Here is a 144,179-nt window from a genome sequence, read left to right on the forward strand (position 1 = left end):
ATAATTTAAACTCACATGATTATCAGCCATAAGAACAAATTCAGATTTATATTGATGTAAGGTATATAAATGTAAGTACAGTTTGAATCAGTGCAATATTATTTTCACACATCAATGGACCACTGAACTTCTCAGCTTATAAAATGTAAAGCCTCATTTAGAAACTACACAAGTACATATAATGGTCAGGGATCAACATCAACCTGTCTTCTCTGTTTGACTTTAATCAACTCTGCAGTGTCTCCATCAGAAGGATAAAGACAAAGTCCAGCATAGAGCGGCTGAGTGAATGTGGTCTGGACTCTGTGGAGGAGAGTCATGGTTTCAGAGACGCTGTAGAAAGACAGAATACCTGCATTGTGATCCAGGTACACTCCTACTCTGGAGGACCGAGGACCTGAGAGGGCAGTTTGGACATTGTTGTGCCAAAATTGAAAACTGTTTGTGTCACAACGTAATGTCCAAGATTTGTCATTATATCCAAAAACACATTCATCGCCCGACCCTGCTCTGCTGATATTCTTGTATGCGACCGCTACTAAAACCCCTCCCCCTCTCCACTCCACCTCCCAGTAACAACGTCCAGTCAGACTCTCTCTACTCAAGACCTGATAATAAACAATGAATCTGTCTGGATGATCAGAATAAGACTGTTGTTGTTTCATTCTTCTTACTTTTCTTTTCCCCTCAGATAATAACAGGTGTGTGTTTGCTGTGTTTGGATCCAGTGTGATTTCACAGGAATATTTTAAGAATTCAGCTCTGGTCTTTGGCTCTGGTGGTGACAGTAAAACATCCTCTTCAGTGACTGTCAGTGAGATGTTTGTCCATTCCTCTCTCAGAATGTCCTGTAGTTTATCTCTGGTCTCTGACACAGCTGCTGTCACATCCTCAAAGTAGCTCAGAGGACGAATATTGATGCTGGATGAGTGTGTAGACTCACTGAGTGCTGACAGTGAGGGGTAGTTGTGTAGAAACTGGTTGTGATCCTCTGTGTGTGAGAGCTGCTCCAGCTCGCCGTCTTTCCTCTTCAGCTCAGCGATCTCCTGCTCCAGCTTCTCCTGAAGCTCTTTGACTCGACTCACTTCAGTTTCCTGCTGGGATCTGACCTGCTGCTTCATATCAGAGCTTCTTTTCTGGATGAGACGGATCAGCTCAGTGAACATCTTCTCACTGTCCTCCACTGCTTTATCAGCAGAGCCATTGATGGCCTCCACCTCCTGTTGAAGCAGCTTCACATCTTTCTCTCGCTCCTGGATTCTCTGCTGGATGTTTAGTCGTCTCACCTCGAGCTCCTTCTGCTTCTCAGTCCTTTCTGCTGCAGCTGGGACTGTTTCATGGCCTTTATGTTCATCCATTGTGCAGAGATAACAGATACTCTGCTGATCAGTACGACAGAAAATCTTCATCACCTCATCATGACGAGAGCAGATGTTCTCCTGGAGCTTCTTGGAGGGGGCCACCAGCTTGTGTTTCTTTAATGGAGCTGCATCATAGTGAGGTTGGAGGTGTTTCTCACAGTAAGAGGCTGGACAAGATAAACATGACTTGATGGCTTTCAGCTTCCTCCCAGTGCAGACATCACAGGCCACATCTTCAGGTCCAGCATAGCAGTGATCAGCTGGAGCAGCTTGGAGTCCAGTCTTCTTCAGCTCCTCCACCAACTCTGCTAACATGGTGTTTTTCTCCAGGACAGGCCTCGGTATGAAAGTCTTCCTGCACTGAGGGCAGCTGTGGATTCCCTTCTTGTCCTCTTCGTCAAAGTGGGTTTCAATACAGTTCATGCAGTAGCTGTGTCCACAGGTTGTAGTCACCGGATTTATCAGTAGATCCAAACAGATGGAACAAGAGAAGGTTTCTCGGTCCAGCTGAACTCCTTTCTCTGCCATTTCTCCTCTCAGTGTCAGTGACTGTGTGAGTTTCTCTTCCGTATAACTGAGACTAGTCTGAGCTCTGATCTCAACAAAATCTTCAGTACATGGAGCCTATCAGATCCTACATGTCACCACATGTTGGTTACACCAATGTTCAAAGTGAAGATCTGAAGTGGAGGGAACGAGGAAACATGTGGACAGAGAGGAGCTGCTGTGTTTAAGAGCAGGAAGAAGAAGGAGGGTTATCAGGCTGTGCGTCACTCCAGGAAGAGGAGCAGTTTGAGAACCATACTGTGTGTTTAACCTTTTTTATTTACTGCTCACCCCAACTTTTAAACTTGCTAATGCTTTCTTCTATATAAAAAAAACTTCCCTTTAGAAATGTCAGAGTTCTCACTGAAGTTAACAAACAGTCCTTAAGTTTTAGTCAATGCAGGACGATAATGGTCCTAAACATACAGATTATGAAGCCACTGACATGATGCTAATGTTGCACTAATTTTATGTTCATTTCAGTTGTTTCTCTGCCTCAAAAACCATCAAAGGGGAGAGGTGTGTCAGGGGTCGTGTGCGGAGGCGAGGAAGAGATGACCCACACGCAGGACTCTTGGTGCAGAATGAGGAGGTTTATTGGAAACGGAGACAAAAGATGACAGGATGGCTGGCTGAACTTAATGGACTGGTAGACTAGCTGGCTTACTGAACTGAACACGCGACAGGAACAACATCACAGGAACATCAATGACACGACACTGGACTGGTTGAACTGAGGAACATAAATACACAGGCTGAGTGAGGAGTGATTAGAAACTGGTGAGTACACAGCTGAACATAATGACCAAAACAAAAACAGTTCAGGTGGGCGGCCACGCAGCCAGTGGCTGAGCCCGGACAGTTCAGGTGGGTGGCCGCGAGGAAGGCGGCGGCGACGCTGAAGTCGGTCCGGTGGGCGGCCGCAAGGAAGGCGGCGGCGATGCTGAAGTCGGTCCGGTGGGTGGCCGCGAGGAAGGCGGCGGCGACGCTGAAGTCAGTCCGGTGGGCGGCCGTGAGGAAGGCGGCGACGCTGAAGTCAGTCCGGTGGGCGGCCGCGAGGAAGGCGGCGACGCTGGAGGTGATCTGGTGGACGGCCGCGAGGAAGACGGCGGCGGCCACTGAGGAGGTCCGGAGGGCGGCCGCGAGGAAGACGGCGGCGGCCACTGAGGAGGTCCGGTGGGCGGCTGCGAGGAAGATGGCGGTGGCCGCTGAGCTGGTCCGGTGGTCGACCACGCTGGCGATGATGTCCAGCTGGTGGCCTGGAAAGTGGCCAGCGATTCCGAGGTGCAGGCTCGGGCGGCGGCGTGGCAGCCGCAGGACCAGGCGAAGCTGAGTCTGGACCAGGCGGAGCAGAAGCCGAGGCCAAGGCTGGGCCAGGCGACGTCATGGGAGCCGGCGGTGATGGAGCAACAGCTGCAGAGTCAATAGGCGCGGAAGCCTCTGGCTGGAGACAGGCTGGGCCAGTAGGCACGGAGGCCTCTGGCTGGAGACAGGCTGGGCCAGCAGGCGCGGAGGCCTCTGGCTGGAGACAGGCTGGGCCAGAGGCCTCTGGAGACAGGCTGGGCCAGCAGGCGCGGAGGCCTCTGGCTGGAGACAGGCTGGGCCAGCAGGCGCGGAGGCCTCTGGCTGGAGACAGGCTGGGCCAGGAGGCGCGGAGGCCTCTGGCTGAGGAGCGGCCGGGCCAGCGGGTGCGGAGGCCCCTGGCTGAGGAGCGGCCGGGCCAGCGGGTGCGGAAACCCCTGGCTGAGGAGCGGGAGAGCTCACAGCTGGCTCTGGATGCTGTGGCTGCAGGTCTGGGAACTGAACAGGAGAGTGGACTACAGACGGTGAGAGAACGGATGACTGAACAACAGGATGCTGGACGACAGACCGAACTGACTGGACAGGCTGGAGGACGGGCGACTGGATGACAGGAGGCAACTGGAGAACAGGGCACTGAGCTACAGGGGGCGACTTGCCTGACTGGAGGGCAGGAGGAGACTGAACTACAGGGGCCTGGAGAGCAGGAGGAGACTGAACTACAGGGGCCTGGAGGACAGGAGGAGACTGAACTACAGGGGACTGGACAGGAGGAGACTGGACTACAGGGGACTGGACAGGAGGAGACTGGACTGACTGGAGTGGAGCTGACTGGAGTGGAGCTGACTGGAGTGGAGCAGCCTGCGCTACGGGTGACTGAGCTACAGGAGCAGCCTGAGCTACGGGTGACTGAGCTACAGGAGCAGACTGGAGAGCAGGTGAGTGAACTGACTGGAGTGGAGGCTGAATAGCAGGCGAGGGAACTGGCTGGGCTGGAGGCTGAACAGCAGGTGAGGGAACTGACTGGAGTGGGGATGCTAAAGGATGAACAGAGGTAGGCGAGGCTGATGATGGAGCTGTGGTTGGTGTGGCTAACGGCTGAGCTACAGACTGCGCTAGTGAAGGAGATAGAGCTACAGCCTGGGCCAGTAAAGCTGGTGCCTGGGCAGGGGACACCTCAGCTAGCCTAACCAGGGAAAGCGCAAGGGCGTGAAAGGCTGGATCAGGAGGTGGACCAAGGTTAACACAATAAAACAGGAAGTGAAACAGACAGAATATAAACAGTGAACATGAACTAAGAATACTGGGTCAACGACCCAGAAACCCTGACAAGGTGTAGTGGTATATCAGGCAAATTAAAGGGTTTTGAAATATTTAATCTAAGAAATGACATACTCATGTTGGTAGCATTATGTAAAAGTCATCTCTGAAAACGTAAGAGCACTTTTGCAAATATATTGGATATTTATTTATTTATTATTTATTATATTGGATATTGGAAGCCCAGTTGCTTTACAGACGTCTCCGAAAACGTCAGATCAGTTATGCAAATATGTGATGTCTTGATAAATCGAGCAGATATTAGAAGTTCACACAGCACCATTCTCGCATGAAAATGTCTTAAAAGTTTATTTTGTGACCCAGAAAGAGTAATATTTCAAACTCCGCCACTCTGTGTTCCTCCGCCACTGCCTCATTTGAGTTTTGGACGAAATGGATTCTGGGATATTGCATTTTGTCATTTCGAGCTGATTGGAGACCAAAACAGCCAATCAGATTTTTTTGCATCCAGGTCTGTGATTGGTTGGTTTTGTGGCACAAATATAACGGTGTACAGTAGTGATGGTAAATTCGATTCTTTTTACTGAATCGAGTTTTAAAGAGTCACTCACCAAAGTGAATCGGGTTTCTTGAGTCATTTGAGTCACTGAGTCAGTTGACCAGAGAGTGCAAAAATGTATATTTTCACTCAAACTTAATTTGTTTCTCTTTTAATGTAAATCCTACTGCTAAGATGAATGATTGTAAAAGAAAACAACTATTTTTTTAGAGCAAAAAAAATTCTAAAGGGAACATGTATTTATTTTTATTTTATTTTATTGGTATTTTCCTTATTAAATGTGTCAAATATATCTCATCTAAATGTCTACTGAGCTGTGAGCCAGGGGGCGGTAAAGCGCCTTAACATTGGTTGCCAACCAAGAAGAAGAAGAAGCTGTGAGCCAGGAGGTAGGGGGTGAGTGAGTGAGTGAGTGATTCGTTCAACTCGTTTGAGCTGTGAGCCAGGAGGGAGGGGGTGAGTGAGTGAGTGATTCGCCTTGCGCTATGATTCAGCACAGCAGGGGAGGGGGTGAGCGAGTCAGTGATTCGTTCAACTCGTTTGAGCTGTGAGCCAGGAGGGAGGGGGTTAGTGAGTCATGAGTGATTCGCTTATGCTATGATTCAGCACAGCAAGGGAGGGGGTGAGTAACTCAAATGTGCTGTTAGCATGCTAGCTGAGCGATGCTACTGTGAACCGAAGAGCTATTGTCTTGATGTGAGCTTCTACTCAGGGTTTTTTCTTCCAGTTCAGAGCAGAAATGTTTTTGTTAAGAAACTGGCTGTTGTTTTTTTTCCCCACAATTTTAATTATAAGCTAGATATATTTCTGCTAATGGGATTAGCTTGCTAACAGCAACAGGGATGAGTCAGGGAGTCAGTTGTGTTTGTGAATCATGATTCACGAGTCAGTAAAGTGATTCTCGAGTATTGAACGATTCGTTCACGAATCGAACATCACTAAGTGTACAGAAAGAGTTGAGCGCGCACGGGCAGAAATGTTGAGAGCGTGAGCAACATATTGCAAGCAAGCGCAAATGCAAAAACTGAGCGAGAGGGCCTGCTATTGTGTGTGTGTATGGATAATAGCAAACACTGAAATACATTTTTTGCACGCAGCAATGAATTTTGTTCACTCAAATTTAGCTTTTCTTCGCTCAAAATAAATTTCTCCTTAAAATGCAACACTTGCACCTGCAAACTTTTTTTTACGTGCGCTCAGAATAGTGGCACAAAAATAACACCATACTCCGCTTGCGAGTGAAAAAAGAAAAAGAAAAAACACCCCTTCCCTATTGGTGTTAAAGTTTACCATGTCAGCCAATCAAAAAAGTTATATGGCTTCATGTGGCACTTGATTGTTTAGGGAGAAGGGGAAGTTTTTGGAGTGACGCCCGCGAGAGAAAGCGGGCAAGCAAAAGAAAGAGAGCGTGAGTTTTCCTATGTGATACATTAGTGAGGTTTAGTGTGTTTGGAGGTTATAGTTAGTGTGTTGTGTAGTTTTTGTTTGTATTGTGTGTTAGTTATACTGCTGAATGTCACATTTGCTCCAAAAAAGCCACCAAAGGCAGATTCCAGTGTAAACGCTGTTCCCACATAGAAAACAGGACTGATACACCTCCTGCTGTCAGACCTGCAGGGTTTAGGCCTGTGGTATTCTCCTCTGTCTTATACTGAACACAAACTATTTTTTGGGCTGGCACAAATAATTTGTTTGCCTTCTTATATGATGCAAAACACCTAATTGTTCTGTAAATAGATTTAAATGGTTATATAAAAAACGCCTGAGGCCTTGGCTGTATTTTTAGGTGAATAGTACCATATAACTTTGTTGTTTGCAAAATATGTACAGAATTTTTAGAAATGTACAATTTCTATTTGCATTTTAAGTTATGAAAATGATTCGTTAAACATGTTTGTGGCTTTTACAGTAAAAAATATAACTTTTTTCGACTTGGATTTTGAATTTTTTGTCTGAATTTAGATCAATTGTGCTAATATGTGCTAATATAGCTGAAAATAATGATACCAAACAAGGCAAGATAAACAGTTTTTAAATGTGAAATATAGAGGTTTAAATCAAAAGTAGTCAAAAATGGCCAATTATACCCTGGACCCCATAGGGTTAATTCCTTGTATCAGTTTCCATTGGTTAGCAAAGTGACAATTTCATTTTAGGTTGGTCATCTAGTTCTGTCTCTCAATAGATGCAACAAAAGTGGCTCAGATGTGGTTGTAAGTATTTATTTGAGGTACTAATAGAACATGTACTCCAGAGATGAACAAATCCATTCTCTTTTTAAAAAAGAAAAATCAGTTATTGCTGATGACTAACAAACTTCTTTCATTTTTTTCTAGGCTTTAAATGTGGAAGTGTAAACAGTGCTGAGATACTGAAAGTGTTTTGACAAGGTACCAATTACTAAAGCATTACAAATTAAAGCATGGCCATTATGGTCAAAGACACTCATATCCATGCACATACTATGAGTGCCCTTGTTCATTTAAAACATGGAATGCTCTCAAAACACATTTGAGTTGATGTCATATTGATTCTTCAAGTAGATGGGGACAACCAGTTAGCTCTTTGTGTCCTGGAAGTGAACTGATATCAGTTAAAGAGTACTTCTCCCATATAAACAACCATCTTAAGTGTTTTGAGACAGTCATTTATATCTTTTGAAACTGTTCATTTCAAACTAATATATATGGTACTTTAAAAACGCATAAGAATAGAAAACATGGAAATTGCACAGAAAAAGACTTTAAAGCTGAAGTTTTGAAATGGTTTGTAAATGAAGATCAGCTATCTGAGAAACACTTACACTCTGACTCCAGTGGTCCTAGTTTTGTTGAAGCTGAAAATGAGAACCTGCAGGAAACCATAATTTTTTGCCGCTTTTGTACAGCCCAGCTTTCAGACATCCAGGAGTTCAAAATGAAATCAGGAGCCATTGACCGCAGGACCAAGGAAGTTCATCAGTTGCACATTAAAACCTGTGAGGAAAGAGGGGTAACCTGCTTTGGTGTAAGGACAGGATGTGTTTTAACTAAGAGCTTATCTCACTTTAATGTGATAAGTAGATACCCACCTGACATTGTCCACAATCTGTTTGTAGGCATAGTTCCCATTGAACTGGCAGAGTGTATTGCAGTGCTAATATCTAAAAAGTTATAAACTCTTCAACATCTGAACAATCTCATACTGTCTTTTCCCTATAAATCTAGGGATAAAACTAACCGTCCTCATGTGTTGCCCAAAAACCTGCAGCAGAAGCACACAGTTGGTGGGAATGCACATGAAAATCGGTGCCTCCTTTGATTACTTCCACAAATTGTTGGAAAACTTGTTCCTATTGATGAACCTGTGTGGCAGGTGGTATCGCGTTTGAAAGATACTGCAGATTTGGTTGTGGCAAATATTCATACTTTAGAATGATGATGAACTAAAATGGACAAATGAACCACCTATTGCAGAGTGTCCACATTTTAATCAAACAAATTTTTGCTTGATTACAATGAGGAGAGTCTGCAATAGGTGGTTCATTAATGTTATGTCTATCTGAACAGTTTTGGGACACAGCGATGTGTCTCTCAAAATGCAGGTTTGTATTCTTTGGAGGAAATTGTTTCTTTTCTGGATGACCCTTTTGGTATAAAAGTGAATGTTGGGGAGTATTTTCCTGATATTAAGAAATTTATTCAGTGAGCTGTGACTCTTAAAACATGTATGCGGTTGGACTTACTGGATGGCAAAAAGCGTTATCGCCTGAAGAAACATGTTACTGGTCTGAGGAAACAGTTAAAGCGCCTGAATCGATAGAGAAAATAAAGTTTTCAAAAGAAAACATCATGATCATACAACACTGGGTGTTTCATCTCTGCTGGGTTTTTCTCAATGACTGTAGAAAACAGTCATTGTTTGGGGTGTAACGTCATCGTAACAGCTTTGACTGGCAGCTGCAGTCACGGAGAAACTTGCGTGTCTCTGTTCGGGAATGGCAGGTAGAGCGTAGGCTCTGAGAGGAGGACCAGCGTTTACGAAAGCACAACCGACTGTTTTAACCTGACAGCCTGAGGTGTTTGTGTTTTTTTTGTTTGTTTGTTTGTGTTTTTTTGCCTGTCACGTTTGGCTCTTTAGCCATCAGAATTGTTGTCTGAAGCCCAACAAAGATGCCAAGCGGATTTACTTTACCAAGTGGATCATCATGGCCTTGCCATATTGGTCCATTTGACCTTTATTATAATGATGTATTTATTTTATTTTATTTTCAGTTGTTACAGACGGGACAGACATGATTGGGAGATAGGACAGAGAGAAAGAATGAAAGACAGAGAGGGAGAGAAAGACAAAATAGAGGGGAGAAGAGATAGTGAGAAAGGGGGGAAGAAAAAAAGAAAAGCAAACAAACAAACAAAAAAGAAAAAAAATCCACCGGGATCACCTGTCGAGAGAAGAAAAAAAACAGAAGAGAAACAAACAAAAAAGAGCAACATAATAAATACAACACCATCACAATAAACTAGCTAACCGTAGATAACAGTAGATACTAAATATTAAATGTTATTGTGCAGCACGCAAGATTGACAGCGCACAATGTGCTATGAGGTAGCTGCCAAGAAAGGTGCAGTTTGTGTCTGTGTACACCTGTATGCACACCTATGTGGATCATAGGTGTGCAAGGTTTCTCCATGTAATGATCTGCTAGGGAGTGTGGGGAGCCATAGCCCCGTCCTCCAGGGCATGAAGCAGGTATGGAAGAGATCCAGGCCCCAGACATCCAGAGGCTCCAGAGTACGAGGACCCAAGGAGGACCACCAAAGGGGCAACCGTGCCACCCTCCTGGGAAGAGCTGAGGAGAGCCCCAGGCAAGGGAGCAGATGCCAGAGGGGGTTGCAGTGACATGCCCGCGGGCTCTGCCGGCAGCCAGCTGTGCCAGAGGGGACCAAGTCCCAGGCCCAGAGGTCAGAGGCCTGAGGGCGCCCCCCAGAAGGAGCCCAGTTGGGCCACAGGCGCCAGGCCCCTGTTGTTGTGATTTGGTGCTATATAAATAAAATTGAACTGAACTGTACTTCAGCTCCCTCTAACTCCACCACAATGTCAGACAAATGAGCATCAAGTCTGTCAAGTGTAATTGAGTACTTTTACTTTTACAAGTACTGACTGTAGTTTCAGGTGAGCTTACAGTTTTTCTCAGTTGCTTTGGTGCATTTCTCACAACAGAATTGATCTCTGCACCACTACTAAGGCTTTTCTCAAAACAATTAGTGCAAACTGCAAAACATGGTGGATAACTTGCAAAAGTGAGTCACTTCATCAAAAAGAAAAGTCAGTTGTTCAAAATAAGTAGTCAATGCTTCAAAAGCAAGTCCCTTAATCAAAACAGATAATATATTCATCAAAAGCAAGTACTTATATCAATCAAAGTGTCAGGGCTGTCACAATTACAAGTCATTACACCAGCACCTTTGGTCACAAAATCAAATGGTTTGAACATGTTCTCATTGTGACGGATTTCTTTGTAGGTGCTTCCCAATGACATGTCAAGTCTGAAAACCATAAATTGTAAAGGAAACTCAAGACACTTCATATGCACTCTTGATAATAGTCTATTGAAACTGTGCACAGCATTGTGCAACTGGGGAATACAGTAAATCAAACATTTTACAGCAAACATAAACTCACTTAGACAGTAAACCTTACTGCAGTAGTTATGAAACAAAAACCCCCCTGAAAATCAGACACTGCTGCATATCAATCATCAATCATTGATATCTAGACGCTCCCGTCTGTCTGCCCACATATTTGCATCAACATCACAGCGAATGTCAGCTCTATCGATGCATCGGGGAAAGTATCTTCTGGAGTGTCGAATCCACCCTCTGCAGGACTCTGCTGTGATGTCATCACAAGCTTTTGTAGATTCAGTATGCACCTCATGCCAATCCTGTCTGTTGGTTTACATTATATATATACTTGTAGAGTAGGGGATACTGTAACGCGATTCACCTATGACTGGGTAGAAGAGGCTTGTCATTGGTTGCAAGTAAGTAAGCAGGGTGAATTGTTTAAGCATTTTAGTAAGATTATTGGAACTCAGTGATGAACCTATGGAGACTAACTATGTATAGTGAATTAAAACACTGCCATTTTAATAGAAAATGCAAATCTGTGTTTTTGATTCTCAAAAACAAAAAAATAACTGAAGAAATATCATTGTGAGGCATTTAAAGTCCAACATCTCCCTCTAGTGGTCATATATAAACCATGTGTGAGGATGGTGTTAATGTAAAATGTGAATCATAGTGTTCCAGTCAGTCATCAGTGTGTCTCTGCACAGCTGTAATTAAAATGTGTTCAGAGGGCCTCAGTGTCTGAATGGTTCCAGTTCAGCTCCATAACAGCAGCGTCCCTGGTTTGATTCCTGTGTTTCAGCTCATATCTGCCTCTCTCACTGAGGGGGACGTCCACTACATGGACATGGATTTGTTCATCAACCAAACTACAGATCACTGAGAGCAGAGGATGTTCGATTTCATTATTTCTCTTTTCATCGGTGTGAACCAATAAATACCTGAGGCAGGTCACTGTGCAATGAATTAAATGGTTAAATAGTTTTTTTATCACTTGTCTTTGAACCAATAGAAAGCTGGTGCTCAGAGGAAGAGGGCGGGCTTTACTTGGTGTCAGTGAGAGAAATGAAAAAAAGCTCAAATGAGTGAGAAGGACGATGAAGGAAACATCTGTGCTGTGTCTGCTCTGTAAGTAGAATCTCTGTGTTTGTTTGAATTCTTGTACTTTGACTGTCTGCTCTCCTGATAACTGATGATGGAGGAGAAGACATGAAAAACAAATCAGGCTGAATTCAAGTTCAAAACACCACGAGGACCAACTGCAGGTCTGAACTGACTCTTTATCTTTGCTCAGGAGTCGAGGAAACGCAGCAGGCAGTGAAAAGACCAAATCATTCACTCATTATATCAACACAGCTGCACTGGTATTTAAGAGTAGTGCATATTTTGTATATACTCACAGCGTAGTCAGTGCTCATAATTGTAATGATCACTTTAAGAGCTGTTTTCACACTGAGGGGTTTAAACTGTCTGGATACATTTATGTCAGTAAGAAAGAAAATCTTCTGGAAAGTTCTGGATGCTTTGAAATAATAATAAAATGCAAAGGTTTGTAAATTACATTTAAAAAGTACATAGTGTCTGTGTAAGTTTCCTCTAAAGACATGTTTGGTTTACTGGTGATTCTAAACTGCCTGTAGGTGTGACTGTTAGTCTGTGAGGGACTGATGAGCTTACATCTCTATATATAACAACTGTGATTATCTCCAGCTGTCCCTTGTTAAGGGTCCGAAATTGAGGACGAGAGTAAAACAATGATGGTCCAAAAGAGGTCGATCAAACAATTGATTTTAATGAATACACGCAGCGTGGGGAGATGTAAACTGCAAAACATCAGTTGTAAATCCCCGTCCAAAAATACACTTCAGATTGCTTTTATAACATCAGGGTATTGTAACGCCCCCTCTTGCGTTTACAAGCACATTATTTGCATCTTAAGAACATTATTTGCCCCTTGTACAGACAATGATCTATTCTAAGAGATAAATGCAGACACAGAAGTTCCCCTTTCTGGCATCCTCTTCCAAATATAGTGATGATCTCAGGCCTTTGAGGTCCCCATGGACTTGTCCTCCTTCTGTCACCTGTTACTAGGCAAACTCAAATGCAACCAGAAGCTGAATACATTCAGGCCTTTGCTCAGCTACTATTTTACTGTAACAATATACTCAGCATATAAGCTTTTAAGATTATAGATTTAACTCAACGATTTAAGTGGTTCTAACTGCACCTGTAATAAACATGTTAATATTTGATTATGATAACACCTGTAATACAAATTATAACATAATGCCAGCAACTTCAATAAATGCTTGGATGAAATGATAATTAATGCAATGATAAAGATTATGGTTATGTAAAATAATCCCTATAATTCTTCACCCTCTATCCTAAATCAGATAAATGTTTCATCAGGATGGAGTGATTAACCAAATGTATTGAAGCACGTTGCATCAAATAGAAAATGAGCAGATATATCAGAGAGATGAGTTTATATGTTTGTCAGCTGTTTGTGTGGAGTTGTTCTTTATGTTCACTTCAAATCAACCTGAGTGTCATTTCGCTTTAGTTCTGATCTCACTGCTGAGCTGCACAACAAACCAAGGTCAGTAACCTTCTTCTGTCACAGTTTAAACCTCAGAAATGCTCACTGATATGACCTGATTGGGTTCATGTTTAAGAATGTAGAATAAAGAGATCATCAGTTTTTCATTGTAACCCTCACAGCTCGTCTGACTGTGAGTCCCAGCAGCTCTCAGTTCTTTGAAGGAGACTTTGTGTCTCTGAGCTGTGAGGAGGACGACAACTCTGCTGGATGGACTCTGAGGAGAAACACAAGCAAACCAAACATCACTCAGTGTGGAGATGGGTGGGGAAAACCAGCTGGTTCTTCTTGTAACATTGATGTTTTCCCTCATGACAGTGGAGTTTACTGGTGTGAGTCCAGAGAGGGTCCCATCAGTAACATGGTTAACCTGACAGTCACTGGTAAGCTGAGTGTGTGGAGTTAGTGTTGATGAAGCTGTGTGTAAATGGATGAAATGCTGTAGTTTGTCTCTGTGTTGAGGTGGATCAGTGATCCTGCAGAGTCCTGTCCTCCCTGTGATGGAGGGAGATGACGTCACTCTGCTCTGTAAAACAAAGACCACTCCCTCCAACCTCCCAGCTGCTTTCTATAAAGATGGCTCCCTCATCAGGAAGCAGCCTACAGGTCACATGACCATCCAGCATGTTTCCAGGTCTGATGAAGGCCTCTACAAGTGTGACATCAGCGGTCATGGAGAGTCTCCATCCAGCTGGATCACTGTCACAGGTGACACACTCACCTGTCTGTGTTTCTGCAGCTTTCAACATTCACAATGTGACGACAACTTAATGACTGTGTTTGCTTTATTTTAGACAAACACACCACCACACCTCCACCTACATCCACACCTCCACCTACATCCACACCTCCACCTACATCCACCTCTCCTCCTGGTTCCTCTGTCATACCTGTGTTGTCATCTGTTGGATCAGTCTGTGTTGTGGTTCTACTGGTGTTACTGGTTCTGCTGGTGAGACGATGTGTTCACAGGAAACCTGAAGGTGAGACTCAGACTTCCTGATCTTTCATGTCTGACTCTGTTTAGTAGAATAAAGTTCACATTCAATATGATCACAGTAACAACTTTCTTAAATGTAATCTCTGTTTAGATATTTAATTTATGTTATTGTTCATTCTGGAAAATTTCAGCAGATCAAGGAGAAGCTGGAAAAGTTGACATCATCACTTATGTCGTGTACAACATTGTGAAACTATCACATCATCCACAGCCAATCAGACCAAGCAGAGGTAATATTCTGATACTCAACATGCTGAGTGGTTAGATAACAAGTGACAGAAGAAGAGTCAAGAAAATTGTCCCCAGGGACATCTGAAGGGTGAAACAAACTGCCATGTATGGAAGAATGTGATGAAAAGAGGAACTTCTCTGTCTGTTTTTAGCTTTCTAGTAACCATTAACTGTAACTGATGCATGTCATATTCTTATCTGACGCATGAAGGGCCCTGATACATTAAAAGCATTCTGAAGTGTATTTTGGGGCAGAGACCTATGCTGAGTGTGTTGCAGTGTACCTCTCCACACACGTGTGTTCATTGTGTTCATTGTTTGACGAAACTCTTCTGGACCATTGTTGCTTTGTACTCATCCTCAATATTTGGAATATCGGGTTTGGTCACATGTGTGTTTAACTCTGTACTTACTGAGTGTTGTTCACTGTGAGCTGGACTGTGTGTTTGTGGTCTGTGCTTAACTGAAGCTAACAGCTCTGCAGTCGTCCAGCATCCTGTTTCTGATGGAAAGAAAACACTTCAGCTGCAGCTGTTTCAACACAGGGCTGCTTATTTTAAACACAGGAAGGAACATGGAGACATCATTTGGAAAAGTAGTTCGATAACACATTCAAAGTGAATGTCAATTACATCAAGAACTTATTCCAGTGTTGTTCACTGTCTTCATTTAAAATTACCCATTTGGTTTTCATTTTCATGTGACTCCAACATTTAACTTTTTTTCTCACACCTCATTCTAAATCTGAAATCTGTTCATTTTCAGTGAGACTTGACATGTTGAAAAATTAGATTGTAGTTTAACTGCAGTCTGAAGCTAATGAGACTGCAGGGTGTTGTGGTTTGTCTAATAATAGTGTTCATGCTGTGAGAACATGTTTGCTTTCTGCTCTGTGGTTAAATGTGTCAGTTTAGAAGAAGATGCAGCTCTGTGGTCACTCTGTGTTTCACAGCAGACGTGTGAAAATGAGAAAACTGTAAAAAGATGCTGCGGTTAATTAAAATAATCTCTTCATGAAGCTGCATAAAAATCATCTGCAGTAATTTAAATTTTTATTCTGCAGAGCGTGAATAAGCTGAAGACGTCAGTTATGGACAAACAAGGAGGCCCAGGTACAGCTGCTCTTTATCTTTGACTGTGGACAGAGACAAGCTAACTGCTCACCATGATTACAGCCATCATGCTAAGCTAAGCTAAACAAACCACACCATGAATCAGACTCACAACTCAGGCATATGAAGGATAAACCACTTCAAGCTGCACAGAGCTGAGCAGGAGGACAGGAACAGACTTAGAACATATGATGGAAATCTGAGCTGGTTCCCAGTAAAGTCTGCTCAGTAAATCTAATCTCTGTCCAAAAGGAAACAGTAATGTTGTTTGAACTGTATGTGTTTGTGTTCAGACTTTAAACCATGCTGCTGGTCTCTAACTGGTCCCCCCCAGCACCTCAGACCAGCAGACATCCACAGATGTTTTATGCAATTTTATGCAATTTTAACTTATTGTATGTATTTTATGACTATTGATTCTTTTATTAACTTTCTTCTTTTGTAATTTGACCCTGGGTTGTTGAAAGGTGCCCTTAAAATACAATTATTTGTTGTTGCTGTTATGGTCGTTGTTGTTGTCGTTGTCGTTGTTGTCTCTATTTAAATATGTATTTTACTGTAAAATCATTGTGAACATAAGTATGTTAATGTGTTTTGTGTCATCAATATTTTCACTTATATTTATTTTATCTTTGTGTTTCTTGGATAAACAAAGTTCTCGATTGTTTTCCTCATGTGGTTCTGTGGGTTTCACCAAAGTGTCAGATGGAACATTTGAGTTGTTCTGTCTGATTGTGGTTAACTGCTACACTCCTCTCTTTAGTGCAGAAAACAAAGAGAAAACATTAGACCACAACCGCAGACTTAGAGCAATACGAACATTGTTCAGTGGTTTAAAACTGCAATGGAAATATCTGTAAAGTATTTTTGTGCTGTAGAGTTTTTGGCTATTTTTTCTTTTGACACTTTTGTTTGCTGCTTCAAACACTGGAAAGTTTTCACTCATTGTGTCTGAACTTGTTTTTGAAGTAGAAGCAAATTATGTTGTTCTTGGTTAGTACATTTATGTTGTGATTGCTGTATTTTTGTAGATCTTTCACAGGGTGAATTGTTTAAGCGTTTTAGTAAGATTATTGGAACTCAGTGATGAACCTATGGAGACTAACTTTATGTATAGTGAATTAAAACACTGCCATTTTAATAGAAAATGCAAATCTGTGTTTTTGATTCTCAGAAAAAAAAAATAACTGAAGAAATGTCAATGTGAGGCATTCAAAGTCCAACATCTCCCTCTAGTGGCCATATATAAACCATGTGTGAGGATGGTGTTAATGTAAAATGTGAATCATAGTGTTCCAGTCAGTCATCAGTGTGTCTCTGCACAGCTGTAATTAAAATGTGTTCAGAGGGCCTCAGTGTCTGAATGGTTCCAGTTCAGCTCCATAACAGCAGCGTCCCTGGTTTGATTCCTGTGTTTCAGCTCATATCTGCCTCTCTCACTGAGGGGGACGTAACTACATGGACATGGATTTGTTCATCCACCAAACACATATGATATCAGAGGACAGTAGATTTTGAGTCTAGTGGAATTAACAATATAAGATACAGATTGTGAAAAATAATAATAATAATAATAATGGCCACTCTACAGTTAGGTCCGTATGTTTTTGGATACTGTCAAAAGAAATATATTCCAAATATAGTTATAAAATGGACATGAACACAATGTGTAGACTCTCAGCTTTAATTTGAGGGTATCCAAATTAAAATTGGACGAACAGTTTAGGAGTTTCCTCCTTAAAATGTGCCATCCACTTTTTAAAGGGAGTAAAAGTATTTGGACAATTGACTCAAAGGTTATTTCATTAGCAGGTGTGGGCAGTTCCTTCAATATATCATTAACAATGAAGCAGATTAAAAGGCCTGGAGTTGATTTGAGGTATGGTGCTTGCTGTGAACAGACAACATGCGGGTCCCTCCATATAGGTGAAACAAGCCATCCCTGAGCTATGAAAACAGCAAAAACACATTTGAGAAACTGCTGCAATAGTAAAAGATGCAAAATCTGCAGTTTGGCTCATCCTGAGAGAGAAAGAATAATTTCCATGGCGAAAAGAAACCTTTAACAACAGCCAACCAAGTGAATGTTTCTTGTTTCTTGTAAAAAGATCTTGATTGTTTTCCTCGTGTGGTTCTGTGGATTTCACCAAAGTGTCAGATGGAACATTTGAGTTGTTCCTGTCTGATTGTGCTTAACTGCTACACTCCTCTCTTTAGGACGGAAAACAAACAGAAAACATTAGACCACAACTTGTTTGCTGCTTCAAACACTGGAACGTTTGGACTCAATGTGTCTGACATTGTTTTCAAAGTAGAAGCAAATTATGTTGTGTGTTTGGTTAGTTCATTTGTGTTGTGATTGCTGTATTTTTGTAGATTATTTACAGCTGCTTTTTTGACCTTTTCGACCTGCTTCCCATGAGTGTTTCTTTTTGTCTCATCCATTTTCACTCACCATGTGTTTATACAATGCTCCACATTTAATTTGAGTTGTTATTAATCTCTGTCTCTCTTCCACAGAATGTCTTTATCCTGATGTTCTTCTCTCACCCCAACTAGTCACAGCAGATGGCTGCCGGAGGTTTCTTCCTGTCAAAGGAGTTTTTCCTTCCCACTGTCACCAATCTGGAGTAGCCCTAGTCCTCGGAGAGAGGCGGCAGGCAGGGATGGGTATTCTTGTGCTTCTTCAGCTTGCTGTCTGTACTTTGGGTTCTAGCCACTGAACTGGAGGGTTAGGACTGGAAACGGGTTCTGAACTTTGTTTGTGTTTATGCTCCAAACGAGTTTAGAGTACCCAGCTTTCTTGGAGCTACTGGGTGTGTGCTTAAGGGTGCTCCAGCTTGTGACTCCATTGTCCCACTGGGAGACTTCAATGATCATGTGGACAATGACAGCAAAACCTGGACGGGTGTGACTGGGAGAAACAGTTTGCCAGCTCTAAACTCAAGTGGTATTCAGATGGCAGGGAGGATGCCAGACAGACCTCGTATTCCTAAACATATGGTTAGGGTGAGCTGAGAATACCTGGCAGAGGTCCTAGTCTGTGAGATTTTCAACTCCCACCTGCGGCAGAACTTTAACAGCATTACAAGAAAGGCTTGGGGCATCTAGTCTGCAAAGTGGTTGGTGAGTGTTGTGGTGTTATCCCCTGAACCAGATGACGGACTCCTACAATGAAGAGAGCCATCGAGCTAAGGAACGTTTTTGGGCCCTTATTATACAGTTACATAAATTTCAGTGCACTATTACTCAACTCCAAACACTGTTGTTACAATAATATACATGAATACTAAATGGTTATTACTTTGGTAATTGAGTATTAATAACCTATTATTAGCATGATTACGTTCTATTTCCACCTTGTTACCAAACTATTGTCACATTATTACGGAGCTGTAATAGAAAGTGCTACTGTTTTTTATTTTTGTTGTTTGAGTTTTTGTTCATAACCGCTTTGATTCATAACATCTGTTTTTTTTTTTACTTCTTGAATGTAACATATATTTTGAATCTCTGCTCTCAGCATGTTGTACAGGAAGTAGAATTAAATTTTATTTTCACTCATAAGACCAAGTTTATCTGGATCCATAGGACTTTGTTACTTTGCCCCTGCAGGTGTGCAGCAGTGGAGATAGGAATGTGGTTGCTAAGGTGTTGCAATGTCACACAGGTGCAGGGTGTTGTGTAAAACAGGCTGATACACGATAATACAGGTTAGTTTGGTCTGTGGCTGCCTGGTACAGAGGTCGCTTTACCCACAGAGATTTAACTTTTTAATTTTATCTTTAGATTAATAAACAATTGACTTTTGTAAAACTTTTTAAGTGTAATTAAACAGCAGGTTTCTTTTTACCACTGAAAAAAAAAAAGACCTCACACTTTTTTTTAATCTTTCAATGGATAAACGTTCAATCCTGATAGTCAGAGGAGTCTTCAAGTGATCCCTGCAAAACAGTAAGTGTTAAATACACTTTTGTTTTTAAGTAATCTGATCTGTGACTTAAAACAAGTCTGCAGCAGGCAGACGAGCTCTCTGCAGACTATTTGCTGCTGCCTGTCTCTACATGTTTTCTGTGTGTGTGTTTGTGCTGCTTCTTTGTCCCTCACTGTAAACAGATGTACTGAGAGACTCCTGCACTGATGTTTCATAGGAAAGTCCAAACAGCCTCACTGGTTCTCCATAAAGAACAAAGATTTGCTCTCTGTGGCTCCAACACAACTTAAAGACAATCAAAGCTGGACAAAGTTGTCTGTGGTTTTATGGAGGCTACAGCTAAATGCTGCCTCCTCCATAGTACAATATACATTTTTATACAGTGACATCATTCTGAACTTTGCGTTTCACCTCTTTTCTCATGATGAACATATTTCTGAATATTCCTTCTGGTAATCCTTCAGTGAGATTACAGTTCTTATTTTGAGTTTATTGTTTCTTTAGTTCAGTTTATGCAAGTTGGTTCAGTTTTTGTCTTCTTTTCCTTTCAGTCTTTAGTCTTCTGTGTTTCATTGTGTTATTGGTTGTGTGTGAATGCCAGTGCAGTGTGTCCTACAGTTATTAATGAATGATGGAAGAAATCCTCTAGTTCACCTTTGAAAACAGGATTCAGGTGTGTTGGACTTTGTGCTTATGGCTCTATGCCTGCTTGTCCTGAGTCAGGCAGAATGACAGCGCTCTTTAAAATGCACATTAAACACTGAATCAGCACAGAGAGATCAGAAACATCAAGCCTGATCATCTCATTATATAGTGCCCAGTAATCAAAGTGTAGTATATTTGTGACTGATCAGGCCAAATCACATCACTTCCTGCAGAGAGTCCAAACATTTCAGCTTCCTGTGGCTTAAAAAAAAGTGGCATTGAGGCTGAAATACTGGAGGTGCTAAATGTGACAGATTAAGTTACGATAACATTGGAAAAATGAAAAACGATGATGTCATGTGGAGAATTGCACCACAGAAAATTTTCGATTAATGAACCTTTATTATCAGCTGATAGTAAGTAAAATAAAGCAAACAGACTCATTAATGGTGAAATCATTTAGCTTATTTCAATTTCCAATAAAATTATTTTGCACTTTTAAGTTGCCAAATACAGTATTTTTTGGATAATAAGGCACATTAATGCACCTTATGGTCTGAAAAATACGGTATTTAACCTGTAATAAAATTTGTAATAAAGTAACAATATTCATTACTAATAAAACATGACAGAAATATTTCATTCACCACTAAATGAGCTTCCTGATTATGCGGGATTCCTGAATAAGTCACAGTTTCCAAGTTCCCAGTTGAAATATGAAGGAAACACTCCCTCAACTTGGATTTCCTACTTGAACATCAACACACCTGCAGCAAACCAGAGTTCACAGTCCAGGATGGCAGCAGTGACGTAAACATCAGTAAAACTATAAAACCTGTGATCTGTCCTGTGACACTTGTGGATTTGTGACTCACTTAATGAGCCAATCACAGAGCACTGACCAGGGGCAAATGTGTCAGACGAATAAAGCAGAGTGAAGCATCTTACAGGTCAGGAAAAAGTGTAAAATCAACACTAACACTTTAATATATCTTAAACCTCAAAGAGCTAGCTAATGAGTGAGTGCCTGTTCTTCTTCAAGATCAGAGTTTACTCATTTGTAATGTGGGTCGTATTTCTGTAATGAATTTTTTTTAAAATCTTTTTTCCTCTCAATATTTCTATTGACAAGCTGTCACTGTTAATGGATAACTCCCATTATCACTGGAATTCACAGCTAGTTAGATGGTGACACAGAAAATGTATCAACGTTTTTTGAATGTTTGGTTTCGATTTGCTGCTAAGTCTCTTCCATGCTGATAGAACAGCAGCTAATAGAGAGTGTAGATTATAAACTGTTGCATTTGTGGGAGTTACTGACAATAATATGCAGTCAGTAATATGAATTTCACTTTAATCAGTCCACAAACTAAAGTGATTTATGTTCTACCTTTGTTAGGCTGCAGGACAGAGTCAGACCTGGACAAACTGAGTAAACCTCAGTGTTTAAATGTTTGCACGCTGAAGTTTCAGAGCTCGAATGTGCAGCTGCCACAAAAATAAAGAGCAGAAAATATATTTATGTGACCCATAAGAGGCACTATTTAAATAGGAACTGAGCCTTATAGACATGCAGTCAGTTCACAAGGTTTAATGCTAACACAAAACAAAATTACACCCTAAGTATCAGCAAGAGATGCTACAAGTTTCTCCACAGGCACGAAACAATGTTTTCTCCTAAAGGATAAAAATAACTTTAAACATCTCTCCACTGATACTCGAGCAGAATGTTTTCTGTGACCTTCCACTCCAACATGAGGCTCTGCAGCCCACATCAAGCTGTCTTAGAAAGAATAAAAGGCCCAATAGCACAGCTCACACCAGATATTCACACAACAATAGAAGAACTAATTACCTGCACCTGTGCTTATAAAGAGGAAAACAACCCAGCCCTGCCTACCAGGGGCTGTTCCCAGACTCTAATTTCACCTCTCACATATGTGGTAACTCATGAATTATAAGATAAGATTCCCTTTCTGCAGTGTTGCTCATCTTATTTGCATCCATCTTGCACTGTGGTGATGGATTTAAATGTTCCTCATGGTTTTTGTCACCTGTTCCTCTGATTCTGTCTCTGATTGGAGGAGGTTTTTCTTGTTACCTTCACAAATATAAAACATCCATCTGTATTGTAAACTGTAAACTGAATTGAACTAAGTCACATGAGCAACAGTCATTTGTTCTTACACATCAATAAGTCAACAACATTTAGGTAATCAGCTTTGAGATGTAATTGTACAGAAGGCACTAAAACATATTAACATTAAAAACTTTGTATTATTTTGAGCACAGGAGCTGTGTCAGTCTTCTGTGCTTATCTTCTTATGAAATGCTAAGAAAAGGATTCAGACTTCAACCCCGACCCTTCTTACTTCAGGATCCTGACAGTAGTCATAGTATTTGTATGGCCCATAAAGTTTTTGTAAAACAGATGATTCATTTATGTAAACGAAAACAGCAACAAAAAAAATTCCTCTCTTGCCCCAAGCTTGGGTCCTACCAGAGGCCTGTGGTAGAGCTTGAGGGTCAAGGACAGTATCTTAGCTGTTCCTAGGACTGCACTCTTCTGGACAGAGATCTCAGATGTTGTTCCTGGGATCTGCTGGAGCCACTCTCCTGGGAGTCACTGCACCTACTGATCCAGTTACCACTGGGATCACTGTTACCTTCACCCTCCACATCTTCTTGAGTTCTTCTCTGAGCCCTTGGTACTTCTCAAGCTTCTCGTGTTCCTTCTTCCTGATGTTGTCATCACTTGGTATAACTACATCTATCACTATGGCCGTCTCCCTCTGCTTTTCAGCTTGTTAGCCACCACAATTGTCTGTCTGGAAGTCCCACAGGATCTTAGCTCATTCATTCTTGACCATGCTACGGGGTGTCTCCTATTTTGACCCCGGGACTTCCAGGCCATACTTGGCACAGATGATTCTGTATTCCTGTATGTGCCACTTGCAAATGATTTTGTTTCCAACATTTTTTTTATTTCATTTTTTTGTTTGTTTTGTTTTGGGTTTTTACAAATTTTCCACTGCTGTTCTCCGATCAAACTCCAGTCCAGTAGGCAGCGGTAAAGTACCGTAAGTATTGTAAGTTGGTTGGCCAGCAGCCAATCACAGACGAAGACGAAGTAGATGACGACGAAGAAGAGAAAGCCGAAATGCGTCATTCCAGCTATTGAGGAAGTGTTTTTATCAAACCTCATTTTCCGTTACCCCGACTGTGATGGCTCCTAAAATATATCTACCGTTTTACTGGACTTTGCTGTTTGCAGTCGTCTGTGCAGGTTACATTTAAGTGTTATACAGTTGTGACACGGGCGGACTTTCTACGCTAAAAAGAAAGATTCTTTAAAATACAAGGGGGAGCAAGCGAGTCAGATACCACGGGCACAGAGATGCAGCAGGTCTCATCAGAAACAGTTTATTACTAGGCCAGGGAGCACAAATAAAAACACCCTTAAAATGTACGTAATAAAATGTTATCTACTAAAACCTAAATAAAACAATTCTAAAACTCGTAAAACTACTACATTCATTAAAAACCCCCTGCTATAATTATGCCACATGTTCATTATGGGTCCATCAGCAGGCCGGGAATTCCTTCTTTAGAGCCGAGTCCACGCCAGCCTCGTCTTCGGCAGACAAGAAAGAGCCTCCCATCTTCTTGTCCTTCCGCTGGCCCATCACTTCCCAGCCCGGCTTGCGTTCTGCACCCGAATCCATTATGCGACCCCCGCCACAGCTCCCCTTGCGTCGGTGTCCTGGAACATAACAAATAGGGGCCAGAACAATGGTCCCAGAAGTGGCCCGGCTCATGGCCATGGCGACCCTCTCCCAATCCAGCTGCACCTAGTAAACAGTAGAGACCCTACTCACAAATGCAGGCAGAGGTAAACCTCTGCCCTGCTGCCAGTCACACGCGTTGTCTCCTACTGTTGCCATTCCATGAGGTCAGGACTGGGACTGGGTCGCCGGGTCGCTGTGTCACACTGGCCATCTAGCACTAACCTTCCAGTCTGAGGCCTCCCTTAGTGCTCAGCTAGCCCTGCTTTTAAAAGGTCTTTACACAGCTGATAGGCCACCTCTGGACACACCCATGCCTCAGCAGGTGGTACCTATCAGCTAATTTGTCCCAGGTGTAGCCAGTCCACAGTGGATAAAAACCATGTCACATAAAACACTAAAAACCATGCAATAGAAATAGAATAAAACCATGCAAATAAAATGACACTCATAAATAACCACTAAAAATCAGAATAAAAACAATATACAAGATAAATACAAATTTCCACTGTGTGACACAGTCAAACATGTTTTAAACCTGCTGTTTTTCATCCTGTTAATCTCAGTTGAAAGTATCGGTCGGTTTAAGAGTGACTCAGTTACTGGCATCCCGCGGCACCTTCAGATGCCAAAAGTTATGGCAGCTTTTTCAAAAATGGGTTAAAGAGTGATGTTAAATGTAACTCCAGAGTTTTCATGAAGGTGTCTGTCTGTAGATCTGCTTGTTTACAGATGCTGAACATATAGTTCAGAGTTTCGGTTTAAAATAAGCGGAAATGCCAGTTTTTACTGATTCTGTTACTTACAGCATATTTTAAGTGTAATATAAATAATCTGCTGGGGGAAAAACATGTTACATATCTGCAGCATTTTAAGTTGTAGCTACCAAAACTGTTGTATGTTGCATTCTCACGAGAATGTCTGTGAACTAATTTAGCGATACAGGAAGTGTATGAATGATTTGCTGCTGCATTGATCTGTTCTTTAAGAAACGCCTTTTCATTTTACAGAGATATTTTTATGTTTATATATTGTTACTTTATAACCATCATCATCTGATGACATCTCTAATGCAGTAGGTGGCACTCGTCATCATTTTGTGTGACAGCCAGTTGATAACCACTGTGCTGATCTCTGTTTTCTCCAGCTGGGGTTTTAGGTTTTATTGATCCAGCTAATGTACAGAAAGCCTGACTTTGTTGAACTTCAGTCATAGCGTGTGCGTCTAATCCTGAGGAGGTTATGTTCAGAGTTTTGGCTTAAAATTGAACCAATGTCCAAACATTTGTTGTGCTGCCTTTCTGAAGCGAGCTATTCTCACTGTAAAGCGTATTTAGCCAGTCACAAGTTTACAACAGTAGCTGTACAGAATCAAAATCATTGTTATTTTGGCCAAGTTTGTGTTTCTATCTATCCACAGGTTTCTGTAAAAGCGTACGTAGGCTGCCATGACAGACCACTGCTTCCGTTGTCCGGTTTTATACTTCCGGTTACTCAAAGCCGGAGCCAGCGTTCAGTCGTTGCTAGCAACAAAATCAGTTACTTTGTGCTGTAATAAGTGGCTTTACCTGTTCGAGGATGAGCTCGGGTTCAACGTGTGCTGTTGTCGGCTGCCACAATAATTCAAGAAAACTGAAAAACGCATTAGAAACATTTTGCCTTGAGCATCAACAACTTAGAAAGGCCTGTCCGTGCCCACCGCCCTACGCACTGCACTCTATGCCGCGGAAGGAGGATCGGAAACTAGCGTGGCTGGCAGCTTTAAGACTCAAACACGCTCCAAAGAGAGTTTATGTTTGCTCCTTTCATTTTATCGACAAAAAGCCCACAGAGCTACACCCCGACCCGGAGCTTTATCTGGGCTATGACCGACCCCCACCAAAGAAAAGAAGAAAGCTCACTCGGACTACTTTGAGTGTGACAGCTTCCAGTGAACAACACAGAATCTGTACCAGGTAAGTGAAAGTGTAAATGTGGTTTGCCACCGTTTCGGATTTTAATCACGCAATTCTTTACTTTTACTAAATAATAGCCTATGGTGAATGGCGTTAGTATCAGCACTAGCTGGTTATTAGCAGCAAAGTCTCAATTTTAACGAAAGTTTACACCCGTGGTTAGTAATTAACACCAGCCGCATGCTGCCAAAACTATATATGGCTTCATTTAATTGTCCCAGAGAGATAAGCCCCAAGGGCTGTAAAAGTCTTAGGTTTGTGTTTATAAAGAACTTGTTTTTTCAAGTAAAAACTCAAGAAACTCATGTCAAAAACTGAAAACTCAAGTAAAAACATTAAAGGCAACCTTTGCAAAAATACCAACATTTGTGACTTTTTTTTTTAGAATGAAAATAAAATCTAATCACAGTAATTGAATAAAATTGTGACTAATTTTAGGGACTTTGAACATTTTATGTTGACATTTATGATTTTGCATTTGTGTGAAAGAATGTAGAATGAGAAATGTCACTCAAAAATATAATAAGCTAAGTGACACTTTACAGTTTCTCTTATGCTAACAGTTTGAGTGTACATCTGATCATATTTTTGTGTTATTCAGACTGCGCAGTGGCACCTTCAGTCATCTTAGACCAGGCCAGCATCTCCGAACAACCCCCTGAGCCACATCTGCACTCAGTCCACACACAGTGGGAGGATCCTTCGCAACAAGACCATCAATACTGCAACAGGTCTCGCAGAAAAGATGTGCAGGATAAGATGACTCAGTGTGATGAAGTTGCATATTTCATTCTTCAAAATGATGCAGACGCTTTGCTGTACACTGGGATAGCCTTAGAAACATTTAACACACTTGTGTCGACACTGGAAGGATATGACAACAATGAATTTACAGTGCCTGTGCGAGATCAAGTCCTCATGACACTTATGAAATTAAAGAGTAACCGTGTAATAGGTGACCTAAGCCGCCAGTTTCATATATCACAAAGCATGGCCAGCAAGATCATCTCACACTGGTTAGACAAGCTGGAGGAAGTTCTCCGACCATTAATTCCATGGCTGCCAAAAGAAACTATTCAAGCAACTATGCCTGAAGCCTTCAAGAAGAACTTTCCAAATGCTACATGCATTATAGACTGCAGTGAGACCCTTTTACAGAAACCCAGAAATCTGGGCTCAAGAGGAGAATCATACAGCCATTATTATTCACACAACACAGTCAAATATTTGGTTGCTGTTGCACCATGTGGACTAATCATGTTTGTGTCTGCGGCATATGGCGGCCGATGTAGTGACAAATTTATCACAATGGACTCTGGAATATTAACATACCTAAAACCTGGTGATGAAGTCATGGCAGATAGAGGTTTTACAATTAAAGACATACTCTTTGAGAGAAAAGTTAGATTAGTAATACCTGCTTTCACAAAAAAATGTAGACAGCTAACTGAGGAACAGGTAACATACACACGTCGGATTGCAAATGTAAGAATCCATGTTGAAAGAGCAATCAGACGCTTGAAAGTCTACAAAATACTTTCACAAATTGTTCCTATAAGCATGGCTCCTAAAGTAGACAAGATACTGAGAATATGTGCTGCTCTAGTCAACTTAAGAGAGGATCTCATTCGTGATACACAATAATTGTGTATGTTATGAACAATTGTGGACTCGGGGATATTAAGATGGTTACTCAGGACATCAAGTTGTGTAGTGTAATGTAATTATTTTAAAGTTAAAATTTGATGTACATATATGTAGAGAGTAAATAATTCCCTTTTTTATCTTCTGTTCTAGAAGAAAGGTTATGTGATACAGTACAGATATATATATATATATATGATAGAGAGAGATGTGTGTGTATATATAGGTGTGTGTGTGTGTGTGTGTATATATATAAAAATTGCAATCAATTGAACACTTTTTTATTCAACCACAATGTGATAAGTTCTTCAAATGAAAAAAAATGTTTTTCTCAAATCTACAATAATTAGTTGAGCATTCTTGACATTTCTTTGTGTTGGAAGATTACAGAAATACAGAACTATTCACAACATTTATTGTTGTCAGTTTGTCATTCATTTCCCACCATATTACAACTATGTACATTTTAGTTGTATTGAAATATTAAACAGATTTCATATTGAATGTCTCCTTTCATTCACAAGACAGAGACCAAACTCTGCAGACATGTTGGTGTCTGACTGTCCCATTTATAGTTGTAACATGCATTAAACCTTGCCCATTATCTTCAAGTATCCCTCATTTAACTGAAACCGTCCTGCTGCATACTCCTCTACAAGTCGAGGTAAGAAATATGAGAAGTAAAACCCTCTCAAGCGCTTTACTTGTTCCTTTACAAATGCTTCATCATATTGCACTGTAAATGAAACATGCTCACTAGGTGTCCAGATCACAAGTGTGGCAGTCTTGAGCCCTGTGCAAAACATTGTAAGTTGCACTTGCATGTAATAGCCTCTGCTGCCAGTTTTCTGCAGCTGCAGTTCTCCATCTACCAGTTTGATATCGCTGCATTTCTGGGTAAGCTGCTCCGTGAGTGAAGGATAAGTCGGCACAGGACATTTTATTTCTAGAAGCACATCTGAGTCAATGACCCCGTTAGACTCGCAGAGAGAGCCATGGCTCCTGGATGCTGATAACACTACCCATGTGACGGATGTTCATACCCTGTTCTTTCAGCTGATGACAAGCTCTAAGTTCATTTTCTTTACCATAGTTTGTTTCATAATTCCCACGAAAGGAAGGGTACATGTGCTCAGATAAAAATTTGTCATTTTTGTGGTGGCACGTACTGGAACTTTTTAGCGGAGCTTGCTGTAAGTCTGATTTTCCTGCAGTTGTGCCACAAATCAGATGCACTTTGCTCTTTTGTTTCTTCTTGTAATTGTTCTGCTTGCTCTTCAGAAACTTGAATGTATGCCTGGTAGAATGCCCTGCATGGATTACAGCTTAGTTCGTAACTGTGTGCTTGGTGTGGCTGAAAAAATTGCTCATCAACTTTACTGTTGCGGTGAGGACCTGCAGATGGCGAGGCATTGTAACACTTTCCAATTAATGTGTTCTTGAGGAGGAAAAGTGGCTTCACTGGTGCTTTGCTAACACTGTCAATAAAGTCTTGATGTGTAAGGTGATATGGTGTGTTAGGGAGAGATTGTGTCACTGCAGTCCGGGAGTTCACATCGTACTGCTCCTCTGCCCTGTGATGTCTGAAGTTTATCTGGCTTAGACGTTTAGGTTCAAGGTTCTTTGCTGTCCCTGCATTCCACCCTGCGCTGCTCGTCTGTACATGCAAGCCCTGTCTTTCCACTGATCACAGCATTCTGCACCTGTAACAAACAATAGTTTTTCTCACTGTCAATAGTCAAGATTTAACATAATGAGGAAATTTACCTAACAAAAGCAGTACACGGTCGGTGTCCTGCATGTTATAGATATGACCCTGGGTCAATACACCTGAATCATATCCAAAACAGATATAAACACTGGCAAAGTCACCCATATTATCTATTTCATATTAATAGTCAGTTACTTTTTGATGCAGAAATATACATCCACAGTCTAATTTTTTTCAAAGTAGTGTGTGTGTACAAATATACATATATATAAACAAACATGTATTATACTACCCTGTGTCACTTCTTATAACTATAGTTTTTCTTGTCTTGTAAATTTGCCCTTAATGTGCAGACTTTTATTTTTTTTAATATATTTTATCTTCGTGTGATTGTACAGCATACAGCCCACACAAAGTTAACGAGTGGCTTTCACATGTAAACAGTGCTCCACGTAATACTTGGCTAGATGGCAGTAGCGTGACTCCTTAATCACAGCCTTTGACCAGTTTTTGTTTCAGTGATTTAAACATTGTGATATCCAGATAAGTGATATACCTTCCACAGAATAGCAGCCGCATGACTACATGATCTCCCTAATCCGGCGATACAGGAACAGCCGACTGTCTCCACTACTCCACTTTCTCTTAGCATTACCCATGCTAAGTGTTTCGCTGATTAATGCTCTGGCTCGGCTCTACAGCTGCTTTAAGAAAAATAAAGTCGCCTTGTTTGTTGAGCAGTACTTTATCAATTTTGTTGCTGTGCAGGTAATTATACGCCTCGGTGCTCTTGTAATTACGTAATTCCTCGCCATCAACGCCTTCGGAAAATACAAGGTAATTAATAATGTCGATGTAGCTAACATCGGGCCATAGTTTCATGTCATCTACCCACTCCGTGAGAAGTGATGGGTGAGGCACTGCAACTGAACTGTCCTCGCTGCTTTTTAAAACATCTCTACTGTGTATCCACCTTCGATGTGTTGCCATTTACTCCAGGTAAAAGAAACTGCAGTGAGAGAAATCTTTATCAACAGTGAAGGTGTAACCCCGCAACTGTCAACAACAGCGCAAGCGGAAGTAAAAAACTGGCTTCCGCTATGAATCGGGGTAATGGCGTGAACTCAGAAATACTGTGGATATTTGCCTTTTTAAAAACAGTTTCTATGGCCACTGATCTTAGTAAACAGCGCACTGTAGTGACTTCCTGAAAGCAGCAGTCTGAACAGATTATATTTGGATGTGAGGGGTCTGCAGAGGTCTTTCAGGTCCTGACTCTGGAACTGTAAAGTACTGAATGGAGGGAGGATCAGCACCAATGATCCTCTCTGCAGACCTGATTGTCCTGCTGCGTAGCGGAGTTGAACCCTACAGTTATTGATGTGCACAGGACAGACTGGATGATGGCAGTGTAGATGATGACTAGCAGCTTCTGGGGCAGTTTCAACTTCCGGAGCTACACGAGGAAGTACAACCTCCTCTGGACCTTCTTCTGGATAGAGTCTGTGTGGAAGGACCACTTCAAATCCTATAAAGAAAGTGGATCCTACAAATCTGAATTTAATCCCAGTGGTAAGTAGGTGGAAGGTGGAGGGTTGGGGGTTTTCTCCACCATCATCTCCACAGTGTTGAACAAGTTCAGCTCCAGGTGGTTCTGACTGCACCAGTGGGCCAGGTGGTCTACATCCTTTCTGTACTCGTACAGACTCATCATCATTCTAGATCAGACCAGTGACAGTGGTGTCATCTGCAAACTTCAGGAGTTTCACAGATGGTTCTTCTGAGGTGCAGACATTAGTGTAGAGACAGAAGACCAGTGGCAGGAGAACACACCTCTGGTGAAGCCCACTGTTGATGGTCTGTGTGTGATTTGATGCTCCTCAACCTCACCTGCTGCTGCCTGCCCATTAAAAAGCTGGTGACCCACTGACAGGTGGAGGCGAATGGTAAATGGACTATTCTTATATGGTGCTTTTCTACTCTCCTGGAGTACTCAAAGCACTTAAAGGTAAGCTGGGTGAGCGTCTGGTGGAGGATGTCTGAGATGACTTTGTTGAAGGCTGAGCTGACATCTAAGAACAGGATCCTGGTCCAGGTTGGTCAAGGTGATGCAGGATGTACTGTAGTCCCATGTTGAGCATCCTCAGCTGACCTGTTTGCCCAGTAGGCTGCAGGGAGTCCAGCAGGGGCTCTGATGTCCTTCAGGTGGCTCAACATGAGTCTTTCAAACGACGTCACGACCACAGACATCGGGGAGACAGACCTATAGTTATTTAATCCTGTGATGGTGGACTTCTTTGGGACTAACAGATTACATTTTATTACGTTTTTACTACTGCTGACATTCACTGCCACCATCTCAGAGCTCTTTCTCTTTTCTGTGGGTGGTGCATGGACATTGTTAATTAGTGACTCAGGTAGCAGAGGGGCTCATTTATCAGTTGGAATGTCAGTGGATTGATCACTGGCTCCTGTAGTCTGCATGTCAAAATATCCTTGGACAAATATTTTTCTCCTCAGGATTCTGAACCCCGAGTTGTTCCTGATCAGAGTGTGAGAGTGTGCAAATCTTTAAAACACTTAGCCGTAAATAACAGTTATAATGAGAGCAATTCTCTTTTAGATTTAGGTGTTTAGAGCTTCGCTGTTGGAGTTTTGTTAAACCTTTGTTTGCTTAGATGAAGCGTGTGTATGTGTCAGTATGACCTGGTGAAAAACTGCTTAGCTGTGCTTAACAATGTTTCACTGTGTTATCTGCTAACTGTTTTGCTCAGTAGGATGAAACTCTCAGCAAGGCCAGCGCCAGGTACTGACCTGGGCAAAGATAGTGGGAGTCTCTCTCTGCCCAGCAACAGCCCCAAAAGACTGTTGTAACTGAAAAGATACACAGAGTTATGTGCGAGGGTCTAAAAGAGACATGCAACATATCAAGGCAGAGCTCTCATGACTGTGAACTGTGATGTATGTTAGCTCTCCTGCATGCAGTAATTAAAATAGCTTAACCACAGCTGACCGTGTTACAGACTTTATTAACAGAAAATTCCACTACACAGTGATATATGAATGTGTGTGGAATGATCAGCTGAGGAGAAGGTTGTTATATGAGTAACAGTCCATTTGTTGTATGAAGCTGAGTGTGGCAGGGCTTCTTTCAAATCTGACCTGCAGTCAGTTCCAGCGTCTTAGTTCAAATATACAGCAGCATTAAACTCTGAAAGAAATATGCTGTGGATGTATCAGATACACATCTGGATATCAGATAAAGACTAATTCTAAACTCGTGGTTAGTCTGACTGATAATTATGTGGTGGTGTAGCTCATGCCATGTAATAGAGTAACACAGAAATAATGTGAATCGCTACCTTGTCGTGGTGGAGGGGTTTGTGTGTCCCAGGGATCCCAGGGGCTATGTTGTCTGGGGGTTTTTGCCCCCTGGTAGGGTCTCCCATGGCAAACTGGTCCTGGGTGAGGGAGCCTGAGTTAGTGCGTGAGGTTGAGAGGTACCGGCTAGATATAGTCGGGCTCACCTCTACACATGGCTTGGGCTCTGGAACCAGTCTCCTGGAGAGGGGCTGGACTCTGTCTCAGTCTGGAGTTGCCCCTGGCGGGCTGGGGTGGGTATTCTAATATCCCCTCGGCTTGCTGCCGGTACGTTGGGGTTTTTCCCGGTGGATGAGAGGGTTTGTTCCCGCGCTCAGGGTCGGGGAACGGGTCCTGACTGTTATCTGCGCTTATGCGCCGAGTCGCAGTTCAGAGTACCCAGCCTTCTTAGAGTCCCTGGGCGGGGCGGGGCGGGGGGGGGGGTTGCTGGAAGGTGCCCCACCTGGAGACTCTGTTGTCCTGCTGGGAGAATTCAATGCTCACGTGGGTAACGACAGCGAGACCTGGAGGGGCGTGATTGGGAGGAACGGCCTCCCTGATCTGAATTCGAGCGGTGTTTTGTTATTGGACTTCTGTGCAACTCACAGTTTGGCCATAATGAACACCTTGTTCGAACATAAGAGTGTCCATAAGTGCACGTGGCACCAGGACGCTCTAGGTTGCAGGTCGATGATCGATTTTGTAATCGTATCACCAGACCTGCGACCATATGTTCTGGACACTCGGGTAAAGAGAGGGGCTGAGCTGTCAACTGATCACCACCTGGTGGTGAGTTGGATCAGGTGGCGGGGGAGGAACGTCTAGCAGAGGCCCCAGTCCGCGAGATCTTCAACGCACTCCTCCGGCAGAGCTTCAACAGCATTCTGAGGGAGACTGGGGACATTGAGTCCGAATGGACCATGTTCAGCGTCTCCATCGCCGAAGCTGCTGCACTGAGCTGCGGACGCAAGGTGGTTGGCGCCTGAGCCAACCAAATGGTGGACACCAGAGGTGAAGGGAGCCACCAGGCTGAAGAAGGAGTCCTATCGGGCTTGGTTAGCCTGTGGGACTCCGGAGGCAGCCGACAGGTATCGACAGGCCAAGCGGAATGCGGCTCGGGCAGTGGCTGAAGTAAAAACTCGGGTGTGGGAGGAGTTCGGAGAGGCCATGGAAAAACACTTTCGGACTGCCTCGAAGAGATTCTGGCAAACTGTCAGGCGTCTCAGGAGGGGAAAGCGGTGCTCTACCTGCACTGTGTATAGTGCTGGTGGAGCGCTGCTGACGTCGACTGAGAAAATTGTCAGGCGGTGGAAGGAATAATTCGAGGACCTCCTTAATCCCACTGACACGTCTTCCGAGGAGGAAGCAGAGTCTGGGGATAAGGGGAATGACCCGCCAATTTCCGGGGGCGAGGTCACTGAGGCAGTTAAACAACTCCTTGGTGGCAGAGCCCCTGGTGTTGATGAGGTCCACCCCGAGTTCCTGAAGGCTCTGGGCGTTGTAGGGCTGTCCTGGTTGACACGCCTCTACAATGTTGCGTGGAGATCAGGGGCAGTACCCCTGGACTGGCAGACCGGGTGGTGGTCCCCATCTTTAAGAAGGGAGACGGAGGTGTGTTCCAACTACAGGGGATCACACTCCTCAGCCTCCCTGGGAAAGTCTATGCCAGGGTGCTGGAAAGAAGAGTTCGTCCGCTAGTCGAACCTCGGATACAGGAGGAACAATGCGGTTTTCGTCCTGGTCGCGGAACACTGGACCAGCTCTTTATCCTCTCAAGGATACTTGAGGGTGCATGGGAGTTTGCCCAACCAGTCTACATGTGTTTTGTGGACTTGGAGAAGGCATTCGACCGTGTCCCTCGGGGTGTCCTGTGGGAGGTGTTGCGGGAGTATGGGGTGTCTGGCCCATTGCTACGGGCCATTCGATCCCTATACAATCGTTGCAAGAGTTTGGTTCGCATTGCCGGCAATAAGTCGGACTGGTTCCCGGTGGGTGATGGGCTCCGCCAGGGCTGCCCTTTGTCACCGGTTCTGTTCATAATTTTTATGGACAGGATTTCTAGGCGCAGCCAAGTGGCGGAGCGCTTTCACCGTGGCTCAGGGGGGTTGGGAAGCGCACCTGTAACCGGAAGGTCGCCGGTTCGATCCCCGGCCTTTCTGTCCCGGCCTTTCTGTCCTGGTCGTTGTGTCCTTGGGCAAGACACTTTACCCTACCGCCTACTGGTGTTGGCCAGAGGGGCCGATGGCGCGATATGGCAGCCTCACCTCTGTCAGTCTGCCCCAGGGCAGCTGTGGCTACAACCGTAGCTTGCCTCCACCAGTGTGTGAATGTGAGCGTGAATGAATAATGGCATTGTAAAGCACTTTGGGTGCCTTGAAAAGCGCTATATAAATCCAATCCATTATTTCATTTCGGTGGCCTCAGAATCTCATCTCTGCTTTTCGCGGATGATGTGGTTCTGTTGGCTTCATTGGGTGAAGGCCTCCAGCTCGCACTGGAATGGTTCGCAGCCGAGTGTGAAGCAGCGGGAATGAGGATCACCACCTCCAAATCTGAGGCCATGGTTCTCAGCCGGAAAAGGGTGGAATGCCCACTCCGGGTCGGGGATGAGTTACTGCCCCAAGTGGAGGAGTTCAAGTATCTCGGGGTCTTGTTCGGGAGTGATGGGAGAAGGGAGCCGGAGATCAACAGACGGATTGGTGCTGTGGCTGCAGTGATGCGGACGCTGCACCGGTCCGTCGTGGTGAAGAGGGAGCTGAGTGTAAAAGCAAAGCTCTCAATTTACTGGTCGATCTACGTCCCTACCCTCACCTATGGCCACGAGCTGTGGGTAGTGACCGAAAGAATGAGATCGCGGATACAAGCGGCAGAAATGAGCTTCCTCCAAAGGTTTGCTGGCCTCTCCCTTAGAGATAGGGTGAGAAGTTCGGCCATCCGGGAGGGGCTCAGAGTAGAGCCGCTGCTCCTCCACATCGAAAGGAGCCAGTTGAGGTGGTTCGGGCATCTGATAAGGATGCCTCCTGGGCGCCTCCTGGGTGAGGTGTTCGGGCATGTCCCACCGGGAGGAGCCCAGGGGCAGACCCAGGACACGCTGGAGAGATTATATCTCTCGGCTGGCCTGGGAACGCCTTGGTGTTCCCCCGGATAAGCTGGAGGAGGTGGCTGGGGAGAGGGAGGTCTGGGCTTCTCTGCTTAGGCTGCTGCCCCCGCGACCCGGCTTCGGATAAAGCGGATGAAGATGGATGGATGGATGGATGGATGGATGGATGGATGGATGGATGGATGGATGGATGGATGGATGGAGAAATAATGTAACTTGTAATAATGGCCCCAATACTTCTCTGGTGGCAGCATGTGAGGGCTCTAATGAACTATTTGACAAAGAAGTGTAACGTGTGTGTCAGTGTGATGTGTTGTAGTGTCAGGAGTCAGTATACAGCTACAAAGCTTTTTGTTCAGTGTATACAAACAGCTGTAGCTCCATAAAGGCAGCATGCAGAGACTCACAGTGTCTTATAATGAGAGGCTGCTTTCTCTCACACATTATGTTCACTTATTATCAGCACATGTTTTACTGTATAAATGTTTATATAACACAGATCCTGCCATTCATCTTATTTATTTTCTGTAACACCACAAGTGAGTGTTTGTGGTCCTCACTCTGATTGGCTGCTGTCGAAGTGAACAGTTGTACTTCAACCTTTAACCTCTCTGCTCTTTGTTGTTTCCTCTTTCAGACCATACAAACATCACAGCTGAGTCTGGACAGAAGAAAGTCACTCTGCCATGTCGAGCCCCAAACAAAAACATCAGAAGTGTAGAGTGGAGCAGAGCTGACCTGGGAGATGAATATGTTCTTTTGTACAAGGATAAGCGATTTGAACCAGACAACCAGCATCCATCTTTTAAGAACCGGGTGGATCTGCAGGACAGACAGACGAAGGATGGAGAGGTGTCTCTGATTCTGAAGAATGTGACAATTAATGATACTGGAACATACAAGTGTCAGGTCTTCATGTCCGGAAAAAATCTCCAGAACAATGACCCCATCAGCATCATCCACCTTCATGTTGATCCTCCAGGTGAGTGAGTAGAGTTGAGTGTGTGTGTGATCAGAGGTGAAGCTGCTTCCTGGTTGTTGATGTTTGTTTCTAAAGATGTTGTTGATGAGACTTTGTAGAAAGCAGCTGGTCTGAGTGATTGGCAGGAAATATGTTTAAGGAAATAATAATAGTAACAGCGATGTCAGTAATATTCAGTCAGGCATGCCTTTATCAGGTTTGTACATGTGGTCTGAGCCAGTTTAAACTTGTTTGTATAGCATCAGCAAATTTGAGATCAAGTGTGTCATGTCCTCCTGACAACCAAGAGAAAAAAGAATTTTCCCATTGAACTTTTTTTGACTTCATGCCTCAATGAAATGCCCACATTGGCCCTTGTTTAGTACATCAGGACTTAGTACAGTAGCTCAAATAAGCCAAAAGATATAGACCAAAAACAAATGTCCATTATAGGGGACATAAATGAATAGGATGGTTCTCAGGAGGATATTTTACACGTGCTTATTTTAATGGAGTTTGGCCACAAACAGGATTCTGGCAGGAACATGCAGGCCACCACGAGCGCTATATGAGCAAATTGTAGTTATTTGTGATATGTGTTTATTTTTGTAATTTTTTGTGATCCATTTATATCCTCTCAATATTTTTATGGGGGCAATGATATTGCGCCCTCCAATGACGAGCATGCTGAGAGATGCTGAGTACTTGTTGGGCCTTTGGCCTTCACTCTGGAGTCCATCTCATCCCAACCATCTTGATTGGACATCAGACCCAAGTACAGATTTTCACTCGTCTAACGTCCATTCCTTGAGTTTGTTGGCCCAAACAAATCTCTTTTGCTTGTTGCTTTTCCTTAGTCGTGGTTTCTTAGCAGCTATTTGAACATAAAGGCCTGATTCAACAGTCTTCTCTGAAGAAGTGATGTAGAGATGTGTCTGCTATGGAGCTCTATGTGGCAAGTATCTGGGCTCTGATCTGAGGTGCTGTTAACTTGTGATTTTTGAGGCTGGTGACTCAGATGAATTTATCCTCAGCTGCAGAGGTGACTCTTGGTCTTCCTTTCCTGGGGCAGTCCTCATGTGAGCCAGTTTCATCGTAGCACTTGATGTTTTTTGTGACTGCACTTGGGGAAACATTCAAACTTTTAGCAATTTTCCAGACTGACTGACCTTCCTTTGTTAAAGTAATGATGGAGGTGACTACAGGTGACTACATCATGAATCTTGTTGACTGAGAGAAGGCCAATGGTTTATGGTGCTGTCAACAAAGCAAAAGGTGGCTACTCTGTGTAATATAAAATATAAAACATATTTAGAGTTCTTATTCTCTCTTATTCTTTACCGTACAAATGTTCCTCCTGCTATTCTCCAGTCACTCCAGTAGGTAACGCTAAAGTAACATTGGTACTGTAAGCTGATTGGCCAACGACCATTTCGAACTAGACGAAGAAGAAAGGGAGTAGCTGGAGGAGCAGATCTCAGTCGGAATTTTCAGTTTGATCACGTCCTCAGTCTGTATTTCAAACTGGGAAAGTCAGAGCAGCTTCATGAATCTCAAGTTAACAATCTGAGATGGAGGCGGGGAATGTACCTGTAATAAAACTGTAAATCTTTTAAATCTGTTTCCCACTGTGGTGTATTTAAGACTTGCTAAATAATCGGTGCACAGAGCACTGACCAAACTCTAATATGAACAACCTGCAGTGGTGATTTTACCTGCCACAAGGCTAGCATTGCACCGCTCTGCTACTGATCAATGAATGGCTCTAGCTTGCACAGTAGTAAATGAAATGCCCTTCACAGTGCCAGCGAGTCGCACTTTCTCAGTCTTCCGAGTGCAATGAAATGCATCGCAACACATAATATGCGGAAGTACTTGATCAAACCTCTTTTCCCGTTACCCCAACTGTGATGGCTGCCAAAATATATATCGCGTTTTGGTGGACTTGTCTGGTTGCCTTCGTCTGCTGTGCAGGTTAAATTTAGTTATTATAAAGTCAAACATGTTGTAAAGCTGCTGTTTTAAACTGGCCGGTACTTTATTCTGGGCTAAATATGATGAAATAGTGACTCGGTTACTGGCACCCCCGGTGGCACCTTCAGATGCCACAACTTAGAGCATCTTTTTCAATAATGGTTTAACGAGTTATGTTGAATTTAACTCCAGAGTTTCCATGAAGGTGTCTGTCTGTAGATCAGCTCGTTAACAGATGCTGGACACATTTCCTGGTTCAGAGTTTCGGTTTAAAAACAGCAGGAAGCGCCAGTGTTTACTGATTCTTTTACACGCAGCACATTAAAGTGAAATATAAACTATCTGCTGAGGGAAACCATCTTATATGTGCAGCGTGTTAAGTTGTAGCCACTAAAATTGCTCCATGACGCATTCTTACGGGAATGTCCGTGAACGGATTTAGCGATACAGGAAGTGTACGAATGATTTGCTGTCGCATTAGTCTCTTCTTCTTTTTGAAACGCTTTTGCATTTTACTGTGAGACGCTGCAATTCCTGAGTTACCACAGGAAAAACATCCTCTGCTGGGCCTTCTCTTGAATAGCCTATTAGCCTGTTTTCCATTTCTACCTACTGTAGTCGGCTCAGCGTGGTTTTTAGTTTTCCATTGGGTGGTAGTACCTGATAACGGGCACTTTTCAGTACCTGGTTAATGACTTTTACCACGACTTAATGTTTCAGTCTTAAATACGATGAACCTGTCTGTAATAATCAGCTATGTACCACAGGCCTTCAAGCTGGTAGTAGGTAAACTTTTACTTCACAAACGCAACTTCTTGACCCAGCTGTCTTAGCTCATTATAGGCCAATTGCCAACCTTCCATATATCTCAATTATTCCTGTTTTCTGTCCCTTGGTCACAGCACATGCGTTCCCCTCCCTGAGCCTGGTTCTACTGGAGGTTTCTTCCTGTTAAAAGGGAGTTTTTCCTTCCCACTGTCACCAAAGTGCTTGCTCATAGGGGATCATATGATTGTTTATTAAGCTGTTCTCGATTTTAATGGAAAAAAGTCAATCTGAGTCATACAGTGTTGAGCTGATCCAACTAGGAACTAATGAAAAATGGTTTATATGTGTGTAAGGACTAGTTCCTCTAAGAGGTGGATCCTGGTAATCTGAAGTGATTCACAGTTTATACTGTATTGTTGAGAGGCTTGAAAGTGGAGTGTTGGGAGTTTCTCATTTTGACAGTCTTTGACTGTATCTTTGGAAGCAACTGGTCCACCTACTGTTTTTAGGAGAACTTGATTGTTCCCGGTGAGACCAGTGATGGTGGTGTCATCTGCAAACTTCAGGAGTTTCACAGATGGATCTCCTGAGGCGCAGTCATTAGTGTAGAGAGAGAAGACCAGTGGCAGGAGAACACACCTCTGGTGAAGCCCACTGTTGATGGTCTGTGTGCATGATGTGATTTTTGAATCTTGAAACTTGAATCTTGAGGAAGCTGGTAGTCCTCTGACAGGTGGAGGTGGGCACAGTAAGTTGGGTGAGCTTCTGCTGCAGGATGTCTGGGATGACTTTGTTGGATACAGGATACTGGTGCATGTCCCAGGTTGGTCGAGCCGATGCAGGATTTAGTTCAGTCCCATACTGATGCATCCTCAGCTGACCTGTTTGCCCAGTAGGGAATCTACAGGATGTCCAGCAGAGGCTTTGATGCCCTTCAGGTGGCTCAACATGAGTCTGTCATAGGACGTCATGACCACAGACATCAGGCAGACAGGCCTGTAGTCATTTAATCCTGTGATGGTTCTTTGGGACCAACACATTACAAGTATTACATTTTTACTACTGTTGACATTCACTGCAACCATCTCAGAGCTCTTTCTCTTTTCTGTGGGTGGTTCATGGCCATTGTTAATTTGTGGCTCATGAAATAGAGAGAGTCATTTATCAGTTTGAAGGTCAGTGGATCGATCACTGGCTCCTGTAGCCTGCATGTTAAAGTCTCCTTGGACAAGAACTTTCTCCTCAGGATACTGAACCCTGAGTTGGTCAGAGTGCAAATTTGAGAAAGCACTGAGGCAGAGATAACAGTGATGTATGAATGTGTGAATGATCAGCTGAGGAGAAGGTTGTTATATGACTAACAGTCCATTTGTTGTATGAAGCTGAGTGTGGGAGGGCTTCTTTTAAATCTGACCTGCAGTCAGTTCCAGCGTCTCAGTTCAAATATACAGCAGCATTAAACACTGAAAGAAATATGCTGTGGATGTATCAGATACACATCTGAATATCAGATAAAGACTAATTCTAAACTCGTGGTTAGTCTGAAGTTTTCTGACTGATAATTATGTGGTGAACACAGAAGTAATGTAACTAGTTATAATGACTCCAATACTTGTGTGATGGCAGCATGGGCCTGGGAGGGCTCCAATGAACTGTTTGACAAAGAAGTGTAATGTGTGTGTCAGTGTGATGTGTTGTAGTGTCAGGAGTCAGTATTCAGCTACAAAGCTTTTAGTTCAGTGTATACAAACAGCTGTAGCTCCATAAAGGCAGCATGCAGAGACTCACAGTGTCTTATAATGAGAGGCTGCTTTCTCTCACACATTATGTTCACTTATTATCAGCGTGTGTGTGTGCATGCGCCCCCCTCACTGGGATTGGCTGCTGTAGAAGTTAAAAATTATACTTTGACCTTTAACCTCTCTGCCCTGTTTTGTTTCATCTTTCAGACCAGACAAACATCACAGCTGAGGTTGGACAGGAGAACTTCACTCTGACATGTCGAGCTCCAAAAAACAAAACCATCAGAGCCGTAAAGTGGAGCAGAGCTGACCTGGGATCAGAATATGTCCTTTTGTATCGGAATAAGCATTTTGTTCCAGATGACCAGCATCCATCATTTGAGAACCGGGTGGATCTGCAGGACAAACAGATGAAGGATGGAGACGTGTCTTTGATTCTGAAGGATGTGACGATTAATGACACTGGAACATACAAGTGTGGTGTCATCCAGACAGGAACAGGTTTGGAGCTCATCAACAGCACCAACCTGATTGTCGTTCCTCCAGGTGAGTGAGTAGAGTTGAGTGTGTGTGTGATCAGAGGTGAAGCTGCTTCCTGGTTGTTGATGTTTGTTTCTAAAGATGTTGTTGATGAGACTTGTCGAAAGCAGCTGGGGTCCGTTCTTCGTACCTCGCTAAGTAAGTTAGCTGGATTTGATTGTTGACGATTTCGCGTGATCTTGGATCGTTCGGTTCTCCGAAGCTCATCCGGGACTTGCTGTCATAGCAACAGCTCCGTAAGCGTAAACCTGCTTGGGAGCAGGCTTACTTTATGTAAACAGGATTAGATCGCAGCCACTCAGGTATGTCTGCTTCATTTATACGAAAGCAACAGCGATATTTCTCCACTGTTCTCCATAAATAAATATTATCAATGTAACTAAAGATAATGCAGTATTTGATTCTTTTATTGATTTCATACAGATACATACAGGTCATTTCCTAAAAAAAGGGAAATGTACTATTAATCATTCTATTTCATGTATTTGATTATTTCAGATGTAATTCATATTTTAGAGTAGTAATAGTAAAACACTTCGTGTAATCAAGATGAGAGACCACGGCTATAAAAGCGAAGGTGGATTTGGGAAGTCTGTCGCAGCCATGTCCTGTCCGTTCGTATACGCGAGCAACCCATTGCGGAAGGTGCAAGATTGATAAGGAGAGTTTCCAGAATTCAGCGTATATTGCGGGATAGACAGGATCCTTCCTGTCCTTCCTCCTCCATACATATATATATATATATATATATATATATATATATATATATATATATATATATATATATATATATATATATATATATATAAAAACACCCAGCGCCCCTGCGGGTGGTTTATCCTTCAAGCTCGGGTCCTCTACCAGAGGCCTGGGAGCTTGAGGGTCCTCTTGCAGTATCTTAGCTGTTCCCAGGACTGCGCTCTTCTGGACAGAGATCTCCGATGTTGTTCCCGGGATCTGCTGGAGCCACTCGCCTAGCTTGGGAGTCACCGCACCTAGTGCTCCGATTACCACGGGGACCACCGTCACCTTCACCCTCCACATCCTCTCGAGCTCTTCTCTGAGCCCTTGGTATTTCTCCAGCTTCTCGTGTTCCTTCTTCCTGATATTGCTGTCATTCGGAACCGCTACATCGATCACTACAGCCGTCTTCTTCTGTTTGTCTACCACCACTATGTCCGGTTGGTTAGCCACCACCATTTTGTCCGTCTGCATCTGGAAGTCCCACAGGATCTTAGCTCGGTCATTCTCCACCACCCTTGGGGCATCTCCCATTTTGACCTCGGGACTTCCAGGTTATACTCGGCACAGATGTTCCTGTACACTATGCCGGCCACTTGGTTATGGCGCTCCATGTATGCCTTGCCTGCTAGCATCTTGCACCCTGCTGTTATGTGCTGGATTGTCTCTGGGGCATCTTTACACAGCCTGCACCTGGGGTCTTGCCTGGTGTGATAGACCCCAGCCTCTATGGATCTTGTACTCAGAGCTATATATATATATATATATATATATATATATATATATATATACATACATACACACACACACACACACACACACACACACACACACACACACGAGGGGGTGCAGGACCACCACCTGTCTTTATTTGCTCTGCCCTTTTCTTGGTTGCTGTTATAAACAAACAAACAGATTATTTCAGGGTCTCTTTTCAAGAGACTAAAAGCAATATAAGTGATAAATATTACCATTCTGTAGAATATTCTTATAGTTCACTTTTACTTGTTCCCATGTTCTAGTGGGTCCTGTTGTGGCTCTAATGTGAAAGAGGATATAATATAATATAATATAATAAATTATTTACGAGTTTAATTTGTCAGCAACTTTCTGCCAGCCCTCTCTCCTTGCTTTTGCAGCCTTTGCAGTGTTCCCCTGCGTTTTAATTAAACTCTGAAACTCCTGATATCCCTCAATCAAGAGTTCTTGCTCTGCTGCCGTAAAATACTGAGCGCGCTCCTTCGACATCTTCGCCAACCAATCAAAGGGTTGCCGATCAATGTTTCTACTATCGATGCGTAGCCCCTTTTAAGCCACCCAGTGATCTCAGATTACTTCATCCAGCTATACTAATCGTCAACAACAGGTGTGTTCGGAGAACCGGATTAGCGAGCTCAAAGTTGGCGCGATGATTTGATCTTGGATGTGTCATTTGATCTTGGATGTAGTAAGCGAGGTACGAAGAACGGACCCCTGGTCTGAGTGATGTGATCAGAGTGCAGTAGATCAGTGTTTTTCTACATTTTTTGAGTCGCAGCACATTTTATAGATTAAAAATATCCTGTGGCACACCACCAACCAAACTTGCTCCAAAATGACACATTGTAGTCCTTGGCAGCAGTCAACCAAAAACTGTCCAAAGATAGATCAGCAAAGCTCAGCTTTAAACCACGGTCTTGTCTCAGTTCAGTTAGTTCCTCCTGTTCCTGAAAAGTCATATCCTTTCCGAAAACTGCTGCTGAGCTCTATGAGTCCCTTACCCAGTCAAGGCATTCAGTGGAGACTGAGGGGAAATAAATGGACAACTTCTCCTCAAGTGTTTTCAAATGTTTACCTATTATTTCACACAGTGTGGCAGTTTTGATATCTCCTTGCCATTTCTGAGTGAGTGGGAACATGCCAAGGTTGGCATTTTCCAGATGTTGTTGCCAGAGATGCACCTTTGAACGGAATCCATTTATTTTATCTGTGCTTGTGAGCAGGTTTTCATCTCCTCCTTGCATTCGTGTGTTCAGTTCATTCAAATGCTGAAATATATCTGCCATGTAAGCCAGCCTTGCACACCACTCATCACTCCCAAGCAGCTTTGCATCATTGTACCTCTCCTCACTCAAAAACACTTTTAGCTCTTCTTGCAGCTCATACACGCGGGCCACTACTTTTCTCGCGTGACAACCATCGGACCTCCATGTGGAGCAATGAGGCTGTATGCTCTGCTCCCATTTCCTCGCACAGAGTTGCAAATATGCGGCTTTTCAGAGGTCTTGTCTTGACAAAGTTTACCATGCGCAGAACATCATCCAACACAGGAGCTAGGAGCTGGTAAAGTCTTGGCAACGAGCACCTCACGGTGCAGAAAACAGTGCATAACAATAACATCTGGGTGTATCGCTTTCACTCTGCCAACAAAACCTTTGGTGCGCCCGACCATGGCTGCTGCTCCATCAGTGCAGACACTCGTGCAGTTTTCCCACTTAAGTACTCCTTTTTCAAGATATTTGAATAAAACCCGAAAGATGTCCTCTCCTGTTGTTTTTTCTAGCAGTGCCTTGCAAAATAGAACGTTTTCTCTGATGGAGTCTCCATTCACAAAACGCACGTTGGCCAAGAGTTGGGAATGTCCACTAATAACCGAACACTCATAAAGTTGCAATGCAAACTTCCCACTGAACCGTATCTTCTCCAAAACCACACTTTCGATGTCTGCAGACATGTCATAAATATGTCTGGCAATTGTGTTATCTGTGAGCGGGACGTTGGCTATTTCTTTAACCACGTCAGGGCCCAGCATCTCATTCACAATGGCTTTGCAGGCAGGCAGTATTAATGTCTCTGCTACAGTGTGCGGTTTTTTGGATTTGGCTATAAGTTCAGCCACCAAGTAGCTAGCTTTGAGAGCTCTTTCAGACACCTTTGTGTTTTTTCTAATTAAAGTTACCTGTTTCTCAGCGTGTTCACGCAGATGAACAAAATAGTCTGTGTTCTTGTTTTGAAGTGAGGGCTGTTTGATGTGGAGATGGCATTTAAACTTGCTTGGGAATATAGCACTGTTTGAGAGCTTTTCACCACACGCCAAACATAACGGAGTCGGTGCAGTCGGCTTTCCAGTGAAAGTGAATCCAAACAAAAGATAACTTTTGCTGTATTGCCTCGAGCTCACCATTTTTGCTTTCTTTTGACCACCGCTGGTACTCGGCTCTTCTGGATTAGATTTTTGTCCAGGGTCCAGTTTGGAGTCCGCCGTTTTTCTTTTCAAATATTTATCCATCTTTGTTGTATCGTCTTGCAGCTGCCACGCACGCAAGCATCACTAACTCTATTGTCTTAACATAACAAGGTGATATTGTGCTACCCACTGCCACCCACTGACATGAAAGAGTAATTATTCTACTAGTCACTGCATTGAACGCACAGATGAACAACAATGATTTTATTACTTGTAATAATTATTAAATTGTATTTTTTGGACCAATTAATTACAATTAAATAATTTCCGCACAGTGGTTGGGAAACACTGCACTAGATAATGTCTGACAGCAGTTTGAAGAGGAAATGGATTCTGTTCTGTTCTTCACTCATCACCTACCTGACAGCTGACACCTCACACCTGTTTCTCACCTGCAGGTCAGACAGGAGGAGACACAGAGGATGGAGGGAAGGAGGATGGAGACACAGAGGATGGATCAGTTGGACTGATCGTTGGTCTGATAGTTTTTGCTCTGCTTGTTGTTGTTGCTGCTGCTGGATTTTTGATCTACAGAAAACATGAAAAAACAAAGAGTCAGGATCCGTACCAGCCTCCTGCTGAACTGCAGCCTGTTTGAAACGTCTCAGTTTTTTTATTTGCAGCTGAAATCTGAGTCTCCTGCTGATCCTGACTTTCGGTAGTGTTATTGAACATCCAGAGGACAGATATCAGTCAGCTGTCGGTGTAGTTAAGTTATTATACTTGTTTGTTTGTTTTTTGTTTGCAACAGTATTAGCTATTAGGTTTTTATCTTTCAGGTTAGGTTTGATTCTTAAACAGTATTATTTACACTTTTGCCTTTTTGTATGTGGAACATTCAGGAAGTCTGATCAGTGATATTCAACATAAAACATTCAGTTTCTGTTTGTAAGGTCAGACTCACAGACTGATCCTCATGTTTAGATGTTACACAATAATTACAGACACTGACTGACAACACAAACACAACACAAAGTGCTCAGGGTCCATTTATCAGCTAGAACTGAGTGACTGAATAATCTGATATTATTATGAAACCAAAGAGAAATGTGTTACATGGAGCTGCAGAGTCACATGTTTCCTCCTCTGATCTATGAAGCCTTAACTTGTTCCTCCATGAAGGAGACTCTTCAGCCTGTTACTTCAGATTAAACATGCCAGGATTATTTATTAATTATTTTTGTATACACATTTGTTTATCGATAAAGTTTTACATGTGTCACTCTACAAGGTTTTTCTTTGCTTCCTGTGGCTATAAAATTTTCTGACCTGCTGTTTGAGTGTGTGCAAATCTCACGTTGAATGTAACGGCGTGAACATTTATACATTTAGCCTGACATTATGAAAACCTAAGCTCCATGTAAGCTCAGTAGCACCACCTCTCAATGTTAGGAGGTAAATGACAGAGCTGAAACCCTGGCTGTTCATGAGATATGACTAAGAAGTGTGCTATTGAGCACAACATTGTATACAGTTTTGTGCATTAACATCTTTGTGCCCACAATATGGAACAATCGTGTTAAATTTCTGCCATGTTAATGAGAAGAGCTACAAGTTGATTTGTCCTTTGTAGTGATTAAACATTCATATTTCACGATACACTTTCTAGGCGAGCTAGCTTCTGTGCTAAAAAAAGCATGCTTTCTTCTGTAATGTGTCTGCCTGACCAGAACATATTCTGTTTATATCCATATAATAAACAAACTCTAAAAGATAAACAAACTTTGTCTGTTGTTTTCCACACACCACAGATTTCAGACATTATCTGAGCATGGGTAGTCTAAGGAGCTCGGAAAGAAAAGCGTCTTCTTTGGACGTCTTCAAGCAACTTAGTCCAGATGCTTTTCTTTCCGAGCTCCTTAGACTAGGATGACCTGGATGACTGAGAACCTTCACAGACTGAGCATGGGTACAATATGAGCACCTTGAGGCGACTGTTGTTGTGATTTGGCGCTATATAAATAAAATTGCATTGAATTGAATATCAACAACTGAGCAGATCTGTAAACTGAACAAACTTCCAGTGATGGAACCAGGAATAAAATTAGACTCAAACTGAACAGAAAATTTGATCATCTTAAAGAACTCATGCACACATAGATGAAACATTGATAAAAAGATGAGTACATTTATAATTAGTTCTTCCTGCACGGTTCTAAAACAAAATTGAGGCCTTTTTCAGATGAAATCTAGAAAGTAAGATCATCAGGAAGAAACCAGGATTGAACAAAAAATCTGACTTTAAAATATAGGAGCAGCCAGTACTGTCAAGATGAAATATGAAAAAAGAAAGTATTTTTAATGCTGATTATGTTTATTAAATATGTTCTGTAAATGTTATATTCTTCAGTTTGTTTCAGAAGTGTTTCAACATTATCAAGAAATACCCTAAACAGTCTGTTTCATGACCTTTCTTATTTACTCTTATATAAACGAAGCCAATATATACTCACAGTTCAATAAACACATACTAGTGTTCAACATTATTTTTTACTTTATATCAAATGTATCATTTAAGCATCACTTGATCTGCTTGTATCCATGTTAGTGATTAAAATCCAACATCTCCCTCTAGTGGCCATATATAAACCATGTGTGAATCATAGTGTTCCAGTCCGTCATTATCTGAAACAGTCACAGCAAAGTGTGAAGTGGCGGGAATAAGAATCAGCACGTCTAACGCTGTGACGAGTTGCTGCCCCAAGTGGAGTTTAAGTATCTCAGGATGTTGTTTATGAGTGACGGGAAAGTGGAGCAATACATTTCACTGACAGGCATATTGGAGTCTGTTGTGCTGAAGGGGAAGCGGAGTGTAAGAGCAAAGCCGGTGATTGTAGTTCTTGAAAGAATAAAGTCACATATCCAAGCAGCAGCAATGACTTTCCTTCAATGATTGGCTTGGTTCTACCTTAAAGACGAGGTGAGGATTTCGGTCATTTAAGATGGATCTGGAGCAAAGCCACTGCTTATTCGCATTAAAAGAAGCCAATTGAGGTGGATTTGACATCTTACTATGATGACTTCTGGGTGAGGAGTTTGAGGGAAATCCTACTGGGAAAAGGCTCCAGGGCTGATGCAGGACTCACTGGAGAGATTCCTGGATGAGGTGGCCGGAATGAGGAAAGTCTGGGCCTCTCTGTTTAGACTACTGCCCTCTTAACTCAAAACTCTAGTAATGTTACCTTAGTGTCACTGTTAGCATATATTAAATCTAAAAACTAATGCTTCAACAGGATTTTAAAGTTATTTCAATTAAAATAAATATATATTTTTACTTTTACGTTAACCAACTGACTAACATTTGAATACATCACATATTTAAAGAATTCATTGTGATGCCGAAAGAAAAAAAGCAAAAAGAAATTTTGAGGTTGAATGTTAAGTTTATTAGGAGGTGCGGATGCTCCGTTTGATATTCCTGCACTATCATCAATTCTTGTACCCAGTTAGTAGCTGGTATCTTATTTATTGATAACAAACTGTGGAAACATCATCGTACTGTATCCATGTTAGTATTTGAAGTCCAACATCTCCCTCTAGTGGCCATATATAAACCATGTGTGAGGATGGTGTTAATGTAAAATGTGAACCATAGTGTTCCAGTCAGTCATCAGTGTGTCTCTGCACAGCTGTAATTAAAATGTGTTCAGAGGGCCTCGGTGTCTGAATGGTTCCAGTTCAGCTCCATAACAGCAGCGTCCCTGGTTTGATTCCTGTGTTTCAGCTCATATCTGCCTCTCTCACTGAGGGGGACGTCCACTACATGGACATGGATTTGTTCATCAACCAAACTACAGATCATTGAGAACAGACTGAATACTTGACAACTGAAAAAAACAAGATATTACAGAGTGGTTTTTTTTCTTTATACCAAGTAAACTTTAGGTCCCCACCTCTGTGTTTGAACCAATAGAAAGCTGGTGCTCAGAGGACGAGGGCGGGCTTTACTTGGTGTCAGTGAGAGAAATGAAAAAAAGCTCAAATGAGTGAGAAGGACGATGAAGGAAACATCTGTGCTGTGTCTGCTCTGTAAGTAGAATCTCTGTGTTTGTTTGAATTCTTGTACTTTGACTGTCTGCTCTCCTGATAACTGATGATGGAGGAGAAGACATGAAAAACAAATCAGGCTGAATTCAAGTTCAAAACACCACGAGGACCAACTGCAGGTCTGAAGAGGAATATTTTCTGTATAATCACAGTGTAGTCAGTGCTCATAATTATAGTGATCAATTTAAGAGCTGTTTTCATACTGAGGAGTTTAAACTGTCTGGATACATTTATGTCAGTTAGAAACAAATTTTTCTGGAAAGTTTTACATGCTGTGAAATAATAATAAGACGCAGAGTCAAGGAGGCCATTTATGTGAAAAGGGAAAGACCATCTCTGAATCGAGGAGGGGGCCTAAGGGTACATCTGTCACCATCTTACAATGCTGTGATTGCAGCCATTCCCCAACTCTCTGTGAATGGTACCATTGATCAGTGGTTGTTGATCAGTGGTCATGAGAATTTGCATAATTAAGATGAAGGAACTGACCTCCCAGCCCATTGTTCCTTCAGTGGGCTGGTTTCAGTCATTATGCAAATGTACTGTTTATAAGACTGGGGAAACCTGCAGTCAGCTGAGACTGAAGAAGTCACTTGGATGAGTGACAAAACGTTTCTCCCACTGAAATGAACAGAATCAACCTTTGGAGATAAAACGCAAAGGTTTGTAAATTACATTAAAAAGTGTCTGTGTAAGTTTTCTCTACAGTCCAAAGACATGTTTGGTTTACTGGTGATTCTAAACTGCCTGTAGGTGTGAATGTTAGTCTGTGATGGACTGATGAGCTTACATATCTCTATATAACAACTGTGATTATCTCCAGCTGTCCCTCTATCCTAAATCAGATAAATGTTTCATCAGCATGGATCGATTAACCAAATGTATTGAAGCATGTTGCATCAAATAGAAAATGAGCAGATATATCAGAGAGACGAGTTTGTGTGTTTGTCAGCTGTTTGTGTGAAGTTGTTCTTTATGTTCACCTCAAATCAACCTGAGTGTCATTTCTCTTTAGTTCTGATCTCACTGCTGAGCTGCACAACAAACCAAGGTCAGTAACCTTCTTCTGTCACAGGTTAAACCTGAGAAATGCTCACTGATATGACCTGATTGGGTTCATGGTTCACAATGTAGAATAAAGACATCATCAGTTTTTCATTTTAACCCTCACAGCTCGTCTGACTGTGAGTCCCAGCAGCTCTCAGTTCTTTGAAGGAGACTTTGTGTCTCTGAGCTGTGAGGAGGACGACAGCTCTGCTGGATGGACTCTGAGGAGAAACACAAGCAAACAACAGAGGACTCAGTGTGGAGATGGGTGGGGAGAAGGTGCTGGTTCTTCCTGTAACATCGATGTTTTCCCCTTGGACAGTGGAGTTTACTGGTGTGAGTCCAGAGAGGGTCCCATCAGTAACATGGTTAACCTGACAGTCACTGGTAAGCTGAGTGTGTGGAGTTAGTGTTGATGAAGCTGTGTGTAAATGGATGAAATGCTGTAGTTTGTCTCTGTGTTGAGGTGGATCAGTGATCCTGCAGAGTCCTGTCCTCCCTGTGATGGAGGGAGATGACGTCACTCTGCTCTGTAAAACAAAGACCACTCCCTCCAACCTCCCAGCTGCTTTCTATAAAGATGGCTCCCTCATCAGGAAGCAGCCTACAGGTCACATGACCATCCAGCATGTTTCCAGGTCTGATGAAGGCCTCTACAAGTGTGACATCAGCGGTCATGGAGAGTCTCCATCCAGCTGGATCACTGTCACAGGTGACACACTCACCTGTCTGTGTTTCTGCAGCTTTCAACATTCACAATGTGACGACAACTTAATGACTGTGTTTGCTTTATTTTAGACAAACACACCACCACACCTCCACCTACATGCACACCTCCACCTGGCTCCATCGCTAGCCCTGGTTCCCCTCTCATACCTGTGTTGTCATGTGTTGGATCCGTCTGTGTTGTGGTTCTACTGGTGTTACTGGTTCTCCTGAGGAGACGACATGCCCACAGGAAACCTGAAGGTGAGACAGATTTCCTGAGTTTGAGTTGTTCAATAATATAGGTATTGGGATTAGATGTTTTTTAGATTTACATTCTGTACTAATGCAAGAAATTCCATGCTGTTACACATTACAAAGCTAAAATTACTTTTTTTCTGTGCTTTTAAATTAAACATTAATTTATAATATTTTTCTCTCTTATCTCACTTTTTATTCGTTTAAGCAGATCAAGCTGGGAAAGATGGGATTACATACAGTGACATTAGAGTAACACATCGCCAACGACAACAACCAATAAGACATAACAAAGGTAATACTGAGTGCTTTGATCTGGGCTGGCTGTTGGTGTTTGCAATATTATTGCATACAAGACAACTTTGTTTTTCTAAAATGTGAATATTTTAGAGACATATTGTCCTCTCTATATTGTGGAGAGATTCATAAATTCCAAGGACATCATAACAAATAAAGCATTAAAAAACTGACTAAATATATTAGCCAGTCATGGTGTTGCATTGATGCCTGATGACATAACACCTTTGAGATCTGTGTTATCACTGTAAACATGTTTGTCACTGTATTTGTTTTACCAGTATTACTAGCACGGTGTTTATTTAATGTAATAAACGTTAGAAATAAATAAACGTTAGAAAGAGATTCAATTCAAATTCAAAGAAACAGGCACTGTGATGTCATTTACTGGAGACAAAAAGTGACCATAATCAGATGAGAGGATGGAGTGCTAAGTTATCAGCTAATGCTGCCTGTCTTTGGTTAACAAATCACATCCACAGACCCATAGATATATGTTAACTTGTGCTGAATAATGTCCAAATATCCAGAAAATCTATCCACAAAAAACATGACATAGACTTTTTGGATGATGTATTAGTATAACCGATAATATATCGATACATATCATTTGTCAGACAATTTGATTAAAATGCCACAAAACATTTTTTTCTGCTGTAAAGTTGAGCATTTTACTGGGGGTTTAAGGGGACTGCATTACAGACAGGAGCTTCAAAGTAACTGGTCAACTTATATATCTGCTGAATAGTTAGACTTGCTTCTAGGTGGACTTTTAAACAACTTTACTGTGTGGATCACTTTGGGAATAAGATATTAATTTAAAAAATCCCATTAATTTTCCCCTTTTGCTATTTTTTTCACCTTAGAAAACAAATACTGAATTTAAACCAAGGGAAGCATTTCAGAGGTTTTGCTCTTCATTTATTTGCTTTTTACTGTGTTTATGTCAAATGTATAACTTGAAAACTCCTACAGAGTGACTTTGTTTCAAATAAATAAAAACAAAATTGCAGTGACACATATGTTACATGCAGCACCAATGAACCAATGAGAGTTGCACTCACACAGTGTGCAGGTTGACAGATCCTTTTATCCCTCCGATGGCACTGTGACACATTCAGCTATGTTTAATTAAGCTCACATGCACATCCAGGTCCAAACTATAAGGGTAGTTTGTGTGCTTCTCTCTTAGAATAGTCTGTGGTTAATGGACATCCTGTTTCTCATCAGCAAGAAAAAGTTTTTACACAGACGTGAAGAGAAAGAAGAACAATAATTAACTAGATGAAGTGAACTTACTTCAGTGTTACTTACCTTACCTTATTTTTGTATCATCAATATTTGAATTTACATTTAATTTGATATTGTCCTTTGTGTATGTTTGACTGTGCAGAAGACGATCCAGCTGTAATCTACTCTGCAGTGAGAAATGACAACATCAGTTATGAACAAATCTTCATTACAGACAAGCAAGAAAAATCAAAGATCAGAGGTACAGCTGCTCTTCTTTGTCTCCATCTTGGTTTACTTTGACACACAGACACTGAGGCTTTGGTTTAACAGGGTTAGGTTTCCCCCTGTTAGTCATGCTAACATCTTCTAACTAGCATAAGGCTGATGAAAATACAATGAGCTTTATAGGTTAATACAGTTTATTGGCTGCACACACATTTTCACACCACACAACACAAAATCCCACACTTTCTGGAAAATACATTTAATAGGATAACCGTATTAATCACAAAATTATAATTAATTCAAACAAGATAATAGTTTCATGTAAAATTATTTGTTCTCATAAGATCATCTATCCGTCATTTTTTACTACCTATGTAGGTGCAGATCACAGAGGCAACAGCCTAAACAGAGATGTTCATAGCTCTGCTCTGCAGCTCTTCTGGGCAAAAGTCACTTCATTCACAATCAGCTGAAAGACATTTTCTGACTGAGAGATTGTATAACCAGCATTTAATGGTACAGTCCCTCAGCAATGGAGGTACAGAAAATGGTCCACTCAGACTCATGGGTGGCTTCATGTGTTTTTAACTGTATTTGGACTCAAAATGTACAACCCAGCAAATGACTGAATTTTGTTCAACAAGTTTATTTACAAAGCTTAAAGAACCACCTCTTGAGGCTGGGGACAGGACAGGTTGGTGAGACTGATTAAGAACATAGTGTGACTACTGCAGTTTTGCTCATTGCTTACTTGGTATTTCTTAACAGAGTGGTGGAGGGTTGACAGGTAGGTGAGTAAAGCAGGCAAATCTATGTCTCTTTCTTTCCATAAATTACAAGGTGCATCACACAGAAGGTGATATTTTTATTTATTTAAAAAAGACATCAGTACAAGAAAAAACTTAAAAAACAAACAAAAAAAAAAAATGGGAGCTAGTCCCAGAAGTTGTCTCGTAGCATTTTCAGTGGGAGAAACGTTTCATCACTCATCCAAGAAATTCTCATGACCACTGACCAAAACCCACTGATCAAAGAACACTGATCAATGGCCATGAGTACCATTCACAGAGAGTTGGGGAATGGCTGCAATCACAGCATTGTAAGATGGCGAAAGATGTACCCTTAGGCCCCCTCCTCGATTCAGAGATGGTCTTTCCCTTTTCACGTAAAGGGAAAGCCTCCTTGACTCTGCGCTCAAACCAGCGTTCCTCCCTGTCCAGGATGTGTACATCCTCATCATTGAAAGAGTGTCCACTGGCCTGTAGGTGTAAATAAACTGCAGAGTCCTGGCCTGACGAGGTTGTTTGGTTTCCCCGATGTATAAATCCTGGCAATCCTCCTGCACTTAACAGCGTACACTATGTTACTCTGTTTGTGTCTGGGGACCTGATCCTTGGGGTGGACCAATTTTTGGTGCAGCGTGTTTTGGGGTTTAAAACCCACAGAGACGCAGTGTTTAGAAAAAATGTGTTTCAGCTCATCCACTCCTGACACATACGGGATCACTAAGGATTCAACTGACAACTGCTACTTAAGGGACCAGTTGTCCTGGCAGCCCGATTCAGAGAGGGAGTGGCAGGAGTGCTGCATTCAATGTCTACACTAATTTCTGTTGGAATTAATAAAGTCTTGCAAAAAACATTTTTTTCTGTTTCTGGCAGGACCTTGGGTAGGTTCACTGGAGGTTGCAGCTAGGCTGCTTGTGGCCCGTTGGCTGCTGTAGATGATGTGGTGCTGTCTTGGTTGACACACCTCTGCAACATAGCCCGGAGGTCTGGAATAGTGCCTCTGGATTGACAGCCTAGAGTGGTGGTTCCCCTTTTTAAGAGAGCAGTCCATGAAGAGGAGTCTTTTAGTTAAACCTTGGATTCAAGACGAACAGTGTGGTTTTTTTTCCTGGTTGCTAAACACCGGACCAGCTCTTTGTCTCCTTGAGAATATCCCATAGAGCTTCTGTTTAGAGTTTTGTCCCAGTGAGCAACACTTAATAAATGGCAGACTTGTGCTGGTGTTTCTGGAGGACATCTAAAAAGAGACTGACTGAACAGACCAATCAGTCAGTTCCCAATTTCTATTTTTATTTTAAATTCTGTGTGGAAACCACAGAAGTTACTTCCTCTTGCTGATTCCAGATAACGGTACTCTGATACTGATGACTCTAACCACTTGTCTTCTGCTTTGGGCAGTAACAGTGTTCATGTTGTGAGAACGAGTTTGCTTGTTGCTCTGTGGTAAAATGTGTCAGGCTGTCTGATAGAAGACAGCAGCTTTGTGGTCGTCTGTCTTCCTTTTTCACAAACATCCCCCCAAAGTTCTTTGTGGTTACTGTTTCACAGCAGAGCTGCTAAGAAGCTGTTAGAAAAAAAACACAGTGAGAATCTGCTGCTCTTTATAAAATTGATCACTTAATCTCTTCATAATCAAAATAAAAACTGTTTGCCACAGCTGCAGTGCAGCAAAAATGACATAACTGTAGTTTTAACGTCAGTGTTTTACTCTGCAGAGTGCAATTCAGCTACAATCTACTCAGAAGTGATAGCAGGTGACGTCTGCCATGGACCGAAAACCACCAGATCAAAGAGGCCCAAAGGTACAGGTGCACTTTAACTTTGTACAGAGCCGAGCAAACCACGTCTTCACTGAAGCTCAGTAAATCTCATCTGTCAGAAAGGAAACTGTAAGTTTGTTTGAACTGTTTGTGTTTGTGTTCACACTTTAAACCAGAGACAGACACCATCTACTCTTTACTGAAGTAGTCCACCAGTCCAACCACTGACGTCCAGCTGCTGGTCTCTAACTGGTCCCCTCAGCACCTCAGACCAGAGGACATCTATAGATTTTCACTGAGATAACTCAAAAATAACATCCTATTTTAGCTAGCTTTAAATGTTTTTTATGGCAAATGAGAATATAAATGTTAATATGATTCATAACTCTATTATTATTTAAACTTTATTCGTGTTTGTTGGTTCCTGCAGAGGGAAATTATTTTCTGCATTAACACTCTTCTAGTGTGTTTTTAGTGTTTTTCTCACGTGGTCGTGGGCTTCAAAAATATGTGAAATGGAAAATGTGACTTGTTTGGTTGTGGCTAATCGATGCACACCTCCTGAAATGCAGAGAAGACTGAACAACCGCAGGCTAAAAACTGCACAGTGGCTGAAAACTGCACAGAAAAACTTCACCACGTGTTTTGCACGTTTGAGGCTGAAGAATTTATTTAATTTTATTTTTTTATTTCACTGAGAACCAAGCAGCTGCTTTTTACATGGCAAAAATATTTATGTTTCATTATGTTTGAAAATTTACTAAAAAAATATGCTAAAAATTTTCAGGCAGCAGCTTCTCAGCAGAGAGACGTTTTTAAGTCTGATATTTTATGTCTGATAAACTACAAGTAACTCAGACTAACTTCCTGCAGTATCACATTTCCTGTTTAACCTCTCACAGAAGCTTAAAATGACCACAAGTCACTATCAAAATCTATTTCCATCTACTGGTTGATCTGCTTCATTAATGACATCAGTTAAAAGCCACAAGTGAGACAGGACTACTGCTTTAACTGTTTTCAAAGCGGAAGATAAGACAGAGTTTGTGTTCAAACTGCAGCACAAAGCAAAGACTGAGCAGGTTTGGTTTGTTTAAGGCGGCTAACAGTCAGAGGCCTGAAATAACAACAGGAAATGAAAGAGACGAGCACCACAAACACCTGAATAAGAAGACTTTTAACCAGTGACTTTGACTGAACGTCAAACAGACTGAGAGTTACAGTCGTTAAGATGTGAGCTCACTGTTTGTTACAGGAGACATTTCTCCGCACAAACAGCAGCAAACATGAAACAGACATGGATCACAAAAAATAATAAAATTGAAAGGTTTAAAAGTAGAAATAAAGGCTGTCAATATTTAAATTTTTAACAGGGATGTTGATGAGTGAATGAATTTAAAATCAGAAAAAAAAAGAGGAAATTTCACATTTTCTAAATTTAATTATTGCTAATCATCAAGTCTGGTTCTGCTGCTTCCTGTTAAAAACTAGTTCTTCTTTCCCAGAGTCACAAACTGATGCTTACAAAGCATTTTATGATTGGTGGCTTTTCCCTTAATGTTTATGGACTTTAAAATTTAAGGCACCTGGAGTGTGAACTGGTGTAGATAAAAATAATACAGTTGCATCATCATTAATTCTTCTTCTTTTAAAAACTGGAAAATACAGGAAAATATTTCACAGATGATTTCTCAATAGTCACAGATGGTGTTAGCACACAGCTCACTTCCTCTTTGTCATGTCCCTCACTGTGGGCTCACTTTTCAGGCTAAATAATAAAAGTTTCGATGACCGGACTGTATGTAGAACATGTAGTGCAGAATTACAAGAAGAGCAAAACAACACAATTTATTTTAACTCATATCTGACATGAGTTGGAACAAGACATGAACGACATTTTAGACATTTGCTCAACATCTATTTTATATTTTGAATATTTTGAAAACCATTTAATCACCAGCTGCATTCATGGAAAAGTGTGATTTAAGCAAAATATATGTTTTAATATTTTGTGTGCATTAGTTTCAGTGTTACAGACAGAAAATGTGCTGCAATTGTGGAGTTGAACAGTTCTTTACAGCATTCTTGTGTTTAACAGATTTCAGGCTCAGCCTACCAAAATAAAACAGCAGTAAACTTCCTTTTTCTGTTTGTGGAGGTTTAGATGCACATTTGCTCACCACCTCTCTTCACTCTTTGTCACGGTCAGTGACCCAGTGTTTTTGGTTTTTGCACTTTTACTTTTGATTTTATTATAAATTATGATAGTTTGTGTTTTGGTTTCACTGTGTTTATTCTGTGGTCCCTCTGTTCTGTGTCATCCCTGCCTGTGTATCCCCTCTAGTGTAGTCAGGTCTCTGTGTAAAGCCTGCGTCTCTGAGTCTGCGTCTTCTGTATTTTGAGCTTCCTGTTTTGTTGCGATGTCCCGTCATGTCTGAATAGTCGCAGCTGTGCTCTCCCTCTGTGTGTTTAAGCCTTGTGTCTGCCTTTGTTAGTTGCTGGTTCGTCTGCGTTATCTCCCTCTGTCATCCTGTGTGGTTCCTCTGCATCTGTCTACGTCTCCCTGCATCTCCATTTGTGTCTCAAGGTTTCAGGTTAGCTTTATTCTTAGTTTTCTCAATTTAGGTTTTGTCAGTTCTGTTCTCGCACCCTCGCCTTTTGTTGTATGTCATTCTTCTCAATAAAGCTCACTGTCATCAGAAGCCATGCTTGCATTTTGGGTCCTTAAATAATTGTGACACTCTTATTCACTCTTACAGACTGACTGCAGCATTATTTACTTATAAAAATATTCTCAGAGCAATAAACTCCTGGAAAGCTTGTGTTGCGAAATCACTCATCCAATTGACTTTGTCTCAGCTGACCGCTGGATGATTGAGCATGCATCAAGACCAGACGCAGTAAAAAACAAAAAAACAGAACTCATTAAGTTATAATGGGTGGCCTGCTGAGTTTAAAGCAAGAAAAAGTAACTTTCCTGTCACTGTCTAACATCATCACACTCAGAAAGATTATCACCAGCGAAGCTCCAACACAGAGTCACCGCAGGAACGATTACACACTAACTTTAAACTTAACCTTTTAAAGCCTGAACCATAAAAAAATGCGAAAAATTCTAATCCCTCCCTCCTCAAAAGAAATGAAACTTCTGACAAATTGAAATAAACAAATAAATTAATAAATATAAATTTAAAAATGAGCTTTAATTTGTATCATATTTGTAACTACAATTGATGATGTAGAAGTGTCAAAAACTCATGAATCAGATATGACAAACTGGACGTTCAGAGGTTGAGCATGCACTGTCTCTTTGAGTCTTTGCTCTACCACTTTCTGAACCAGCGAGCCTTTAGACATGACCAGTGACGTCACTAACCCTTAAATCGAGCTTGTCGACAGCCTTCCTGGACTTCTCGACACGCGCTCGGCGGAGTACGCCCCGCCCCCTCGGGTGGTTAAGGTTGTAGAAACGTCACATTATCATTAAAGTATTATTAAGCACGCGATCCAAACACGAGTGATTTCTGCGAATGAGTCCACTTCCTGTGATGTGAAACCCTTCTTTCATGCTAGAAGACGCTAGCATGTATGCTAAAAACAACCAGCCAACATTATTAGAGACTGACCTCATGAAATGCATTCATTAAAAATATTTCAAAATAAAAACCCTATTAAGAAGCAAAGGCTTTCTAGTCATGGGAAACCTTTTAATTTGAAATCCATAGAGGAAGTTTGCAGTTATATGCTTCACTGTGTAACACAACTGTGTCTTTATCTGCATCATCAGTGTTACTTTACATATCCTTGGACCTTTTTAGCTGCTTCATAAAAAAGGCAATAAAATAGGCAATAAAAATAAAGTGAAATAAAATTCAAAATGACTGAACTGTGACGCTGAAACCAGCATGAGCAACCTTTAAGGTGGAATATTGAGTTAACATTAACTTTGCTGGTGTCGTGTTGATCAGCAGAGCACAGACTGTAAGCAGAAAGTAGTTTTTACTCCTGACTGTGATTATTAAATATCATCACTGTAGTCTGCTTCACTTTATATTACAAGTATTACATTCCGATCAGGAAGTCCACTGAACCCCACAGTCACAGACTCCACAGACTGTATCACAATTGTTCTGAAAATATATTTGAATAAAAGTAGTGTTTATCCCCAGTAGATTAAAAGAGACATTTTATTAAGAACAGCACGTGCTTAGTATGTTATGATCTGCTTGTACATGTTAGTATTTAAAGTCCAACATCTCCCTCTAGTGGCCATGGATGGTGTTAATGTAAAATGTGAATCGTAGTGTTTCTTTTTTCGGACTTTTCCCCTCAGCTTTTTGAACCAATGATGTCTGAGGCCTGCAACAGACATACGATGTAATGAGATTACTTGAAAACAGCAGTTACTTTTAATGATTATAGCTTATTGTGTGTGCTCATGTTTTCCTGGTTTCACATGTTTGTACAGCAGGATTCAATATCAAAGTATAAACAATGTAGAAATCTCAACTAGTTTTATGAAAATAAGGTATTACAGTTTGTTTATAGTTATGTTTTTTAAATAACAAAAAAAGTCAGTTACCCACCATTGTGTTTGAACCAATAGAAAGCTGGTGCTCAGAGGAAGAGGGCGGGCTTTACTTAATGTCAGTGACAGAAATGAGAAAAAGCTGAAATGAGTGAGAAGGACGATGAAGGAAACATCTGTGCTGTGTCTGCTCTGTAAGTAGAATCTCTGTGTTTGTTTGAATTCTTGTACTTTGACTGTCTGCTCTCCTGATAACTGATGATGGAGGAGAAGACATGAAAAACAAATCAGGCTGAATTCAAGTTCAAAACACCACGAGGACCAACTGCAGGTCTGAACTGACTCTTTATCTTTGCTCAGGAGTCGAGGAAACACAGCAGGCAGTGAAAAGATCAAATCATTCACTCATTATATCAACACAGCTGAAAGTTTAAAACTTGAAATTTTAACATGTTCATCATTTCAGTCACCTGTAACTGTCTTTAAAGTTTTGTGCTGCACATAGTGACCGTTATTCTCTGAGCTGTTTGTGGTTTAAACAGAAACTTAATTTCCTGTTTCTGGGGGAAAAGACAAAAAAAACTTTCAGGTGTTTCATCAGAGGGCTGCTGATGTTAAAAAGAGGAAGTTAAATGTCTAAAACCTCCATAAACAGGCCATGAATCTAAATCTGTTTAATTAAATATGATCTGTTTTAAAATATAATCAATAAATACTGACTGACACCTTCATGCTGCGTTCAGCTGAGCTTGAACCTGAACATCTGACCAATCAGTGACCTGTGGAGATACAAGACTCAGACTGTCTCATCATCATCACGTCATCATCATCATCATCATCATAATCATAATCATAATTGCAGTCTTTAGTAACAGGAGCGCAGTGATGACAGCCATGAGGAGTTCATGTAACCAGACACAGGTTCACAGACATGATTCAGCCTTAACTGAGCCGTTTTGAAATAATTAAATATAATTTAAAAGGTCTGTATTAGGTCTGTTTGGAAAATCAATAGTTTTGTAGATTTTATAGGACTTCAACAAATTATTTTAATTAAAGTTTTTAATTAAAATAATTTGAAAATATTGTTTGCAATCTCATTAAAAAATCAATATTATAGCAACATTCATGACTTCAAGCTCACCTTCAGGCCTGTGGGACTGAGTCAGGCTCTCAGACTCTTTAAATAGACTTTTATATAGTTTTTTTTAGTGATGGGTAGATGAGGCCTCGTGAAGCGTTTCAGCACATTCCCCAAACTGCATCGACACTGTGTCGACACAGTGTTGCTGTTTTGCTCCATACTGACACCTGCTGGACCTTAAATATCATTGCTGGGAACTTACTTGAGACTCACAACAGACACTGATTCAATGACCTAGTCATACTTGTACACTGTAAGGTATTTTACTTTCCATGGAATCATTTTATATCTTTTACATTTCAAATATTGTAGACATTATAAAATATATTGTGAATGACACTAAGTGAAAATTAAAATGAAAGTATTGTGAATGTAATATTACCCATTTGACTCAGAGTTTATTATAAAATTCTATTCAGAAAAATAAGTTTATCCAATGTTTTTGCATTTAGTCTATTGCATTTTTTTGACACCATTTCCCCAGCTTTGGAAAACTCACAGGCACAGATGAAGCTGGGGTACACAAAAACTGTAAAGTCAGGTGGAAAAGGTTCTGATAATATGTCTTCCTCATCCCCCAGTACGTTAAAGGATCCTCTGATCTTGGAATGTTTCTCTCCGACACTCTCCACAATACTAAGGGGTTGGCAGTCCTTTATAATAAAATTCAGGACTGCCTGGTCCAGAACAGTCTTCCTAGATGCTTGATTTCAAAATAATAAAACACATATTAATAAAAAAAAATATGATAAAGCTGTTCAGTGTCAGTATAGGCCGACCTGTGTTCATTCTCGGTGTGTTTGTCTCCTCATTTTCATGTTTGGCTCTGTAATGCCTAAACATTGAGGAGGTGCTTGTAAGAAAGCGCCACAGAACAGATGCAACATTTAACCTGCATAAAATGAAATAAATAATTTACACTTCAAGTCACATTGTTGTTTTTCCTGTTCTGATAGATTACACTGAAACAAAGACAGTCAAACTATTACCTTATTTGCAGTTAAAAGATCAAAATGATCCCACACAGCAGAAACATTTCTTTTTCTTTCGGGCTCCATTTTGTTATGGAGAGATGTGTATTTTTTTTTTTTTAATCTTTAGCGACAGTAATTTTGTGTTTTTTTGGTGGCGACTCATTCCGTTGACAGATGCGGATGCAGTACTTATTAAACACAGTTTGGCGCGTTGGCAATGAGCGATACAGCAGCTGTATCGATCACGTGACTTTTTCTTAAAGCGACGCACGCACCGATACAGGCTTCGCTCTGTGAGCTTGATACATGCGTCGGTGCGTCAGTGTTGCTGGACCCATCACTAGTTTTTTTTTATTTAATATTCAACACTGAACTGTAAATTATGTCTTTTTTTGAGAATCATTAAGTTCACTTCTGATTCTCTGTCTATACATGACCCCCAAGTCACTACAAGCTGTTCATTCTTTTTTTCCTGTCCCTCCCTCTTTCATTCACTTCTCATATGTACATGAGGATCTGCCCAGACTGGGAGCAGTCATCAGTCCCCTCTGAGGACTTCCCCACACTGCAACCTTAATTCATGCTCAAGCTCAATCTATCAGAAAGACCTAAAACGAGGATGTGTTCTCAGCAGGCTGAGCAGGTCTTCTTTGTGTGTTCTGTTTATCGAGCAGAGCAGAATGAGGGATGATGACATTTTATACATTTTCTACATCACCAAATAAACAAACGAACATTCCTGTTTGTCAGTTTTGGCCGGCGGTCATAGGTTCTGTCCAATAATATGACGCGAGACTGGAGTAAAATACATCCATGGATTGGCACTTTATTAAAGAAGGCACATGTTAACAGCACAAAAAACACTAAACAAAACGTCTTCCTTTTATACTCTACCTTTTCAGGTGAGCATCCGGAATAACCCAAGTATGGGGGTTAACTAATCAACATGAAAACATAACCCTCCACACAAACAAACATACAATAACATTAAAGCACATCACAACATATACATATTTCCAACACGTACTATAAACAAACCAATAACATAAGCTTCACCCATTACTATATAAATTAAACCCTCTTTAACCATACTCCCTAACCTGGCACACTGGCCTGCTCCAGGAGCTCTTAAGCAGGTGATTGAGCTGCTTTCACTCTTTTGCTCCACATCCTGCAAGATACAAGCTGTCATTTTAATCGTATGTCAAATAAACCTAATAAAGACTCCATAAGAACTAATGTGTTTTTCTTTATTATACTATTTTAAATTCCCCAATCCATCAATTAATCACTAACAATGCCAACAGTGTAATGGAACCCCTGGTCTCCATTACACTGTTACAAAGAGACTTAGTTTGTGTTTCATTATGTGCTTTTAAAGTACAGCTTAGAGAATTTAAACAACACTGAAAACATGCTGTCAATAAAATACTCAGTGAAAACTCTCAAAGACGATTTTAAACTGAATCACTGAACAGAAGCTGCTCCTGACAGTTTTAGTTTTTATTTCTAAGTTGTGTCTAAGAATCGATTCATTACTGATGCTCAGCAGAGAAACCCAAAGTTAACCAACTCGGCAGTGACGTCACTGGAATGTGGCGTTAAACACCTCGAACTACATCAATAAGTTGGTGGGTCTCCATCAGTTTTCCTCTGTTCATATCTGCACCATAAAGGATCCACATGTCATGTTACTTCCTGGTATATTTTGGACGTACTGAGTTTAACTAGAATGATTTTGTTAACATCAGTGTGTCTCTGCTGTTTGTCTGTCGTGGATTTGGCCTCTTCAGGTGAGCTCTCCTTCAGGTACTACTTTCTGTTTTAACTTACTGAACATTGCTCTCATTTCCTGTAAAATGGTCAGATGCCCCCAAGACAGTCTATCAATTATGTCCTTGAAGTGAACAAAAACGGTTAAACTGAAAGATACTGTTTTGTTCTCAGAAGGATAGATTAAAAAAAAAAACACCTTTTCTGCAGGTCATATAAGCTGTCTCGGGACTCTTGTGCTACGAGGCAGGGGTGCAGTCTGGTAAACAAAAAGCCCCTCTCCTCTCTTTTTACCCGGACCACCATGGATGAGATCACGAGGTAAAGGAAAAGTGTGGAGGAGACTTTATAAAGATAGCTCAGAGAATCTGACAGATTAATAAATCATGTGGGTGTGGCTTGGGGTGTTCAGGCTTGTTTTCCAGTTTGTTTGGTTGGTTTGTGCAGGTGTGAACACGGTAATCACACTCAGGTGTGACCACAACAACCGACGTGTGAAAAAACAAAACAAATCAGTTTACAAACTCTAACCAACTGACTTGCTGACTGCAGGGGCCATTACACTCCGCCCACTATGTCCCACCTTATCCTGATGAAGCTTCAGAGAAACTGTGACCTGAGGTTTGTTCATGCAGCTCAGAGCAGCAGAAACTGTGAAAGTTCTCCTTCAGTATAAAGGCTGTGATTTTAAAGAGAAAGAAACGTACAGCTATGAAATGACATCATCATAAAAACTGCAGCACAGCAACAAACAGGAGCACTGTGAGGTGAAACATGATGTTCAGTCATCTTAATATATTCTGATCTGTGTGCAGAAACAATCATGACAGCAGCAGCAAGTCAACTTTATTTATGAAGGACTTTAAGCTCTGAACATATAAATACGTCGTCAGGTTCTCAGACTCTGTGACTCCGTGGTGCATCTCACTATTCAAAGACACTTTTTTTTAATTTATTTATTTTTATTTTTAAGTTTTTGAAAACAACAGTGCAGCAAAAACAAACAGAAACAAACAAAGAAAAAACCACATACATGGAAAGAGTTACAAAAAGGAAGGAGAAAGGAAAAAGATATATATGACATATATGAGTATATCAGGGGCCCAAAAAGGATCTGGGAGAACCTAAATGTACCCCAGATTTAGACAATCGCACTATACAGTTTTCGGCAACGCTGAGATGTCCGACTCCTCCAAAGACCCCTGTTTTCCACTTTGCTGATCATTTATTATTATAATAATTTTATTATTATTGTTATTATTATTATTATCATCAGAAACTCAAAGACCTTAGATCCAACTGAAAACCTTTAGATCCTCCTGTTCTCTATTCAGACTGATCTCACCTGGCAAAGCTATTTTCTGGTGATTTGATTGTAAGTGGGAAGTACCTGCGCAGCATAGGTTACCATATGGAGGACCACAAGAGCCACGCGCATCGAAATAAAAAATTCTGTGCTTAATTTTAATAAACTGCATTTCAAAATCCTTTTTCGAATTCCACTTTAATAAAAACATTTTCGAATTGCACTTTAATAAACTGCATTTCAAAAACATTTTCGAATTCCACTTTAATAAACTGCATTTCAAAAACATTTTGAATTCCACTTTAATAAACTGCATTTCAAAAACCTTTTTTGAATTCCACTTTAATAAACTGCATTTCAAAAACCTTTTTCGAATTCCACTTTAATAAAAACATTTTCGAATTGCACTTTAATAAACTGCATTTCAAAAACCTTTTTCGAATTCCACTTTAATAAACTGCATTTCAAAAACCTTTTTCGAATTGCACTTTAATAAACTGCATTTCAAAATCCATTTCCCTTTCCTGTTCGCTCAAGGATTAACATGTGGATTAGCAGTTGGATTAACAACTTCATTTTAAAAATCCTGCTGCTATTCAAATTAGCCACACCGTGGGATGTAAGGAGCTCTCTGATTGGCTGGTCAGACACAGGCTGTCTGCCAGCCTGGATTTTTCTAGCTCATAGCTTCGCCCTGCTACGAAGCGTGTGTGCTTGTACAAAGGCCGTTCAGCGTCGGGATTTACACTCGGCTCGACACGGATATGTGAAGAATGAAGGGAGCCTGCAGCGAAACGGAGAGCTAACCTCTGACTGAGTGCCCGTTTACTCAGTCTGACCACCTGTTGAAGGTAACGTGCTAACATGGCTAACGCTAGCATCACCCCACGTAGCCCCGTTATTTTAAGGTCATTTTAGCTTATGAAAATTTTACGTCGCAGCTGTACGAGCTAGCTACGTGTTTTGTAAGCTGCTGTGCTCTTCACAAATAAAGCTGGAAGCAGCTCAGACTGTTAGAACCAGCACTGAGGCCTGTTACATTTATACAGTGTTAGAGCAATGGCTGCAACCTACAGCCTTTAAACTAGCGATTAAAATGCTGACAGTAAACTCGTCAGTCCAGGTGTTACCACATTACTTTGTGATACTTAGAGTTAAAACAACTGAGACAGGCTGATTAAAATAACAGCTGTCAGTTCTCTCATTCCTTATATCAAGACTGGAGATCACACTACTGATTTCAGTTCATTTAATATGTGAGTGCACAGATTCATTCTCAGCTAGACATAAATGATGATCAAAGGTTGTATATATGATGAATTCATCAAATCCCAGCCTCTAACACAGTGCGCTGAATCTTAGCTTTGAATGTCCAGTATATTCTAATCAGTGCAATTTAAGCATTCACTGAACCTACAGTATCTACACCTGTGTGGCACGTGTGGTAAAGATACAGATAATGAAGTTTAATTATTAATACAATATACATCATGAGAAACGAAAGCTGAAATTGATTCAGTTTAGTACTTTTCTCTGTATGTTCTGTGATTATAAAGGCCTTAAATTCTGTGATATATACTGTAAATGATTTTCACAGAGGTCTTAAAGTACTTAAATCACTGCTGATAGTCTGGTTGTTTATATTTTCATGTTTTTGTGTCTGTAGGGCTGTTTGATGACGATTTGGACTCCTCTGGGTGATGAGGACACACCCACATCTGTTCCATACTGCAGCCATGGATGGTGTTACAGCTCTGAGTCAGCTTTGGGCCATCAGATGCACACACTGGAAAACCAGCGCCTGTACTTCATGCAGGAGAGATGACCTCAGTGATGTAGGTTCATAAGCAAGTTCAAACATTTCTGGCCTCTTATCACTTAGATTTCTTAATCTTAAAAGTGAATGCATTTAAAGCAGGAACTGCACACCTAGCCATCAGAAGTTTGGCAGCATGAGTACTGTAAAGTTTTGTAGGGCCCTTGTTAAAAATTCCACAAGCACCACACCACATTTGTCATATACAGTTCCATTTTGTACAGTACATTGTTGAAATTATAAACTATATATTCTAGTTATCCACTTGTCAGTAATTTTTGAGTAAATGGATGTCACTGATAAATCAGTGGTGATTCACCTGCAAATGTTTTTAACAAACTTTGTTTTTTGTAGAATTCATCAGCAGCTGTGAAGAGATGTATTTGAATATCTTCTGGTTCCACTTTTCTTAACCTGGAAGCTGAGGATGGCTAATTCCTGACAAGGACACACACCTCAGCGCTTATCATGGGTGTTACATCCTCTGCGCAGCAATTCCAGAGAAAACGAGAGAGCAACGACCACACATTAAGACCAGACAGAAATCTGTCACTTTCTGGCAGCTGTGAAAACTTCCAATAAGAAAGTTTCTTAGAACAATGCTGGGTCATGTGTGATGTGTCATATGAGGATATTACATTTTGACTTAATTCTGCTCAATTAAGTGTTTTGTTCGTTGATCCAATATGGCAGCTTTTTATTGTGCTCCAAGTTAAAACTCATTGTCCTCATGAGCACAGCATCTAACAACTCTCCTTAAAAAAGTCGATTGACTTTAACTGGACACAATGGTTTCCAGTGGGAGATACATTCATCACTCATCCGTGACACTGGAGAAGTCACCTGAGTGAGTGATAAAGCAATTTTCCATGGAAAATCCAGAGGAACTAAACTTTGTTGTTGTTTCTTTGGGCTCAATTTCAGCTCTAGCAGCATCTCTCAGAAGAAAACCGTTTTGCAAATAATCAGATAAAAAGATTGTTGAACTAGGTGGTATTCTCTGGAGTTTAAGACCAAAACTGAACTCAAACAGTGAATTGACATTAGACTGGAATTCATAAGATGAATAGAAATACTGCTGAAGCTGAATGATTCATTCATGTATATATATGACTTTTTTTCCCCCCAATTCACCAGGTCTGTAAAGTTCAGTATGACTGTGGTACATGATACAAAAGAATAAATACAGAAGAATAAAAACTTTATGTGAATAACTTTACTCTTCTTAAAAATAACTCATAAAACAAGTAAAAGTACAAATGTGTACAAGTTAGAGACTTCCTCAGTAAGTTTACACTCTTTTGGAGTGATTTTAATTGTGTGTTAAAGAGAAAGAGATTAGGAGGTAAAGTAGAGGATGCAGAGTCAATCATCACTGAGGTCATCTCTCCTGCATGAAGTACAGGCGCTGGTTTTCCAGTGTGTGCATCTGATGGCCCAAAGCTGACTCAGAGCCGTAACACCATCCATGGCTGCAGTATGGAACAGATGTGGGTGTGTCCTCATCTCCCAGAGGAGTCCAAATCGTCATCAAACAGCCCTACAGACACAAAAACGTGAAAATATAAACAACCAGACTATCAGCAGTGATTTAAGTACTTTAAGACCTCTGTGAAAATCATTTACAGTATATATCACAGAATTTAAGGCCTTTATAATCACAGAACATACAGAGAAAAGTACTAAACTGAATCAATTTCAGCTTTCGTTTCTCATGATGTATATTGTATTAATAATTAAATTTCATTATCTGTATCTTTACCACACGTGCCACACAGGTGTAGATACTGTAGGTTCAGTGAATGCTTAAATTGCACTGATGAGAATATACTGGATATTCAAAGCTAAGATTCAGCGCACTGTGTTAGAGGCTGGGATTTGATGAATTCATCATATATACAACCTTTGATCATCATTTATGTTCAGTTGAGAATGAATCTGTGCACTCACATATTAAATGAACTGAAATTAGTAGTGTGATCTCCAGTCTTGATATAAGGAATGAGAGAACTGACAGCTGTTATTTTAATCAGCCTGTCTCAGTTGTTTTAACTCTAAGTATCACAAAGTAATGTGGTAACACCTGGACTGACGAGTTTACTGTCAGCATTGTAATCGCTAGTTTAAAGGCTGTAGGTTGCAGCCGTTGCTCTAACATTGTATAAATGTAACAGGCCTCAGTGCTGGTTCTAACAGTCTGAGCTGCTTCCAGCTTTATTTGTGAAGAGCACAGCAGCTTACAAAACACGTAGCTAGCTCGTACAGCTGCGACGTAAAACTTTCATACACTAAAATGACCTTAAAATAAGGAGCTACGTGTGGTGATGCTAGCGTTAGCCATGTTAGCACGTTACCTTAAACAGGTGGTCAGACTGTGAAAACAGGCACTCAGTCAGAGGTTAGCTCTCCGTTTCGCTGCAGGCTCCCTTCATTCTTCACATATCCGTGTCGAGCCGAGTGTAAATCCCGAGGCTGAACGGCCTTTGTACAAGCACACAGGCTTCGTAGCAGGGCGAAGCTACGAGCTAGAAAAATCCAGGCTGGCAGACAGCCTGTGTCTGACCAACCAATCAGAGAGCTCCTTACATCCCACGGTGTGGCTAATTTGAATAGCAGCAGGATTTTTAAAATGAAGTTGTTAATCCAACTGCTAATCCAAATGCTAATCCACATGTTAATCCCTGAGCGAACAGGAAAGGGAAATGGATTTTGAAATGCAGTTTATTAAAGTGGAATTCGAAAAAGGTTTTTGAAATGCAGTTTATTAAAGTGGAATTCGAAAATGTTTTTTGAAATGCAGTTTATTAAAGTGCAATTCGAAAATGTTTTTTGAAATGCAGTTTATTAAAGTGCAATTCGAAAATGTTTTTATTAAAGTGGAATTCGAAAAAGGATTTTGAAATGCAGTTTATTAAAGTGGAATTCGAAAAAGGTTTTTGAAATGCAGTTTATTAAAGTGCAATTCGAAAATGTTTTTTGAAATGAAGACTGAAAAGCATTTTAAAAATCAGTTTATTAAAATTAAGCACAGAATTTTTTATTTCGATGCGCGTGGCTCTTGTGGTCCTCCATATTACCATGGTAATGTACACAGGTAATAAGTCAACCACCTTCATAGTAAATAAAGCTCAGAGTTAACCTGCAAGGTATCTGAATAAGTCAAAATCCTGCCTCAAAGCAAAGACCTGTGACAAGAACTAGAACAAATCCAATTTTTCTCATTTTCTCTGAAATGTGCCAACTTGGCAGTGACGTCACTGAGTTGCGGCGTTAAACAGATCGAAAGTAGATCGATTAGTGGGCGTGTCTCCATCAGTTTTCCTCCGTTTATTCCTGCGCCATAAAGGATCCACAGGTTATGATTTTCACGGTATGTTTGGACCTACTGAGTTAAACTACAATGAATCTGTTCACATCAGCGTGTCTCTGCGTGTCTCTGCTGTTTGGCTGTTTCGTGGATTTGGCATCTTCAGGTGAGCTCTCCTTCTGGTACTACTTTCTGTTTCCCAAAAAGTTGATTCTGTTCACCTTGACGAAGTATTTTAAGTGGAGTGAAAATAATTGGCGGATGAATGAGCATGCATCAATATACTTTTTATTTTGACTTCATGGACAAGGACCTGAAACACTGCTCTCGTTTACTAGAATACTGTTAAATACCCCCGAGACCCAGTCTGTGTATTATGTCCTTGTAGTGAACAAAAACGGTTAAACTGAAACATACTCTTTCTTTTCTCTCAGGAGGATAGATAAAATAAATAAATAAAAATATGCAGCTCATGTACGCGATTTGGCTGGAGTGACGCGGCACTGCTCCTGGAATGGAGTTTTTGTCGAGGTGAATCAGGAGCTGGGTGTTGTGCCAAAAACTGATTTATAATCTTTCCGTGTGTGTGTGTTTTTTAACGTGTAATATCTTTACATATGTTTATAGACTTTAGTGAACAGGGTTTGCAAATGGGATATATGCACATATATGTATATTTGTTGCATGTCCTTGAGGCCAGATTACTCTTAAAAAGACATTTTTAGCACTGAGCAGCTCCTTCAGTGGGAGACTGCGGCACCCACGGTGTGGGACGGAGAGATTTCGCAGGTCTTTCCTCCCCACTGCTGTCAGACTCTACAATAAAGACTTTTGCAGCTGATCAAACACACAAACCCACACATGTGCAATAAGACTGCTATACGTGCAATTCTTCTTCTGACGAAGTTGTGTTTTTGTATTTTCCTACTCAGTTGTATATAGTATTTGTATTTCTATTTTATTCTATTGTATATATTATTCTATTCTATTTTATTCTATTGTATATAGTATTTTATTTTATTTTATTGTATTTTATTGCATTCCAGTGTTTTCTAATTTCTGCTACATAACTTTGCACTTTTGCTGTAACAAAACAAATTTCCCACCTGTGGGACTAATAAAGGCCATCTTATCTTATCTTATCTTATCTTTAATGTCAACGAGATTTGTTTTTTTTAACTGGATAAAGACAGGATATATAAAAGTCACTGCCAAAAACTGATTGCAGCATTTTACCGTGTGACAGGAATGTTGTTTTTGGCTCAAGTTGACTTGGTGTCATTCAGGAGGGAAACATTTGACATCTGTTTCACATATTCGAAACCAACAAGGTATTTATAGCAGTTTGGATACAAGCAATCAGCTTTTGGCACAACACCTATTCATAGAGGGAGAGGGTCGAGGAGAGGGAGAAGAGGAAGAGAGGATGGAAGTATGGTAGGAAGGAGCATCAAAGGAAGTTTGGAGTACAAATGTTCTGATGACGGGCGTGTAACTCTGAAAAGGATTGTCATAGAAGAGTTTAAATTTAGGCGAGGGGCAACTTAGTCCTATGGTTTTGTTTGTTGAGAGACATGAAAAGAAGTTTGGAGATGTAACATAAGCTAAAGTATTTAGAGATGGACAATTGTATAGAGCTGTTAAGGAAGAGCAGGAAAATAAAGTGTTAAATACTGATTATCTGCAAAAGACTGTGAGAGAGAGAGAGAGAAATATTGGGGGAGTTTAAAGTGATGTGGGGAGTAATCACAGAGGAAGATTTAGAAAAAAATAGCCCAAGTAGGGCTCAGCAAGATTAAGAGACTGATGAAAACAGTCAATAGGGAAAGAGTTGACAGTGTGTCTGTAATGCTGGAATTGCAATAACCGGTTCTTCCAGGGAGAGTTAGGGTGCCTGAGTTTTCCAGTAAGCTCGTATATCCCTCTTCCCCGCAGGTGTTATAAATGCCAGGTTTGGGCACATCACTGTGGTGTGGAAGGGGAAACAGAGGTGCCCACAGTGTGGGGGGTGAACAAAGTTATGATGAATGTGACAGTGTACAGGATAAATGTTGTAACTGTGGTGGTGACATACGGGGGATGTGCAGTTAGGAGGGCAGCTGTGGAAATAGAGCAGGTCACAGCAGTGCAAAACACAAGTTACGCAGAAGCTGCCTAGATAGTGAAAAAGGCAAAAGATGCGAAGAGATCAATTCAACAATTTTCAACAGCTGAGCGATGACAGATTGAATAAAACCATCCAGCAATCACAGTGGAGAAGATGACTTTGTTCATTGCATATGCAATAAATTGTACAGACCAGGTAAAACACAAAACAGAGAAGATTATAATTGTGAAGGGGGCAGAGAATTTTTTGGGTATAAAGATTTTATCCTGAGAGCAGTGTGATGCCGCAGTTAAATTCTAAAATAAAGCTTTTAAAATACTAAAAAGAAATCAGAATTAACAGAATCTTGTTCAATATAAAAAAAAAAAATCACAAGCTAATGTAAAAAGAACCATTAACAATGCAAAGAGGGACAGTTGTTGGGGATTTTGTAATTCTGTGGGGAGAGAGACAGACATTTTGTAGGAAACTGGTCAATGATCAGAAGGATGAAAGGCATTAGAAGGAAATATAGTCACCAGTATTAAATGACGGGGAAGTTATAGCAGTCAAAGAAGAAAAGGCAGCTCAAGTAATATTAGTGAAGAAGGTCAAAGGGAAAGAGAAATTACACTTGCAGAGAATAGAGAGATACTGCAGCAAGTTGACGACACAAATGATTCATTGAATATGATATTTACAAAGACAGAATTGAACCGGTCAGTTAGGAAATTTAACCTTTCAGCACCTGGAAAGGATCAGATTTGTTACACAATAAGTCACTTGAGAGACTCGGCTAAAGATTAGAACTGTTTAATAGAGTTTGGGAGGGATGTTGCCACAAAGCAGGAAGGAGGCAGTGATAATACTGACACGTAAACCAGAGAAGGATGATACAAAGCCAGACAACAACAGACCAATAGCTTTAACACCCAACATCTGCAAAATAATGGAGAGAATGAGAAATCAAACACTAGTCTTCTATGTAGAAAATAAAAGATATGTATCAGAGTGGTTTTAGAAGAGGGTACAAGGGATCCAGCTTTATGTTTAGAACATGAGATAAGGAAGGCACAAGTGAACAAATAGAGTGTGCTGGCGGTCTTTTTTGATATAGAGAAAGAAATATGATATGCTGTGGAGGGAAGGTCTATTAATCAATATTAGGAATATTGGTATAAAGGATCAAATGTTCCAATAGATTAAGGATTTTTTTGGTAGGAAGATGAATAATGGTCATGATTGCGAGGAGTTGTTCGGAGAGTTTGCCGATAGGAAATGGAACGCCACAAGCGAGCACAGATTGCTGATAAATGTTGTGTTTAAGAACACAGAGGGTGGGATGGGGTTTTCACTTTTTGCAGACGATGGGGCAATGTGGGTGAGAGAAAGAAGACAAGAAATAGAACAGTGGTCATATAAATGGGGGTTTAAATTCTCCTTTGATAAGACTAAAATAATGGTTTTTACAAGAAAAAGAGTTGGGGATGAAATCAGGGTCAGATTATATGGACAAGAATTGGAAAGGGTAAAACAATTTAAATATTTGGGGTTGTGGTTTGATGAAAGGGTGACATGGACTATACATGTTCAGAAGATAATAGACAAATGCAAAAAAGTGTTAAATATAATGAGGTGCTTAGTGGGAACTGACTGGGGGGCTGATAGGAAGTCTTTGAAAGCTATATATACTGGGTTGATTAGATCAGTATTGGATTATGCATGTATAGTATATAATTCTGCTGCTGGAACAACTCTTCGTAAGGTAGATTGTATCTAATATCAAGCACTAAGACTTTGCACAGGTGCATTTAAAACAACCCCAACAGCTGCAATACATGTAGAAATGTGAGAAATGGCATTAGAAATAAGAAGAGAGCAACTAACACTGAATTAGAGTCTACAAGTACGTGGTCAAGGTCATCCAACAAAAACTATTTTTTAAACCATGTTGGGAAACAGAGACAAGAAAATTGAAGAGCTTTGGGTGGACAGTGAGACAGAAAGCAGCTGACCTTAATCTGGACAAAATCAACAGCACCATTACTTACAATACCACCATCAATTATGAGGTGCCGTAAGGGACATTATTGCTGAAACACTCTCACACACACTACTGAGAGCATTTCAGTAGTGTGTGTGAGAGCGTTTCAGCAATAATGTCCCTTACGGCACCTCATAATTGATGCTCCCTGATGCAGTAGTAGATTTCACATAGTTAAACAAAAAGAACAGGGGATGGGGTTTTATCTTGAATTCACATACAATGCAGGCATATATTGATCAGTATTACAGTTATGTCTAAATATACACAGATGCATCAAAGAATACAGCCAACCAAAGCAGGATAGTGTTTACTGTTCCTGAGTTTAATATCAAAGTAAGGAAAAGGATCAGTGATGGTTTAGCAGTGTACACAGGAGAAATGGTTTCAATACTGTTATCTGTCCTGTGGACTGAAGAAACGAAGCCACTAAGATCTGTGATATGTTCAGACTCAAGCTCGTCATTGGCCAGTCTGCAAGACAGTCACTCAGACTGCATACCTGACATTCTGATAGAGATCCAGCAAACATTGTTCAGGATTACTATGACGGGGCTTATGGTCACCTTCTTATGGGTACCAGCACATCATGGAGTTAAGGGAAATGAAACGGCAGATAGGACAGCAAAGGAAGCTACAAAGAGACCAATGGTGGATATGGATATTAGTGTTAGTAGGAAAAATGATGCTGAAAGAAGACAATTGATGGAAAAGCTTGGTGATATGAAAGTGAAGCTGGACTCGAGAACTGAAAGTTATCAGGCCATACTTTGGTTTTTGAGGCAGGCTAATTTTTTGGGGGGACATTTCTGTCCACACTCCACAGCAGTCAGGCGTGGTAATGCACCATTTTGCTGTTTGCCAACTGCCAATAAGCAATATAAAGAAGAAGAACAAGAAGCTCGTGTGAGCTGTCTCAGGACTCCTGAGCTACGAGGCAGGGGTGCAGTCAGTTAAACAAAAAGCCCCTCTTTCCTTTTTGTTTACCCTGACCACCATGGATGACATCACGAGGTGAAGGAAGGCTGTGTACGAGACGGTATAAAGAGCAGATCAGAGAATCTGACCGATTAATAATCATGTGGGCGTGAAAAACTCTTGTTTTCCTGTTTGGTTCGGTTGATTTGTGCAGGTGTGAACACAGTAATCACACTCAGGTGTGGACCACAACAACCATACTGAGACCCTCTGGAGGAGGTGGTCTCGTTCATGGTGAACGTGATCTGAAACAGTTCTCACATAGTTTGTAGTGACGCATTTTGCTTTTCTTGGCTTTCACTTGGATCTTTCTCTCTATGCAAACAAAACAAAACAAACCGTGGGGTGTGGGAGGGGACAAGGTTACAAACTCATCAGCTCACCTACTGACTGTAGGCTCCACCACTTTCATATGTTTTATTTTATGTAACATTCAACAGTGAACTTTAAATTTTCTTTCTCGTCCCTCTCCTCTCTGCTCCTCATCTCTGTGTGTGTCTGACCTGAACCACTGCTCTCACTGTCTTTGGAATATCTGCAGGAGCAGGACGAAGATTCAGCTCCCACATACCAACAGGACATCAATAATTAATAAATGCTATCTCATCTTAGTCTTGCTCTGTATTTCTTCCCTATCCACACTCTACAGTATCCGTATGGCTGCTGTCTAAACCAGCTGGGAGATCCATAACTCTAATTTCAAAGGACACAAGGACATAAAACCGCTTAGATATACAAACAGGAGTCAAACCTGATAAACTGCTTCAGAGGTTTGGTGACTATAACAGATGCATGAACCGACCACATAGCTCACTTATAACACTTTTATTTTCGGTTCTCGGAACAATAACGACCTCAGGACCCACTTCACTCTGCTTTTAAGTCGCTGAGGCGTGATGAGCTGGTGTGTCGGCCTCCCTCGCGCCACAGTGACATTGTCCCAAAATAAAGTTCAAGGTGGTCTTTTTTCTGTCCTCTGTGTCAGCAGAGCTCACTGGTCTCTGATCCATTCTCTGATTGGTTGCTGTAGAAGTGAACAATTGTACTTTGACCTTTAACCTCTCTGCTCTGTGTTTGATCTCCTCTATCAGACCAGACAACCATCACAGCTGAGTCTGGACAGAACGTCACTCTGACATGTCGAGCTCCATCAGGCAAAACCATCAGAGCTGTGAAGTGGAGCAGAAATGACCTGGGAGATAAATATGTGCTTTTGTACAGAGATGAGCAGCTGGATCCAACCAACCAGCATCCATCTTTTAAGAACCGGGTGGATCTGCAGGACAGACAGATGAAGGATGGAGACGTGTCTTTGATTCTGAAGAATGTGATGATTAATGATGGTGGATCATACAAGTGTGGTGTCCTTGTGGGAGAATCAGCATCATGGGAGATCATGGGGACTGTCAACATGAGTGTGGCTCCTCCAGGTGAGTGAGCAAAGTTCATTATGTGTGTAACACCCGTCCCACGTTCTATTGAGAGGGGCCCTGGGTTCCTGTCGTTACTTTCCTACTGATACTCCCTTTTTGATGCTTATGGTATAAAATATGCAATAAAACTACACTATATGGAAATAAATCACACACAAGCAGGTCAATTATAAAGTCAATTCCACTTTAGTGAATGATTAATTAACAACACAAAAGAAAAATAAGTAAAATCAATAAAGTTTGTCAAACAATGGTAAGGTATCTACTTCAACAGAAACAAAATAATCAAATAATATTGTGGGCCCACACACACTCTCACCAACACACACACACACACACACACCTCAAGTGCTACAGTCTTTCTGCTAGCAAACCCCTCATTGCAGGCCTGAGTCGTGGCTCGGGTGCGTTGGGACCTAAAACAATATGGTCGCTTCACTTGTTGCCAAGCAGTAAAATAAATTCAATTAAATTTTATTTATATAGCGCCAAATCACAACAAAAGTCGCCTCAAGGCGCTTTATATTGTACAGTAGATCGCACAATAAGCACGTGCAAACAACAGTACTCACACCTCCAGGCAGTTCAAGGGGATAGCGGGGGAACTGGGTCAAGGCTACCAGCAGGCCGCGGCAGCAGCACTCACAGTCATCCTCGCCACGTGCTCCCACGTGAACACATAACTTCAGCAAGACCAGCAGAAGGGACCTCTCTGACACGCCAGCAAGACGTCCGTCTCCTCCTACTCACAGTAGGGTACAACAGATTTCCACTCCAGCTAACTATCCGTCAACCTGAAAATATGTCTGTCGCCCTTCTATAAACTCTGCGTTCACTCGACACTGTTCCGCTCTCGTCTCTCTCGCTTCCTGCAGAGTGCACACGGCTCCCCACTTACTCCCACCCTCTCTACCTAAGACTACTTCAGGGTTCACTGGAGCTGTAGTACATATCAATACCATATCAAAAATAATGACATAAACCTCAAAATACAAATAAAAAGGTTGTGCATTTAACTGACACACATCACATACCTTACAGGCATTTGTATACATTCTTGAACACATTAAACATTTGCAATTAACCATGAATACAAATGAACTATTTAAATAAATGACCTTTTTATATAGCCAGGGCTACATGTGTGATCAGAGGTGAAGCTGCTTCCTGGTTGTTGGACTCTTTTCTACCTGATTGCTGACACGTCTCCTTTTTCTCCTGCAGGTCACACAGAGGATGGATCTAAAGGACAGATGAATTATCTGTCGGGTTCTGGTGTGTTTCTTCTTCTTTTCCTTTTTCTTGTTGTCACTGCTGCTCCTGTTTGTCGTTGGATTTTCATCTCCAGAAAATTAAAAAAGAAAATATTTCAGGGGTCATACTAGTCTCCTGATGGTTTAAAAACACTATTTAAAAATGATGTTGGTTCAAAAAGATAAAGAAACAGATACGACATAAAATTCTGATGATGGATCAACCAGAAGGAAGGTCGGCATAAAAAACAGGAATGTTTCAAAAACAATGAAGGTTTAAACAACTCTTAGGACCTCTAACCCTCGAAATATGAAAGGACTTATTAAATATATTGAAGGTATTAATAAAACCATGACCTCATGCTTATGAGTAAACTTTAACTAAACTCCTGTCTTTTTGTGTTTGTTTATTTTATTTGACAATGCTAAGATCAATATAACACGTGCTGCACACGGTAGATGATTTGTTGCTTTGGGCACTTCTTAAGCTTCTTAAAATCTTAAAATGTCAGACTGTAACTTCACTGCTGAGCCTCGAGTTAAACTCTCTGTGGAGGAAACTTCACAGTGAAACTCTGAGCTGAGGAACAAACTCTCCATCATCCTCATCCTCAGCAAACAGCAGAGTCTCATGGTGTTGAAAACAGACATCACCAGATGATGATAAAAAATAAATAAATAATTTTTTCATCCTGACATCTATCAGCTTCATGTCTATGTTCACTGTTGCCATCCAATAAAGGCAAAATGCCAAAGAAGTAATGTTCAAAAATAATGTTTGATGCTGATACCTCTTCACGCCACTTTACATGAAACAGCTCATCTCATAAAGTAACCAGCAGAGGGCGATGGGGAGCCCGTCCATCCAATGCTTTCTCTTCTCTTCAAATAGAAAATAACTTCTCACTACTGTGTAACAACTGTCCATGACTGATAGTTAACTGTGTGCTGTTCTATCCAAATATGCTTTCACAGCACTAACAGTGTGTTTACAGGAGGTACTGCATGGTGGATCAACATCTGATGGTATTATTCTGTGTTAATGACTCCATCAGTTTGAACAAGATCACCAACAGCACCGACTGAAATGAAGCTCCAACCCACAACAGAGCCTCCGCCCTGTTTTACAGCAGTAGAAGCTCACAGTTGTAACCTCTTCGTCCGTACATACTGATGATGATTTGAACCAAAACTGTAAAATTTGGATTCGTCACATTGTAAGATCTGTTCCGATTTTCAGTGTAGTTCTTGTGTAATTTGAAATGCTGCCTTTTCATGCATAGTTTTTCTTTAGACCTGATACTTCTTCTGTCCCCGACTTCTCCTGTTTCCACTATAAAACCAGAGTTTTGAGCTTTTAAGAATCACATTGTTGGTGCAATAACATTGTACCATACCAAATTTATTTATGAAGCACTTTAACATAAAACCAGAGTTGACAAAGTGCTGTATATGCAAATAGCATAAGCAAAGTAAAAATAAAATAAGATAAAATTAAATAACTAAAATAAAATAAAACATGTTAAAAACAAATTGAGTCAGTCCCCTTAAACAGTGCCGAAGGCTTCAGCAAATAAATATGTTTTAAGAAGACTTTTAAACTCAGAAAGAGAAGAGGCCTGTCTAACGTGCAAGGGCAGATCATTCCACTACTTTGGAGCAGCTATCGCAAAAGCACAATCACCAGGCCATTAAAAGATTTAAAATGTTCAGGTAGGCAGTGGAGTGTAATTAAAATGGGGGTAATCTGCTCAGACTCTTTTGTTCCAGTTAAAAGAGGTGCTGCAGCATTTTGCACAACCTGCAGACGCCTAATGGACGCATCACTAACCCCACAATAAAGTGTGTTACAATAATCCAGCCTAGATATAACAAAGGCATGGATTACTGTCTAAAAAGCTGTTTTGATAAGATGAGCTTTATTTTGGCTGATTGCCTCAAATGAAAAAAGCTAGATGTTACAACAGCTCTGACCTGGCTTTCAAGTTTAAGATCTGCCTGCATTTGTACTCCCAGATTAGTGATGACTGGTTTAACAAACTGTGCCAGCGAACCAAGATTTATAGTAGTGGCCTCAGAAGTGCCACCAAAAACCATCACTTCTGTTTCCTGCTCATTAAAATGTAAAACGTTCAAAGTCATCCAGGCACTTATTTCATCAAGTCATCTGAGCAGAGGGTCTACTGAGAAGCCATTTATCTTTTTAAGTGGGAAATAAATCTGGGAGTTTATGTCTGTCAAACTGTGAAATCTTTGGCAGGTTTCCTAAATTTAACTAAAGAAATGTGAACAAATGTGATGTTGTGACAGGCTTCTGGTAATAAAGTCTCTAAAGTTACAGTTTAACATTGTTTCTCTGCTTAATTGTAAAATGCGTATAAACAAACTGGTTGATCCCTTGTGTAAGTTCCTTTTAATGCCTGAACGATTCATGGCTCAGCTAATAGGACTGTACTGAAAATGAGAGTAAAAGTAGCCAATGTCCAAAGACAAACTTTCATCCTGGAGAACTGTTGCTCAAGATCACGTTTAAAAAATGACAACAATGTGTCACTGACTGGAGGCAAAATAGGGAGAAATTTATGTTAATAGTTATATATTAGCATAGAATTCATCACATGAATCTTGATGAATTTAGCGATCCGCCACTGTTTGTATGAATGGAGGAAGAAAGCGTGCTTAAAAGAAGAGGGCGGGCTTTACCTGGTGTCAGTGACAGAAATGAAAAAAAGCTCAAATCATCCACTCATTATATCAACACAGCTGAAAATCTGAAACGTGAAATTTAACATTTTCATCATTTCAGTCACCTGTAACTGTCTTTAAAGTTTTGTGCTGCACATGGTGACCGTTATTCTCTGAGCTGTTTGTGGTTTAAACAGAAACTAAAGAAGCTAAATTTTGTGTTTTGGGAGGAAAAGAAAAGACTTCCAGCTGTTTCATCAGAGGGCTGCTAATCTAAAAAAGAGGAAGTGAAATGTCTGAATCCTCCACAAACAGGCCATGAATCTAAAGCTGTTTAATGAAATATGATCTGTTTTAAATACATTCAGTGAACTCACTCCAGTGTTTTTTTTTTAACTTTTTAATCATATTTATGTGACACCAACATTTCCATCTGTCAGATTGTAACGACTACGTTTACTCTGCTTTTCTAGTATTTCTACTCACTGACACCTTAATGTTACGTTCAGCTGAGCTTGAACCTGAACGTCTGACAAATCAGTGGCCTGTGGAGCCACGAGCTTCGGACCATCATCACTATCAGGTTTGTAGTTTTCAGTTACATGAGCGCAGTGATGACGGCAATTAAAATATTAAATAATATAAAATTATTTTATTTCATTAAAATAAAATAATAATTTGTAGACTTTGTACAGTTTTAACCAAAGTATTGCATTAAGTTTTTAAGCTCATGTGATTAAAAATAGTCCAGCTGCCCACATCTGCTCCTTTATTCTTCCTCTTTTCTCGATGGACATGTTGTCAGACTCCTACGTGTCCTCATAATTATCTTTAACTATCATTAAAAAGAGTAAGGAGCTCATTAAATATATCTTTAACCATTTTTTTAAAAGTAAGGAGCTTATTATGCTACCTTGAAAAGTTCATCTTCACCTACAAACCAGCTGGAATCACCATTTATCAGGACCCATCACAGATTCAGCTCTTCTTTGCTAAATAGTTCATCTTTGTAGAACAGGAGTGTTAAACGAGGCCAAAACTCAGAACATGTTTTTAGTTGCACCCAATCAGGAAAACAGACTGAAACAGAAACAGCCAGACTACTATCATTGTCCTCAATAATATATATTAACTTTTAAATATTTTCATTTTCCATTAAAATATCTTTAGGATAAAGTTCAAATATTAAAATGCTGATGAAAGCTTTAAAATAAATGTTGTTTCTGATCTTATGAAAACAACAATAACGACTTTAAGCTCACATTCAGACCTGTGGGACTCAGTCAGGCTCTCAGACACTGAGCCATGACTCTGTGGTGCATCTCTCCATCCAAATACACGTTTTATATAGTTTATTTCATGAATTATTCAACACTGAACTGTAAATTCAATCTGTAGATGGTATGATCCTAGCCTGTCTTTGTATGTCGAATGTATTCAGCTCACTTCTGGTTCCCTCTCTATATATGACCCCTCGCCACTACATGCTGTTGGTTCTTGTTTTCCTGTCCCTGGCTCTTTCATTCACTTCTCATTGATACACGAGGATCTGCCCGGACTAGTAGCAGCCACCTGTCATCTCTGAGGCCTTCCCCAAACTGCAGCCTCAATTCATCTACTTGAAATGCTGTCAAAGCTAAACTGATGATGTGGTCTCAGCAGGTTGAGCAGGTTCTTATTTGCATGTTGTGTTTCCAGCTGATTCAAAAACTCTTCGGAGTAGAATGAAGGACGATGATTTTTTATATATTTTAAATCAGCAAATGAACACATGAACATTCCTGTAACAAAGCGACTCAGCTTTTGCTTAATTCAGGTGATTGCATGTCTGCTGATCTCTAATCACAGCATAGGTTACCATGGCAATGTACTCAGGTAAGAAGTGAACCACATTTATAGTACATAAAACCCAAGGTTTACCCTGAAGTTATCTCAATAAGCCCAAATCCTGCCTCACAGCAAAGATCTGTGACTAAACCAGAACAAATCTAATTTTTCTAATTTTCTCTGGAATGTGCCAACTCAGCAGTGACGTGACTGGAATGTGGACTTAAAAAGACCGAAACTACATCGATGAGTGGGCGTGCCTCCATCGGTTTTCCTCTGTTTACACCTGCACCATAAAGGATTCACAGGTCCTGTTTTTTGCCGGTGTATTTTGGATGTACTGAATTAACCTACAATGACTCCATTAACATTATTATGTCTCTGTGTGGCTCTGCTGTTTGCTGATTTGGCGTCTTCAGGTGAGTTCTTCTTTACTTTCTGTTTCCAAAAAAGTTGATTCTGTTCATCTGGACGGAGTATTTTCAGTTTCTGCAATTTGTCTTTAGACTTCATGAACAAGGCCCTGAAACATTGCTCTCATTTGCTGTAAAACTGCTGAATTTCCTTGAGACCAGCCTGTGCATTATGTCCTTCTACTGGATAATGATGGTATAACTGTTAGATAGTGTTGTTTCTCATAAGGACAGATTAAGAGGAATCCTGAGCTACGAGGCAGGGGTGCAGTCTGGTAAACCAAAAGCCCCTCTTCACCCTTTTTACCCTGGCCACAATGGATGTTACACAAGGTCAAGGAAGTGTTTGCAAGGAGACTTTGGCTACGTCCACAGTAGCCCGGATAGATTTGGAAACAGTGTTTTCGTCTGAAACCACTCCGCATCCACACTAGCGTTTTCAGTCATTTCCACAGAGTTGTGCGTCCACATTGAAACGTCCAAAAACGCTTACGCTCCAGTTCTGCACATGCGTGAAACAGAAGACGTTTCGACCTGCCTCATTTCTGTCCACCGTTTATTTACTTTCCGGCTCTTTGAAACGTTGCAGCAAAATGTTGAGGAAAAGCACCAAGTTTTTTAAATTCACTAACAATGAGGCGGAGTTGCAAAAGCGAGTGAGAATTAAAGAATTTGAAGAAACGCTATCTGGAGCATGTAAAGACTGATATCAATCTTTTTTAGGGCTGTCACAATGGAGAGCAAACAAAACAACTGCTGTATAATGCCCTCTGCTATCTTTTTTAATTGGTCACATGACTGCATCACATGACTAAAATGCGTCATCGTTTTCGAAAGTCTCCATTTTCACTTCGACGTAATCGCATCATCTTCAAATGTATGCGTTTTCGAGAGCGTTTTCAAAATGCTGCGTTTTCCATCAGCTAAAACGGCGTCTCAGTGTGGACGGGAGGTTAAAACAGAGAGAAAACGATGCGTTTTCAAACGAAAACGCATTAGTGTGGATGTAGCCTTTATGAGGAGTAGATCAGAGAATCTGATGGATTAATAATCATGTGGGTGTGCCTTCGGTTGTTTACTCCGCTGAAATCAAATTCGAGTTTTCTTCCCCAAAATTTGATTCTGTTCATCTGGACATTTTCAGTGGGAGAAACATTTTGTCACTCATGGACTGATTCTTATTTAGCACTTTTCTACTCTCCCAGAGTACTCAAAGCGCTCTATAGAACATGCCACATTCACCCAATCACACCCACATTCCCACAAACACTGTCTCTATACTTGGTGCTTTCTAATGATTTCACACGCATTCAGCCACCCCTCATCCAAGTGATTTCTTCAGTCTCAGCTGACTGCAGGTTTCCCCAAATCTTATAAACAGTACATTTGCACAATGACTGAAACCTGCCCACTGAAGGAACAATGGGCTGGGAGGTCAGTTCCTTGATTATTAATATGCAAATTCTCATGACCATTGGGGTGGCTGTAGCTCAGGTGGTAGAGCAGGTCAGCTACTAACTGGAAGGTTGGTGGTTTGATCCCGGGCTCCTCCAGTCTGCATGCCAAATATCCTTGGGCAAGATACAAACTCCATGTTGCTCTCCTATACATCCATGGGAGTGTGAATGCGTATGAATGTTATGATGATTGAGCATGAAACTCTTGGTTGGTTTGTGCAGGTGTGAACACAGTAATCACATTCAGGTGTGGACCACAACAACCAGTCTCACTGCAGTTTGTTTATGGTGTGAATGTGATCCAAATTAGCTGCCAGGGCCTCGTTACAAGTTTGGGCTAAAAACGTCCCGTAGCCACGTGTGCTTTATAGGCGAGATATCATCTGAATTTCTGGAGTGGGACCACTCCTCCTTTATGCCCTTCTGACCTCAGACTATAAATGCCCCCTTCTCCAATACCCGCTGTTCTCATTTCCATGCCCCCCCTTCCCCCCTCTCTTCTCCTCCTCCCCATCTTGCTATTCAAATACACTTTTATATACTTTATTTTATGTAACATTCAACACTGAACATTAGGTTTTCTTTCTCGTCTCGTCCTCTCGCCTCCTCCTCTCTCTGTGTGTCTGACCTGAACCACTGCTCTCACTGTCTTTGGAATATCTGCAGGAGCAGGATGAAGATTCAGCTCCCGCATACTGATAGGACATTAATATTGATTTATAATATTTCACCTTAGTCTTGCTCATTTTTTTTTTCCGTTCTCTGCGCTCTACAGTGTTTATATAGCTGCTGTCTAAATCACAGTAGAGATCCTTAACTCTAATTTCAAAGGACATAAACACTGATTACATACAAACAGGAGTCAAATAAACTGCTTCAGAGGTTTGGTGACTTTGTCCCAAAATAAAGTCCAAGAAGGTTTTTTTTTTTTCTGTCCTCTGTGTCAGCAGAGCTGACTGGTCTCTGATCCTCTCTCTGATTGGCTGCTGTAGAAGTGAACAGTTGCACTTTGACCTTTAACCTCTCTGCTCCGTGTTGTTTCACTCTCAGAACAGAAAACCGTCACAGCTAAGTCTGGACAGAAGAATGTCACTCTGACATGTGGAGCTCTAAACAAAAACATCATAGTTGTAGAGTGGAGCAGAGAAGGCTTGGAGCCAGAATTTGTCCTTGTTTACCGAGGTGGGCAGTTTGTTCCAGATGAGCAGCATCCATCTTTTAAGAAGCGGGTGGATCTGCAGGACAAACAGATGAAGGATGGAGACGTGTCTTTGATTCTGAAGGATGTGACGATTAATGATAATGGAACATACAAGTGTCATGTCAAGAGAGAGGGAGAGAGTATGAAACTCATCAGCATCATCTATCTGAGAGTTGATCCTCCAGGTGAGCAGAGTTCAGTGTGTGTGATCAGAGGTGAAGCTGCTTCCTGTCGTTGGATTGGATTCTGTGCTGTTCTTCACTCATGAATGCTGACACCTCTCCTGTTTCTCTCCTGCAGTTCAGCCAGAACACACAAAGGATGGAGGGAAGAAGGGTATCCCTGTTGGACAGGAAATCGGTCTGTAATTTATCGGTGGGATTGTCTCAGATTTTATTTTGTGTTCAGTGAAGGTGAAGTTGCTTCCTGGTTGTTGGACTCTACCTGATTGCTGACACATCTCCTGTTTCTCCTGCAGGTCACACAAAATATGGATGTAAGGGACAGATGATTTTTGTGTATGGTTCTGGTTTGTTTCTTCTTTTTCTTCTTCTTGTCCTTGTCACTGCTGCTCCTGTTTGTGATTGGACTTTCATCTCCAGAAAATTAAGTCGGGGGTCTCCAGATAAAACTCACCAGGTTTAAAAACACTATTTAAAAACTGATGTTGGTTCAAAAAGATGAAGAAACAGATTAGGTGGTCTAATTCATGATGGTTTCACACTACATAACATTTTGATGATGGAACAACCAGAACAGAGGTCGGCAGCAAAACCAATGAAGGTTTAAAAAACTCTTAGGACTCTAACACTCAAAATATGAAAGCAGAAATATGAATGGATTTATTAAATATCTTAAAGGTATTGCACAAAAAATCAGTTTATTCTGAGGGGCTCAGCTGAGACTAACTCAAAATATATTTATCTATTTGCTGCTGTCCTCATATAGAGACGATACTTTTTAAACTTTCTGCACTTTATATAAGTCTTTGGTGAGCAGGTTTTGCCTTTTTTATGTTAGGCCATAAAAGCATTGTCTCCATATGAGGACATGGTTTAAAAAACAAACTTGTGCTTACCAGGTCCATCTAAATCCAAATAATCAGGATCAAATAATAATTCATCCTAAACTAGAGCTCAGGAGGTTAAACTGAGTCAGACCAACTGTGTTGATGAAGAGATCAACTTTAATCCTGCAGAACTACAGTCACAATGCAGGTTTTCAACAGGATGAAACCAAAGAGTTTTGTGTGAGTTTTATAAATTTGGGATGTTAAATGATGCAAAATATGTTTGAGTTTAAATACTGAATAAACTCAGTTAAAGCAAGATTTTGACAGATGTATATAAACTTGGTTAAAATGATTTTATATAAAGTAGGAGTGTAGGAAGGCTTTATAACAAAATTTGTTGATGGATTCATGATAAGCTGCTGCTGTCTGAGCCACAATCTGATTGTTTTATTTTAAACAAAAACATGTGATTTGTAATAAAGAGATTTGTTATCCAGGGGTTCACTTTCTGTGTGATCTACAGTGCTGTGAAACAGTACATGTCTCCTAAGCTGAATAACTGGTTTTGCGAGTGTGTTGGCAGCAACAGCAACAATCAAGTCAACAATCAATGATCAATGCTGATCTTTGGAGGCCTGTTTCACTACACTTTTCTGACCATGAAGACCATGAAGACCACTGTGCCACGTGTTCTCCATATGTGGATAACGACTCTCATCATACTTCACTGGAGTCCCAAAGTCTCGGAAATGAATCTGTGACCTTCCCAGTCTGATAGATGTCAGTGACTTTGTTTCTCAGCTCTTCTGTAGATCGTGGTTTGATGTGTTGCTTTTGGACGTTTTTCTCCTGCTTCACTTTGTCAGACTCATTCTACTCCAGTGACTCTTGATTCAGCAGGTCTGTCAGATTCGTGTCTATGTTCACTGTTGGCATCCAATAAAGACAAAATGCCAAAATATAATATCCAAAATTAATGTTTGATGTTATGAGAAAATAAAGTGTGACAAATATGCAAGTAAGTAAGAAATCAGTGAGGAGGCTGATACTTCTTCACAGCACTTTATATGAAACAGCTCATCTCATAAAGTCACCAGCAGAGGGCGATGAGGAGCTGACCTCCTGGTTAAAAGGTCGAGCTGATGCAAACTCATCCATGCAATGCTTTCCCATCTCTTCATATACAAAGTAACGTCTCACTACTGTGTAACAACTGTCCATGACTGATAGTCAAATATGTGTTTCCCTGTCAAAATATGCTTTTACAGCATTGACAGTGTGTTTACAGGAGTTCATCCTATGAGTAAATTCATTTTTATGCCTTAATAATTCATGGGTCGGGTACTAGGAATGTGTTAAAAATAGGTATAAGAAGAGCCAAAGTCCTAAAACAAAATTTAATCAGGAGAAATATTGTTCACTTAAAAATGAAAAGTACATTTGACTGCTTGGAGGCAACAAAGGTAGAAAATAAGGCTGGCTCAAGACTTAAATCAGAGTTTTTCAATAACTGAGTTCAGTGTTATTATTGATATATTTTAGAATAGCTTTATCACATGAATCTTAATGAGTTTAGCGATCCAACAGTGTTTGCACAAAAAGTGGAAGAAGACCTCATCAGAGGAAGAGGGCGGGCTTTATTTGGTGTCAGATACAGAAATGAAACTTATTATATCGACACAGCTGAGAGTCTGAAATATGAAATTTTAACATGCCCATCATTTCAGTCACGTGTAACTGTCTTTTAAGTTTTGTGCTGCTCATAGTGAGCGTTACTGTCTGAGCTGTTTGTGGTTGAAACAGAAACTCAAGAAGCTTTTTTATGTTTCTGGGGGGAAAAGAAAAAACAAATTTCCTTATCTTAAAAAGGGAAGTAAAATGTCGGAGTCGTCCATAAACAGGCCATGAATCTAAAGCTGTTTAATTAAATGTGATCTGTTTTAAAATATGATTAATAAATATATTGAGTGAACTCAGTGTTTTCTCTTTAACTGACTTTAATCATATTTATGTGACACCAACTATTTAAATTTCATCTGTCTGATTGTAACTGAACCTGAATGTCTGACCAATCAGTGACCTGTGGTGTCACGAGCCTCGAACTGTTCAAAAGTGTTTGGAAAATCATAGTTTTGTAATTTTTGTAGGGCTTTAATAAAAGTCTTGCATTACATTATTAAGATCATGTGATTTAAAATAGTCCAGCTGCTCACATCTGCTCCTTTATTCTTCCTCTTTTCTCAGTGGCCGTGTCATCAGACTTTTACACGTCCTCATAATTATCTTTAACCATCATTAAAAAGAGTAAGGAGCTCATTACACTACCTTGAGAAGTCCATTTTCACCTCCATACCAGCTGGATTAACCATTTATTTTTAAACATAAAAATGCTTTAAAATAAATATTGTTATATTGTTTATGATCTGATGGAATTATCAACATTATAACAACAGTAATGGCTTTAAGTCCCACAGAAACATTTATGCCTGTGGGCCTCAGTCAGACTCTCAGACACTGAGCCATGATTCTGTGGTGCATCTCTCCATTCAGATACATTTTTATTATTATTATTATTCAACACTGAGCTGTTACTTTTTGTTTGTTTGTTTTTTGTTTTGTAAAAGAAACAAACTAAATGGTATGATGTCTGTCTTTGTATCTGACTGCTTGCATGGCGTGCCCATTATTCGGCTCACTTCTGGTTCCCTCTCTATATACGACCCCCGTCACTACACGCTGTTTGTTCTTGTTTTCGTGCCCCTCCCTTAATTCATTCACTTCTCATATGTACATGAGGATCTGCCCGGCCGGGGGCAGCCACCCTCTGAGGCCTTCCCCAAACTGCAGCCTCAGTTCACGCTGAAGTCATCATCGAGTAGAAATGCTGTCAAACCTAAAACGAGGGCGTGCTCTCAGCAGGCTGAGCAGGTTTTCTTTGTGTGTTGTGTTTCCAGCAGATTTAAAGACTCAGAGTAGAATGTAGGACGACGATATTTTATATAAATTACCGAATGAACACATGAACACTCCTGTTATAAAGACACTCAGTTTGTGCTTCATTCAGATGGATTTTAAGCTGTGGTTTTAAAAGTACTGCTCAAGATTCTAATTCACGCTGAAAACATTTCCTCGCACCTCGGCAGTGACGTACGCCGCATCACAGTGACGTCACTGTGATGCGGCGTTAAACAGCTCAAAACCACACTGATTAGTAGGTTGGCGTTAATTAGTTTCCCTCTGTTTATACCTGCACCAAAAAGGACCAAACAGGTCGTGTTTTCCCGGTATATTTTAGACGTATACCGAGTTAAACTAGAATGACTCTGTTAACATCAGCGTGTCTCTGCGTGGCTCTGCTGTTCGTCTGTGTCGTGGATTTGGCTTCCTCAGGTGAGCGCTCCTTCAGGTACTACTTCCTTTTTCTACATGAACATCGCTCTCCTTTACTGTGAAACTGTCAGATCCCCCCGAGATCCAGCCTGTGCATTATGTCCTCGTAGTGGACTAAAACGGTTAGACCGAAATATACTGTTTTATTTTTAGAAGGATAGATTTATTTTAAAAAGAGTATACGCAGCTTGTGGAAGCTGTCTCAGGACACCTGAGCTACGAGGCAGGGGTTCGGTCTGGTAAACAAAAAGCCCCTCTGCCCTCCTTTCCTGTCACTTCATCCAGACCACCATATATGACGTCACAAGGTAAAGGAAAGGTGTGCAGGAGATCTTGCACATTAATGATGAAGGAACTGACCTCACAGCCCATTGTTCCTTCAGTGGGCTGGTTTCAGGCACTATGCAAGCGTACTGTTTATAAGGTTTGGGGAAACCTGCAGCCAGTCGAGACTGAAGAAGTCACTTGGATGAGTGACGAAATGTTTCTCCTACTGAAAACGCTACGTCCAGGTGAACAGAATCAACCTTTGGGGGTGTGCAGGAGACTTTATGAGGAGCAGATCAGAGAATGTGACAGGTTTATAAATCATGTGGGTGTGGCTTGGGGTGTTCAGGCTTGTTTTCCTGTTTGGTTCGGTTGGTTTGTGCAGGTGTGAACACAGTAATCACACTCAGGTGTGGACCGCAACAACCCCACCGAGACCGCCTCCTCCAGAGGGTCTCGGTGGGGTTTGTTTATGGTGTGAACGTGATCCCAACCAGCTGCCAGGGGCGCGTTACAAGTTTGGGTTAAAAACGTCCCGTAGTTATGTGTGCTTTATATTCTCAATACAGGAAGGAAGTACAGATGTGCAAATGTCTGTGTGGGTCAGCAACCAGCCCTGAAACGACTTGCGGTTTTCTCACACGGCACTCTTTACTACTTCTGTGAGTCTGACCAATGAGCGGACTGAGCGTTCTCACGTGGTTTGTAGCGACGCCTTTTCTCTGTATGAAAACAAATCAAACCAGTTTACAAACTCAACAGCTGACCTGCTGACTGTAGACTCCGCCCACCGTGTTCCACCTGATCCCGATGGAGCAGAAACAGTGAAAGTTTCCCTTCATTGTAAAGGTCGTGATTTTAAAGAGGAAGAAACGTATGACATCATCGTAAAAACTGCAGCACAGCAACAAACAGGAGGAATGTGATGGGAAATATGATGTTCAATCATCATGAAGCCAACTTTATTTACGAAGGACTTAAACATCTCACAGAAGTGCTGAACACAGGATCAAATACATCAGAGTAAAATATAAATAAATAAAAGAAACACCTCAATTAAAATAATAACACATAATTAAAACTTTGTCGTCTCTGCTAAAGGACATAATAAAGCTCGAAGCTCCTTTTTTACTATTTAGAGAATTCAGACAGTTTTGATTATGGCTGGAGAGACTTAAAGGTCACCTCACTCATGTAGGCAAACTCACCAAGTACAGATGTTTGAGTCCAAACAGGATCAACAAACTGAAAGTAAAATAAACTTTTGGATATTTTTGGCTTCCATTTAAACATCTTTGGGACAAATGATAAAAATTCAAATATAAAAATCCTGCTGAAGTAAGTATTGTTTGTGATCTGATGAAAACATTATAACAACAATAATGGCTTCAAGCTCACATTCAGGCCTGTGGGACACAGTTAGCCTCTCAGACTCTGTGGTGCATCTCACCATTCAAATACACTTTTATATACTATATTTTATTTAATATTCAACACTGAACTATAAATTTTATTTTTAGTTAAACGTTTTATTCAGTATTTTTTTTTTTTTATACATTTAGTACAACTTGTGAGAACACAGGCCTGTGTGTTTGTCCTCCACAGTGGAAAAGGCTGAAAATAATCATTTTAGCAGATCCTCATTTTATAAATTCTGCACTCAGCTTTCTAATGTCCAGTATCTTTGAAATTCAGCATACAGCTTGTTTTTCCAGTTTTTTCTTGTTTCTTCTTTCCCAACACGCTCAGTTTTAAATCTCGCTCCTCTTTGCTCTCTGTGTGTCTGACCTGAATCACTGCTCTCGCTGACTTTGGAGTATCTGCAGGAGCAGGCTGAAGATTCAGCTCCCACATACTGACAGGACATTAATAATTGATAAATGATATCTCACCTTAGTCTTGCTCTGTATTTTCCCTTCTCCACACCTTCACTATCTATATGCTAGCTGTCTTATTCAGCTGGGAGATCCATAACTCTTTCGGTACTTTCATAAGACACAAGGACATAAACAGTGATTACAAACAGGAGTCAAACCTGATAAACTGCATCAAAGGTTTGGTGACTTTTGCCCAAAATAAAGTCCAAGAAGTGTTGTTTTTTTTTGTTTTTTTCTGTCCTCTGTGTCAGCAGAGCTTACTGGTGTCTGATCCTCTCTCTGATTGGCTGCTGTAGAAGTGAACAGTTGTACTTTAACCTTTTTGCTGTGTGTTGTTTCCTCTTTCAGACCAGACAACCATCACAGCTGAGTCTGGACAGAAGAACGTCACTCTGACATGTCGAGCTCCACAAGGCAAAACCATCAGAGCTGTGAAGTGGAGCAGAGCTGACCTGGGAGATAAATATGTGCTTTTGTACCGAGATGAGCTGTTTGATCAAACAAGCCAGCATCCATCTTTTAAGAACCGGGTGGATCTGCAGGACAGACAGATGAAGGATGGAGACGTGTCTTTGATTCTGAAGGATGTGACGATTAATGATGCTGGAACATACGAGTGTCGTGTCATTGTGGGAGAATCAGCATCATTGGAGATCATGGGAACCGTCAACATGAGTGTTCTTCCTCCAGGTGAGTGAGCAGAGTTGAAGCTGCTTCCTGTCGTTGGATTAGATTCTCTTCTGTTCTTCACTCATCATGAATGCTGACACCCTCCTGTTTCTCTCCTGCAGGTCACCAGGGAGACACGGAGGATGGAGGGATAAAGGATATCCCTGTTGGACTTAAAATCGGTCTGTCATTTATTGGTGGGATTGTTTCAGGTTTTCTTTTGTGTTGTTTTGGGATCTTTCTTTGCATTTACTGCACTAATGATGCTGAGATTCAGACTTAGGCACTATAAGTCTCCTGACGACCATCACAAGGTTTAAAAAACCCTAAAATGAAAACACAGTTTAAAAACTGATGTTTGTTGAAAACGCCTACAGTAACACATTAAATATTTTTCAATAACAACGATGGTTTAAAAACCCTTTGGGCCTGTAACCTTAAAAATATTCATAGTACGAAGGGAAAAATATCCCTTCCTAATTTTTGTCTACTGGCTTTAAACATATTAAAGCCAGTAGACAAAAATTCTGAGGAGGAGAGCTGAGAGGCACTGCCTTATTAAAAAAAAAGACCTCATACTTACTATGTCATTTGATCAAAATTTAACCAAGCTACTGCTTAATTTATGCGTCTGCTGTAAACTTGTATATAGAAGCTACGATGTGGCCTCTCGAAGTGTTGGGAGGTGTTATTAATGCCTGTGATACTGAAAGTTCACAGTTGCTGCCTGAGTTTCTCTCTTTAAATTGATCAAATTTCTTTAAGTCAAAAACTGTTACCAGAGGAACACATAGCCACATATGCATAGGAGGAAAAATGGGAATTCCTCACGTCTCAAAACAAGCACCGACATGTTTTTGTTCTTTTATTATTATTATTGTACTTGTTTTTTTTTATTATGCTTCCCTCAGTCATGTGCAGTTGACCAATGGGAGCACAGAGCAGTGATTGTCTCAGTTTTTCTGCAGAGTGCAGCTGTTACATGAGACCTGCAGACTGAGAATATTCTGCTTCCTGTGCCAGACTGTTGTGCACCAACATGCTGTATATAAATGTAGTGCTGGGAAACAGTAAATACCTCCTGAACTGAGTAACTGGTTGTGCCAGTTTGTTGGCAGCAAGAACAACCGTCAAGTATTTGTGATAACCTGCACTGATCAATGTCACGCTGATCTTTGAAGAACTGAGTTCAGTCACACTGGAAGATTCTCAAGCATCAACGGCTTGTTTCACTACACTTTCCTAACCATAATGCTTCACCACTGTTCCACGTTTTCTCCATGTGTGGATAACAACTCTCATCATGCTTTACTGGAGAGTCACACTTCTTTGCATCACTTTATATGAAACGGCTCAACTCATAAAGTAACCAGCAGAGGGCGACGAGGAGCTGATCCAATGCTTTTCCATCTCTTTAAATACAAAGTAGCTTCTTACTGTAACAACTGTCCATGACTGATAGTCAACTGTGTGCTGTTCCATCCAAATATGCTTTAACAACATTAACAGTGTGTTTACAGGAGGTACTGCATGGGGGACTCATCAGTTTTAACTAGATCATCAACAGCGACTGAAATGAAACTCCACAACATGAAACTGTTCACTGATGAGACTTCAGTGAACAGTAGATGAATCAACTGAAGGACCAGATGCATCTCTCAGGTCCTGTTTCTTCAGGACATGACTTTCACAGACTGTTTATCTGCTGCAGATAGTTGTTTTGTTTTGCTTTTTAGCCCTGATACTTCGTCTTTCCTCATTCACTTGTCCAGTTTAGTCAGATTTTTAAGGACCCACTGCACACTGAGATACTCCAACTTTTAAGATATCCGTTAAAGAATCAGATAGTTGGTGCAGTTCTGTTATTCTGTCTGTCAAACTGTGTTATCTTTGGCAGGTTTCCCAAATCTAACTAAAGAAATGGAAACAAATGTGTTGTTGGGACAGATTTCTTGTAATAAAGTCTCTAAAGTTACAGTTTAACGTTGGTCATTTGCTTAATTGAAAAATTGTTTTCAATTTGAATTTTTATGCCTGAATGATTCATGGATCAGGTACTAGGACTGTGTTAAAATGTGTGGGAAGGAGCCAAAGTCCAGAGACAAACCTTCATCCTGGAGAACCGTTGCTCAAGATCACATTTTAAAGAATGTGTAACTGATTGGAGGCAAAATAAGGAGAAAATAGTGTCGGTGTGCTCATAGCTATTCTAATATTCTAACCCATATTAGAATAGCTTCATCACATGAATCTTAATGAAGTTAGTGATCAGCCACTGTTTGTATGAATGGGGGAAGAATACATGCTCAGAGGAAGAAGGCGGGCTTTACTTGGTGTCAGTGACAGAAATGAAAAAAGCTCAAATGAGTGAGAAGGACGATGAAGGAAACATCTGTGCTGTGTCTGCTCTGTAAGTAGAATCTCTGTGTTTGTTTGAATTCTTGTACTTTGACTGTCTGCTCTCCTGATAACTGATGATGGAGGAGAAGACATGAAAAACAAATCAGGCTGAATTCAAGTACAAGAGCAGTAAAAACAATAGAAAAAAACTATAAAATAGATTAGGATAAACAGAATAACATACTATGCAAAATAGAAAGAATACTATAGACAATAGAATAAGTACTATACAAATACTTTGTTACATTGGGAAAATTGCACTTGCTGTCATACATATATGTGAGTTTGAAACATGAAATGTGTCTCTTTAAAGCTTCACTCTGCACATAGTGACCGTTACTCTCTGAGCTGTTTGTGGTTTAAACAGAAACTAAAGAAACTCCATTTTTCTGTGTCTGGGGGAAGAAAGTTGCAGGTGTTTCATCAGAGGGCTGCTAAAAAAAAAAGAGGAAGTTAAATGTCTAAAACCTCCATAAACAGGCCATGAATCTAAAGCTGTTTAACCCTTTAAAGCCGGTCGGAGCGGGCACGCTCCGTTTTGCGTAACTATTGTTAAATCCCCGTAGAAGTCTGTCTTTCTTATCCGTTGTTGCGTCTGTCTTTCTTATCCTACACCAGCGAGGGAGGATAAGAAAGACAGACGCAACAACGTTGTCATCCCCTACGTAGCCGGTGTATCAGAGAAACTCAGGAGAGTTTTCTCCAAGCACGACATCCCAGTGTACTTCAGACCCAGCAACACACTCAGACAGAAACTGGTTCACCCGAAAGACAAAACTCCAAAACACAGACTGAACAACGTGGTGTATGCTGTACAGTGCAGCGAGGAATGCCCAGACCTCTACATTGGAGAGACCAAACAGCCACTTCACAAGCGCATGGCACAACATAGAAGAGCCACCTCCACAGGACCAGACTCAGCAGTCCATCTGCATCTTAAGGATAAAGGTCACTCTTTCGAGGATGCCAATGTTCACATTTTGGACAGAGAGGACAGATGGTTTGAAAGAGGAGTGAAAGAGGCCATCTATGTCCACTGTGAGCGACCATCTTTGAACAGAGGCGGTGGTTTACGACACCAACCGTCTGCCATCTATAATCCAGTTTTGAGTTCCCTCCCCAGACGCCTTAACGCCCACTCACATCCTGGGCCATCTGACCTCAGGAATTCACATGACAAGGTGGGGCCAGGTTTCACAATGAGCTCACCCGAAACCCTGGCTGATTAGGTCCCACACCCGCTTTCACACCTTGGCTCATGTGATTAGAGGATCACCAGGGGGTCCTTTGTCCCTCTTTGGGGGGAAACTCCCACTGGGTTTAAATCTGGGACTCTCGGCCATTTGACCTTAGAACTGAAGAAGCTTCTCGGATGAGAGGTGAAACGTCTTCAAGCAACTTAAAGAAGTCCAGACGCTTTTCTTTGCAAACTCCTTTGACTACGATGACCTGGATGACTGAGAACCTTCACAGACAATAGGGCGTGAAGTTATGGGCAAAAACCATCTTCAATAAGACAAGACTTGCTTATGATATTCTGACAAAAACATCATCTTTATAACAGATTTACTTGATGAGAAGGGGCAGTTTCTCCCAATGGGTGTTTTCAATGCCAAGTTTAACATTCAGTGTCCCCTTAGAGAATATAACAAGGTTTGTAATGCGATCCCCTTACCTTTGTTAAGTTTGATACAAGGCTATTTATATTACTCTAAGGGGCAAATTAGTTTACCTTCTTTACAGCTAAATCACTTTCCTTTAACTAATAAAAAGTGTAATAATAAAATCATAAACACAATATTTAAAAATATATTATTTCACGATTTTAACAGTGACACAAAATTAAAAGGGAGTAATGTTAAAGTAACAAACAAATATACACATTTTTTGAAATGGCCTTCCCCCCAAAAAGTCAAAGAAATGCAATTTAAAATAATTAATGGATATTACCCAGCAGCAGAAATACTTAAAAAAAGGTTTGGGTTTGAGGTGGAGCCATGTGGATGTTGTTCACAAAATGAAGAAAGTATTGATCATTTATTTTTTTCCTGTTCAGTAACGACTACCTTCTGGCAGGATTTGGTAAACTGGTTGAGTGTAAGACTAGATGGGATGACCCCACTGACTCACTGATGTTCCATCTAAGGAACTTGTCATGCTTCACAATATGGTAATAATTATGGGCAAATACCACACCCATAAGTGTAAATGGCAAAATAAAAGACCTTCCCTAAGTGCGTTGAAGATTGAATTAAAGTCTTTTTTCTCATCTTTAGAATTACTGAAGGATTCATGTAAAGATGCTGCTTTGATATGTGAAAATGTGACCACGGACCCGGCTCTGGGGACTTGGGGTCCTTGGGCAGTGGGGACTATGACTGTTGTTGTTGTTGTTATTATTATTATTATTATTATTATTATTATTATTATTTGGTGTGTTGTCTGCACTGCCCCTGTGCGCATCTGTATGTAGGCAGGTATGTGTGTGTGTGTATTGCCTTTCTTCTGTGGCCAAGTTACAGGCACCTTTAGCCCTGGGGCTGTGGCCTGACTTGAGGACTGGCCACACCCGAAGTCCTTGCCGCACACCTGCTCCTCATCTGGGCTCATCGGGGGAGCTATTTAGATGAGCGATGGAGCTTCCACCGACGCTGGATTATTGCGTTTGACTACACGTCAGTCTTCAAGCACAGTCAAGTGTGAGTGTATGCCTGCTGGGATAAGTGTGTAACGGCTGCCTCTATTGTTTTTCCCTCAGGAGGAGTGTGGGACGAGAAGGAGCAGTGAGCACGGGGAGTGCAGGGACACTGGGGCAGAGAGCACTACACGGGGACTTTTGGGAAGAAGACACTACACGGGAGTCTGGGAAACTGGGGATTTATTGTTGTTTACTTCACCACCTTGTAAATAAACACTGTTGCACTGAAGAGTCCGGCGTTTGGGTCCTATTTCCCCATCTCCCCACGGTCTGCCAGCCAGACCGTGACAGAATAATTCAGCCATTATGGGCCCAGCGGACTCAAGGACCGTCTCACAGGAGGAGTTGCTCGCCCAGCTCTGGAATTACTGTCGGAGCATTATCCAGGCGGCAGATCCACATCAGAGACACATACAGGTCGTATTTTTTGATACTTTCCTGTCATCCACCACCTTTTCTGTGAGCTTTTTGGACATTAAAAAACTAATTCAAACTGTAATCATGCTGAGGGCAAGTTCCAGCTTTGAGTTGTTTGGTTTGGGCTGTCCGGGCGAGGAGGATGTGGCGACCTCGCTGGGATCCCTTGCTGCCTGGTTTTTGTTTCATAGGTGGATAGTTTCCCCACAGTCGCTTGCGGCTCACTTGTTGGACCCTGTATTGTGGGGGAAACAGTTCCCATGCCCTCTGCATCTCACCACATCTCCACTCACCCCCGCGGCATCAGCAGAGTCAGCAGACAAAGGACCGGCAGTACAAAACGACACAGCTGCTCTCCTGCCCGGCCGGCTGGTGGAACCTCAGCCTGACAGGCCAGCCCCGACGTCTACACAGAAACGACGTTCGCGCTGCCGGTGTTCCTCACCGCAGCCTATTCCACGGACGTCTCAAGAGCCGGCTGTGGTGAGTAATACGGACAATTTTTCATTTCCCTCACCATCTGTTTGTGTGCCTGCAGTGGACGATGACGCTGCCGTAAGCCATCCGACAGCGCATGTAACATCACCTCGGTCTGAGGTGTCCACACCACTTGCTGCTTCACCATCTGCAGTTGTAGCGCCGCCGTCATCTCATCCGCCTGCAGTCACCCTTCTGCCATCTTCTTCGCCGGCTGCTACGTCGCCGCCCGGACCTGCCTTGGCCGAGCAGGAGCTCGGCAAGTGGGAGGAGCTCGCGCTGCCCGAGCCGCAGGAGAGAGCGCCGGAGCTCGGCGAGCGGGAGCCGCAGGAGAGAGCGCCGGAGCTCGCTGTCCACGTCCAGCGCGCCCGCCACGCTGTCTACATCCAGCACGTCGGGGATTATGGGCCATTCTACGTCGCTCACCAGAGCTGCAACGCCGCCGCCACTGGACCCGTGGCCGCCTGCCGGAGCTGCAACGCCACCGGGTCTGTGGCAGGCCACCGGAGCTGTCACACTGCTGCCACCGGGCCCGTGGCCGCCCGCTGGAGCTGCAGCGCCGCCGCCATTGCACCAGTGGCAGGCCGCCTGAAGTATTCTGTTGCTATCACGGGACCCGAGGTAGGCCACCTGAACTCTTGTGTTATAGTTATTGGTCGCCTGAACTGTTTTTCTTGCACCATAATTTTGGGGGGTTATTGAACTGTTTTGTGCCTCTGCTGGAGTCGCGGTTGAGCCTCTGGGACTTTTGAGTTTGACAGTTTGGTCATTTGGGGTTGGTTCCGGCCCTCCGCCCACCCTGGGGTGGTTGTGTTGTGGTTTTTTTTTGTTTGTTTTTTGTTTTGGGTCGTCGGGAGCCGACCCTTAGAGGGGTACTGTCACGGACCCGGCTCTGGGGACTCGGGGTCCGTGGGCAGTGGGGACTATGACTGTTGTTGTTTGTTGGTGGTTGTTGTTGTTGTTGTTATTGTTATTATTATTTGGTGTGTTGTTTGCACTGCCCCTGTGCGCATCTGTATGTAGGCAGGTGTGTGTGTGTGTGTGTGTGTGTGTGTGTATTGCCTTTCTTCTGTGGCCAAGTTACAGGCACCTTCAGCCCTGGGGGCGTGGCCTGACTTGAGGGCTGGCCACACCCGAAGTCCTTGCCGCACACCTGCTCCTCATCTGGGCTCATCGGGGGAGCTATTTAGATGAGCGATGGAGCTTCCACCGACGCTGGATTATTGCGTTTGACTACACGTCAGTCTTCAAGCACAGTCAAGTGTGAGTGTATGCCTGCTGGGATAAGTGTGTAACGACTGCCTCTATTGTTTTCCCCTCAGGAGGAGTGTTATGGGCTCAAAATGTGGTCATAAATATTTTGTACTTGTAAATCAGTTTTGTATGTGTAAAAAAAAAAAAAAAAAAAAAGATTTGTGTGCGGACTTAGCCAAAAACCCCCCTGCAAGTCACAAGTACGAATTTTGACCCTATTTTTCTTCCTTTCATCTGATTGGTCAATGTCATGTCAATCACAAATGTAACAATCCAATCAGAGAACAGATGGGTTTGGCTGTCGGAGGGGCGCTTTTTTTGAACTGCAGGTCTTTGAAGGGAATAAATGCCCTTTTATATGCCAGCCCAGCGTTTTCCTTCATCACCACGAAGGAAAACAGTCTGTGGTCGTCCGAGTTTGGTGATTTTTTTGTGTCACAGGTCTACTGTTTAATACAGCGCTGCGGACCGCGGGGGGCATTGTTTTGGAAATGACAGTCTTCATTACAAAGCTTTCTTCGTCATGAATTAGCATACATGTTTTTATTGAACATTTGAAGAACTAGCAACAAAAACAGAAACTCTTGTAGAGGACATAAAGTCAGAGATAGAAACGACAAGGAGCAGGTGCATCTAGTACAGGTAGAGCTGCTGCAAAAACCCACAGAGCTCAGCAGCCAGCGCAACAAATTCTGGATCCTTTGCTTTTAGTTAGCAGTTAGCATTAGCAGCACATCCTGCGTCCGATGTGAAAGGACCTTTATGCTGCGCACTGTGACTCACAGCAATGGTCCCGGGTCAGCCCTGACTTTGTGTCAGGGCTGACACAAACTGATTTACAAGTACAAAATATTTATGACCACATTTTGAGCCCATAGAGTGTGGGACGAGAAGGAGCAGTGAGCACGGGGAGTGCAGGGACACTGGGGCAGAGAGGACTTTTGGGAAGAAGACACTACACGGGAGTCTGGGAAACTGGGGATTTATTGTTGTTTACTTCACCACCTTGTAAATAAACACTGTTGCACTGAAGAGTCCGGCGTTTGGGTCCTATTTCCCCATCTCCCCACGGTCTGCCAGCCAGACCGTGACAATCAGACTGATTAATAATTATAATGTGGGGGTGGGTGAAACTACCAAGTCCTGAAGATGCACTTTGATCTGGTGGTTTGTTTTCAGGAATCATGTAGCTGCACTTTACCCTCTCCTTTCATTAAGGATGCTCCCAGTGTCTCCTCTGCTAAAGGAGACAATGAAGGAAGCATTATTCGCGAGCTCAGCAGAGTCTCAGGTGGTGTAGCTGGCAGGTAGACTGTTGTGCACAGAGGTCCAGTCTCACTGCTGTATTCTCACCTTTTCACCCAGAACAACCTCTCCTTGCTCTCTTTGTCTCGCAGTTACCAGGTAAAATGTCCCCTGTGGAAACTGTAGAGATTAGAAAGATATTTTGCTGCTATTTTTATAATCATCATTACCAGTCCAGTTATAACCACTTTAAACTGTTGAGTTGAATCTATAATCCTAAATGCTTTTGAATGCTTTTTATAATCTTAAATGTTTATAGGCAGATTACATTGCATTATATGAAAGGCTCACCTTTGAATATAATCTGGACCTAAAAGTCTTGACAGGTGTTGGGAAATCAGTTTTACCCCGATTCTTTTATTCGTCGAGGGATCCAGAAATAGCACCGGAACTCAGTAGTTATTTTTACAAAATCTTTATTCATCTCTTATTCATCTTCATTTAAGCATGCACTTCTAGAAGGGAAGACGAGGCTGGTGTCCCTCTGAAACAATCTTCACCCCTTTGTTAGTCACAGCCAGCTTTATAGAGGCGACCCCATCATAAATCCCCCCGGTGTGCTGGAAACTGTCTATGTGCACGAGCACGTGAGTGCCTGTGTGTGCGCGTACCCGCGTGTCTATGTGAGTGCTCATGAGTGACTGTGTGTGCATACCTGGTATGTGCGTGCACGTGAGTGTGCATATAGGTGTGGGAGTATATGAGTTAAAACACTGTGGGTGTGTGTCTCTTCCTAGGGGCCACAAATACCATCTCCCCTCCAGACCACAGTTATCAAGTTAAATATTGAACCCCCACACAGGTATCCTCTGGGGAATTTCCACTCAGCATAAACTCTTTGTCTTACTTTCACAGTTCAACTGGGGAGGGTCTCCTAAGATCTACTCCTAAGTTCATGACACAATCAGGCCTTTATTTATATCCAGGGCAGTGTCAGTGTCTCTACAATAATTCTACATTCTATCTAACACATGTCTAAACTCTAAAGCAAACTAAACATTCCTACATGTCTAAACTCTAAAATAAGCTAAACATTCCTACACAGGAAACTGCAGGTTTGCAGAGCGTGCTCTTGCAAAAGTGAAACTAAAAGCAGAGTGTAAGTGCAAGTTATTCTGAGGAGCGGTTTGGATGAATAATCAGGTTGTTCATTATTATTTTTTATACTTTTATATTCTTTTATTAAGTTTCTAGTAGTGGTTCTTGCTTAAAAGATTTATTCAACATATTACACATATAGTTTCAGCTGTGTACGTGCTGGCCTTCTGTCTGGTGTAAAGGTTACAAAGTTTAGCTGGTGAGGTGAGAGGTGAAACAAAGTGCAGCAGAGGCTGACACACACTACCTACATAGCAATTAGACTCATTTATAGGTGAAGGTTTAGTCAGATTTAGCTTGCAACTGCAAAATTGTGTTTGCATATGTGACAGTTTGTTGCAGAACTGAGCTTGATGTTCCAGAAGATAAGCGCTGGCAGGACGAGTAACAGGATGCACCTGCCGACAATGTTCTTTTCAAACTATGTTAAAAGTCATTGTGGTTTTGATTTGACGTATGCATGTATTGTATCGGATGACGTAGAGAGGGCGTCAGTAAAAAAATACCTCGATGGTATAAAACTATAAACTATAAAACTACACAACTATTGTTGTGTAGTTGCTGGGCGGAGATCTGATGCTGTCTGCGTACAGATTACATCTCCCCACGCTGCGTGTGTTCATTAAAAATCATCGTTTGACTCCACCTGGCAGGATCAGTGTGTTACTTGGATTTCCTCCTGTATCCCTCCCTTAATTTTGAATCTTAACAAAACCCATGACTCCTTTCCTTGAGGTCAAATAAGGTTGCAGTGTTTATCTCTCTTATATACTGACTAAACGACAAATATGAAATTAGACAAAAAGAAAGTTCAAAATCTAAATGTCTGTTTCAGCAAACATTTAAAAAAAAAAAATCTCAGATGTAAAGTTAAGTCTTTAGTGCGATTTGGCGCAGCTCAAATAAATATATGAATAAATAATTCAAAAAATAGCCATATTAATACTGAAACTAACAAGACAAGAAGGTAAAATATTCCCTCCAAACAAAATATATAAATTCTAAACGTGCAAACCAGTCTGTGCATGATTACGTTGCTCCACCCTTTAAAAAGTCGCCCTTGTTGGCTGGAAAAATTTCACACATCGCCCAACCTTAAGGTCAAGTGGCTTCTGTTCTACTTCCACCTCCACAGGAGCCACAAGAGACGTTATCAATACCCACTCCTTTCTGTTTTTCCCCATACAAACAAATAAATCAATCCTCTATGCTTTTTAGTGAATGACCCACATCTGCTTATTTCTTCCTCTTTTCCAAAGAGCCTGATCATCAGATTCTCCTGTGTCCTCAAAAATGTCTATAATATCTATGATTTAATACTTATTACGCAACGAACTACATGTCTCTGGACTGTGGGAGGAAGCCAGACTACCAAGAGAGAACTGAAAACTGCTTGTATAAACAGGAGTCTGATCTGACTTACAGATTCAAAGGTTTGGCGACTTTCTTCTAAAATAAAGTACAAGAAGTTTGGGGTTTTTTCCCTCTTCTTTGGTTCAGTGGGGTTCACTGGTTCTCTGATCCTGTCTCTGATTGGCTGCTGTAGAAGTGAACAGTTGTACTTTGACCTTTAACCTCTCTGCTCTGTGTTGTTTCCTTTTTCAGCCCAGAACACTGTTACAGCTGAGTCTGGACAGAATGTAGTTCTACCATGTCGAGTTCCATCAGACAAAACCATCAGAGCTGTGAAGTGGAGCAGAGCTGACCTGGGAAGGAATATGTGCTTTTGTACCGGGATGAGCAGCTGGATCCAGAAGAGCAGCATGAGTCTTTTAAGAATCGGGTGGATCTACAGGACAGACAGATGAATAATGAAAAAGTGTCTCTGGTTCTGAAGAATGTGACGACTGCTGATGGTGGATCATACAATTGTAATATCTTTAACGGAGGGACAATTTCATGGGAGATCATCAACAATGTCAGCCTGACTGTTTCAGGTGAGTGAGTAGAGTTGAGTGTGTGTGTGTGATCAGAGGTGAAGCTGCTTCCTGGTTGTTGATGTTTGTTTCTAAAGATGTTGTTGATGAGACTTTGTAGAAAGCAGCTGGTCTGAGTGATGTGATCAGAGTGCAGTAGATAATGTCTGACAGCAGTTTGAAGAGGAAATGGATTCTGTTCTGTTCTTCACTCATCACCTACCTGACAGCTGACACCTCACACCTGTTTCTCACCTGCAGGTCAGACAGCAGGACTCAGAGTGGATGGATCTGTTGGACTCATCGTTGGTCTGATTGTTTCTGTTGTACTTCTTGTTGCTGCTGTTGTTGGTTATCTGGTCTACAGAAAACATGAACAACAGAACCGGGATTTTAACTAGCATCCTGATGAACAGCAGGTTTCAAATGTCTCTACGGCAAGTTTCCTGCTAGCTGTGGTTTCATGCATTTAGAGGAAAGCCAGATGATATGAGGACAGATACAAATTAATGCTGCTGAACATCGAGTAAGCCGTGGAAGGGTGCATATCTTCGAAAAGGACTTTGTCCCACTCAACAGCCCCCCCCCCCCCAAAAAAACCCCAAAACAAAACCCATGAGATTTAACAAATATATGGAACTATATGGAACGACGAGTAACTCCTGGCTTAGTATGTGTAAACTAACAAAACACTAAACTTACAAAACAACAACGTGTTTAAAAACAAATTGCTTAATGTATTCCTGGATCACACTACATGACATCACTACAGAGTACAGACAGATGATGCATCATTTACCCGAATCACTATAATTGAGAGAAATCCTGGAAAAACAATATTAGGACATAACTGACAAGTTTCACCTGCTCTATTTGTACTTCAATGACCTCTAACACCTGAAATCTTTTATAGTATGAAGGTGAAATATTGTGTAGCTTCAATATTCATCATCTATCCAGATCTATCACAGTGACATGGAACCGCCCACCGTATTATTAAGCCTTTCCATTTAATGTATTTAAAAGGTGGCGGTGTTGCTCTTCCCATCACTGTCACTAGCAGATCTGAATGAATACTGACCTTAAAAGTGAAGGTGAACCCTGTTTGAATGACAGCATGTTGTTTACCAGTTCATTAATATTAGTGAATGACTCTGGGTCAGGGATGTCAAACTGGCTTTACATCGTGGGCCACATTAAACTCCCCTTTCTGTCCATCTGAAGTAGTTTAAGTGCACGTTCAATCTGACATATCTCAGTGTAAGAAAGAGAAGTCAAACTTTACCAGGACCTCAAGTTTTCTCTAATATATTTAGGTACTAGATGGTGAAAAAATAGGAACTTTCTGTAACTTAACAGTCTGTATTGTTTATTTACTTTGGTGTCGTATGAATTACCTTTGATGAGGTCATCAGTTGAAAAGCAGCAAAGCTGCATTTTCCAAAGCCACCCAGTGGGCCTGTGATGGGCAGATTATGGCCCCCGTGCCTTATGTTTGACACCCCTACTCTAAGTCTTGTGGTCTGACCCAGAGAGGTAAACTCTGACGTTGACTTAAAAACAAAACTGAGAAAAAGATATAATAGGACAGGATGGTTGAAATTTTCATTTGTCATGTTTGGAACATGTTTCCAATCGGAGCTAAGCTTATTATTTATTCATTATCATAGAAACATTATAGCAGGTTATGATATGGATGTGTTACTCAGAGAACTGAATTTGTAACCTCTGACCTCTGTGAAGCTTTTTAGCTTAAAATCCCAGAACGACCAGACACTAAAGACAAACCCACTGCGTAAAGGAAACTTTACTACACTACGTAAAGAACAAAACACTAAAGTAAAACTAAAACATTTTCATGCTGTAACATTTAAACCAAACAGTGAAAGCTCTCATTTCTGCTGGCATCAGTCTGCATAAATATCAATGTCAGTGTTGCAGAACTCTGAAACTAAAACTGGCGTCATGCACGTCAGCCAATCCTTTTATCAGTTTTAGTTTGTCATAAAGACAAAAAGTGACGGAGCATTTAGAGCAGAACATCCTAACACAACGTTCAACTCTGTGGTTTTACAGTTACGCTGTGTTCAACTGGGAATAGTTCAAAGCATAGGAGTGATGTCAGTGTAGCTTAGAGGAAGTCTGAAATAGAGTCGACAGCCAGGATCACAAACACTACACAGTTTCTGTCCGATTCCATCCTTTTCCTGTAAGTAACTACTTTATGTAGCTCTTCTTTCTAGATAACAATTTGATGTCAAACGTGACTCCTGTGTGTGCAAAGTAAAGGCTTTTCAAACTATTTTCCATCCATCCGTCCATCTAGTGGCTCTAAGTGCTCACTGCAGTTGTTCGTAACTTCAAACATTAAAAAATTTAATACACATCACTACACTAACAGACTAACTAACCGCTTGAAGAGATGAGTGGTGATCCTCTCAGCAGACTGAGGGGTGAACACATTAAACCAGGTCAAATATCCACATTCATGTTTAAATACTGCAGAACTCTGTTAAAACAGCAGTAACATCAGTGATGATGGTGAAACGACAGGGAGTAAAAAATTACATAAAATGTGACTAAATAAAGGGACCAGTGAGGAAGTGTCAGTACAATAAAAAGATGCAGAAAAGAAACAGTGGAGTAAAAAAAATGAGGTTAAAAGGAAAACACAGGAAGTGTAGTACTGATGTATTTGGTTCAGGAGATGACACACGTGGTTAGATTTTTTTTAATCTAAACATATTTACTTTGCAAACAGGAACATGTGAGATATGAAAAATGTTCAAAACAAAAAGTTTTGACTAATATTTGTTGATGGATTTATGACCGGCTGCTGCAGTCTGGAGCATGAATGTGATTTTTATTTATGTCTATGATATACTTGAGTGTTCACTTGTGTGCTGCCATCACGACACGTGACCATGTGAAGCTAGACAGCCAGCGAACAAAATAGACACAAGGCTTGCTTTTCTTGATTTTACTGAAGATCTTTTAAAGCCTTATCCTCTCTCAAGGCTTCTCCTTGCTATTTCTTATTTGTAACTGAAATATACAGAAAGTGAAAATAAATTGCTTGCTAATACACATCTTAATGATTAGCCTAGCTTAACACGTGCGTTACATTAGCATCACAGTTCACTCCATGTAAACACATATAAAAGTTATTTCTGAACACATTAATACTCAAAGACGAACGTTTCCCAAGGTACAAGCGTGTAGGGCACTTATAGCGTGTACATAAACTTATTCACTGTTTTAATACTGCCGAAGCACTTCTCACAGCGTTCACGGAGAAAAAACGTCAAAGATAGGTTAATGATCAGAGCGCTCCCTCGCTCCCATTTCCGCACGTACAATACAAAGATCGCTTGTGATAACGATGTCTCACTCTGAGCAAATTTCAAACCCACACATTTTAACTGTTTTTAGCATGAATCACATAATATTTCTTAACTTTGAACTTATTTATCACCTTGCTTACGTAACTTAATCAGATTATGCACTAACTACTGACTTTTGACCAAAAGGCATAACACTCCCCGCTTGATATAAACACATTATATCACTATAAACATCAATACAACATATTCAAACATCATTTAGCATCGAAGAATATTCATTCAGTCTCTGAAAGCAAAACAACAATCTCTGAAACTGGTCTGTGAAATATTTTAACAGTCCCATCTTTTACAGTCCGCACTTCCACCTTTCGGACCTTCTTGTTGCTACTGGGGAATGTTTTTAGTGAAGTCTGGAGAGGCCTCAGAACCATCTCAGGCCACAAAAATCAGAACTCTCTGCCTGGGAGGGATGTGAGGTGGGCAAATGAACTGAATCATTTCTTCAACAGATTTGATTCAGCCATGAGGCAGTCTCCAACATCGGCTGCAGACTCACCCACCCCCACTGCTGCTGTTCCACCTCTGACACCTCAGACACTTCACACCTCCTCTACTCACCCTGCTCACTCCTCCCCACCCCCAACAACAGCATCCAATACACACTCAACACAAGGCTCCAGCCTGTCTCTCTCAACCACCCAGGTTAGGAAGGAACTGAGGAGGATTAAAGCCAAGAAGGCAGCGGGTCCAGATGGCATCAGCTCGAGGGTCGTCAGGTCCTGCGCAGACCAACTGTGTGGTGTGATGGAGCACCTCTTCAACCTGAGCCTGAGGCTGGGAAGAGTCCCACAGCTCTGGAAAACCTCCTGTGTTGTTCCAGTGCCAAAGACTTCACGCCCCAAGGACCTCAACAGCTACAGGCCGGTGGCTCTGACATCCCACCTGATGAAGACCCTGGAGCGGCTGGTCCTGGCTCAGCTTCGGCGCCTTGTGAGCTCATCACTGGACCCACTTCAGTTTGCCTACCAGCCTGGCATTGGAGCGGATGATGCCGTCATCCACCTCCTACATCGTTCCCTCGCTCACCTGGAGACCGCTGGAAGCACTGTGAGAATCATGTTCTTCGATTTCTCCAGTGCCTTCAACACTATTCTTCCCTCAGTTCTGAAGGACAAGCTGGAGAACTCAGGAGTGGACCATCACCTCACTACCTGGATTTTGGACTACCTCACCGACCGACCACAGTATGTGAGGACTCAGGGCTGTGTGTCGGACAGGGTCGTCTGCAGTGCACGGGGCCCCACAGGGAACGGTTCTGGCTCCGTTCCTCTTCACCATCTACACTGCAGACTTCTCCCACAACTCCACCCAGTGCTTCCTGCAGAAGTTCTCTGATGACTCTGCAATAGTCGGCCTCATCACTGATGGGGACGACAAGGAGTACAGAGGACTGACTCAGGACTTTGTGGACTGGTGCCAGCTGAACTACTTCCAGATCAATGCCAGTAAAACCAAGGAGCTGGTGGTAGACTTCCACAGGCACAAACATCCTCCACTGCAACCACTGAACATCCAAGGTATGGACATCGAGGCTGTGGACAGCTACAGGTACCTTGGTGTTCATCTGAACAACAAACTGGACTGGACTCATAACTCAGACGCCCTCTACAGGAAAGGGCAGAGCAGGCTGTACCTGCTGCGGAGACTCAGGTCGTTTGGAGTGGAGGGCCCACTCCTGAAGACCTTCTATGACTCTGTGGTGGCCTCAGCCATCTTTTATGGTGTGGTCTGCTGGGGCGGCAGCATCTCTGCTGGGGACAGGAAGAGACTGAACAGGCTGATCCGCAGGGCCAGCTCTGTTCTAGGATGCCCTCTGGACCCAGTGAAGGTGATGAGTGACAGGAGAATGGCGGCTAAGCTGTCATCCCTGTTGGACAACATCTCCCACCCCATGCATGAGACTGTGACAGCACTGAGCAGCTCCTTCAGTGGGAGACTGCGGCACCACGGTGTGGGACGGAGAGATTTCGCAGGTCTTTCCTCCCCACTGCTGTCAGACTCTACAATAAAGACTTTTGCAGCTGATCAAACACACAAACCCACACATGTGCAATAAGACTGCTATACGTGCAATTCTTCTTCTGACGAAGTTGTTTTTGTATTTTCCTACTCAGTTGTATATAGTATTTGTATTTCTATTTTATTCTATTGTATATATTATTCTATTCTATTTTATTCTATTGTACATAGTATTTTATTTTATTTTATTGTATTTTATTGCATTCCAGTGTTTTCTAATTTCTGCTACATAACTTTGCACTTTTGCTGTAACAAAACAAATTTCCCACCTGTGGGACTAATAAAGGCCATCTTATCTTATCTTATCTTATCTTATTAAGGTTATTTACAGTAACTTACTGTATTTTTTAAAATTGCGGTAGTAGTTATACCTACCGTTAACACATTAGCAGTAGTGCTACTGTATTATGTGATTTGAATGGTTCATCATACTGTTTGTGTATTTTTACTCTTTCAGTGGTTGGTTGCAATAGTGCATTACATTTTAACTCTTTCACTGCTAACCATTTCCAGATTTTCCTCCAACCTATGCCATTTGTCAGTATGATACCAGTGAAAGTATTATGGTTTTGACTTTTTAGGGGACTTGCCTGTGTGTAAGGTCTCCTTGTAGGGAAATTTTATAAAGCAAGGTTCTCCAAATCTCTCCCAAAATTCTGTGTTTTCTTAATTGACTTCCATTCCTATGTAAAGACTATAAGGTTAAGTACAAATAAAAAAAAGCAGAATTCACATTGTTGCATCTCCATCACTTATCTCTGATTAACCCTGAACAAGATTCACACTTCCTTTTGTTAATTTTTTTACTTGCCACTATTCTGTTGTTGGATTTCACTTAGGCTGTTGCTGCTGTCTGTTTTTGTGTAATTTTGTACTTGTGACAAGTAGTGAATAAAGTTATTTAAAAAAGACGCAGAAAGGCGAACTTCAGTCAGTGGAGAATATTGTAATAATTTGGCGGAGGCTTCTCAGTGGAGCAGTAACTGAATTGCTCATTTACTGAACGTGCAACATGTACAGAACTCTTCTGGGAACTAGTCAACCCAACTTAGTGAAACACACACTGAATGCATGCTGGCCCCGCCCACGTACCTCTACCAACCACCACTCCATATCCTGACTGACATGACCTGTGATCCAGTGATTGACAGGAGAGGAAAGACAGGCCAACTTTGTTAGCTCTTCGTTAGGATATGCTCGAGAGGACAAAAGATTTTGCACCTCGTTATTGTTGGACCTCTGTGTGGAAACTGCAAACAGGACGCCATAAGGTAATGCAAAGGACTCTCCTACCTAACATACTCGTTTATTAATTTTTAAGAGCATATATATTTTTTGTGTGTGTGTGGGGGAAGGGGGGCTTAAACTCAGTGTTAGCTTGGTCGAAATAGCACATTAGCTGAATTATTCTGGAAAAAATAGGTTGTGTGTGTTTTTTTCTTTTCTTATTTAAATATATATTTAGATATATATTTTCCACGGGGAGGGGCGAGGAACACAGGCGCAACACAGTCTTTGTCTTTTTCCCGCCGAGTGTGGTGCATTGTCCTCCTGCGCTTCTGTTCTATGACTATTGAGAAGCTGGCCACGCTAACAGTGGCACATTTAGCTTCAGCTCTTTGAAAGACAAGACAAAGCAGCAGGTAAAAATACACATTTAATGAGAATAAAGAAAGACAACTTTTTTTTGGAAATTTAGAGACTGCTAAAACAATCTTATCCAGTTTTGAGCTTGCTCATGTAGGTTAGCCTGCTTTATTTAATTTTGTGTGAGCTGCAGTACACAACATTAAAAAGTTAATATAACATTAGGTTGGTGGCCCGAGGAACTCCAACCTAAGTTTAATATTTATTATTTTATAAGTGGGAAGGGGAGCATGTTTTTTTTCCTTTAATACATAGGTGTCAAACTCTGGCCCTAATTACATTTGGCCTGCAAAGCCATACCAAATTACTATTAGAGCTGGCCTACTGGTATTATACAGCTAATATATATATTGTTCAGTATTGAGCTTTGCTTGTTCCATATTCACTTTTTCAGCAAAACTTGTTTGAGTCCATAAGAAATGATTCATTCTCATATCTGGAGGAAGATTTTTTTTTCAATAAATATTAATGTTAGCCCGCGACTTTTTTCCAGTTTTGAATTTTGGCCCACTGTGTGTTTGAGTTTGACACCCCTGCTTTAATACAACGTCTTCCAGGGTCTTTTTCATAGGAAAACCATGTAACGTCTGTGTTAGGTTGGTCAAAAGAGCAATTAGTTGAATTATTCTGGAAAAGATGGGTTGTGTGTTTTTTTTTTTTTTCTTTTATTTATTTATGTAAATATATTTTTCAAGGGTTAAATAAATGCAACATTAAATTAACAATTGTCTCTCTGTCTTTTCCCGCCCAGTGTGGTGTATAGCTGTCCTCCTGCCCTTGCTGGCCGCGCTGACAGTGTGATGTAGCCTCAGTTCTTTGAGAGACAAGACAAAACAGCAGGTAAAAAGACATATTTAGTGAGAATAAAGGTAGACAACATTTTTTTGGAAATTTAAAGACTGCTAAAACAATCTAACCCAGTTTTGAAGTTTCTCATGCAGGTTAGCCTGCTCTAATCTCAACTGTGGTTTATTGTTTCATAGGTTCCATTTAAAAAGCAAGACAGTGTAGTGGTCTGTAAATTAGTCGCAGTTAGTTGCAGTGCCATTGTTAAGGGGTTTAACGTCAGCTTGACAGACCCTCCAAAATTTTTCCTCCAGTGTTTCAGGGTCTGCATGGTTTAAGTTAATAACATTGATCTATAGATAGTTTTTCTTTTAACTTTTTCACATTTTTTGATACAACCCAAGCAATGTAGATCCCTTCTTTAATAATAGAACAAACAGATAATATATTGAGATGTTTTTCAGTCACTGTTGTGTTGTTGCCATGCTCTTTGCAAATTAAAAGTTAAGTCAAATTCACACACATGCAGCCATGTACAGGTGTAGATTTTGTGGTGTTTGTAGTTCAGAATTAAGACAATTTTGTTATCATATGAAGAAACATCAGCACACAGCTAATTAACAGGGGTTTGTCTGTTTTATATTGTATAAAATAGATACACACAGTTTGCTGCTGTTTCTCTTATTATTTATTATACACAATGACCAACAGGAAAAAACAGCCTAACATTTCAGCACAGCCCAAAATGCCAAAACATTAGGCAGTTTTTTCCTGTAATTGATCATAATTTTCATTACATAATAAATAAAAAGAGAAATAGCAGCAAACCGTGTGATTCTATTTTGTACAGTGTGAGGCCTGCTATCCAGCATTCTTGTGGAAACCTTATTTGTAAGGGTGAGCACATTGTCTTATTGGACTCTTGTCTGTTTTAGGGAATAATTTCATGTCTGCAAGCCGCTGGATGATCAGTTTGAGGGCAAGGTATTGAGCCTGAGCAGATGCATGACTTTGGCAGCACCTTTGCTGTCTTCTTTGCGTCATACTACGTTTTCAACCTTGAGTATCAGGAGTCAGCGTCCATCACACTGGAGATGATACAGAGGTAAATACTTTAAACCATTAAAGCTTACACCATTTAAGAATGAAATATATGTGATAGCTTGACTACAGTTGCAGAAACATATTGGAGATTGCTGTAATGTATGTTTTAATTTTGAAATTAAAGCAGCCTTTTTTCCGTTAAAAGGTTCTTTGTGAGGATCAATCCAGACATGGGAACAAAATGCCCTGCAAAACTTGGTACAAGCCGCAAGACAGGTCGTGTCGTAAAGAGGAAGGTTACAAGCATCAGCCCTCGGATCACCACCTTCCTCCAGCGGCTCTCTGGAGGACTTCCAACTAGGTAAGAATACAGAGAGGATAATATCTTTTACATAGCTGATAATTATATACAGTTAAGCCCATAATTATTCATACCCCTGCCAAATTTTGACTTAAAGTTACTTTTGTTCAACAAGCAAGTTCTTTTTGAGCAGAAATGACACAGGTGTCTCCCCAAAGATAATAAGACGATGTACAAGAGGCATCATTGTGGAAAAAAATATTTCTCAGGTTTTATTTATATTTTAGCAAAAAGTATCATGTCCAGAATTATTCATACCCTTTTCAATAATCAATAGAAAAAAGCCTTTATTGGCTATTACAGCAATCAAACGCTTCCTATAATTGCAGACCAGCTTTTTGCATGTCTCCACAGGCATTTTTGCCCATTCATCTTTAGCAATGAGCTCCAAATCTTTCAGGTTGGAGGGTCTTCTTGCCATCACCCTGATCTTTAGCTCCCTCCACAGATTCTCAATTGGATTCAAGTCAGGACTCTGGCTAGGCCACTGCAAAACGTTAATGTTGTTGTCTGCTAACCATTTCTTCACCACGTTTGCTGTATGTTTTGGGTCATTGTCGTGCTGAAATGTCCACTGGTTCCCAAGGCCAAGTTTTTCTGCAGACTGCCTGATGTTGTTGTTGAGAATCTTCATGTATTGCTCTTTTTCATGGTGCTGTTTACTGTGATTAGGTTCCATGGTCCATTGGCTAAAAACACCCCCAAAGCATTAGGTTCCCACCACCATGTTTGACAGTGGGGATGGTGTTCTTTGGGTTGAAGGCTTCTCCATTTTATGCCAAATGAAGGCAACATCATTGTGACCAAATAATTCAATTTTTGTTTCATCTGACCATAACACTGAAGACCAGAAACCTTCTTCTTTGTCCAGATGAGCATTTGCAAAGGCCAAATGAGCTTTGGCATGCCTTAGAAGTGCCTGGAGAAGTGGCGTTTTCCTTGGTCTGCATCCGTGGCACCCAACAGTGTCCGTTGGACTGTCTGCCTTGAGACATTGCCACCAGCAGAGCCCAGATTCACCAGAATGGCCTTGGTGGTGATCCTTGGATTCTTTTTCACCTCTCTCACTATTCTCCTGGCCAGCACAGGTTTCACTTTTGGCTTCCGACAACGTCCTCTGAGATTTTCCACAGTGCGGAACATCTTGTATTTTTTAATAATACTTTGCACTGTAGCCACTGGAACTTGAAAACATTTGGATATGGCCTTGTAGCCCATTCCTCACTTGTGAGCAGCCACAATGCACAGCTGCAGGTCCTCACTGAGTTCCTTTGTCTTAGCCATGAATGTCCACAGACCACCTGCAGAGAGCTGCTGTTTTTCACCTGTTGAGTTGATCAAAACAGCTATTTCCAATTAATCAGGGTAATTAGGATGCTTTAGAACAGCTTTGACTATTTATAATGGTATGGAACTTTGGATTTTCCCAGAGACTGTGACAGTTTGTAAAGGGTATGAATAATTCTGGACATGATACTTTTTGCTCAAATGTAAATAAAAGCTGAGAAATATTTTTTTCCACAATGATGCGTCTTGTACATCATCTTATTATCTTTTGTGAGACGCCTGTGTCATTTCCAGTCAAAAAATAACTTGCTAGTTGAATAAAAGTAACTTTAAGTCAAAATTTGCCAGGGGTATGAATAATTATGGGCTTAACTGTACATACTACTACACACATCCATACAACAGTATGAATGATCTCAGACAGATGTGAACAAGTGAATAACCTGAGCAAACATGAATATTGATGATGTGTCTTTGACAGGTGGTGATGAAGACTACGCTGAACCCGACCATCCTGGTAACGGAAATCTAAATCCCATGTCACATTCTGTTTCCTGGGACCCACTGATAATTATTACATTTTGTAAATGATTTTTGTTTTACAAGTGTAATAATAGTTTATTTAATGTTCATGCTCGTGGGTTTGTCCTGTTTTTAGTGGAATGAAAAACTGTTTTCCTTAAAAAATCAGACACAGGTGAAGGACTGTGTAGTTTTCATGTGCACGCTTCTATTTATTTTGGTTATTGACATTGTTTTTATTCAGTCGAAAAATGTTTTTCTTGTTAAAAAAAATTATCAACAATAAATGTTGGTTTAATTCACTATTCTGAGACTACTTTATTGAATTATATTGTTTTTGTAAATGTTCTTATATTGAATATGAATGTTAATATTATTTTATATGCTGTAAAACACAATTACAGTCTAAACAAATTATACTGTACACAATTACAGTGTTATACCATAAACCACATTTGCAGTACAGTGATACTATAAAACTAAATCACGGTAAGTCTTTCTAACTGTAAACCACGTTTACAGTAAAGCTGCATTACCACAAACAACATTTACAGTAAAGCTGTTATACTGTAATATATGTTTACAGTAAAGTGGTTGAACTGTAAAACATCACAACAGTAAAGATACTGTAGATCAGTAATTACAGTAACTTACTGGCAATAGTGTTGCCAGTAAGTTGCTGTAAAAATACAATAAAATGTCTAACAGTGTGCGGCACCCACGGTGTGGGACGGAGAGATTTCGCAGGTCTTTCCTCCCCACTGCTGTCAGACTCCACAACAAAGACTTTAACTGATCAAACACACACATCCACACATGTGCAATAACACTAATGTGCAATAATCTTTCTGGCATCGCTGTATTTTTACTCAGTTGTATATAGCATTTGTATTCTATTTTTATCTTATTGTATATTTTATTCTATTTATTCTACTGTATATAGTATTTTATTCTATTCTGTACAGTTGTGTACTGTATTTATTCTTATTTTATTTTATTCTAATTTTTGCTTCATAACTTTTGCACTGTCCACTTCCTGCTGTGACAAAACAAATTTCCCACGTGTGGGACTAATAAAGGTTATCTTATCTTATCTTATCTGATTTTACTATTAGTCCCATGGGCCATTCGTTCCTGCTGGCTTGGGAGTCCTTTAGCAGGACCACATCTCCTTCTTTGACATTAGGTCTAGTCTCTGTCCATTTTGCACGACTTTGTAAGGTGGACAAATATTCTCTTTTCCACCTTTTCCAAAAGGTATCAGCAAGGTGTTGAACATGTTTCCATTGTTTCCCAAACAACTGCCCTGATGAAAAGTTCCCGAGTGGAGCAGACACAGCACTCATCTTCTGCGTTAGTAGCATTGCTGGAGTGAGTACTGCAGGACTGTCAGGGTCAGTGGATATGGGGACAAGAGGCCTTGCATTAATAATTGCCATCACCTCGGCCATGAAGGTGCACAACACTTCATGAGTAAGACGTGTTTGTTCAGTTTGTAACAACATGGCGTCCAGAATGCGCCTGGAGACCCCAATAAGGCGCTCCCACGAGCCTCCCATGTGAGACGCATGAGGGGGATTGAATGTCCAAACACACCCTTTCTCTTGCAGGTACTTTCCTACTGCTCCGTTTCCTGAGTCTAGGCCTAATTCCTTACAAGCGCCCACAAAATTGGTGCCTCTGTTAGGATCCCTGGGTCATCGACCCAGTGGTTTGTGTTTTGGTTCTTTGAGTTTGTTATTTCATTATATTCTAGTTTTGCTTTTTGGGTTTTTGGATTATTCTTAGTTTAGGTTCTCTGGGTGGGTTCTGTTAGAGTTTTTGTGTTCTGGTTTTCTGTCTGTGATTCTGAGTTGCTGTCTCCCCTGTTTGCTGTATCCCCACATCCAGTCAGTGTCTGTGTCTGCCCTGGTCCCACGTCTTTGTTCCCTTTGTTATTATGTCTGCCTGTGAGTCTGTGTTATGTTTCCTGTTTTACTTTGAAAGTCCATGTCTCATGTTAGTGTATCTGGTTTTGCTCTTCCTGTCTCGTTAGTCCTGATTTGCCCCAGCTGTGTTTCCCTCCTGTTGCCCATTCCCTGATTGCTCCCTCTGTGTATTTAAGCCCTGTGTTTTCCTGTGCTCTCTGTCGCGTCGTCCCTCATGCTGTGTGTATCTCCCTGTGGCTCCCTGTGTGTGTTTTGTTAGATTCTTTTCAGTTTAGGTTTTGTAGATATTCTTTGTTCAGCAATAAAGCTGTTTTGAGTTCATGACTGTCTCCGGAGTCTGCACCTTGGGTCCTATTCCTGTCTGCACACAGCCGTAACATGACAGCCTCTGTCTGAGCGCATAAACTTGGCTGGGCCCCGAATAGAGAAGAGCCTTCTCAATGCATTGATAAAACTATCAGCAGACATAGTCTCTATCAGTTCGATATGCACAGCCCTAGTTGACATGCATGTGAATAACACAGCCCAACGTTTGTTCTGGGAACAACCACCTCTTGTACGACGCGTCACAATTGTCCATGGCCCAAACACATCTAGGCCTACAGTGGTAAAGGGTGGTTCAGGGGTGACTCGGTCTGCGGGCAAGTCTGCCATTTTCTGGATCTGCATTTTGCCTCGCAACTTGCGACATGTGACACACTTATGAATGACAGATGACACGAGCCGCTTCCCTCCAATTATCCAGTGCCCAGCACCACGGATAGCTCCTTCAGTTATGTGTCTTCCTTGACGAGCTACTTGTTCATGATAGTGAGTTACAATTAGCATGGCGATGTGGCTGGTAGATGGGATAATCAGAGGGTGCTTTTCATTTTCTGTGAGATCGGCAGCGGAAAGACGTCCACCGACTCGTAAGAGACTGTCTTTGTCCACTACAGGATTGAGCTTTTTGAGTGTGTCAAATATGCCACTGGCCGGCCTTCCTCCTTTAATGTTTTCAAGTGTCCCTTTGTAAGCTTCTTGTTGGACAGCTTGAATGATGACTACTTTGGCTCGGGTGAGTTCTTGGACATTTGGTGTCTCACTGAAACTTTTCCATCCCCTTTGTCCACTTGCCTTTTGTGCAAAGGATGTAACTACATGAATGAGTCTGGCTATGACTCTGCAAAGAGTGGTCCAGTTTGAGTACTTTTTAAAACGCTCAGAACCTAACTGTGGCTCTGATACGGTAGTTTTCATTACTTTTGTTTCCGGACGTATCTCTCTGTCTTTTTCAGGTTCGATGAGTGTGAAAGGACCAGTGTGTGGTTCTGTGTGTGTGTCAGAGTACAGAAAGGGTGGACATGAGAACCAGGTACTGTTCTGCAGGTCTGCTGGTGGAATGAACCGAGTGGCTTGGTCAGCTTGATTGTTATCCAACATTCTCTGTTGGATGTAGTAATCTTTCGTTTCTGGTTTCTTTTCCAAAGTCTTTCGGAGAGAGCAGAGGCGTAGTAGGGCTTGTTGTCTGTTGTCAGGGAGCCTCCTTCTCGGTGAGCGAAAGGGTAAAGGTGCAACCCAGTTGTTCTCTTGGTTTTGATAAACTTCATTGTCCATTATTGTCAGGAATGCTTTGTCGTTGATAGACATGGCTTGTTTGTTATCACCCTCAGATCTAACAAACACAGAGTGTCCCAAATCGTCTGTCACGCAGGTTGCATTCATAGTGACCCCATAATTCTCTTTAACGTGAATTGTGTTTGGGCAAGGCTCAAAATAGGATGCACGTCCATTATCTAAGGTGTGTGTTTTGTAGACATTGACCTCTGACTGACTGTGCGGTTTTCCTAAACAGGTGTGTTTAGGAAAACACAATAACCCAACCCAGGTCTAGCTTTTGGGCGTATGGTGCATTGTTGGGTCCGTTGATTTGCTTGATTTGCTCACGTACCTTATGGACCCTGATGACGTCCCTTCCTAGGAGCAAAAGGATTGGGGCGTGGTGGTCGACAGGTGGGATGTTATCTGCGACTGGAAGATGATGTGAGTGATGCTGGGCAATCTCTGGAGAGGGTATTTCAGATCTATTGTCTGGAACAGAGTCACATTGAATTAAAGGGGGTAGCTGGATGTTGACTTCTCCATCCAAGGACTCGAGGAAGAAGTTTACAGCTCTCCTACCTGAGGTTTGTTCTCTGCCAGAGCAAGTCTTTAAGGTATATGGAGTGGGTCTGGCATTGATTTTGAAAAGGCTGAAAAACTCTGACTTAACCAGTGACCTGTTGGACTGATCATCGATTACTGCATACATTTTTATGGCTCTCTCTTTTTGGCCTGCGGGATACACTTTGACTAAACTGATCTTAGAACATGAACGTGGGCTATCACTTTGGCCACATACCTCTGTGCACTTCGACTCGACTGAAGGTGAGCTCTCAGTTTGCTCTTCATTGTCGTTGTTTCCTGGTGTAGTACTCTTAGGGGCAGGCGTAGGACCAGGATGCATTGCAGATAAGTGTTTAAGGCTGTCACACTCTCCACTTAATCACTGCTTTACAGTTTTTTGCAATGTGTTGGACAGACCCACAGCATCTGTAGCAGATGTGCTGCTCTTTGAGATAGGCTTGTCTTTCTTCAATGGGTTTGTCTCTAAAAAGCTTACACTTTTTGAGTGGATGTGGTTTTTTGTGGATTGGGCACTGACGATCTGGTTCCTCCATTTTCTTTGGACTGAGATTATTCTGGTCCTGCTCTGCCGTAATGTCCATTTTGTGTGCTGACACAGTAGGTTTGTGACTATATGACCTCAGTTTTTCTGTGGGAGAAGGGACGTGGGTGTTGGCCTTGGACATAGCAAAGCTTGGGTCATTCCTCATTTTCGCTTGCCGTTGGACAAATTGTGTGAAAACTGAGAAAGGAGGAAATGACACACTATGAGTCTCCTTGTACTGTGTTCCTACAGTTGTCCACCTTTCCTGTAGGTTGAAGGGAAGTTTATCCACTATTTGCCTGACTCCTCTGGCTGTGTCCAGGTAAGCAAGTCCTGGGAGTGCGCCATCTTGTTTAGCACACTGTAGCTCCAATAAGATGTCATTAAGTTCTTGCGGCTTAACATTGTCTTTATTTGTGAGTTTGGGAAAGTCCCCTACCTTTTTTAAGAGTGCATCCTCAATAGCCTCAGGTGAGCCATAGCACTCTTCAAGGCGTTGCCAGACCATCTTTGCACCTGCAGCAGGATTGAGGGTGTGTACAGCACGAATCCGCTTAGCCTGTTCGGATGATGTTTGTCAAGAGATTTATTCTAAATGACACTTCTTCAGCTGAGAGTCTAAGAGTGAAGAGACACACACTGTAGATCTTTACTTGCAAGGGCGGTCACAGAACGCTCACAACAGAGTGGGGGCCCTGTGATCAGCGCTCTGTTCTTGCACTTGTCTTTATTTATATGCAAAAATAATACAACAGTGAATACGTCTATTCATAGGTAGAGGAAAGTTAGTGTGTAGGGAGTGAAGATAAGAGCGGTTTAGGTGTATGCATGTGTGTTGTGGGATACAGAAAGACGCGGCCTCTCTTCTTGTTAGGGAGTGTCAGATAAGAGTGTCCAGCTCTCCTCTTCCTGGCAGGAGTGAAATAATAACAGCTATTATCGCTGTGAGAAAGAATTCATAAAACAGTCTTGTAGTGGACAACAGTCTAAGTCATCAAAAGGTCAACATACAGTATTCTATCATATGCAAACTTATATCATTAAAGGCTTATACTGACTACCAAGTACAATTTTCTATTGACATTCCCTCCTGTTGTCAGTATAACTTTGAAGTGAGATATCAGTATGTAACATCTTGTTGTACATTTTCTGTCACATCATCATTAATCACACAAAGTCTTCATGTTCCAACAGGTCGGGGTCATCATCATCATTTGTCACGGCTATGTATGCAGCAACAGTGGAAACAATTATACGGTTAATCATGAGTTTTAGACATGGCAGGATACATGTTACAAAGACACAAAATAAAAGTAAAAATACAAAAAGGGATAAATAGAATAAATAAGAATAAGAATACAAAGGAACTGCAAGTATTTCAAGTATTTCAAGTATTGAAGTCTATTGCACCGTTGGTTTTTAACAAAAAGTATTGCACAGTGAAAAGGCAGTAGTAGTCTTTTAGCAGTCACTTGTATTATTACATAGGCCTGATTTTGGGCCTGCTGGATCTGTCTCAAGGCGTTCAGGGCATCAGTCATGTTTGATGAGTGTACATTGTCTGATGTGTGTGTGTGTCATTTCTCACTCAATCAACAAGTGCACGTCTGTTCAGGTGTGTGTTTCTCTTCATTTTGAGTCAGTGTGTGTAGATGTGTATGTTTGTATGTTGGCGTGTTTATCACTTTCCTGTTCTGGTGTTTTGGGTAAACCACGGCCTGAAGCGTGCCCTGGGGTCCTGCCCTCCTCCTTTTCAGTCCGGTTGCGACCATTGCTGCTGCTGCTCAAAGTTCAGTCTGTCCTGGTTTTGGCCCCAATTGGGGCAGTCCTTTCTTCTTCTGTGTTTTGTCCATTCTGAGGTGCCTTTTGACCTCAGTTGCTCCTCCTGTCTCTGGCACGCCCTTTCTTCTGCTGCCCGATCATCCGTGTTGGTCCATCACTGTCCTGCACAGTGTTAATGCAAAGTTATCAAGGTCAGCATTCTTTTGCTCGGCCTTACTTTTCATTCGGGCTTAATGGGCGTCTCGTCACAGGTCTGTCAGCTGAAGCTGTCTGGAAATCTCCCCCGTGTAGTGAAACGGGCCTTGGATTTAACGTTCTCCGTCTCTGCTGCATGAGATCGCTTTCCTGTAGCACTGTTGACATTTTTAGATTGTTGTTATGGGTCCAGCTGCTGCAGCATTTGGTCAGGGTCAGAGATGGTAGAGGGGAGAGCAGGAGTCCAGGTCAGCTTCGGCTTTCAGGGCCGGCAAAGCAGCCTGTAATCAAGCATAGAGAGGGAAAAACAAAAAACAAAACAAAAACAGACGAACAGGAAGATGATGTTGTGTTGGCTGTGTGATTCAGAGAGGGGAGAAACACCGGGCCAGGCCCTGTGTCAGCCTTCTCTCCCCCCCCCTTTTTTTTTTTCCTCACAATATAATCAACTCATAACCCACCAAGCTGACAGGACAACACAGGTACATGTTAAAATTCATAAGATCACGTTTAAAGGCACAAAAAAGGAATTTTCCTTCCTTCAGTAATCACTTGTATGATTCAATCAGCAGAAAACACCTCACAATTTGACTCTTAACCACTAAATTTGTTGTTTCATCACTGGTTGGTCATACCAGTGTCGTTCTTTTTGAAGTTGTTGTCCTGCAACCCAGAGAGTTTATTTGTTAGTAGTGGATAAACTTCAGCATTTGATAACAAAACTATTAAGTTTTCCCTGTTTTAACACTAATGAGGGATATAGGCGCATGTATAGTGTGTGCTGTAGTGTAAGCTGTTCTTCATTGCATGTATGTGTATTAGTAGCTTGCATCCAAGGCCTCTGGGCCTGTCTCACCCAAAAGAGCATTTTCTCAACAGTTGCCTTTCTCTCGCGTGTGTTAAGAAAGGCAAATGTGCTTGTAGCAGTTGTGAGATTATTATGCTGTCATATATTACATTATACCTATAATCAAAATGAGTGAATCATGATACTGCTGTAGGCCACATCACACTTCTGAGTTAAAAGAATGTGAAAATCATTAGATTTATTAGATAGGTTTGTATTATCCTATACTGCTGATTTACTGTGAGTGAGTTACACTGTTTCATGACATTTCATACTGCCGAGTTATGAAGAGAATATTGTATTCAGAGAGCAGGGGCCTCTCTCTGTTTTTTTTTTCTTTGTGATAGTAAAGAGAACAGAGCACATGCCACGGGAGCGTCACCCCCACCTTTGGTGGAAGCAGAAAAACAGGGAGCCAAGGTCATAACTCAGGCTCACTAAGAGTTAGAAAAAATATGAATGCTTAGTTTGTGGCTGTGGCGCATTTTGTATAGCTTCTTTTCTTTGTTTAGTAGCTTTCTGCCTTCACCTGAGGGTGTGCCCTAAGCATGTGACTTCAGGTCTCCATAATTGGAGTTTATTTATATGTTGCAGTATTAGCCTGCTTCAACACTTAAGCAAAACATCACTCTTTGTTTTATTATTATTATTATTATTATTATTATTATTATTATAAATTCTCCTTTCTCAAAAACAGAAAATGAAATTGTAGTTGTTCTTTGCTGAGAAACACAAAACCTCCCCCCCTTTTTTTTTTTCAAAACAAAAATTACATTTCAAAACAAAAAACAGACAACCCAGCTCTCGGCTGGCTCTGGACTTATCATCATCAAGGACGCATGGTGAGAGCTACTTCAGAAGTTACAGTAGTCATCACTCAAGCAACATTTCAAAAAACAAAAGAAACAAAAAACAAAACTCAGCACACTACACAGAGAACAACAACAAGACACAACTGAAGATGTTGTTCTTGTTTGTTCTCCCTGAATTTTAGAATAAAGTTATTACATCTGCATTAGTAAATCATATGCCTAATCATTATGTGCCACTGTGATCCACAAGTATGATCACAGATTTATTCATTTTTCAACCCCACAAAACAAAAAACAAAACAAAACAAAAAACAAGTTACCAATGGCTTGAACGCTTTACACACGAGTCAGGATGCAAAAAGGCTGCTGCCAAAGACAAATCAGAAGCGTGAGGGGAAAAAAAAACAAAAACAAAAACAAAAACAAAACTGAGCCCACAGACAGCTTCATGTTTGAGCTTTAATAGCTGTTTCCCTCCCTCTGATGTGTTCCTATGTAGCTCCTGCTCTAAAAAATGTGTAACCTGCTCATCAGCTTAGCAGTGACCACATATTTAATTCAGCTTCTCAATTGTGTAGCTTTAGCTGTTGTATACAGGGTTTTTAGTTGTTAATATAGGTGTGCTCTATATTTCAGCAATGTCTCATCTAGGATGACAGGTTTTCGAGCAGGTCAAGTGCCTCTATGCACTTAAGTAGTTTACATATTTTCTTTATTTTCTTCATTTCATATGTCATTATACTGAATTTGAGCAACCTTAAGCTTGATGCAGATTACTTTTAACAATTATCCACCTCACATCATAGCTGACTGAGGTGCCTCTTCATATTAATATTATGTTATTATTAATGTTATTATCTTTTTATATAACAGCAACAGTACATTACAATATTTTATTTATATTTTATTTGTGTCCACCAAGGGCTGAGGGTGAGCTGCAGTCTCACCCCTTCCCAAGCTGGAGACATTTTCCTTTTCACACACTTTCCTTGGCTGAACAATGACACAACCTTAATATACCTTATGCATCTCTCTATTTCATTTAATATGTGTTTGTGTGAGTTATGTATTTTCTTTCGTTCTATTCATTCTGGGCACGGTCTTCATCCCAACTATGTTTCATTGTTAATACCAGTTTACAGGTTGTTATCCTTGCTTTTATCAATTTGAATACATTACAGTTGTTTTATTTAACTTTATTCCTCTTGCATTTATATGCATTCAGTTGGGTCTGTTTCCAGCCCCTTTTTAAACTTATACTTAGATCTCTAATTTTTTACTTGGTGAGGGATTATTATGTTCTTCCTAGTCTGAACTGTTCTCTTCACCTGAGCTACTATCCTGTTCTGAGTCACTGTCTTCTTTGTTTCTTACAGTCACGTACAAAATGTCCCTCTTTTCCACACTTCCAGCATGTAGTACTAAAGTCACTGTTTGGTGTGTGTCTAAACCTGTCTCTACCCCCTGCTCCTGCCCTACGCATTCCTCTCTCTCTCTTTTGGCCTCTGAAACCTCCCCTGTAGCCTCCACTGAAAGCTGTGAGAACAGTGTCAGCGTCGAGGGCAAAAACTGAGACCTTCTCTTTCTTTTTCACCACTGTCTGTGCATGGTTAGCATATTGAAACGCCTCATCTGCTGTGCCCGTATCTTGCGTTACCCAATGCTTTTCTACATGAGACCTAATGGGTGGTAGTAATCCTTTAATGGAAGCGCATTTAAATTGTTTTTTATTTTCCTCTTACTTTTTCTTATTTTCAGTTCTCCTTTCAGCTTCAGTTTCCCATGCTTGGAAAAGTTTATATTCTTCTTCACGTTTTAATTTTTCCTTTGGGTCTTTTGTTAATGTAATTTCTTGTTTCAGGGCAGCTTTCAGCTGGGTAACAGCTGAGGGATTGCATTTCCCTTCCCAGCTGCGGTTTTTAGCTTTTTGTGGATTTCTCCACCTATTTGCACTTATTCTACCTGCTCCGGTTTGCTGTTTTTCTAACCATTCCTCATCAGGTGTTAATTTTGCTTGTTTATTCCCCATTTTCAAAGATTTTGCTGGGCCGTCACTGGTACGCTTGACTCCAGAGTGGTTTACTGATACGGCCTTCTACTTCACTTCTAAAAAAAAATGAAGCGGTATCAGTTTTACGAGACGAAACTCAACCGTTCTCTTTTGTCACCAGTACTTGAGCCTCAAGCAAAGAAAACAAATAAAATAGAAGTAGTTCAGCAGCGTATTGTGCTGTAAAATCAACTTACTTCTAGACACATACACACAGACATTTGCGCGCTAATTTGTCACGAAGTATTTAACAGCTACCTCTGAAACTGGTCTAAACTTAGTTCTTTTTGGCGAACTTAACCTATTTTACGCGTTTCTTTAATAATTTGTCACGAGATAATTTCGGCTACCTCTGAAACTGGTCTAAACTTAGTTCTTTTGGCCTTTTGGTGAGCTTAACCTATTTTATCATTTTATTTTACGCGTTTCTTAAAACCTTCGTGGCCGTTTTACAAAATAGTGTTTCTCTCACCCTCAGACGTCTCACTGGTGATTCGGATCGCCAGACTGAATCCCACCACCGTGGACCAGACTAAAAACACCGGCCTGGACCCGAATTTAAACGTCCCAGGGCTTTCGGCCTCGTCTAAGAGGGCTGTGCACAGACTTCGGTGCTGGCTTCCCACGCCGTCAGGAATCAGTTCTGGATCCTTGGAACAGAGTCACAGATAACAGTTCTGATATTTCTGATCCGGCTCGAAGGACCAAAATAAATGTCAAGAGATTTATTCTAAATGACACTTCTTCAGCTGAGAGTCTAAGAGTGAAGAGACACACACTGTAGATCTTTACTTGCAAGGGCGGTCACAGAACGCTCACAACAGAGTGGGGGCCCTGTGATCAGCGCTCTGTTCTTGCACTTGTCTTTATTTATATGCAAAAATAATACAACAGTGAATACGTCTATTCATAGGTAGAGGAAAGTTAGTGTGTAGGGAGTGAAGATAAGAGCGGTTTAGGTGTATGCATGTGTGTTGTGGGATACAGAAAGACGCGGCCTCTCTTCTTGTTAGGGAGTGTCAGATAAGAGTGTCCAGCTCTCCTCTTCCTGGCAGGAGTGAAATAATAACAGCTTATTCAGCTGTGAGAAAGAATTTATAAAACAGTCCTGTAGTGGACAACAGTCTAAGTCATCAAAAGGTCAACATACAGTATTCTATCATATGCAAACTTATATCATTAAAGGCTTATACTGACTACCAAGTACAATTTTCTATTGACATTCCCTCCTGTTGTCAGTATAACTTTGAAGTGAGATATCAGTATGTAACATCTTGTTGTACATTTTCTGTCACATCATCATTAATCACACAAAGTCTTCATGTTCCAACAGGTCGGGGTCATCATCATCATTTGTCACGGCTATGTATGCAGCAACAGTGGAAACAATTATACGGTTAATCATGAGTTTTAGACATGGCAGGATACATGTTACAAAAACACAAAATAAAAGTAAAAATACAAAAAGGGATAAATAGAATAAATAAGAATAAGAATACAAAGGAACTGCAAGTATTTCAAGTATTTCAAGTATTTCAAGTATTGAAGTCTATTGCACCGTTGGTTTTTAACAAAAAGTATTGCACAGTGAAAAGGCAGTAGTAGTCTTTTTAGCAGTCACTTGTATTATTTACATAGGCCTGATTTTGGGCCTGCTGGATCTGTCTCAAGGCGTTCAGGGCATCAGTCATGTTTGATGAGTGTACATTGTCTGATGTGTGTGTGTGTGTCATTTCTCACTCAATCAACAAGTGCACGTCTGTTCAGGTGTGTGTTTCTCTTCATTTTGAGTCAGTGTGTGTAGATGTGTATGTTTGCGTGTTTATCACTTTCCTGTTCTGGTGTTTTGGGTAAACCACGGCCTGAAGCGTGCCCTGGGGTCCTGCCCTCCTCCTTTTCAGTCCGGTTGCGACCATTGCTGCTGCTGCTGCTGCTCAAAGTTCAGTCTGTCCTGGTTTTGGCCCCAATTGGGGCAGTCCTTTCTTCTTCTGTGTTTTGTCCATTCTGAGGTGCCTTTTGACCTCAGTTGCTCCTCCTGTCTCTGGCACGCCCTTTCTTCTGCTGCCCGATCATCCGTGTTGGTCCATCACTGTCCTGCACAGTGTTAAATGCAAAGTTATCAAGGTCAGCATTCTTTTGCTCGGCCTTACTTTTCATTCGGGCTTAATGGGCGTCTCGTCACAGGTCTGTCAGCTGAAGCTGTCTGGAAATCTCCCCCGTGTAGTGAAACGGGCCTTGGATTTAACGCTCTCCATCTCTGCTGCATGAGATCGCTTTCCTGTAGCACTGTTGACATTTTTAGATTGTTGTTATGGGTCCAGCTGCTGCAGCATTTGGTCAGGGTCAGAGATGGTAGAGGGGAGAGCAGGAGTCCAGGTCAGCTTCGGCTTTCAGGGCCGGCAAAGCAGCCTGTAATCAAGCATAGAGAGGGAAAAACAAAAAACAAAACAAAAACAGACGAACAGGAAGATGATGTTGTATTTTCTGAACACATTAATACTCAAAGACGAACGTTTCCCAAGGTACAAGCGTGTAGGGCACTTATAGCGTGTACATAAACTTATTCACTGTTTTAATACTGCCGAAGCACTTCTCACAGCGTTCACGGAGAAAAAACGTCAAAGATAGGTTAATGATCAGAGCGCTCCCTCGCTCCCATTTCCGCACGTACAATACAAAGATCGCTTGTGATAACGATGTCTCACTCTGAGCAAATTTCAAACCCACACATTTTAACTGTTTTTAGCATGAATCACATAATATTTCTTAACTTTGAACTTATTTATCACCTTGCTTACGTAACTTAATCAGATTATGCACTAACTACTGACTTTTGACCAAAAGGCATAACAACTTGTTAATGCTTGTTTGCCGTGTTCTGCACAGCGGAAATAAAAGTAATATTTGAAAATCATTACTCACTTATTCTCTTTCTCTTTCTGTGGTGTTTGTTTCTCATGAGCTCCCATTTTCTTTCTTAGCAGGATTCATGCCAGCTTTCTTCTCTGTAGAAACAAAGTAGAAGTTACAAACAAAACTTCATCGACTTCCAAGCTGCACAAAAAAATGAAGGTTGGTGAAGGCAACACACTCAGTGCATGGTTCATTTCCATTCACCTGAAACGTCTACACACGTCAGCACCACCTGACACGGAAGCTTTGATTACCCACAATTGTATGATTTGGGGCGGTTATGTTTTCATTTGTTCTTTTTTTTTTTTTTTTTTTCAGGGTTTGTGGACAGAAACTAACCTCAGAAAGGAGAAGCTAGCCTTTTAACATGGGCTTAAGGGGAGAAAGCACCTCAAATTGGTTGCGTCAAAAGTGTTACAAGTAGAAACAAAGTGACACATGGCAACTTTGCTGACACAATAGTCTACAATGAAAGTGAAACTTAGTTTCCAGGTCAGAAAGAACCCTCAAATATCTTGAGTGCCTCAATCTGTAGCTCTAACAAACCTAACAGAGGATGCCATGACGCTGCTACAAACTTTAATTTATGTTTACATTTACTTACAAAGAACAAACACAAATAAGGGAAATGGGAACCCCAGCAAAAGCAATCAAGAGGAAGAAGGCCATGAACATACCACACAATGGGCTTTGGAAACCAAACTGAAAACAGTACTGCTGGAACTCCTAAGTTGTTAAATGAAAACTGCAAAAAGAACAGAGGGAGCATGCTGGTGCTGATGGTGACAAGAGGGAGATGCAGCCTCCTTGCTCTGCCTTCCCTGGCTTTGAATGGGTGCTGATCCTTCCTTAGCCAATCAACACTATCAGTAAATCAGAGAAGAGAGATCAGCTTAAAGAGCATTTCAAAATGACAGCAAACAGATGATGGATGTACTGTTACACTGGGAATGCTTGTAACACAGGCAAAACTAAAGCAGATGCATTAAGAAAGCATCTGTAAATTTGCTAGAATTTGACCACTGACTAAACACTATTTCTGATTAAGTATATGATCTACGATGTGTAAAGCTTCTCTTTCACTTCTAAGTCTGTTAACAACTTCTTAAATGTGTATTCTGCTGAGATTTAGCTATCTAATCTTTACTGATGGCTACGATATCAAGCCATGTTTACTTTTAGTTTACATATCTGAAAAGAAGTTGAGAAAAAGTTGTTTAACCCCACCTCTTCTCCACATATTATTTATCCAGCTTCCTTATGAATATAAACCTCAATAACAACAATTAACATATTTCTAATTAAACAATATACTTATTAGAGATGTGCAAAGCAGACAGTATTTGTATCTGTATTTGTTGAGGAGGGAAAAGTATTTGTATTTGTGTAAAATTTAAAATAGGCGTAAAAATCCTGTTTTCTTGCGTTACACTTCTAACAAACGTTAAGTATTCTTTAATTATATCCATCTGCTTCCGCTTATCCCTTTCAGGGACGCAGGGGGCGCTGGAGCCTATCCCAGCTGTCATAGGGCGAGAGGCGGGGTACACCCTGGACAGGTCACCAGTCTGTCACAGGGCCAACACACAGGGACAGACAACCATTCACACTTACATTCACTCCTGGTGGCAACTTGGATTATCCAATTAACCTATCCCCACAAACTGCATATCTTTGGATGGTGGGAGGAAGCCGGAGTACCCGGAGGGAAAACGCACAAACACGGGGAGAACATGCAAACTCCACACACAAAGAATTGAACTCAGGACCTTCTTGCTGTGCGGCAACAGTGCTAACCACCATGCTGCCACTTCAATCATATCCATTATAATAATTATGGATATTAGTTGATGTTTTTCCATAAATACAGCAATATGTAACAAGGTCATTGTCATTGAAAAGAAAATAACATAACAGCCATTTGCTGTTGTTATTTATGTTATTGCCAGATAGCTCAGCAGCAGCAACACTCTTCTATTTGGTTCTCCAAATCCATGTGGGGAGTTTCAGCTAAGTTAATAAGTGACAACTACACAAGCATTGTTTTAACCTTTTAAACAGAATGTTAACGCTACTCTGGAAACAGCCTATTGTCTAAATTACCGAGCTAACAGAGCTACGTAAACAGAATGAACATGAGAGCACCTGACTGCAGACGTCAATAATGCAGCGTAATGGAATAATATCCCGATCTTCGCGAAAATTATAAACTGCCCAGTTAAGGTACAAAAAAATTTATTCAACAAAAATCGTGATGCAGTTCAGTCTTTTATTGATCAGCCGAGACGTCTCTGTTGCTGTGTGGAGCAGCCTCGGTCAGTCACCTCTTTAACATGTTACTCACTCATCCGGTCATGTTCTGCATCCTATATGGAAACTCAGCTTTTTGATATAAAGTTTTCCGTTGTTCCCGAATACAAATATTTTTTAAAGTATTGGTTCGAAATAATTGTTCGGCTCCACCCCTAATACTTATATATATTTTTTTTTTTTTTAACAAATGTAATTCTTTTCATTTTAGTCCAATTCAAGGACAATTTGATTTTTATGAAGCAAAATATAAAATAATTGTTCAGTCAATTTAAAACATTCCTGTGATGTCTTAACTTTGCATTTTTTTTTTTATTAATACAACAATTGTATTTTATCAAATGACTGATTTAAGTCTAAATAATTCAACCACATTTTATTTTGTATATTTAATTATACTTGTCTAGAATCTGAGATGTATTCTGTGCCAGTGATGTTGATCTGTTTGATCTGAAGCCATTATGACTGTTGGCGAGGATAATCTTAAAAATGTGAAGCAGTGGTGCTGACAGTAATTCATGGAGAATCACATGAAATAATTAATTAGAAAAATGTAATCAGTGTAGAAAACTGGTTTTACAAACATGACTTTAAAGCTCATGTGTATCCCTGCACCAAGTTGCAATATTATTTTGCTAAAAGTCAAGCAACACAAAAATGTCATTATAATCAAGGTGATTTATCGTTTTTTAATTAACTTTTCAAATGAATGTAGACTTTATAATAGCGCTATAATAAATAATGTGGAATAGGAAGTGCAATAATTGCAATAAAAAGAGTAAAAGCAGAAAGCAACATAACATGGAACTACTTAGAGTATGAGTACATTAAACCTGCCGAAAGTAAACGGCAAGGTTCTTATATAAAACTTTTCTACCCTACCTGAGGTCTCAAAGTGCTTTATACAACCTGCCTCATTCAAAGAATTCCTTTTTTCTACTTAAGTGTTTTCTATCTATTCAATGAATTGAAGAAATTAATGAATGTTGCATAAAAGTCAGTAAATTGTTTTTTTCATGACTATGCATGTCACGGTGTGCAGTGTGCAGGCAGGAGAAGAGGACCCAAATGCTGGACTCAAAGGCAAAAGGTGAACTCAAAAATACTGCTTTATTGCAGGCTCAGAAGTGATACACAAACAGAACAAAACTAAACTGGAGTACACTAAGTCTCAGAATGCACAGGGAAAGACAGCATAAGTGGGAAACCAACATTAACGACTCGACGCTGAACACAGGACTGCATGCTTCAGAGTCCTCCAAATGCGCCCTTCATTTCCCCAGATTTGAAGGATGGGTCCGGTGTAGACTTTGTGACCCAACCTATCCCACAATTCATAGTGCGGTAGTGGGTGTTGATATTTTTCTCAGAAAAAAAACAAACAAACAAAAAAAAAAAAAGGCAGATGGCAGAAGCGGAGCGGCCAAAGAGTAAACTTTTAAAAGTAAGTACTGAATATTATGTCACTTATTTATGTGTGAATGTTTAACAATGAAGAACATTAAAACATTACTGTTGGCCACATGTCGGCAAAGTTGTGTGACATTAGTGATGTTTGTACTTTCAGCGTTAACTTGGTTTTAAAGCCTTTACTTTAAAATATACACAGTTCAATAGTCGACCTTAATCCTACAGAGCATGTGATGATTTTATGGATAATTAAAGTCAGTCATATATCCACAAACACAACAAGCTGAAAGTCAGTGATGCTGCTCGGTTTGCAGTCCTGAATATGACGGCACAAGCAGGATTCACTGCACTGTTAATGTTAGCTATGTTATATTGCTGCCTCTGTTCGGTGGTGTCGAGCCAAACGGACTTTAACGTGTGTTTGAACGAGCTGACGGTTCACTCGTTAAGCTGAAAGAAAGATGCTTTAATCACAGGAGTCACACATGTGTCCACTGGACCATCTGGGAACTCTTCTTGTTTAGCACTCGTAATAACACAAACACTAAATCCTCCTTCTCTTGTGCTGTTTTGTAGCAGTGTATACACCTGAGACTGTCACCTGTCTGTCTGTCCTGCACTCTCTCTCTGTTTCTTTCTCTCTGATTGTGTAATAAAAGTGTGAACATGTGTTTATAAGTTACACTTGTGTTTGAATCCTGCAGCTTATCACACATTTGATTTCCATGTGTGACAACTGCAAGTGTCCAGAGTGAGGACAGACTGAGGGACCCACTGCTGCACATCATCTGTGAGGCTTTGCACCCCTGATGATCCACCAGGACAAACTCAGCAGTGTGTGAGGAAGAGGAGGAGGAAGAGCCAGCAGCAGCTGACAGATGGAGAATAGACAGACTGTTCCCTGTTTGTGAAGGACTGCTAGGAAAGTTTAACATAACTAATTGTCTGTCCTGAATCAGTCTTATTAGGTAATGTTCAAATAATGTTATCATCCCAGTGTTTTCAGTGTGGGAGAAAGTACTCAGGGCCTTCAAGTTACACACTATGAAAGGCAGCAACAAGTTTAATATTCAGAAACCTAAAGTATGTATCAGCAGCAGAATGGAGCTAAAAATAAATGTTTGTTTCAGTTCTATGAAGCTTTGAGTATTTTGGATTAGTAGCACTGCTGTGTTTGTTGCATCATATTGCTGTAATTGTTTATATGCTTTATATATTTTGAGGTAAGTTGATCTATAGTGTTACATCATATTCTATAAGGATGTTATGTGTTTGTATACTTTCTGCCCAGTTTGACCCATTTAGCAGAAGTCAGCCTGTTTATGGCTCTGATATCTATTCTGTATGACTTAAAGCAGTTATGACATGGTCTGATTTTCTCACCCAATAAAGGAATATTTCATATATCAGTCTGATCTTCATTCTATCAGAAACAGTTATCACAGCTCGTACATTTTCTTTTACCATATTTGTAAACATTCATACAGATTTAGGAATGCAAACATATTAAAAGAATAATATTTGTCTCTAATATATAATACATCTCTATACACCTGTCAAAGATACTTGTTTTTGAGTGAAAATTTAAAGTGATAAGAAATAGAAATTAATGCAACTTGAATCTTTACTGAAGCTCAGTATTTGAAACAGAGTTCAAGCTCACTACTGTAATATATCATAATTAATATAATAATAAATATAATATTGGCCATATTACATTTACATTACCAAAGTGTAATGACACTAGTCTCATTAGCTAATTGTTATTTGCTAGCTCATCTTAAAACTACAGTTGGGTGCAGAAATGAAGCTCAACAATCATGTTTTTAAGGTCCGTGGTCTCAGCCTCAGATACTCAACTAATCAAAACATCTCATTAAAAAAACCCCAAAAAATAAACGAACATAAAATTAAATTTCTCCTTCATTTCTGTCAATTAATGCTGTCTGAATTCTTCTTCTTCTTCGTGTTTAACGCCGGTTGGCAACCAACGTAAAGGAGCATTACCGCCTGCTATTGTTCCGGAGTATGGGTCAGACAGTGAGTTTACAATCTGTATCCCCCCCCCAAAAAAAAAAAAAAAGACCCTACACTCTTTCATAAACCTATATCTTTCAGAAACCCCACCAGTTCCCTCACCTGTGCCCTACTACCCTCCAACACACTCTTCAGATTAAATTCCCCAATTCCCCGCTCCTTTAATCTATTCTGCAGAACTGTCCTCTCCACATCATAACCCTTGCACCGCAGTATTACATGCTCTACGGTCTCCTCTTGGCACACTCCACAAAGCCCCGTCTCATGTTCTCCTATCATCTGTGGTGTTTTATTTAATGCACAATGTCCCAGTCAAAGCCTGGTAATGACCACCTCTTCTCTCCTATTACCCCTATACAACCTATACCCTGCCACCTCCTTAAGATGATATAATTGCCTGCCCTTACTCCCTGAATCCCACCGCTTCTGCCACTCCTGAACAACCTGCCTCCAAACAATACCTTTTGCTTCAGATCCGCTGCTTTTAATTTCCATCTCAGTCCTATTTTTAGTCAACGCTCTTTTTGCCAACCTATCCACCTTTTCATTTCCACTGATTCCTACATGAGCTGGCACCCAAAGAAAGTGAATATTGCCACCACAACACCTTATTCTGCTTATAGTCTCCAGAATAGTATACAGCATACCCTGCCTCGTCTTCGAACAAAATGATTGTAGACTTGAAAGAACAGCTGCCGAGTCAGAACATACTACCACCTGCCTGATTTTTGAACTCTCTACCCATTTCAATGCTACCAAAATTGCTACCATTTCAAACGTGTACACTGCCAGTCCATCCGAAGTGCGTCTGTTTATTTCAGTATTTTTTGACGGAACTGCTATTCCAAACCCTGTACTTGTAGTATCTGGACTTTTAGCACCATCCGTGAACACATGAATACACTTAGGGTATTCATTCAAGCTGTGAAAATGAAATGCTGAAACAAGATCGACTCTTCCTTTCAATTTTCTCTTCAGATCCAGCAAGTACCAGTCCACAGGAGGGGTCTCCAATAACCATGGAGGAACCACAGAGAACACCACTGCAGGACATATTTTAAGTTCATACACATGACACTCCTTAGCCCACTGATTCCCCACCTTTCCAAAATGATCCTTCTGACTTCTTCCATACTCCCAGCATTCCAAAAGTACCTCCTTTGTGGGATGTGCGTCACCATGACCACCAAGATGAACCCAGTAATTCACCGATACTTGCTTCCTCCTAAGATCTAGGGGCATTTCTCCCATCTCCACCTGTAGGGCACTGACTGGAGACGTTTTAAAAGCTCCACAGCACACTCTAAGGGCTTCCGATTGCAGAACATCCAAACGTCTCAACACAGAAGGAGCTGCTGAACCATATGCCACACACCCATAATCGAAGACCGATCTAATTAATGCCTGGTAAAGTCTTTTCAAAGCAGAAGAGCAAACTCCCCAACCCCTCCCAGCTACACACCTCATAACATTAATAACTTATTTGCATTTGGTTTCAATCCGGTCAATATGCTCCCTCCATGTCAGTCTTGAATCAAACACAACACCTAAGTACTTAAAAGAGCTCACTTTCCCAATTACCTTGTCAAACAGTTTCAATGTCAAAGTCTTACTCATTTTTCTTTTGGTAAAGAACATCATTCTTTTGGTAAAGAACATCATCCACCGAAAACCTGAATCCCCAGTCAAATCCCCACTCAACCACCATAGTTACAGCCTCCTGAACCTTGCCCACTAGGTGCTCAATATTTCTTCCTTTTTTCCATAACACACCATCATCAGCGAACAACGACCTCCCAACTCCCTCGGGAACATCAGAAAAAACATCATTGATCATTATAACAAAAAGCAGGGGACTAATCGCACTGCCCTGTGGCATTCCATTCTCAACCGTGCACTGACTGGAAATTGTAGACCCAATTCGCACTTGGATCTTCCTACCAGATAAAAAGTCTTGGATCCAATTGAATGTCCTGCCACCAATACCCAGCTTATGCAACTTGATTAAAAGCCCATCCCTCCACAACATATATGCCTTTTCTATGTCAAAAAACACTGCCAAAACAGACTCTTTATTGGCCTGTGCTTTCCTGACAACATTCTCAAGTCTAATAATAGCATCAGTTGCGTTCCGAGCTGTCCTGAGACCACTTTGGTAATTGGCTAAAGCCCCTTTTCTTTCCAGTTCAAAGGACAGTCTTGCCATTATCATACGTTCCATTAACTTGCACACATTTGATGTAAGAGCGATTGGTCTGTAGCTATCTGGTTTAGATGGATCCTTCCCGGGTTTTCTTATTGGCACAATAACAGCCTCCTTCCAAGTTCTTGGGAGCTCACCCTTAATCCAAACTGTGTTAACCAAACACAGCAGTTTATTAAGCGCTTTGGTACCAAGGTGCTTCAACATTAAACAAATTTGATCCTTTCCCGGGGCTGTGGGCTTTGTTTTTTGAAGTGCTCTCACCATTTCCTCCCGAGAAAACACCGCATCCAAACTGCTGTCTATGTGCGCCTTTCTTACTAAATCCTCCGAATATCGTGTTTTAGTTTGGCACATTCTGTCTTTTCCCAACACTGATATGTTATCAGAGCTATGAATCTTAGCAAAAGTTTTCACAATAACCTCCACTTTTTCCTGAGCTGTTACAAAGTTCTGTTGGCCTGAAGATAGAACTGGGTAATCTCATTCCCGCCGGTCACCTCCCATTCTTCTGACCATGCCCCAGACCTCCCCCACTGGAGTGGTTCTTCCTATTTTAGAACAGAACAACCTCCAACTGCTCCGCTTTGCTTGTCTCACTGTTCTCCTGACCACTGCCACTGCTTTCCTGTATGCAATCAGAGCTTGTATGTTAAGGGTTCTTTGGAGAAATTTAAATGCCTTGTTTCTTTCCTTTACCGCAATTCGACATTCCTCTATCCACCATGGCACCAAAGTCCTGCTTTCCTTGCCTTTACTGGTCGGGATTGAGGCCTTGGAGGCTACCATAAGTACTTCAATAAACTGATTATTCATTTGATCAACGCTCCCAGAGTCATCAACCTTGTCAATCATTTCCTCACATAATTTTTGGAATTTTGTCCAGTATGATTTTCTTGTTTCATTCTCTCACATCCAGCATACGCAACACTGACTCCCACCACAACTACAACACTTTGGTTGAACTCCATCTCCACATTTCCCATATTCATGATCTCCACCACACCGAGCACATCTCCTCTTTTCCTTAGTTTTTCACTAAGTGTCCAAACCTTTGACAGTTAAAGCACCTCAGAGGTTTTGGAACATAGGCTTGTACTGGATAACTAATGAAACCCAAAAAACACTTTCCTTGGAAGATTTCCTTCTTCAAAGTGTATCAGGATACTTTCACTAACTACCTTAAATCCTTCTTTTGTTGCTTTCATTCTGATCACAGATATCACATTTCCTCCTTTGATTTTGCTTTTCAGATCATCCATTTTCACACTAATGGGCACCCCAGAAATTATCCCCTTGCATCCACCTCCCGTCTGTGCACCCACTTGCCCAGCATTTTCTACTTTAAACTTCCCAAATTGTTTTAAGTTCAAAGTCTTGTTGAGCTGCTCTTCATTCACACATTGCACAAGAAGATTACCATCTGAGAGCACCTTAGCAGAAGCTATATCTCCCACTTTACTGTTAAGTTCAGCTGTCAACACGAACGGACTCAGCTTTTTAATATGGACTTTTGTTCTTTCATTGAATCTCAGAACAACGAACATTCTTGTTCTCTCTCTAGCTTCTAAAGAATCATCCCTACCACTACTGCTCCCACCTCTTCCCTCCTCTGCTCACCTTGCACTTGCTCCAGAGGCATTTCCTCCTCTTCATCAAAATCAACATAGTCTTCCCAGCTGCCCACAGCTGACCCACTCATGGAACAGTCGTGCTCAACCGCCGCCACGGGTGGACTGCCAACCAGGTTTGAATTTTTGGCATTGCTCCAACCAGTTTTGCCAGCAGACGCCGCTGCCATCCCTCCTCTCTCCTCCATCCACCTCCACTCCTTGCGGGCAGATATTGCAGCTCGACGGCTTTGTGTGCTTTCAAAAAAGCCCCACTCCAACACTTCTTCTCTCCATGCTGTCTGAATTGCTGCTGTATGAAGCTTATAAATACACAGGCAGGAACATGAGAGAATGAGGAACAGCTGAGTACACAGCCTGGAGAAATTAGACCTAACGAGACAGAGGAAGCGAAACTAGAAACACTGACATAAGACATGGACCTTCAAAATAAAACAGGAAATCCACAGACAGAACTCAGATGTACAACACCGACAGAGAACGAAGGGAACACACAATACAGGGACCTGAGAGACATGAGATATGACTGACTGGAGAACAAGAGAATAAACTCAAAGGCAGAACTAAACCTAAAAGCTAGAATTCACAGTCCCAGAAGAACAAGAGAAATAAAAAAAAACCCAAAATCCCAATAATCATAAACCATGAACCAAACAACACATTCTCACTCCTAACTCGTCAAATGTGTTGTTTGGTTCATGGTTTATGATTATTGGGATTTTGTTTTGTTTTTTTATTTCTCTTGTTCTTCTGGGACTGTGAATTCTAGCTTTTAGGTTTAGTCATGATCAGGCTCCCTCTGCTTCACTTATGGACGCGCAGGGTACCCCCCTCGCGTCGAGAATTGACGTGCAGGGTCCTCCTATTGAATACTATAGCGCTCCTTAAACATTGTTTATTGACGACAAGAGATTGCCGCGGAAGAGCCTGTTGTCCGTATATTTATATATTTCCGAAATCACATTGTAGTGATGTGTACTGAACACAATATATTATATAATGTAAACAACTACCTGAGAAACAGCAGATACAGCAGATACATTAATTATAGGCAATTACTTTTGTATCGTTTATTGCATAGATGGAGGGAGTGGTGTATGCTGGGTAATGGCACAGCTAGCAACTGGGTGACTTTATTCACCCGCTTCGGATGTTATCAGTCTACAATGGGCATTATTAGCAGAAATCAGTCCCATAGACAGTGTTGGGAAGGTTACTTTTAAAATGTATTCCACTACAGAATACTGAATACATGCCCCAAAATGTATTCTGTAACGTATTCCGTTACGTTACTCAATGAGAGTAACGTATTCTGAATACTTTGGATTACTTAATATATTATCGTGCTGTTTACAACTACGTGAATGTACTATTGCTGTGATTTATTACTGATACTGAAGGTCCGCGGCTCCGAACCGTAGTAAAGGGACCTCTGGCTAATACGGTGGGTTCCGTGTCGGGCTGGTAGCCGAAAACTAGCTTTACTTTGTTGTCTGGGTCAACTTTGCTTGCGGGAGACAGAGAGAGGCGTTGAAAGGCTGCTCCAACGGAACTTATTTTTTCCGGAGGAAAACACGAACACAGTGTACAGTTGAGTCTTAATAGCTTACTTACAGCTGGGCTCGTCAGGCACTCTTCTTGGCTGCAGTGGTTATTATTATATTTACATGCTTCCAGCTCCCGTTTTTGCTCCGTGACAGCTCGGACTTTTCCTTTCTCTCCCTCCCTCGCTCACAGACACATAACGTGTATGGCAGTCCATTCTCGCTGCAGCACGGACTACACTGCCCATGATGCTACATTCTTTAGGGCCATGCCTGTAGCATTCTGCCTTTTAGCTTAGCACAACAACAACAACAAAAAAGCGCTCTCTCACCCAGTCGCCCTGTAACCATGGCAACCGTAACGCTGCCGCTTGGAACAACATTACGTAGCTGTCAGACAAACCCAAACAGTCCTGACCCGCGACAATATGAAACAGGGAAGTACCACCGTGTAATCCATTTATTTCAACAAAGTAACTGTATTCTGAATACCACCTTTTTAAACGGTAACTGTAACGGAATACAGTTACTCATATTTTGTATTCTAAATACGTAACGGCGGTACATGTATTCCGTTACTCCCCAACACTGTCCATAGATATGGACCATCTCCACCTGCTACATTGTTCAGAAGGTTGTGATCCTCCATCCAGATGGAGGATCACTAACAGGACCGTAACAATTTACATTTTAGATTCTTACTGAAGGACTCAAAACTGTGAAAAACTATGAATGAACACATATGGAATATTCAATTTTGAATAAATTCCCAACAGTGTCACCTCCTACAGGCTTCATAGTGGGAACCATGCATGTAGAGACCATCTGCAATCACATCTTAAAACTCACTTTTTTACTTTGACTTTTGAATCAAACTGGTTTGACTATCATCCGGCTTGCTTTTTATGTTTCTCACTGTGTTGTTTGTTGGTCTGTTTTGTTTGTTAATGCTTTGTTTTTAACGTTTCATTCTCTTTTTGGCTAATTGTGAAGCACTTTGGTAAATACTGTTGTTTTTAAAATGTGCTATAGAAATAACTTTTGATCGACTGATCTGCTCACCTTTTCTGCGTTGCACAAAGACACATCCGGTGGAACCAAAGATCTCAAACAAACAAATCTCTTCTGCTTGTTGCTTTTCCTTTGTTGTGGTTTCTGAGCAGCTATTTGACTATAAAGGTCTGAGTGACACAGTCTCCTCTGAGCAGTTGATGTAGACATGTGTCTGCTACTGGAACTCTGTGTGGCATTTATCTGGGCTCTACTCTGAGGTGCTGTTAACTTGTGATTTCTGAGGCTGGTGGCTCAGATGAATTTATCTTCAGCAGCAGAGCTGACTCTTGATGTTCCTTTCTTGGGGCGATCCTTGTGTGAACCAGTTTCATCATTCAAAGTTTTGGCAATTGTCTGGGCTGACTGACCTTCAGTTCTTTAAGTAATGATGGACTGTTGTTTCGCTTTACTTAGCTAATTGGTTCTAGCCATAATATGAATTCTAACAGTTGTCAAATGGGGCTGTCAGCTGTGTGCCAACCTGACTTCTGCACAACACAACTGATGGCCCCAACCCCATTAAGAAGGTAAGAAATTCCACAAATGAACCCTGACAAGGTGGGCCTTGTCAGGGTTCCTCCTATTCCGCCCACAGCCCAAAGACTCGCAAGAGGTTTTAACCCAGCTGCAGAAGCACAATGCATAAGTTGGAAATGTGAATTTCTTTCTTTCCAGTCAGAATAGTAGCAGCAATCCACAGTTAACAATCCAAGATGGCACCGAAAGTAAACAGTAGTAAAACTGTGAAACCTCTAATCTCTACTGGCATTGTTGTGTATTTGTGACTTGTTAAAGAGTATTGACCAGGCTCTACAACAACAGTATAATGCTGTATTGTTAGTGATACCAGGGTCATACACTATGAAGTGAGGTCAAGCATTTAACTAACTTGTTAAGTTAGCCCAGAATTTAACCTGTGCATTCACATGAAAGGGGTGGTGTTGGCAGCATTTAAACATTATAAACGGGGCGTTTCATGTATCATTCCACAGAAAATGATCCCTATGAGTGACACCTACAACAGAAATATTATCAAATGGTGATTAAACATCTATAAAGAACAGAGAAAATATAACAATAAAATGCAGTGCAAAAGGACAATTGTTAACTGTTAATGTGGCGATTTATCATGACTGATTTTATCACTAATTTTTGCTTTTGTATTGCAGTTTCTTTCTAAGGCGATGCCTGCACATTAGAGTTCTGAATCTTTAAACTGGATGCATTTGGACCTGAAGAAGGAGCTGCTGACCGTCTTCTACCGCTGCTCCATTGAAAGTGTGCTGACATATTGCATCGGTGTGTGGTTCTCCAGCTGCACCACAGCACAGAGAAAGGCACTCCAGAGGGTCATCAATATGGCCCAAAAAATCACTGGACATCCTCTTCCCTCCCTGAAGGACCTGTACAGCACTCGCTGTCTCAAGAGGGCACGCAGCATCCTACGGGACTGTACACACCCTGGACACGGGGTGTTTAAGCTGCTGCCGTCTGGCAGGAGGTTCAGGCTGCTGAGGTCCCGAACAAATAGACTCAAGGACAGCTTTTACAACAGGGCAATAGCCCTAATCAATGCAAATAGCTGACCTGACTGGCTACCTACCTGGACTTACCGTTAACAACGGTAAAAACAGTAATAATAATAATAATATTTATATTTATAACAAGGTGCAATAATAATTAATGTGCAATAATAACAGTGTGCAATACAAATACACTTATTCTTCTTTTTTATTACTAAGTTATTATACTGTGTTGTGTTGTTTGTGTTGCGTTGTGATGTGTCGTATCGTGTCGTGTTGTGTTACATGTAGTGCCGACATAGGACAGTTTTCCAATTTCATTGTACTATTGTACTATGTATGACTGTGCAATGACAATAAAGAGTTATCTTATCTATCTTATCTTATCTTATCTTATTTAATCATTGAAACTTCCTGTCTCACAGCCTGATAAAGGAGACCCAGAAATCACTTTAGTGTGACACCAGAATAAAGTGAAATCAATTAGATTGGTTGAACAGGTATACCTATTTAAAACAAACAAACAAAGACCCCTCATCAGCAGATTAGATTTAAGTACAATTACGTTTTATACATTTTCTAAATAACCAAATTAGTACATGGACAATCCCCTTACAAGGGAGTTTGTGTTTCTTTCTGTAGTTTTAGTAAATTACGGCTTAACAACCTGCACATATAAAACGCATTCCCACAGCAGATAATCTATACCACACTGAAAACGTGCTGTGAACAAAATGCTCAGTGGAAACGCTTCCAGCCGTTTTTAAACCAAAACTCAGACAATAATCTGCTCCAGACAGTTTTGGTCTTTTATTTTATTTTTTATTTTTTTTGCATCAAAGAGTCTATCAATCATGTAAACACACAGACACTGTCGTGAGTGAAAAACTTTAGATCTGTTCTCTCTGCAAAAGTAGGCAAGTGGATTTTACCTAGTAACACTATTTTCTAGAGATTTGATTGGTCAGTGGGAGGCGTCTAATCGCGCATGAGCAACTATTGCAATGGACCCCGGTGGGAAGTGAACGCTCTTTGTAGTACATAAAACCCAAGGTTAACCCTAAAGTTATCCGAATAAGTCAAAATACTGCCTGACAGCACAGATCTCTGACAAAAACCAGAATA

At 41.1% G+C, this 144,179-nt stretch overlaps 6 protein-coding genes and 3 long non-coding RNA genes across 15 annotated transcripts; 8 read left to right on the top strand and 1 right to left on the bottom strand.

The window, feature by feature from the left end:
* Positions 1–185: 185 nt before the first annotated feature.
* LOC120434291 (tripartite motif-containing protein 16-like) lies at positions 186–1,929 on the bottom strand. The gene has a single exon (XM_039602085.1). The coding sequence runs from the start codon at positions 1,887–1,889 to the stop codon at positions 186–188; it is 1,704 nt and encodes a 567-aa protein (XP_039458019.1). The 5' UTR covers positions 1,890–1,929.
* A 12,150-nt stretch (positions 1,930–14,079) lies between these two features.
* On the top strand, positions 14,080–16,748 carry LOC120437585. The gene is made up of 3 exons (XR_005611261.1): positions 14,080–14,246; positions 14,395–14,493; positions 15,558–16,748. It is a non-coding gene; the product is annotated as an uncharacterized LOC120437585 (long non-coding RNA).
* An 8,710-nt stretch (positions 16,749–25,458) lies between these two features.
* On the top strand, positions 25,459–27,748 carry LOC120437550. Of its 2 annotated transcripts, none has more exons than XM_039608119.1 (2): positions 25,459–25,925; positions 26,527–26,680. In XM_039608119.1, exons 1-2 carry the CDS (start codon positions 25,549–25,551, stop codon positions 26,585–26,587), a joined length of 438 nt encoding a protein of 145 aa, XP_039464053.1. In that variant the 5' UTR covers positions 25,459–25,548; the 3' UTR covers positions 26,588–26,680. The 2 variants fall into 2 exon arrangements, with proteins under 2 accessions (XP_039464053.1, XP_039464052.1); XM_039608118.1 differs by having other exon boundaries at positions 25,471–25,925; positions 26,527–27,748.
* Positions 27,749–36,383: 8,635 nt separating this feature from the next.
* On the top strand, positions 36,384–46,451 carry LOC120437557. The gene is made up of 3 exons (XM_039608131.1): positions 36,384–36,722; positions 41,393–41,731; positions 46,091–46,451. Exons 1-3 carry the CDS (start codon positions 36,656–36,658, stop codon positions 46,288–46,290), a joined length of 606 nt encoding a protein of 201 aa, XP_039464065.1. The 5' UTR covers positions 36,384–36,655; the 3' UTR covers positions 46,291–46,451.
* A 4,985-nt stretch (positions 46,452–51,436) lies between these two features.
* LOC120437567 lies at positions 51,437–58,754 on the top strand. Its single transcript, XR_005611242.1, has 6 exons — positions 51,437–51,498; positions 51,585–51,755; positions 51,961–52,044; positions 53,440–53,538; positions 56,008–56,094; positions 56,229–58,754. It is a non-coding gene; the product is annotated as an uncharacterized LOC120437567 (long non-coding RNA).
* A 24,718-nt stretch (positions 58,755–83,472) lies between these two features.
* LOC120437553 lies at positions 83,473–89,262 on the top strand. 2 transcript variants are annotated; one of them, XM_039608125.1, is made up of 4 exons: positions 83,473–83,625; positions 86,127–86,462; positions 86,578–86,652; positions 86,756–89,262. In XM_039608125.1, exons 1-3 carry the CDS (start codon positions 83,562–83,564, stop codon positions 86,643–86,645), a joined length of 468 nt encoding a protein of 155 aa, XP_039464059.1. In that variant the 5' UTR covers positions 83,473–83,561; the 3' UTR covers positions 86,646–86,652; positions 86,756–89,262. The 2 variants fall into 2 exon arrangements, with proteins under 2 accessions (XP_039464059.1, XP_039464058.1); XM_039608124.1 differs by having other exon boundaries at positions 86,578–86,637.
* Positions 89,263–90,477: 1,215 nt separating this feature from the next.
* Positions 90,478–95,475, top strand: LOC116333462 (programmed cell death 1 ligand 1-like). Of its 2 annotated transcripts, XM_039608127.1 has the most exons (4): positions 90,478–90,679; positions 93,172–93,513; positions 93,615–93,674; positions 95,002–95,475. In XM_039608127.1, exons 1-4 carry the CDS (start codon positions 90,607–90,609, stop codon positions 95,046–95,048), a joined length of 522 nt encoding a protein of 173 aa, XP_039464061.1. In that variant the 5' UTR covers positions 90,478–90,606; the 3' UTR covers positions 95,049–95,475. The 2 variants fall into 2 exon arrangements, with proteins under 2 accessions (XP_039464061.1, XP_039464060.1); XM_039608126.1 differs by having other exon boundaries at positions 93,615–95,475.
* Positions 95,476–95,866: 391 nt separating this feature from the next.
* LOC120437549 lies at positions 95,867–105,431 on the top strand. Of its 4 annotated transcripts, XM_039608116.1 has the most exons (4): positions 97,266–98,567; positions 98,651–100,105; positions 104,747–105,078; positions 105,319–105,431. In XM_039608116.1, the coding sequence occupies exons 2-3, from the start codon at positions 98,897–98,899 to the stop codon at positions 104,783–104,785; spliced, it is 1,248 nt and encodes a 415-aa protein (XP_039464050.1). In that variant the 5' UTR covers positions 97,266–98,567; positions 98,651–98,896; the 3' UTR covers positions 104,786–105,078; positions 105,319–105,431. The 4 variants fall into 4 exon arrangements, 3 of the variants coding, with proteins under 3 accessions (XP_039464049.1, XP_039464050.1, XP_039464048.1); XR_005611219.1 differs by lacking the exons at positions 97,266–98,567; positions 98,651–100,105 and adding an exon at positions 100,360–100,747; XM_039608115.1 differs by lacking the exons at positions 97,266–98,567; positions 104,747–105,078; positions 105,319–105,431 and adding an exon at positions 95,867–95,902 and having other exon boundaries at positions 98,651–100,351.
* A 5,284-nt stretch (positions 105,432–110,715) lies between these two features.
* LOC120437580 lies at positions 110,716–113,888 on the top strand. Its single transcript, XR_005611256.1, has 3 exons — positions 110,716–111,751; positions 112,879–112,967; positions 113,849–113,888. It is a non-coding gene; the product is annotated as an uncharacterized LOC120437580 (long non-coding RNA).
* Positions 113,889–144,179: the final 30,291 nt, after the last annotated feature.

Source organism: Oreochromis aureus, linkage group 3 (assembly GCF_013358895.1).
Source record: "Oreochromis aureus strain Israel breed Guangdong linkage group 3, ZZ_aureus, whole genome shotgun sequence".
NCBI classification, from domain to species: Eukaryota; Metazoa; Chordata; class Actinopteri; order Cichliformes; family Cichlidae; genus Oreochromis; species Oreochromis aureus.

What these genes read in the sequence shown, in the direction of transcription:
- LOC120437549 (XM_039608115.1), top strand. Translation starts at nt 98,897, where the DNA reads ATGGGCCCAGCGGACTCAAGGACCGTCTCACAGGAGGAGTTGCTCGCC.
- LOC120437557 (XM_039608131.1), top strand. Translation starts at nt 36,656, where the DNA reads ATGTCCGGAAAAAATCTCCAGAACAATGACCCCATCAGCATCATCCAC. An exon ending in CCTTCATGTTGATCCTCCAG is followed by an intron (nt 36,723 to 41,392) that starts GTGAGTGAGTAG and finishes TTCATCTTTCAG; the next exon opens with ACCAGACAAACATCACAGCT. An exon ending in CCTGATTGTCGTTCCTCCAG is followed by an intron (nt 41,732 to 46,090) that starts GTGAGTGAGTAG and finishes TCTCACCTGCAG; the next exon opens with GTCAGACAGGAGGAGACACA.
- LOC120434291 (XM_039602085.1), bottom strand. Translation starts at nt 1,889, where the DNA reads ATGGCAGAGAAAGGAGTTCAGCTGGACCGAGAAACCTTCTCTTGTTCC.
- LOC120437553 (XM_039608124.1), top strand. Translation starts at nt 83,562, where the DNA reads ATGACTCCATTAACATTATTATGTCTCTGTGTGGCTCTGCTGTTTGCT. An exon ending in TCTGAGAGTTGATCCTCCAG is followed by an intron (nt 86,463 to 86,577) that starts GTGAGCAGAGTT and finishes TCTCTCCTGCAG; the next exon opens with TTCAGCCAGAACACACAAAG. An exon ending in CCCTGTTGGACAGGAAATCG is followed by an intron (nt 86,638 to 86,755) that starts GTCTGTAATTTA and finishes TTTCTCCTGCAG; the next exon opens with GTCACACAAAATATGGATGT.
- LOC120437550 (XM_039608118.1), top strand. Translation starts at nt 26,685, where the DNA reads ATGACTCAGTGTGATGAAGTTGCATATTTCATTCTTCAAAATGATGCA.
- LOC116333462 (XM_039608126.1), top strand. Translation starts at nt 90,607, where the DNA reads ATGACTCTGTTAACATCAGCGTGTCTCTGCGTGGCTCTGCTGTTCGTC. An exon ending in CGTGGATTTGGCTTCCTCAG is followed by an intron (nt 90,680 to 93,171) that starts GTGAGCGCTCCT and finishes TTCCTCTTTCAG; the next exon opens with ACCAGACAACCATCACAGCT. An exon ending in CATGAGTGTTCTTCCTCCAG is followed by an intron (nt 93,514 to 93,614) that starts GTGAGTGAGCAG and finishes TCTCTCCTGCAG; the next exon opens with GTCACCAGGGAGACACGGAG.